General features: G+C 47.6%; 4 protein-coding genes across 4 annotated transcripts; 1 reads left to right on the top strand and 3 right to left on the bottom strand.

Annotated features, from left to right (window-relative positions):
• Positions 1-5,315: 5,315 nt before the first annotated feature.
• Positions 5,316-90,324, bottom strand: PSMD1 (proteasome 26S subunit, non-ATPase 1). Its single transcript, XM_004610864.3, has 25 exons — positions 90,162-90,324; positions 87,064-87,107; positions 85,898-85,971; positions 85,609-85,778; positions 83,104-83,309; positions 81,192-81,335; positions 77,450-77,688; positions 74,815-74,875; positions 73,292-73,420; positions 71,913-72,001; positions 71,406-71,484; positions 70,473-70,646; positions 68,826-68,937; positions 66,735-66,931; positions 66,068-66,163; positions 64,040-64,104; positions 30,701-30,815; positions 25,202-25,318; positions 18,419-18,521; positions 15,552-15,721; positions 14,356-14,448; positions 12,213-12,299; positions 11,026-11,172; positions 7,970-8,125; positions 5,316-5,522 (listed from the first exon to the last, which is right to left on the bottom strand). Exons 1-24 carry the CDS (start codon positions 90,175-90,177, stop codon positions 7,979-7,981), a joined length of 2,874 nt encoding a protein of 957 aa, XP_004610921.2. The 5' UTR covers positions 90,178-90,324; the 3' UTR covers positions 5,316-5,522; positions 7,970-7,978.
• HTR2B (5-hydroxytryptamine receptor 2B) lies at positions 42,166-56,797 on the top strand. The gene is made up of 3 exons (XM_004610809.2): positions 42,166-42,583; positions 52,186-52,386; positions 55,908-56,797. The coding sequence occupies exons 1-3, from the start codon at positions 42,235-42,237 to the stop codon at positions 56,795-56,797; spliced, it is 1,440 nt and encodes a 479-aa protein (XP_004610866.2). The 5' UTR covers positions 42,166-42,234.
• Positions 90,325-105,929: 15,605 nt separating the features above from the next.
• LOC129400011 (igE-binding protein-like) lies at positions 105,930-107,243 on the bottom strand. The gene has a single exon (XM_055122265.1). The coding sequence runs from the start codon at positions 107,241-107,243 to the stop codon at positions 105,930-105,932; it is 1,314 nt and encodes a 437-aa protein (XP_054978240.1).
• CXH2orf72 (chromosome X C2orf72 homolog) lies at positions 106,198-116,878 on the bottom strand. The gene is made up of 3 exons (XM_055122266.1): positions 116,327-116,878; positions 113,587-113,700; positions 106,198-110,285 (listed from the first exon to the last, which is right to left on the bottom strand). The coding sequence occupies exons 1-3, from the start codon at positions 116,853-116,855 to the stop codon at positions 110,146-110,148; spliced, it is 783 nt and encodes a 260-aa protein (XP_054978241.1). The 5' UTR covers positions 116,856-116,878; the 3' UTR covers positions 106,198-110,145.
• Positions 116,879-119,924: the final 3,046 nt, after the last annotated feature.

Here is a 119,924-nt window from a genome sequence, read left to right as displayed (position 1 = left end):
ATGGCTGCCACCCCCCACCCCATCCAGCACCGCCAGGATTAATTCCTGAGTGCAGCAGAGCCAGGAGTAATCCCTGTGCATTGCCGGGTGTGACCCAAAAAGCAAAAAGTAAATAAACAAAAAGGAGCCCACAGGGGCAGTGTCCCTGGTCTCGCCAGGGGAAGGGGTGGTTTGGGCTGGAACCAGCAGGCGCTGTCTGCCCATCTGTGAAGGACTTCCGGCAGCCTTCTTATCACTAAGCCCTGAGTGATAATAAATGTCTGTGGCACCCATGTGGCACTGGGGCAGGAACTGCCTCAGAGGCGTGAGAAACAGCCCCCTCCTCCCGCGCCCCCCCCCCACTTCTGGGCTGGGAGCAAAGGGAGAGATGTGTTAGGGACCCGCCACCACTCTTGGTTTGCATGCAGTTCATATCACACGAGCAGAACCTTGGGGGCTCTAAACCTGTTAAATCTTGGCAACATAAACCAGGACTTCTGAGTGACTGTGGCACAAGACTCGAGAGCCGGCTCCCACAGGTCATGGGAACGCGACTTGATGGGAACCTCCTTATCTCTGTCCGACTCTGCCAAGTCCCAGCTCCGCGCCATGCCCGAGGTCTTTGAAGGGAATTATCTCCCGGACGCGACTTCCGTATAAATAAAGAGTGTACACGCTGCAGGAGCTGTCCGGACGCCAGCACACAGATGGGAAATGCCCAGGGGCAGTGGACGGGGCTTTTGGATACTTGCAAGTACCGCTTTTGTTCACAAGCCTTTTCTGAAAAGGCAGACTTGGCTCAGAGGCCTGAGGATGTGGCGGAGACAGAGCAGGGGGTAAGGCACTGGCCTTGCACACAGCTGACCCTCGCTGCACGCCCAGGAGTGAACCCTGAGCCTAGAGCCAGGAACTGCCACTGAACACAGCCAGGTAGGGCCCAGTGAGCCCCGGCCCAAGAAAAAGAAGCATGAAGGGGGGCTAGAGCGATAGCACAGTGGGTAGGGTGTTTGCCTTGCACACAGCTGACTCGGGTTCGATTCCCAGCATCCCATATGGTCCCCTGTGTACCGCCAGGAGTAATTCCTGAGTGCAGAGCCAGGAGTGACCCCTGTGCATCGCTGGGTGTGACCCAAAAAGCAAAAAAAAAAAAAAAGAAGCACGAAGGAAGATAGAAGCTTGGAGTAGAGTGACGATATGAATTAGGCAGAAAAAAACCGCTGCTATTGGAGGAGTTGTTATCCTTTTGGATTACACAAGCCGGGCGAGCTCAGGGGCCCATATGGGGCTCAGTGGCAGGGTACACGCCTGGCGTGTGTGAGGGCCCCGGTTCCACTTCTGGCAGCAACAATAAAATAAATATGCTTGAGTGTGACAGCAACTTGGGAGCTTTACAACAGTAACAAGGCTTTTGGGGTCAGACTCGACATTGCTCAGGGTTACTCCTGGTTCTGCATTCAGGAGTCGCTCCTGGTGGTGCTTGGGGGACCATATGGGATGCCAGGGATCGAACCTGGTTCGGCCACAGGCAAGGCAATGCTGTACCTGCTGCTCTATTGCTCCAGTCCCAGTCCCAGGCCGGAGATGCCACTCATCTGGTCTTACGTGTGTGAGGCTGAGCTCAGTCCCTGGCACTGGAACATTTAAACAAACAAACAAACAAAAAGCGTGCAGGGGTGTAGAGCACTTGCCTGCAATATGGGAGGCCCTGGGGTCCTGTCCCAGCATGGCCATTCAAAGGCTCTTGGGCCAGGGAGATAATACAATGGGTAAGGTACTTACCTTGTACATGGCCAACCAAGTTTGATTCCTGGCACCACACAGGGTCCCTGAGCCTCGGCAGGAGTGACTCCTGAGCACAGAGCCAGGGGTAAGCTCCCACTGCAGCTGAGCATGGCCCAATAACCAAAAAATGAAAATGGCTCTTGATGTTCACATCACTTTAATTGTGAGTGTTTCCGAGGGGCTGGAGCGATAGCACAGCGGGTAGGGCGTTTGCCTTGCACGCGGCCGACCTGGGTTCGATTTCCAGCATCCCATATGGTCCCCTGAGCACTGCCAGGAGTAATTTCTGAATGCAGAGCCTGAGCAATGCTGGGTGTGACCCAAAAAAGCAAGAAAAAAAATTGAGTTTTCGAGTATCAAACGAGAAGGCCACTCCTCACGGACTCAACTAGAATGAAGTGGATGCCCACTTCAGGGGAAAGAAGCCGGCTGGGGGAGGGAGAGGGGGAAGGAGGGAGCAGGGGCAGCGGGCAGGGCCCTTGGACACACGGGTGGTATAGTGGTGAGCTCTGTCTGAACCACAGAACCAGTGACACTCACAGACCCACAGCACAACAATCAAACTTCAAAACGGGGACCGGCTGGGTGGGTGGGAGGGGGCCTGAGGACCTGGAGGCAGGGCTCTGCTGGAACACAGTATGCCTGAAGCTCAACCTAAGTAACTCTGTAAAGCACAGTGCCTCAATAACAGATTAGGGGGCTGGAGCGATAGTACAGCGGGTAGGGCCTTGCATGCGGCCGACCGGGGTTCGATCCCCAGCATCCCATACGGTCTCCTGAGCACTGTCAAGAGTGATTCCTGAGCGCAGAGCCAGGCGTAACCCCTGTGCATCGCTGGGTGTGACGCAAAAAGCAAAACACAAAAACAAAACCTCCAAATGTCTCAAGGTACCAGCATGCACGTCAGCGGGTGGTTGGGGAGCTGCAACAACGCCCGGCACACAGGAAGCGCGCGATCCTCAGCCATTACCGCTCGCTGCCACTAAGGAGCCTGAGGGAAGCCTCACCGCGAGCCAGGACAGAGGAGAGGCACTGGCCAGCTTGCTCAGGCCGGTCCGTCTCTGGCCATGCAGATGGTGCCCAGAGCAACGTCAGAGCTGCAGCTGCGAGGAGACCCGGAATGAAACCCGGAGAACTGATGGTGTGGCCCTCAAGTCCTCCCTTCCCCCTGTTCACACGCGACACCCAAACAACGAGGAGACACTAGGGGCGGGTCAGGAGTCCCCCAGAGGCCAGTGTTGGTTAGGAAGGACCTTACGGCTTCGCACTGGAAGGACAAGTGTGTGGCAGGGGGGCGGGGGTGCGGGGAAGAGGGAGAGCAGCGGGCACACAGTGCATGTGGCCGGCTGGGTCCACCCCAGCACCCCAGCTGTGGTCCTCCGAGCACTGCCAGGAGCGATCCCTGAGCACAGAGCTAGGAGTAAGCCCTGAGTACCACAAGGCGTGGCCCCCAAACAAAAAAATTTCACTGTCTTGGCAGGGCCTCTTGTTTTTTTTTTCCTTTTCTTTTCTTTTTGGGTCACACCCGGCAATGCACAGGGGTTACCTCCTGGCTTTGCACTCAGGAGTTACTCCTGGCGGTGCTCAGGGGACCATATGGGATGCTAGGAATCAAACCCGGGTGGGCCGCGCGCAAGGCAAACGCCCTCCCCGCTGTGCTATGGCTCCAGCCCCATTGGCAGGGCCTCTTGTTCCTGAGGAGGTTCAGCTCGGAAGCTTCCGGGCAGCCAAAGGGCCGGAGGGAGTGTTAAGTTCCACGCGGACAGTTCATTTCAGCGCCTCGCTCAGGGGTCTGCCTGGCTGTACATTAGCCCAGACTCGGACCCCGGCACACGAAGCCGGGGGGATGTGGGCTGTCACTCAGGCAGGCGTGCAGGTGACGGGGGCCACAGCCCACGCTGGGCGAGGGCCGGAGGCAGGGCGCAGTGCGCTGGGCGGAGCGGCCAGGCTGGGGGAGGGAAAGCGGAATGTGTCCCGACGCCGAGTGGGTCCCATCTGTCGCGTCCCACGCAGGTCCAGCCCAGGGGCAGAGGCTGCCGTGACATCATCTGAGGAGCTGCGGCCCTGCTCCCGGCTTGTTTCATTCCCAGCCTCCATCGTGTCTTCACAGTGGCCTGACGGGGCCCAGCTGTTTCACTCAGTCCCCTGCTCCTGTTCATCTGTCCCCTGCACGTCCAGGACCCCGAGAGCAGCCCGCCAGGAATGCAGACGCAGCCCCACCCTGGTGCTCGTCTGATGTTCCAGCTCTCATTCTTAAACATCAGAATCTCAAGGTCCAGGCCAAGAGAGCAGCTCTGACATGCTCTCCCAGAGCGTGGGCTCATCAGAGGAAGCCCAATCTACTGCTCTGTGGAAGATTCAACACTGGCAGAAGGCCCAGGGACGGACACTGCTCTCAGACCCCTCCAGCGCTGGACAGTGACATCACCGAGACGTCTGTCTTTTAAACATTTCATATGTTAAGGGAAATGTTGAGATAACTGTCTGAATATAAATAATGCTAAAGGACTGAAGAGGAAGGAGATAGCTAATGAGAGGGTAGGAAATGAGATAATGTCTTTCATATAATCATCTGGGATTAAGAAAGAAATTTAAGGGGAGTGGGGGACACACACACACACAAGGAAACCGACCGATGAATGCAGCCATCCTTGATATCAGTAACCTATTTTCCCCCCAGACAAGGTTACACCCTAATTTCTTGCTTTTGTTTTGGGAGGAGTCTGGATGGAGTTCAGGGACCTGGACCTGCCCCCGGCATGTAAAGCGTAAACTTCAGCTCCTGAACTACCGTGCCAAGCCCCTAATTTAAGAAGTGAATCAAGGTAGAAACAAAGAACCTTTGTGTGCAAATGTTGGAAACTACCTTATGTATTATAAATCAGAGCTCAATTTAAACATCCCATACGGTCTCCAAAGTCGACCAGGAGTGATCCCTGAGTGCAGAGCCTGGAGTAGTGTGCTGTGAGCACAGCTGGGTGTGACCCCACCTTTTGCAGCCCCCTCTCCAAAATAAAGATAAAAGCAGAAGGGAAAAAGTGTATTATTTAGGTCCTGTGGCTAAATTATACTTATTGCCCATAAAAGAACAAAAAACAGGAAATAAGCAAAGCTCACATTTATAAAATGCTTCCGAGTCACATGAACAGATTCTATTTCTTTTGGATCACTAAAGGAACTTCAGTAATTCCATATCCTCAATCACAATAAAAAAATTCAGAATTCTTGAAGTGATAAGGAAGGCACGATCCCCTTCTTTCTCATTGTCATTGACATGGAAATCAGCACCCATCCTAGCACTCAAATGGGGGAAAGGGTACTAAATCCTTTCACTTACAGATTTTTTTTTTTGAGCCACACCCAGTGGTGCTCAGGGGTTACTCCTGGTGCTAACTCAGGAGTCCCTCCTAGCAGTGCCTGAGGGGCCCGTAGGGGCCGCTGGGGAATCAAACCTGGGCCGGCCGAGTAAAAGGCAATGCCCTCCCCATGGTACCAACGCTCCAGCCCTAAAGTCCTTCAAGACCCAGGCTGGCAAACAAAGTCTGTGCCCATCGGAGATTTTAATATATTTATTCGAAAACCGGGCTTTGTGAAAGAGTACACTGGAGAGCGGCGCATCTTCCCTCCGACCCAGACTCGGCCACGTTCTCCCGGGCAGTGCGAGGCAATGGAGCATGCAGCGGATAGCAGGTCTCAGCACGAGTCTCCTCGGCATTTCCCATCGAGCCGGACAAGCTTCTCCAGATGAGAAACGGGATTCCCTGGGGTGGGGTGCAGACAGGAAAGGTAGTCACTTTTAGTTTTAAAAACAGTTTCTTGGGGCTGGAGCGATAGCACAGCAGGGAGGGTGTTTGCCTTGCACAGGGCTGACCTGGGTTGATTCCCAGCATCCCATAGGGTCCCCTGAGCACCGCCAGGGGTGATTCCTGAGTGCAGAGCCAGGAGTGACCCCTGTGCATCGCAGGGTATGACCCGAAAAGCCAAGAAACAAATAAACAAAAAAAGCAACAGTTTCTTAACTACTAGGCCTTCAAGGGCAAGCCCAGCCCCCAGCTCTACCTGCTCAGCCCTGACACGCCTCTTTGCCCTGCTCAGTGTCTGTATCACTGCCAAGAATACAGTTTTCAAAATCCTAAGTATTTTATCCTTTTGAAAACCAATAATCCAGTTCCCAACCACTGTCTTCAGTCATCTTGTAAGTGCTTTGACAACTAACCCAGGTGATTTCCAGCAAGGCAGCGTGGATGATGGAGGGGCTGATGGAAGCATCCCATATGGTCCCCCAAGCATTCCAGGGGTAATTCCTGAGTGCAGAGCCAGGAGTCACCACTGAGCGTCGCTGGGTGTGACCAAAAAGAAGAAAAACAAACAAAAACAAAACTCAAAACCCTCCCCCCAAAAAACAATACTTTTTTTTGAAAGTGGCATTAATTAGATTTCCTAACTGCTGTAGCGGAAATAAATTATTATTATTATTTGTCTAAAAATGTATTCAATGTATTCATAGTGGAACTGGTGTTGGAACACCATATACCTGCAACTCAACTACAAATAACTTTGTAAATCAGTTTAAAATTTATATAGTAGAGTGGGATGAAAAAATCTTGACTGTGGGTTGGAAAGATGGTACTCGTGGGTAAGGCATGTGCTTTCTGGGTTCAATTCCTGGCACACCCGATACGGTCCTCCAGCACTGTGAGGAGTGTCTCTGAACAGCATCAGGCGTGATCTTTGATGATACAGTGCATAGGCATCTTCGACTATGAGATGACCAAGTTAAAAACGGGCAAAAAATGAAAAAACCAACTGCAAGAACTTCATAAAATTGGGATTATTTCAACTCTTTGCATCTAAAGACTTTATTATTATTATTATTATTGTTATTATTATTATTATTATTAGCTTTTTGGGTCACACCCGGCGATGCACAGGGGTTACTCCTGGCTCTGCACTCAGGAATTACTCCTGGCGGTGCTCAGGAAACCATATGGGATGCTGGGAATTGAACCTGGGTCGGCTGCGTGCAAAGCAAACATCCCAGCCGCTATGCTATCACTCCAGCCCCTTAAAGACTCGCTTTAGGGGCTGGAGTGATAGCACAGCGGGTAGGGCGTTTGCCTTGCACGCGGCCAACCCGGGTTCGAATCCCAGCATCCCATATGGTCCCCTGAGCACCGCCAGGGGTAATTCCTGAGTGAAGAGCCAGGAGTAACCCCTGTGCATCGCCGGGTGTGACCCAAAAACCAAAAAAAAAAAAGAAAAAAAAAAAAGACTCGCTTTAATACTATGAGAATATCATCTTTTTCTCTAGTTGTGCTATTCAAACTGGGCTCTCTGAATCGACCAGTGCTAGTCCACACACTGTATAAAAGAGTCAACAATCACATCCTTGAATTCCACTTACTTTTCGAAGAAGAAAAAAGATAAAGAGGGTCAGAAAAATAGTACAGCCGATAGGGCGTTTGCCTTGCACATGGTCAACCTCAGTTTGATCCCCGGCATCCCATATGGTCCCCCAAGCACCACCAGGAATAATTCCTGAGTGCAGAGCCAGGAGTAACCTCCGTGCACTGCTGGGTGTGACCCAAAAAGTAAAAAAAAAAAAAAAAAAAAGATAAAGAAACTTTTTTTTTGTTTTGTTTTTGGGTCACACCTGGCGATGCTCAGGGATTACTCCTGGCTCTGCACTCAGGAATTACTCCTGGCGGTGCTCAGGGGACCATGTGGGACGCTGGGAATCGAACCCAGGCCGTGTGCAAGGCAAACGCCCTACCTGCTATGCTATCACTCCAGCCCCGAGGCTTTTTTTTGAATGAAAATGGCATTAATTAGATTTACAGTCTGCATCAGGAGGAAGTTCCTGATTTTTTTTGAGGGGTGGGTGTTGGGGCCGCAACCTGGCAGTGCTCAGAGGACTATTTGGGGTGACAGGGACCACACCTGAGTTGACTGTGTGCAAGGCTGGCGCACACTGCCCTCTCCCTGAGCCATGGCTCCAGTCCCAGTTCTCTCTCTCCTTAGAGAAATATGGAAACAGTCTGCGGACCGGCCCCTCTGAACAGCACTGGTACAGTGTCAGACGGCAGAATCAGGAAACAAACAAAAGTAACAGGAATGAGGGCCACATATGGGAAAAAAAAAAATCAGAGAAGGCAAAGTTTGGCGGAAGCCAGCGAGACTCGGCGCACGACTTCGTGCCCGAGCGTACCTCTGCTCCTTAGTCATCGATGTACTCGAACGGTTCTGGGGGCTCCGGCTCCTGTTCCTCCTCCTCGATTTTCGGGCCATGGGCCGCCACAGGCTCGACCAGCTCCTCAACGTCTTCGCTCGTGTCCTTCAGAATGATGATGCCCCCGATGGAGAGCTGCGAAGGCAGATGGGGAGATGAACAGGCTGCGCTTCCACTGCTCTAGACGTCACCCCTCCGGACGGCACCCGAGAGGCCCGTTAGCTGGAGAACACCTGTCTTGCTCTTCTGAGGCTTGGGCTTCATCCCAAGCACCACAAGCAAACAAGCCTTTCTGACTTAACAGAACCCTCCAACTCAGCGTACGGCCCGACAGGGAAGAAGAATCACTGCTATCAAGGGGAAGGTGGCCGGTCCACAGGAGTATCTGCAAACTTACTCAGTGGGTCTGGAGGTGAGAATAACCTGCTATTAGCCTATCTGGCTGATGGCTCCCAATCTAACAACGGTTCCTGCCAGGAGGATGGTTACTAATCGTGTAACATCAATTTCCTATTGCCTTGGTACTCAGCGTGTGGTCCTGCGTTAGTCCTTTGCTTTGTTCCCGAAGTACTCTGGAGAGACCACGTGTCGCCAGGGATGGTCCATTCCCTGCCCAGGCCCCCCAACTCCGCAGACAAAGCAGGCCACCGGCCTCTGCTCCCTCCCAGGGCCAGAACTACACTGTACCAAGACCTCCAGGTGACTTGGACACACTTTAGTGCAGTGTAGATACAGTAACTGAATAGGTACTCTTATCTGTGAGAAAAACATCCATTTGGATACAGAAGACAAGCAATATATAAAAAGTTATCTATTTATTTTGGCTTCCAAAGGGGTGTGGGGGAGCATGTGGTGCCCGGGGCTGAACTGGGGCGGGCTGCACGTAAACTGACCTCAGTGGGTCTGGAAGTTAGAACCTATGCTATTAGGTTAAGTACTTCAAGTACTTAGTTAAGTACCTTAACTTCTGTCCTAACGCCTCAACCTCAAAAAAACTGTTTTTCTTCAGCAATTTTAGAATAGAAAGAACGTAAGTATCACAGATAACTTGAATGGCTTTCACCTTAACTGACAAATCCTTCCTATGTAACAGTGACTAGAAGCAGAGCACAAAGAAAGAGGTTACAAATTAATACAGAGGAATGGGAGCACTGTGATGGGAGTAACCTAATAAACCTAAACTCCCCGAGGCAAGGCAGAAAGGACAAGCCAATGTTATCCTACAGAGGGAAATAGTGGGCAGAAGGAATTACATATATTAAGCCCTTTCCTAAGTATATTAATTAGCAGAAGGTAAATCTGAACACCAACTATTTCTCCATCTCTGGCGTGCTAACCCTGCTCAGGAAATGGAAAGCTGCTCTCTAATTAAATCAGTCGACAGTGGAAGGGCTTATCTGGAAAAACATTTCTACCAAAGCCCATTACTGGGAAGGAAAAGCACAGGCACATCAGTAAATGATTCACATATGTATAAGCATTTCTGTATTTCAAGCTAATCTGATTTTTACTCATCAGAACTCTGCCCTGTCACACTATACAACAAATGTAGCACCGATATATTTAAGACTATTTCCCTTCTTTCAACACAAACATAATCTGTAGCTTTTTCACCCTGATAAGGTCTGCCTTTCTTGAAGATGAGTCGTTTTAGACTATGCCTAACTACTAACATTCACTCCAGAACAGCAAACACACACAGCCCAGTGGCGAGGGCATTTGCCCAGTGTACATCTGACCCCAATTTGATTCTCTGCACCAGATGGCCTTTAATACCAGAAAGTTATCTATGGAGAAATAGAAGAATAAAAAACAGAAAGACAATAAACTGTTTTGTTGGTGGGGGAAGCAGGGCACACCTGGTAGTGCTAGGGGGACCATGGGGTGCCACGGATCAAACCTAGGTCAGCTGTATGCACGTTAAGTACCTCACCCACTGTACGATCTCTCCAGGGTATCTTGATGAGCATATCTCATCTTGTTATTAGTTGTACAAAACAGAAATGAACAAAACATTCTAATTAAATTGTCCTTTAACTATTTTTATTTTTAAATTTTTTTTGCTTTTTGAGTCACCCGGCAGTGCACAGGGGTTACTCCTGGCACTGCCCTCAGGAATCACTCCTGGCGGTGCTCAGGGGACCCTATGGGATGCTGGGAATCGAACCCAGGTCGGCCTTGTGCAAGGCAAATGCCCTACCCGCTGTGCCATTGCTCCAGCCCCTGAACAAAACATTCTAAAGGCAGAGACAAACTACATGAATGAAAAAAAAAAAAAAAAACCCAAAAACAACCCAACTACGCTCTTTACAACACAAACATATATTTGAGATTCAGAGACAGACTGAAAGGTAAAGAATAAAAAGGGTAGCTACTGTAGTGTAAATTATAAAGAACCGGACAACCTTTATAATACTGGAAAAAATTTTTTTTTGAGGGCCAAGTTCAGGAAACTTTAAGGGAAGTTCCCAGATTATGGAAAGGGTGTGTGAAAGATTTCTGGAGCGACAGAAACCTCTCCTCTTTTGTATGTGTTAAAGAAAGGCACGTGAGTGAGGGGCTGGCGCGACAGTGCGGCAGGCAGGATGCTGGCCTTGCCTTACTGGACTTTGGTCCCCAGCACCCCATATGGTCCCCCAGCACCACCCAGAGTAATTCCTGAGTACCATCGGGAGTGGCTCCGAAACAGTCCTCTTGACCTAATTACTTGCTTTCCATGAATGTCTAGTGCTATTATGTAGGAATACGTTTGTTTCATAATGGAGGGAATTTAGGCAGAGAGAGGCTTACAACCTGGCCCAAGACCACGAAGTGTGTAAGTGCAGACTTACGGGGTCTGACTCGAAAGTCTGCACTCTATGGCATAAGCCTCGGGGAGATGAAACACGGAAGATCCTCCTCTTTCCTTTTGCTAAGAGATCCACTGGTAGCAGAGCTCTGTGAGTGGTCTGGATGTTCACCTTGCTCTATCGACGCTCCATCTACTACAGGTCAGTGTCGCCCAGAGACAGGGCGAAGGGCCCCCAGAGACTTACTGGCTTGAAGGGCTGGTACCGACAGGTCTCCGGCATGGTCAGGACCTTAAGCTGGGCAGGCATAACTCGGGCAGGATTATCCAATAACTGGAAGTTTGGTTCAGGTTCTTTTTTCTTCTCTTTTTCTTCCTTTTTCTCTGCTTCATCCTGGGAAAGGAAAAATAGGCTTACTTCCACGCCACATCACTGAACAGTGTTTGATGAGAGCAATTATTAGGAATAAAAGGTCGTTAAACTGTTCAACTGAAGTGGTACCGGACTCAGGAAGAAGAAATTAACTCTGTAAAACTGTTTAATTTGGTTTTAAAGGATGGTAAGGTTTATTTTATTATTATTATTTTTTTGGCCTTTTTGGGTCACACCTGGCGATGCTCAGGGGTTACTCCTGGTTCTGCACTCAGGAATTACTCCTGGTGTAGCTCGGGGGACCAGGTAGGATGCTGGGAATCGAACCTGTCCAGCTGTGTGCCAAGCGAGCACCTCACCCACTCCATATCCCTCCCACCCACCTATTTATATATAGGCACGTGTCTCCTTTTGCTCTCCAGGACCCTTCTTCCTCCCGCCGTGTCTCGGTACCTGTACAAATCAAAGGGGCCAGGGAGCCGGCACAGAAAGGCACTTGCCTCGCATGTAGCCAACCTAGGTTGGACCCCCAGTACCACACACAGTTCCTGGAACCCTGCCAGGAGATCCCTGAGCACCCCTAGGTGTGGCCCCCAAACCAAACATACCCTCCCTGCTCCTCACAAGGGAAGACACACTCTGGCTCTGCTTTCCTAGGACTATTAACTCCTGACCTGTGCCCTCTATTTTCCCCTACAGAAAGATGTAATTTCTTTTACAAATATTTGGTTTTGGGGCTATCCTCGGCAAGCCCAGGGATTATTCCTGGCTCTGTCCTCTGGAATTACCCTGGCAGTGCTCAGGGGCACATACGGGATGCCAAGGCTCAAACCTGGTCTGGCCACGCACGGGGCAAGTGCTCTGCTCCTGCTCGCTGTACCACTGCTCTGGCCCCCGAACAGAAGTAATTCCTAAATTCTCTTTTAATTAAGATTATCTAGGTGTCTATGTTTGGCACGAGGTAATTTATAGGGAGGCAATAAAGTCTTCAAATAAGGAGTGAGTCTTCAGCCAGATAAAGAATTGGAGCGAGAACGGAAAGAATCACAAGTTACACTTACCACTTCCATTTTCTCCTCCTCCTTTTTCTCTTTTTCCTTTTCCTTCTTTTTAGCCTTAGCAGTTATAGATAACACAGCAGTGGAAACCTAGAGAAAGCAAATAGGATATATTAATATAATCCTTTACCTACATAAAAAAAAAACTACTCAAGCCCATGAAGAACTATTATTTTTAGGCAGTGTGATCAAGAACAGGGGATAAATGGAAAAGTAAGCAGCATGTTTATTTGGGTAACTTATCACCTCTATTATCAGGTGAGCCTTTCATTCCTGGGAGATTGTACACATTTAAAAAAAATAAGGCGTATGGGGCTGGAGGAATAGGACAGCGGGTAGGGCGTTTGCCTTACACTCGGCCGACCGGGGTTCGATTCCCAGCATCCCATATGGTCCCCTGAGCACTGCCAGGAGTGATTCCTGAGTGCAGAGCCAGGAGTAACCCCTGAGCATCACCAGCTGTGACCCAAAAAGCCAAAAAAATTAAAAAGGAAAAAAAAATCTTTACTCTACAGTGGAGACACTGATAGTGGTAGTTTAGAGGCAGAACAATGAATGCCTGAAACATTATTATAATCAACAGCTTTGTAAATCAAAGCACCAAATAAAGAAAAAGAAAAATGAAACTGTAGTCAACACAGTAGGCGGATCTGCCTTGCTAACTCCTGAGACTGAGGTGTGGCGGCCGCACCCCTTCCTGCCTGACAGGGAAAGCACCGGGCTGGGACGTGGCTCCGTGAGAGCACATGCTTTGTCGCTCTGCCCCTGGCACTGCATTAAAAAATAGATTTAAGGGGCTGGAGAGATAGCACAGCGGGTAGGGCGTTTGCCTTGCACGCGGCCGACCCGGGTTCAAATCCCAGCATCCCATATGGTCCCCTGAGCACGGCCAGGGGTAATTCCTGAGTGCAAAGCCAGGAGTAACCCCTGTGCATCGCCAGGTGTGACCCAAAAAGCAAAAAAAAAAAAAAAAAAAAAAAAAAAAAAAATAGATTTAAAATATAGAAAAACACTAGTGAACAAGCAACCGCCTTTGCTGGCCACACCCGGCGATGCCCAGGGGCTGCTCCTGGCTCTGCACTGGGAACCACGCCTGGAGGTGCTCCGGAGACCGTCTGGGATGCTGGGGATCGAGCCCGGGATGGCGGCATGCAAGGCAAGAGCCCTCCCTGCCGGACTATTGCTCAGGCCCTAGATAGCTGTCTTATAGGGAATGCTGCTCTGAGCAAGAACTACTTTCCTCAACAGTGTATCATGAAGGGTATTTTTTACTGCGGAAACTTCAGGGGCAAGTATAGTTACTATCTGGTGTATTCTGAACACATATCAAAAATGTCTTTATATAGCATCGGTAGGCGTATAGTTTATACTCATTAAAAAATTTCAAAGCACCGAGGCACTATGATTTATAAGACTGTGAATGACAGGGTTTCGTATGTGCTGATACTGCACTGTCCGCCAGTGTCCACTTCCTCATCATACTCTCCGAGCCCCTCCCTCCCCTCAGCCCACCTCCCTGCAGAGACAAGCTCACTCCCAGAGACCAGCTCTCATGTTCTTTGGCCATTTGTAATTCCTTTCCTGTGTTTCATTATGTTTATTTAAAGAAATGATGTTAATACATGAGAATTACATACATTACATTTTATCAAGCAATTCCATTTTTAGATCCCAAGTTACAGGTATATTCACCAAAGTGCATGAATGTACACCAGTCTCATCTGTGATGGAGATGAATTAAAAACAACCTGAAGTGTTTATGCCCAGTCAAAATTGGCTAAACAATGGTACATACATAAACGGGCTGTTCTGCTGCTGTGGAGAAAGAGACCTGTATACATTAAGAGTCATGAAGAAAAACTGTTCAACTGAAAATAATGAGGCAGAGCAGTATGCCAAGAATGACTATTCTGGCATGAAAAGTATAGATACGCGCAGCAAAATATCTGCAGAGATTCATAAACTGTGACTCTTATGACAAGATGTGGAAGACCACGAGGAAAAAATACTAGACATTCTTGAGTAACGCTAGATTTTACATAAGTATTTCGTTTAGAATACTTTTAATATACAAGAATATTTAAAACAAACAAGCAGAACACTGAACAGCTTCTAGAAACACTTCTCAAAAGGCCAAAGACCTTACCTTTTCTTTTTCCTTTTCTTTTGGTACTTCCAGAGGGGCGGGATATGCAAATGTGGATGGCTTACAGTTTGATTTATACTGAACTTTTGGCATCTGAAGAAATAAAAAGAATGCCCCGCCATTAAAGCAACAGAAATCAAGACTCCGGGGGTCAGCCCACGGTGCTCAGGGCTTAGTCCCGGCCCTGCACTCTACCATCACTTCAGAGGACTCGGGGACCACATGGGGTGCAAGTGCGCTCAACAAGCGAACGGACTCAAAGAGAGCCCCAAGTTCCAACCCACGGGGACGCTCACCTACAGCCCTCCTCAACTATGTCATCATGTCACCACTCTGCTTTCTCTTCTTTGTCGTGTGCCACATCTAGCTGCGCTCACTCCTGAACTCAGCCACAGCCATGCTCAAGGCCCCTCTCCACATGTTCAGACAAGCCTCACGCTTGAAGGAACGGCAGAAGAACCCAAGGCGTGTGGGACCCAGGGCTGAGATCTCCAAGCCTGCTAGGATTGGGACTGGGCCTTTTCCGTCCAGATCCCCCATTTTCTATTAGCTGGGCAGTCACACCCAGAAACGCTCCCCCGCCTCCCCCCCCATAATCCCATCAATGGCAATATCCAGAGACTATAAAAACCATGCTCCCGGAAGCACATGGCCACTTTGCGGGTGTGCAACATCTTATAGCCTAGTTCTACCTCTCGGAGAACCTGGCAAGCTACCGAGAGTTTTCCTGCCCACATGGGAGAGCCTGGCAAGCTCCTCGTGGCGTATTCATATGCCAAATACAGTAACAATGATGGGTCTCATTCCCCCGACCCTGAAAGAGCCTCTAATGTGGCACCGTTGGGAAGATCGAGTAAAGAGAGGCTGCTAAAATCTCAGGGTTAGGATGAATGGAGACGTTACTGGCCCACTCCAGCAAATCAAGGATCAATGGGATGATAGTGATAGTGATAAAACATTTTTATATTTTGATGTTTATTTCCTTCTTTTAGCATTCCTTCTCAACTGACTTATCCAAGGTTAGTTAGTAAAGAGACTTGATTTTCAACATTTCTACAAAGGCACCACTCAACTGAAAAAAACGTGACTGCTCAGATTCCAACTTACCCTTAAAGCTTCACACAAAGTCTCACAAAGGGATAGTGAGCTGGACAGAGCGAAGAGGACACTCCACAAATGAGGCTTCATAAACGTACCTTTAAATCCTTATTAAGGCCGATGACACACGTAGGGGTATACGCCAACGACAGGAAATGTGAAAGAGGAAACCAGAACCAGAACTGGGTAAAGACAAGGACGCCAACCACAGACGGCATATGGGTGTGTCCAGTCCTGGACTGCAAGGAGATCGTGACATTGTGGCCGCCTGTGGGAAAAGAGAGGGACCACAAACGTGAACCCAGCAGTCAACAAGAGAGATTTCTAAGTGCCACACGGCTTATAAAATCTAAGATGGAATCTCTATGTAAGTCACCCAATGAGTTACCGGGGGTCTCCCAAACAGGAGGTGCTATGTTTTCACTGGATGGAAGGGAGAGGGAGCCTTTTTTTCCATCTAGATGTACCCTGTTCAAAACAATCTGAAGGATCAAAACGGTCACTGTCACTGTCATCCCACTGCTCATCGATTTGTTTGAGCGGGCACCAGTAACGTCTCTCATTGAGAGACTTATTGTTACTGTTCTTGGCATATCCGATACGCACGGGTAGCTTGCCAGGCTCTGCCGCGCAGGCTCGGTACTCTTGGTAGCTTGCCGGGCTCTCCAAGAGGGGCGGAGGAATCGAACTCGGGTTGGCTGCTTGAAAGGCGAACGCCCAACCTCTGTGCTATCGCTCCAGCAAACGGTATGCTAATAAAAAAGTAATCCTATTTGCCAACAAGGGCCAAGTGGCAGAAAGTGCTGTTCAGTGTGTGAGCCACCGCCAACTGTGTTCAGGATCAGCTCCCGGCTCTGTGCTCAGGGATCATTTCTGTGGTGCTAAGGGGGTATGTGGCTGCACAGATCAAACCCAGGTCAGCTTTATGCAAAGCAAAGCTGAATTACCCGTGTACTGTCTTTCTGGCCCCTTCACACCCCACTTTTTTTGGCTTTTGGTTCACAACCAGCTGAATTCAGAGCTTACTCCTGGCTCTGTGCCCTGGTGGGGCTCAGGGAATTATGCAGTGCCAGGGATCAAACCTGACTAGTGCCTTCACCCAGTCCTATCTCTTTAGCCTCTACTTCCTGTTTAAAGGGGACATGTGGTCATTAGATGCAGTGCTGGAACTATGTGCATGAGAAACCACCATAACTACTAAAATCACAGAATTTCAACCCATGAAAATAAAGGGGCCATGTTAACAGAGTAGTATAGGACCAGGGTCATTAAATAATTAAACTTGGGGCTGGAGCAATAGCACAGCGGGGAGGGCGTTTGCCTTGCACACGGCCGACCTGGGTCCGATTCCCAGCATCCCACATGGTCCCCTGAGCACCGCCAGGAGTAATTCCTGAGTGCAGAGCCAGGAGTAATCCCTGTGCATCACCAAGTGTGACCCCCCCCCAAAAAAAGGACAATTAAACTTACCCTCCCCCCATTTTTGGGGTCATGTCGAGTGGCTTGGTGCTTGGGGGTTACTTCCGGCCCCCACTTGCAGAGCACGCACTCGAGCCCTCTAATCTGTCTCCCCAGCCTCACCCCCGGCAGCTTTATTTGCAAGGTCAGTAGTAAGGCATAAGCAGCACGTGGACTTGCAGTGTTTTGCCTGGAATGGGCTGGCCAGGCACCGAGCACCACCAGGAGCAGCGCCCAAAGCAAAGCTCTCCAAGGCTCCTGGGCACGCCCCGTGGCCCCCAACACTATCACTGTGCCCTCGACGGACCTGTCTGGCCTGCAAACTGCTAAACATCACTGGGAGTGGCCCAGACTCCCTGAGCACTGCCTGGGAGCACCTCCCCAAAGTTTCACTCAACTTTAATTTTGATTTTGCACAATTTGCTGAGTTAAACTCCACTGTGCTAGTTTCCTTCTCTCCTTCTCCTGAGATCTTGCTAGTAACAACAGGGAAGAAACACGCCGAGGGCTGGAGAGGCAGTGCAGGAGTTAAGGCTTGCCTTACATGTGGTCAACCCAGGTTTGATCTCTGGTACCGTATATGCTCCCCTGAGCACTGCCAAGAGTCAAGGGCAGCATTGGGCACTGCAGGGCCCTCAATCCCTCATAAAATGAATCTGCTGAATGAGCCTTACACATGCATTTAAGTTCTAAAAGCACGATATTCTATCTAGGAGGAACAGCCCGTCTCTTCTGAAATAAACTACAGTAAAGTGGTGAAGAGAGTGAAGGTGGGAACGTAACGGCAGACTGTGTTAGGGACTGGCAAATATTTTTTTTTTTGCTTTTTAGGTCATACCCGGCAATGCACAGGGGTTACTCCTGGGTCTGCACTCAGGAATTACCCCTGGCGCTGCTCAGGGGACCATATGGGATGCTGGGAATTGAACCCAGGTCAGCTGCGTGCAAGGCAAACGCCCTACCCGCTGTGCTATCGCTCCAGGGACTGGCAAATATTTCAAACATCTTATTTTAGGAAGAAAAAAGTTGGCCAACACTCACTGAACTCTTTCAGGGAAAAGAGAAGAGAAACGGAAAGGAAAATAACTTCTCAAGATAACCCGGCTCACTCTATAAAAGGACTGGGGTTAAACCCCAACAGTCTATATTCTTTTTTTTTTTTTTTTTTTTGCTTTTTGGGTCACACCCGGTGATGCAGAGGGGTCACTCCTGGCTCATGCACTCAGGAACCACCCCTGGCGGTGCTCAGGGGACCATATGGGATGCTGGGATTCGAACCCAGGTCGGCCGCGTGCAAGGCAAACGCCCTACCCGCTGTGCTATCACTCCAGCCCCATCAGTCTATATTCTTTACAATTCTAAACCACCTCTATGAACTGCAGGCTTGCATTTTCCAAATTATCTCCAGGAATAACTTGCCACTGGCTGAATTTCTACTGTGTCATATAGTTAGCACAGGTAGGTTATTTCATCAGGTATATAAATCTGAAGACACAAAGATATTTACCTGCATCCAGTATGCCTTGGGCCAGAATAGCGCCAAACTTTGCCATGACATCATCATGTTTATCGTTGATGACTTTGGAATACAGCTGTCTGAACTGATTCACCTGGGGGAAGAGAAAGAGCTGAGAGTTTAATTCTACTCATTGATTGTGATTGTCGAGTCAGGGATGGTAATGTCATTTAGTTCTGAATAACAAAGGGCTATAGGATATATTTGAAAGCAGCACAAGTTAATGGTTGAAATAATGTTAAAACATTTTTGGTGTAGAAACTAGTTCTGTTTGCAATCTTCATTCCAGTGGATGACAGGCTGAGGGGATGCTGGTGCAGTTTGAAGTCCCAATAGTGTCACTACGCTCAAACGGCTAGAGAGAACAGAGGTTTCCAGTGCACTACAGGTCCCGTGCTGACTCACTCAGGAAGGGATTTATAGGTATCTGTGTTTGCTTCTTTAGGCTGTCTTGCATTTTCCAAAATTAGTATGTAGAAATTGTATTTTAAAAAGCTATGCTCGGGGCTGGAGTGATAGCACAGCAGGTAGGGCATTTGCCTTGCACGCGGCTGACCCGGGTTCAAATCCCAGCACCTCATATGGTCCCCTGAGCACCACCAGGTGTGATTCCTGAGTGCATGAGCCAGGAGTGACCCCTGTGCATTGCTGGGTCTGACCCAAAAAGAAGAAGAAGAAGAAAAAAAAAAAAAAGCTATGCTCTCGGGGCTGGAGCGATAGCACAGTGGGTAGGGTGTTTGCCTTGCATGCTGCCAACCCGGGTTCGATTCCCAGCATCCCATATGGTCCCCCGAGCACCGCCAGGGGGTGCTCTGAGTGCAGAGCCAGGAGTGACCCCTGTGCATTGCTGGGTGTGACCCAAAAAGCAAAAAAAAAAAAAGCTATGCTCTCATCTGGATAAGATGATAAATCCACAGGCTAGAGCGATAGCACAGTGGGTAGGGCGTTGGCCTTGCATGTGGCCAACCTGGGTTGGATTCCTCTATCCCTCTCGGAGAGCCCGGCAAGCTACTGAGTGTATCGCGCCCGCACAGCAGAGCCTGGCAAACTACCTGTGGTGTATTTGATATGCCAAAACAGTAACAAGTCTCACAATGGAGACGTTCCTGGTGCCCACTCGAGAAAATGATGAACAAGGGGATGACACTGCTGCAGGTAGTAACTGAATGCAGTAGGAAAAACAATGAACGAAAACAAACTATGACATATAAATCCCTGATAAGTCACTCGTTTCTCTGGATCTTACATTTCTGTAAAATTGAGCATGATGAGATCATCATAAAATCCCCTTTTAGTTTCAAAAATCTTACGATTTGATGCTTCTACTTGTTCTGGTTCAATGGGTCAAATTCCTCTGATTCTGAACTTATTTTAGAAGAACACTTACATTACCTTATATAGGATGGGAATTTTATGTGCAAAGCTTATGAACTATTTCCTGAACTTAAAAAAAGAAAGGCTGGATAAAGCACTGTATATACAGTCTAAGAAAAATATAACACTATACCCCAAACAAAACTTCATTCATTAAAATGAAAAGATGAAGAAACAAAGCAATGCGAACAAACAATGGGCTTATTCAATGACTGTTCCGTAGGCTCCTCGGGAAGGCCTGTCCGGGGCCTAACACGCGCCTCACGGGGGCTCCCGTCCCCAGCACCGCTGGCCGTGCAACTCCTGCAACAGCGGCAACTACTAAAGCCAGATTTTATTAATGGCTTACATGTAATAGATCAGTAACTTAATTCTCATTATGACTTCTTGTGGACTATTATTTTAGTGGCCAGGGAGCTGGCTCAAAGAACTGGATGTGGGGATACTACTGGGAACACCCGCCACCCCAAATCAGAATTAGATCACTAACGGGACCAGGAAGCCTCGAAGTGCAGCTGGCAATTCTCGATGGAGTCCCGGGTGGTTCAAGGCCAGGGCCCAAGGCTGAAACGCTGCTTGGGCCCCGCGGTGCGGGGTCTCTAAGGCCACGCCTGATGATGCTCGGGGGGCTCCAGGGCTATCTCAGGTGGTTTTTGGGGGACCATGTGGTGCGGGAAGTAAACAGCTACTGCTTCAGACCTCCCGAATGAACAGTTTCAGCATGCAAGGATAGTATCTTCAAGGGTTTTTGGTTCAGTGCACAGCTGGTGGTGCGCAGGGGACCACATGCAGAGCTGGGGACTGCCCCAGGCCTGGCCGTGTGCGGTGAGAGCCCTGACTCGGGGACCAACTCTCTAGCCGGGCTTGTTTTTGTCACCATCTCACTGGAGCACTGCCTGGGCCCTGGGAGCCGCTCCCTGATACCTGCCAGGCCCGAGGCCACCAGGCCCGTGCCGGCTGAGGGAGAGCACGGGTGCCAGGGATCAAACTTGGGACCTTGTGCCCGCAAGGCACTCGTGCTCTGCCCTGTCCTGATAACGATCTCGATTCTTCTTCCCAGGGAGTCCTACCAGTGAAGTCACGGTTTCACACTGCCACAACCTCAAAAGCAGCTCCCTTCTCAATTTGGTCATATTACATTATTTTGTTCATGCCAATTGCTTATAGCCTTTTACATTCACAAAAAAATGGCACTGTTAAGAGTCCCAGTCTCTTTCTTACAGCAATAATACTCAAGATCCCTATTTACACATGTATTACGCTATTAAACACTGTTTCATGAAATAAAATGTCATGTTTAAAGAGAAGTTATTTCTAAGTCACTACAATGGCTTACAAAAGTCTACCAAAACTTGTTTTTTTTTTTGGTCGGGGGAAGTGGGTGCAAAGCAAGCTGTGCTCAGGGAGCACTCCTGGCAGGGTGTCCAGGATAGACCCTACGCTGGGCGTGTTCAAGACCATCCCTACCTGCTGTATTCCCTCTCCGGCCCCAAACTGTGCCTGCCCAACAAGCGTTCCACGTCTCGGAGACACAGGACGGGACTCAGGCAGCTGACTTGCACACAGATGAGCCCAGTTTATCCCTGGACCCCCATTGGACCCTTCTGGAGCGATTCCTCAGCATAGAGTCAGAAATAAGCCCTGAGTTCTGTCAGTGTGACCCAAAACCAGAACACAAAATGACAAATGCGCTCCTGCTTCCGAAACGGGTACCTGTCGGTGGCGGGAGAAGGTCCCCACAGCAGGTCTCAGGCCAGGGGGTGGGAGGCGAGAAAAGCAGACCCCACCCAAACACAGCTACCCATGGGTGTCTACAGAGATAGGTGTCACGCTGTGGTAATTAGAAATGTCTGTTTTGGGCCACTATGATTGCAGACTGTGTCCAGGCACACTCAGCAGTTCTTGAGACTTAGTCCTGGCTCTACGCTCAAAACTCACTTTGGGACATGTGTGGTGCTGGGGATCGAATCCAGGCAGACGTGAGCCGAAGGACTACTGCTCTGCCACTGTGCTCTTTACCAATACCCAGGCCCTAGTTCTGACACAACCAGAAGATGGACGTGTTCTCGAACATTCACACACTCAGGCTCAACAACATTCTGGGGAATGATTTAAAAATACCAACAATCTAAATTGCCGTATTTTTTCCCTATTTCTTCAAAATATGAAATTTAATATCAGGGAGCTTAATGTATCTCTTTAAAACTACCTTCACCCAAGCCCATCCCCATTCCAAAGGGCTCTCATTGTCGGTGCAGAGTTACAGTGGTAAAGTCAATGAAATCCTTCATTAGAGGATGGGAAGCTGGTCAGACATGTATCATGTTAACAATACAAATATGAAAGCAACATGCGATACCAAAACGAGTATCTCCTACCATTAGTGGACACGTATTCCAAGGCTAAACTCATTTTGTTTTCGTAGTACCAGGGATTGAATCCAGGGCCTCACACATGCAAGTGCTCTCTCACTGAACTATAATCTTGGCATAAACTTCTGTTTCATCATCACTGTCATTCCGCTGCTTGTCGATTTATTTGAGTGGGCACCAGGAGCGTCGGTATTCTTCTCAGTCCTGAGATTTTAGCAGCCTCTCCTTATTTGTTTTTCCCAATGATTGGAGGCTCTTTCAGGGTCAGGGGAATGAGACCCATTGAATACACCTCTGTGTGTGTGTGTGTTTGTGTGTGTGTGTGTGTGTGTGTGTGTGTGTGTGTGTGATTTGCTGCCTACTGATTAACTCCATCAATTATGGAAAATGGTAGGAAGTGTCTTATAATGTGTCTGGAAAGTGGCCTGGAGCATGGCGGTGGTTGGGTAGTGGAGGTCGGCTGCCGGGGCTGGGTCCCTTGGGGTGAGGAGAGTTCTCATCCGCCCCTGCTCTGGGGCGCCCTGAGTGAAAACAGCCTGGCGCGGAGTACCAGAAAACAGCCTGGCATGGCTATGGGGGCCTCATTTTATACTCCTCTCTGGGAAGAGCAGCCATTGAGATCTGGAGGGTGGCCAATGAGGGGGCAGGGCGTGGCAGGGTGAGGCTTATGGGGGTGATCCCTGGGTCACTAGAGACTGGGGGATAGCAGGCCGAGGATCTCTACAACCAAGTCCCGATGAGTCCAGAGTCTAAGGTCACAGAGTTTCACATTGGCTGGGTTCTGTGGGACTTCATTCATGCGTGAGGCTGGCTGGAGTGTCCGGGAGGCCGCCTGGAGTGTGGCGGCGGCTGGGTACTGGAGGTCGTCTGCCGGGGTTGGGTCCCTTGGGGTGGGGAAGGCTCTCACCCGCTCCCCTCTGGGATGCCCCGAGTGAAAACAGCCTGGCATGGAGTCCACCCAACTCCTTATCTCAGCAAATTTCTATTTCTCAATTAAAGAAATTTTGGCCGAGTTGCTAAGATATTTTTCTTTTTCTTTTCTTTATTTTATTATTATTTTTTTGCCTTTTGGGTCACACCCAGCAATGCACAGGTGTCACTCCTGGCTCATGCACTCAGGAATCACCCCTGGCAGTGCTCAAGGGACCATATGGGATGCTGGGATTTGAACCCAGGTTGGCCGCGTGCAAGGCAAACACCCTACCCGCTGTGCCCCGATATTTTTCTTTTTAAAAAAGATCTTATTTTTGGCTTACATTTGGCGATGCTCAGGGGTTACTCCTCACTCTGCATTCAGGAATTATTCCTGGTGGTGCTGGGGAACCATATGCGATGCCGGGAACCGAACCTGGGTTGGCTATGTGCAAGGCAAACACCTTACTCACCCGACTAACGCTCTGGCCCTAGGTACTTTAGTCACCAAACTCTAACATAAAGTCTGAGAGTGTCATGGAAAAAAAAGGAAAGCCTAAACACCCATCCACGGTAACCCGCAGGGCGCTAAGAAGGCTCTATGATATTCTCTGGGGAAAGCTGAGCTGGGCCTTCCCTGGGAGATGGGCTTCAGAGGGACGTTCTGCAGAGCTTAAACTGATTGCTGTCACCTGACTGACAGCTGGCATGTAAAGCCAGAGACATTAGCTAACAACTGAAAGAAGGGACAGAAGGGGACGACAAGACCCCAATGAGAGCCAGTAATCTTCCTAACCACAATCCGAGCAGCAAGTGCGCAGGGACGTGTGTGGGCCTGCGGCAGCACAGTAAGGAAATAACAAAGGGCCCGACGCACTGGCCTCTGGCGTACCACGGCGAGGGAGGAAAGCAGGGCCAGGGCAGGAGGGGACCTGAGACTGGAGGGAGTGTGGCGCTGCAGGGGATGCACGAGATCCCATCACTGACAGCTCTGTAAATCAAGGCGCCCAAAATAAAATTAAAACAAAACAAACCCAGGACTTTTTGGAGACGGATATAGATCAATGCAGGCAAAATGGGAGCTGCGAGGGTGCTACAGCCATCTGTAACTTCACTGCCCAAGACAGTACTGACGTCCGACAGAGAAGCTGGGTGGACTAATGTCCAAACTGAGGATGTCTGTGCTATACAAAGTGACTGTAGGACTTTTATTCCTCTAGCAGGAGGAACCACAAAAGTCATACGTAGTCTACTTTTGCATTCTTACCAGAAAAACAAGTCGTCTTACCGAATAAAAACATTTTCATTAAAAAACCTTGTTCTTGGGGCTGGAGTGATAGCACAGTGGGTAGGGCGTTTGCCTTGCACGCGGCCGACCCGGGTTTGAATCCCAGCATCCCATATGGTCCCCTGAGCACCGCCAGGGGTGATTCCTGAGTGCATGAGCCAGGAGTGACCCCTGTGCATCGCTGGTGTGATCCAAAAAGAAAAAACAAACAAACAAACAAAAACAACCTTGTTCTTTGGTGAGGGGGATTGCTCCAAGGGCTGTACGCAGCCCAGGGCTGTTCTCCAGCACCACACATGCCAGCACCTAGCCAGCAGCAGCCCCCAAACACCACTGGGGGTGGCTCAAAATAAAACACAACAAAACCACTCCTGCCCCCTTTCCTCGGTTGCTGCACTGTGAGGCCGGGGTTGCGGACCATTAACTGGTACAGAACCTTGGTTTGGTCCCAGTGGACTGAAATCACGGCCCCTGCGACCCCAAACATCAGAGCTGCCTGGACAGCACGTCAAGACTCACTCTGCACATACACTATTTTAGGCCGGCACGGAATAAGTTTTAAAAAGCGAGTTGGAGACAAAAATTAAAGCTAACCTTAGTTACCACACCATGAGTGAACCAAGTGACCATAAATCTGCTTTTTAAAAAGCATGTTGGGAGTATTACATAGTCCAAGTTGTTCATGTTCTCACCTCTACTTCTTGTGGGTTCTGTGTTCCCTTTACTTCAAGTTTAAAAGTCCTCAAAAATTACCTCCAAAACAAACAAAAGCCCCAAAGCAAACCCAAGGCAAACTGAGTCTCCTGGGAGAGTTGCTGGTTTGCTCACCTTTGGACAAGTTATTTCCGTCTGCTGGATCATGATGAGAGCTGACGCGATGAGGGCCCCTTGCCGCACGTAATTCACAGGGTCGTTTGTCATTGGTTCCAGCAAATTAATTGCTTCCTGATTAAAACAAAACAAAGACCTCTGAATTAAGTTATATAGTTGGATGTTCAAATTAATTATCATTCTAAGCCAATATGCTCATCTAAAATTATATCAATTTAAGACTAGGTTCTATATACTTGATGGTAAGTGAAAGGGTGGCTTATAAAAGATGAGTGCTCCCGTTCCCCCCCACCCCCCCGCTTTCTGGGTCATACCCGGCAATGCACAAAGGTTACTCCTGACTCTGCACTCAGGAATTACTCTTGGCAATGTTGGGGGGGGGGGGTCCGCATATAGGATGCTGGGAATTGAACCCGGGTTGGCTGCGTGCAAGGCAAATGCCCTACCCGCTGTGCTACTGCTCCAGTCCTGAGTAGTCCTGAGTGCTCCTGTCTTAAGGTTAAACAAGATCTCAGAAAGAAAAGAGAAAATGAGAACAATGCTTGCTAATAATCTATTATTTTTCAAAAGAGTAGTAAATATTTTGTTATCCCACATCTCTCCTTACCTCCCCCCCAACAACCTTTATAAACAAAGATACAGAAAATTTTGCTAATTAGCTCAAAATCACTTAAAAAGCATTTTCAGGTCAGCCTGATGCCAAATCTAACTACGCAACTTCCTAGGGGGCTGGAGTGAGAGTACAATGGGGAGGGTGCTTGCCTAGCACAAGGCTGACCTGGGTTCAATCTCTGGCATCCCACTGGTCTGAGCACCACCAGGTCTAATTCCTGAATGCAGAGCCAGGAGCAACCTCTGAGCATTCCTGGGTGTGGCCCCCAAACACCCAACCCCCCATGCTACTTTCTCCCCCCCAAAAACACCCCGCCAAAGCCTAACAACAATTAGGATAAGGGATGCCGGAAAAATATTGCAGAGATTTCGGCCCTTGCCCGCAGGCAGCCCCCCAGCTCACCCTATGCACATATGATCCTTGAGTACTCCCCAGCAGTCAGGATTAATCCAAACAATCGCCAGGTGTGGCCCCCAGAACAGCAAGAGAGCGAACACAAATATGAGGGCAAGTAAGGGGCTGGCCCTTCCTGAGACGGACTCAACCCCTGGTGCCCCACATGGCCCCAGGAACCCCACCAGGAATGGTCCCCCTTGGCTTGGAGCAGAGAGCCAGGAGTTTGGCCCATAAACGAAGAGAAAGAAATATATGGTCCCCCCAAAGAGAGGAAGAATAAGACATAATGCTATGGATGACTTGAAGACCCAGTTATGGGGGCTGGCATGCAGGGGAGCAGGGAAGTGGCCTGCCTTGCCTGAGGTCAACCTGGTTGGATCCCTGGCACCACCGAGGGTCCCCAAGTCCCACCAGAAGTGATCCCTGAGCACAGGGCCGGGGAAAGTCCCGAGCACGGCAGGATTTGGTTTTAAACCGAAACCAAACGAACGGAAGGCCTAATTAAATCAAGGGTCAGGTCAGAGGGCTGTTAGAGGGCTGAGGCCTCACGTGCATGCAGCTGGACCACTGCCCCATCCCCTGAGCACAACCAGGAAGACGCCAGAGCACTGCCCCATGTGACTGCCCCTCCCCGCCACAACAAAAGCAAAACAACCACCCAACATTCTGGAAAAAAAAAAAAAAGGTTTTACTTATCAGTAGAAGTGCAAAACAAACGGAATGAAATTGTATTAACTTGACTTCACAGTTTTACTTCACAAGATCAGACAGATATCATGCAATTCTCAAAAATGTTTACCAGGATTTCATTAACATTATATTTTTAAAAGCTATTTTATAAGCGGGAATTAAAGGGTTCCTTGGTTGAACAGGTTTGGGAGTTCCTGCAGACCACATACAACCTCTTTTTCACTGATTCCGAATGTGCATCGCGTATCAAAGGCTTTAAGAGTGTACACAGTGTGGCAGGGGGTGGGAGGGAAACTGAGGACACTGGTGGTGTGAAATGTGCACCAGTGAAAGGACCGTTGTTGGAACACTGTATGACTGAAATTCATCACAATTAGCATAAAATAAAGATATTAAAAAATTAAAAAATAATAAATTACAGAGAAAAAAAGAATGTACACATTGTAACAAAAGCTCCAGTAATCCTTTTTAAAACTATTTGAATTTTGTTTATCCCAGCATTTATCTGTTACATTTGAATTAGAACTCTCATGCCACAGAATAATTTCATTAATGCTAGGACTTTGGCTGAGTGAACATTAAATCTTCCCTTACAAGGTCCTTAAGAAGGTATAAATCTTTTTTTTTTTTTGCTTTTTGGGTCACACCCAGCAATGCTCAGGGGTTACTCCTGGCTCTGCACCCAGGAATTACTCCTGGCAGTGCCTGGGGGACCATATGGGGTGCCGAGGATCGAACCCAGGTGGGCCGCGTCCAAGGCAAGCGCCCTACCTGCTGTGCTATCGCTCCAGCCCCAGAAGGTATCTTGAGGGGCTGGAGCGATAGCACAGCGGGTAGGGCGTTTGCCTTGCATGCGGCCGACCCGGGTTCAATCCCCAGCATCCCATATGGTCCCCTGAGCACTGCCAGAAGTAACTCCTGAGTGCAAAGCCAGGAGTAACCCCTGTGCATAGCCAGGTGAGAGCCAAAAAAAAAGAAAAAAAAAAAAGAAGGTATCTTGAGGAACAAATAAATGAGTTTATGACATTGTGAAACTTAATGACATTTTTCAAGTATTCTTTGTTCCAAGGCAATGGAAGCAAAAATAAACGTATGCTTTTTAGGAGAAAATGACTTGGACTTCCTTACCTATGCCTTTATTTTTCAAAATCAGAGTTATTAACAGATAATACATACCATATAGGTATATTCTTTCTCCCCCTTCACCAAAACTGTAATGAAACTACTCAGAGGAGTAAATTTTCACACATTCTTTCTGCATTACTATTGACCAGTAGCTCAGTTGTAGTCGTGATAAAAATAGAACAAAAAATAGCACTTATAGATAAAAGACACTAACTTGGCCTTGATTTATATGATAAAAGACCAATGACTTGTTTTAGAAAAAACTTGATTCATTTTTGTTTTTCGGAGGGTGTGTGGGAGCCCAGCAGTGCTAGTGCTTGTCCCCAGCGCCATGCTTAGGAATCACTCCCGGAGGGCTCCAGGGACATACGGGGCCAAATATGGTGGCAGCTTGCAAGGTGAGCACCTGAACAGCAGCTCCATCTCTCCAGCCCCATGAAAACCTTTAAAGACAAAGTTCTATGGGGCAGAGACCACGTCCAACCTGCTTAGCCCCGTCATTTCCTACAATGACCCCCCTCCCCGGTTTATCTCACGAATACCTACTGGAAGGCCACTAATGCTAGGTTTTAGCAGTGGATATTCTGTTCTTAGGGATCTGACATTTCAGTGGAGAGGTTGAGACAGACAATAAATAAGTAGCTGCAAAGTATGTCACATGGTAGAAGAAAATAAAACAGGGTTATGGATGTGTGTGGCACAGCATACGGCTCGCGTGTGTAAGGAAAGGAGCGGAGAAGGCAGGGCAGAGACTAGAGGCTGGAGAAAGAGCACAGGCAGTAAAGCATCAGAATGCATTCCTTGCATGTGGCTGACCCTGTTTCCATCCCTGGCACTGCATAAGGCTCCCCAAGCACAGCCAGGAGTGACCCCTGAGCACAGCTGGATGGGGCCCTACAGACCCCTTTGCCCCACAAAGTGAAAGAAAACAACATTAAAACAATGCGGCCAGGTACGTAGAGCATATGGGCAATCCTGTTACTACTCGGGGACTGTCTCCATTCCCTGGCACTACAAGGTGTGCCCCAGGAAAAAAAAGAACAATTTGCATCCAAATTCTAGCATTTCTGGGGCTGGAGTGATAGCACAGTGGGTAGGGCATTTGCTTTGCACTCGGCAACCAGGGTTCGATCCCCAGCATCCCATATGGTCCCCTGAGCACCGCCAAGGGTAGTTCCTGAATGCAGAGCCAGGAGTAAGGCCTGTGCATTGCAGGGTGTGACCCAAAAAGAAAGAAAGAAAAAATTCTAGCACTTGTTATTAAAGAGAAAGTCAAGAAAATGAAAACTCAATTAAGGATATCAATCTAAACTATTAACTGATTCATTCTGGACAAGAAGCAACCCCCTTCGGCAGGTGCCAATTCCTGTTCTGTGCTCAGGGGTCACTCCCAGCAACGCTCAGAGGACCGCATGTGGAGTCAGCCACGGGCAAGGCAAACGCCTCAGCCGCTGTACTTCTCTCACTTGCTGAGGAGGTAGCAAAGGTGTGTATAGACTATGAAAGGCTTAATGAAAAACTCATCCCTATGAATCAAGAATACTAAGTTATTTAAACAACAATGATTTTTTTTTGGGGGGTGTCAGTTTTAGATCCACACTCAGCAGTGCTCTGAAAACAACCCACTTCAGTGCTCAGGGATAACAGTGATCTATGAATCTCATGATGTTTCCAAATCATTAACTCATCCCTTTTGAGATTTAACAAATATCAGATACTGGGGCTGGAGTGATAGCATAGCGGGTAGGGCGTTTGCCTTGCACGCGGCCGACCCGGGTTCAAATCCCAGCATCCCATATGGTCCCCTGAGCACTGCCAGGAGTAATTCCTGAGTTCGAGCCAGGAGTAATCCCTGTGCATTGCCAGGTGTGACCCAAAAACCAAAAAAAACAAAAAAAAAAAACCCCCCAAAAAACCAAAAAAAAAAAAAACCACACCCCCCAAAAAACCCAACAAATATCAGATACTTAGTTTGTTTATAAGGCAAAAGCAGGTAGAGGGAAATCAATACTGTTCTAAAAACAACAAAAAGAAACAAGTCGATTCTGATGGCTTGATAGCTCCCCAATACTAATGATAAAAATTAAACATACCGGGGGCCGGAGCGATAGCACAGCGGGTAGGGCGTTTGCCTTGCACGCGGCCGACCCGGGTTCAATCCCCAGCATCCCATATGGTCCCCCAAGCACCGCCAGGAGTAATTCCTGAGTGCAAAGTCAGAGTAACCCCTGAGCATTGCTGGGTGTGACCCAAAACAAAAAACAAAAAACAAAAAAAATTTAAACATACCAAAAAAAAAAACCAAACCACAAAACCTTAAGTGACTTAGAATAGTTCTTTAAGGGTAAAAAAATACTATTTCCCCCCCAAATGAAGTCAGTGCTTTCAGTGATCTGAAAGTAGCCTCCAATCACAATAGCTGGGTGGTGGGCGCAAAAACCAGAAACCAGAAAACCGGATCCAGCAGCATTGTTTACACGAGCCATCAATGTGAAGGGGCGGCTTGCTGTCACACCGCTCTGGGTAATCCACCAGCCAAGCAAGGAAGCTCTGGGAAGTTTTGTGAGGCAAGTTAAGTCTTACAAATCACAGCACACTTGTATTTTCGCCGCCGTTGCGTAAGCGGCCCTGCGGCCTGGCGCCAGGAGGGCTGACCCCGAGGCCGCGCTTACCTTGTTTCCGGTTCCAGCGCAGCAGATGCCCAGGGCCATGGCAGCTCCGTAGCGCACGTGAGGATTGTAACTCTCCGACAGCAGGGACACGACGCTGGGGCACTGCTCAGGGGTCCTGACGGGAAAGGGAGAGAGTGAAGACGATGCATCAAGCTGCAAGTTTCCTGCTGCGTCTGGCCCACCCCCGGCGATGCTCTGGGTTGACTCATGGCACGGTGCTAGGAACCAGCTGCAGTTGCCCCGAAGTGGACGCCTTCGGGGTCAGGGAGTGACAGAGCAGCCCGCACGCCAAGCACGAGCCAGCTTCTTGGCCCTTGCAGGAAGAATTTTAGCTTATTATTTCTTTTATTTTGCTTTTTGGGTCACACCCGGCAATGCACAGGGGCTACTCCTGGCTCAGGCACTCAGGAATTACTCCTGGCGGTGCTCGGGGGACCATATGGGATGCTGGGAATCGAACCCGGGTCGGCTGCGTGCAAGGCAAACACTCTACCTGCTGTGCTATCCCTCCAGCCCCTAACTTACTATTTCAAGTCACAGAAGACACATCTAACTCAGAAACCACAGAATAAAAGCCCCCCGCCCCCACCCTGGCACAGAATTCTAGTTATTTTTTGTTTTGTTTTTCGGGTCTTCTCAGTTCTGAAGCTACCGGGGACACTCGGGTACTCGGGAGACCAGGCAGGATCAGGGACTGAACTGGAGGCCCTGTGTGACCCAGGCCTTCGAGCTCTCCCCAGGCCCCAGGATTCTAGTTACTGCGGTGTGAAATCTAGCTTCAGATCCCAAGTCTGCAAACAGGAAGGCTGAGCCTGGGGGTGACTTGTCAGCACCGCTCTGTAGTCAGTGAGGGGTATTACCACGGGGATGGCGGGGCACACTCTGCTCTCCATTCATCCTTCTATTTCCTGCCTACTCTGCTGCCTCCTGATCCTGAGCAAAGCGCCAGGAGCGAGCCCTGAGAAGGGTGGGGTGTGGCTAAAGTGAAAGCAAGAACAACACCAACACCAACCCCCCCTTAACCCTCCCCATTCCATTGTGAATCTAAGGTTCCCCCAGTCCAGAGCCAGGTGTGGACCCCGAGCACCGCCAGGTGGACCCTCCTCCCCACCAAGATAAAATATTCCTACAAAATGAGATTTTTCAAGTTGTTTAAAGGCACTAGAGAGTTATTTCACAACCTACTGTCGACAGTACCAGCACCAAGCTTCTATTACTTCTGCTAAGGATTTAAAGCTCTGTTCATAATCTGATATTCTGTTCATAATCTGACATCCAAATTCTCTGGCAAACACATCTACTCTTTTTCCTTTCAGTGACAGGGATAAAACCCAGGGCTTCACACATGTAAGGCATGTGCTCTACCACTGAGTCAAGTGCCCAGCCACTGAACCCAAACATTTGGGGGGGGGGAGGGTTTGGAGCCCCGTCCACGTGCTGCTGGGGTGGAACTGAGTTCAGCCACCCACAAGGTTAGCGCCTTAATCCCGGTACTATCTCTTCAGACCCCATCAAGCATTTTTAAAGGACATCATTCCCTCGGGCTAGGGAGATGGCCGAGACATGATGACCATGTCAAGATCCTCCCTGGCAGCACTGACCCCCACCACTGGGAGCAGAGCCTGGACCACCGAACACTGCTGGGGAAGCCCCTCATTAAAACGTGTATTTCCTTAAAGACCTTCCCTAGCCTGCCTTCCCGGTGGTCTCCCTGCTCCAAACTTACAAAGCAAATGCAATTAAAATACATTCAATTAGCCCATATCAATTTAGATCCATTTTAATAACCTTAAGGGGGAAGAACAGGAAAAGTGGTTATTTTTTCCCCCAATTATTAATCATTAGGTCTTGAACCTAGTAGTAAACACTCCATTGGTTAAGTCTCTAAAGATAATGTCAGCTTGATTAAGTTCTCTAAATATAAATTTCTCTTTGTCTTTTACGAATAAGCACACAACATTTTATCTTTTGCTTAACACTGTGTTAATTTATAGAAAATAAAAATGAAACACACTGAAACAAGCAAGTTCTAATTTGCCGCTATGTAAGAGTTCCTGGCTTCTGACTGTCAATCTCCTTGCCAACTCACTGTCCGGCCCCTCCCCGAGCAGGACCTTTGCAAAGCGCAGGCACAAGCTGCCGTGCTGCTCACCATGAGCTGCACGGACGAGTTCCTTTCTTCCATCATACTAGCTATTAAGTAGTTTCCTTACTGAATAGTTTGTGCAGCCTCAACATTAGGCTGCAGTAATCACACAGTGGTGCTCAGGGATGACTCCTGGTGGGAGCCCAGGTAAGCCATGTGCAAGGCAAACACCCACCCGCTGTACTATCACTCAGGCTCTCCCTTATACTCCTTACCTACTAATCTAGCTACATTCTGATTATCCAGATAAAGATCTTCAATATGCAGCGCCTTAAGCAAGGAACACAATTCCACACCGAAACAGAAACACAAGTAAAGGACGCTCTTCCCACACTGCTTTTCCTCCTTCACGTCCATTCAGCCACATTTAGGAAATGACAGTTTATCTTACAGCGTCTACTCTGGGGGCCGGGGGGACAGGACAACAGGCAGGGAGCTACTTGTGCATGTGGCTGAACCGGATTAAATCCCCAGCACCCCGTAAGGTTCCCTGAACCCTGCCAGGAGTGAGCCCTGAGCACTCCCAGGTGTGGCAAGAAAAGGGGGACAAAAAGGCTTCTAGTCTTTCACTCCCGTACCTAATCTGCCACCAAGTGAAGTGAGACTCTTCAATCTTGTTTCTGGTCAATTATCTCTCACAGGTAACAATACAATGATCCTTAAATGATCTTTCTCCTTCCATTTCCTCCCGTTTTCAGTTTGCTCTTATAGAGAAAACATGAGCTTAGAATAAAAAGATCTGGATCCCAGCTCCAGTGCTGCCCCTCACTAATGGAGTGGTAATCACTAGCTCTCGCAGAGACTTAATCACCTTGTTTGAAAATGGCATCTGCTCCACCCTACTCAAGCTGTACTGATCGAATAATATGCTATAATCATTGAAATCTAGATGCAAAACCAGAAGCTGCTTTTGGACTAGAATGAGGAATCTGGCCAGTGTAAGCAGCAGTTTGGAGTATTAAAGGGGCAGGGTACTCATATCTAAGTTTTAAAACAGCATAAAGGGAACTGTACATTTAATCTAAATAGCTGGTTATATTTACGGCTCTGACCGCCAGACCAAGCTTAGGGACTAGAGACTCACAGAACAGAGAACACTTAACTTCTGGTCCCCCAGTCACAGTCAAGGGATTCGAGGGAAAACTGACTCATAGCAATAACTTACCCTAAATGTATATCTTAAAATCCCATTTAGTTTATGATCTCTACTTGTTAAAAAGTGTTCTACTTAAAATAGGACATTAACAATTTGGTGAAGCTTTGAAAATTTTGCTTTGGAATATAAATATTAAAACTAAATGCAGAGCACACTTGTTGGTTACTATACAGACTGAAACAGGTTATAAACTGTAAGGGCTATAAACTAAAAAGCACACACAAAACTTCTTGTAAATTTCTTAATCTAATAACAATTCCAAAATCAGACACACAGAAAGACAAGTGTTAAGACAAGAAATGAAAAATTCTTCAATAAATTAGCTTAGACTTCAGTCTCTTCCAAGACTTCAAGAAAACCAAAATATTCTATGTTTACTTCAATTTTACAGTGGAGGGCTCTGAAAGGACAAAATAATCTTTCTCAGCAATGACTGGGATGTAAATGCTGAAAGTAAAATGCATGTATATATTCATTCATCTCTAAACAAGCATATATGCATATAAAATTTAAAAATTTTAACCAATGATAGAATTATACTATCACCATTTGTAGCAAAGACGAACAGACCTCAGCATAATTACCAATGACTGCTAATATCATGAAGAGAAATAACTAAGTCTATATATTGGACAGTCCTGCCCTCAAAAAAATAAAAAGACGAAATTAACCTGAGTGGATCGAGCAATAGTTCAATGAGGGCACCAGAGTCAACCCCTGGCACCCCTAATGGTCCCTGCGCCCTTCTTCCCAGGAGTGACGCCTACGTGCAGATCAGGAGCAAGCCGCAAGCACTGCCAGGGGTGGCCCCAGGCACCTAGATCCAACTACCAAGTGTAAGGAAATACAATGACCGAGATATATTGCACGAAGGAATGTGTCTGTGTAATGTATTTAAAACATTAGTCAGGGGCTGGAGCGACAGCAAGCGGGTAGGGTGTTTGCCTTGCATGCGGCCGACCCGGGTTCAATTCCCAGGATCCCATATGGTCCCCTGAGCACCGCCAGGGGTGACTCCTGAGTGCAGAGCCAGGAGTAACCCCTGTGCATCGCCGGGTGTGACCCAAAAACCAAAAAACAAACAAACAAAAAAAACCCCCACATTAGTCAGCAAACCCATGCCATGGAAGGCCAAAGACATCGTACAGCGATTGAGACGCCTGCCTGGCACCTGGCTGGTCCCAGTCTGACCCCTGCTCTCCAGGCAGCAGCAGAGCAAGCCCTGAGTATGGCCAGGTGTGGCCCCCAGTTCCCTTTCCTCCCCCCAGGCTCAGAGAGCTGCCTGGCAGACACAGACCATGAACTCAAACTCCCCGTGCTCCACACGTGCTGCGCCACTCCGGGCACCTTGGCTGAGCCTAATGGGTGGAACCAAGGCCAGTGCCGCAAGCACTTTCAGCTGCTAAATTGTGCATCAACTCCACACACAGAAACAGGTGCAACCCCTGGTGAGCACAACTGAAAAGCAGTACTGGCGCCAGGAGGGGCCCTCTCTGTAAGCGCCCCATGATGGTAGTTTGTGCGCCTCACCCGGGGAGCACGGGCACAGCAGCACAGACAGAGCCGTGCATGTCAGGTGTGTATGGAACCTCCCCAGCTGCAACACCACCCAGACGACAGGGAAAGGCCAGCCAGAGATACAGTGCTCTCCAGCTAAGGCGTGCCGGCCCCAAACACCCCGGGACTCAGAGTCAGGACTAAGCCTGAAGCACTACCAGGCATAACCCCAAGACAAAAAGCCGGGAGACACCTGAACAGGTGAGCCCGTGCTTTGCATGTGAGAGGTCTGGTCTGGTACCTGGCACCGCATGGTCCTGAGACGACCAGGCACAACCCTGGAACACAGAGCTGGGAGTAGTCTCTGAGCACAACTGGGTATGACCCCTGCAATATGAAATGCAAAGGGTTGGAGGGCTTGCCTGGCATGCTGCTGACTCCCTGTGGTGGCCGGGCACTGAGCACAGAGCTAGGAGCCGCCCTCACCACCAGCAGGTGTGGCCCCGCTCCCCCAACAATGGTCAGAATGTAAGTAATGAACGAGTGAAGAAACCTAAGAAACATTTCAGCTGTTCTCGTGGGGGCTGTGGAAACAGGTCTTAGTTCCACCATATTATTGTAATTATAATGCACTTGCACCCTTCACCATAAATTACAAAAAGGGCATAAAATATCTGTTGATCACTGTAGCTCCAAGAGCACATGGGAAGCCAGTGAACACTTCACAGTGACTCCACAGTGAACACGTCCATGTAATGGTCTTCTGTTCCTGGGCTTGGGGTGGGGGCCCACTTGCTCAGGGCCTTGCTCAGGCTCTATGCTTGGGGCATGCAATGCCAGGAATAGAACGCAGGCCTCTGGCATGAAAAGCACACTCAATCCAAGGAACTATTTCTCTGCCCACAATCACGTAAATTAAAAATTCCTTAATGACTAGTGTTTGATAGATGTGGTGACTGAGAGATAAAAAAATGTCCTGGCTTGGGGCTGGAGGGATAGCACAGCGGGTAGGGCGTTTGCCTTGCACAAAGCCGACCCGGGTTTGATTCCCAGCATCCCATATGGTTCCCTGAGCACTGCCAGGAGTAATTCCTGAGTGCAGAGACAGGAGTAAACCCTGAGCATCGCCAGGTGTGACTCAAAAAGAAAATATCAAATATCACTGATATTTGATATTCATTTTGTTTTCCTCAACCAATAAAAGATTGGTTCTCTTTTAAGAGATAAAGATTAGAGATTCTCATTTTTAGAGAAAAAAAAAAGATTAGAGATTCTCTTTTAAGTCAAAAATAGAATCTGTTCAAGGCATTGGGATAGAAGTCAGTATTGCAGAAATAAATGCATCAATTATTTATTGGGGAATGACTGACCTCCAATTCTAACCATTATCAAAAACTGACTGTGGAAAGTTCCAGGTAAATGAAATACTCTACGCTTATCTAGCTCCTAGATATTTGAAACATTCTACCATAAAGAATCATAATTTCATATTTTTTTTGTCATTCGGGATGGAAATCTTTTTTTAAAATGCACTTCAAGTTTACTTGCCATTTTAAACAGTTGAATGTGCTGGAATTTATTGTGCCTAAAACTCAACCATGAATAACTTTGTAATCCAGCGTCTTATAAAAAAAATAATAAAAAAATACTTTCTCGGGGCAGAGAGATAATACAGTGGGTCAAGTGCTAGTCCTGTATGGAGTCATACTGATTCCTTCATCAACTCGATGGATTTGGGTTCTTTCCATTTTTGGCTACTATGGGTAATGATGTTATGAGTATTTGTGTGCACGGGTTTCTGTGGCTGACTTCATTGCTCGAGCTTATACAGTAGGAGAGGAATGCTAGGTCATGTTGTTCCTGTTTAATCTCTTGTGGAAATTTTACATTTCTATCAGCAATATATTTGTGTTCAGTTTTTCCACATTCTTGCCAACATTTGTTATCAGCCTTATTATCAATATTATACTTATCCGACTGTGTATGAAATGGTATTATATTATGGATTTGCATTCTATTTTCTTAATAACTAGTATTTTTTAATCTACTTATTGGCATTTGTATATTTTTTAGCAATATCAGCCTATTTTTAATTGAATTATTTGTCTTTTCCTCAGATAACTTTTTAAAGCAAAATAACACTAAAGTTGTGTATATGTGTGCATGCATGTGTATATATCTATGTATATGTATATATGTGTATATATGTATCTGTATATATCTATATAACATAGAGTAGGTAAAATTTATGATCATAATAAAATCAGCAGAGAAAGGAAAAATTGAATGAAGACTAAACTTTTTTTGGGGGAGAGGGGAATGGTGATTTGGGCCAAACCAGCGGTACTCAGGGGCTATTCCTGCCTCGGTGCTCAGGGAACCACGAGGTTCCAGGGACTGACCCTGGCCCTCCAGCACACACTGCAGGCATTCAGGCCCTGAAGATCTGACCTTTTCTTAAGCATCTGCAAGTCATCACTATGGTATCAGTTATTTTATCACACAGGGCTGTGGAGGTCTAAGTGACGTGAGTTATGAGCCTCTATTCTGAGCATGGCTTCCTGATTTCACTTCTGAGACCTCCCCAGTGTGCCCGGGAAGTGCAGAGAACCCACCTGTGATTCTTGGCCAGCCGGGTGGGCAGGAATGCAAGGGCCTGAGGACACCGTGCTGTTCGGGACCCGCTGTGCCGGGATTACTTGGCCACCCTGACAGTGCTGGGGACCACACGGTGCTGGGAAACAAACTCGGGTCATCGGGTGCAACTTCTGAACTATTTCTCAGTCCCACAGGGCCATACTCTCCATTCCTGACTCTGAATTGACTGTTTATAATTAGCAGTGTTTGTCCATCTTTTGGGTTACTCTGAAGCATAAGGGGAAATGTATTTGTTAAAATGAAGTGAATTTATTATTGAAGTCCTTTTGCATTACTTAGATTTACCATCACGTACAAATGCTATTTTCATTTGAGTGGGGGGAACAGGTTTTGTGAGTGCATATGCAGAGTAAACTCATCTGGGGTGGTAATTATACAGCTGTCTTCTATCTAAAAAGCATGAGATTTTAGAGTGTTTGTCTAACTACTTACCCTTTTATTTCTTTACTACTACTGCTATAACTTTTTCGGATTCTCAGATGAGCTTCTAATAATTCAAGGCTTTTATTTAAGTAGCCGTTCTCACTAGTTATATACCAGATTCATTAAAACTTAATCAAAAAATAAAACTTCAGGACTGGAGAGCCCAGCAAGCTACCAAGAGGTTAAGGTACTTAACATGTGGCTGACATAGATCTGATCCCCGGAACTGCATATGATCTCCTGAGTCCCTCAGGAGTGATCGCTTAGCAAAGAGTCAGAAGCAAGCCCTGCACACCACCAGGTGCGGCCTCAAAACAAAAAACCTATTAATAATCTAAGTTATTATTATTATTATTACTATATTATTATTATTACTACTATATTATTACTTTTTGTTAAGACACTTTGAAACTGAGTATAGGTAAGAAGACCCTGTACTGGCAAAGCAACAATAATACTTATGGCTTATACAAATGTAGTACTGTCTCCATTGTGAGACTTGTTGTTACTGTTTTTGGCATATCAAATACGCCATAGGTAGCTTGCCAGGCTCTGCTGTGCAGGCGGGATACTCTCGGTAGCTTGCTGGGCTCTCTGAGAAGGATGGAGGAATTGAACCCAGGTCGGCTGTGTGCAAGGCAAATGCCCTACCTGCTATGCTATCGCTCCATCTATACATATGTATGTAAATATCTAAAGATACATTTTTGGCATGTGTTCTACAATATATACCATTGTATATACTCAAAATAAGGACATGAAACACAAAAACTGATGACTTTCATAAGCCTTTTCACTAAATTATAATGAACAGTGTCTTTTGTTTGTTTAGTTTTTGGGTGACACCCAGCAGTGCTCAGGGTTACTCCTGGCTCTGTACTCAGGAGTCACTCCTGGAAGGCATGGGGGACTATACAGGATGCGGGGACCAAACCTGGGTCCACTGCATGCAAGGCACATTACCTTACCTGCTGTACTATCTCTCTGGCCCTCAACAGTGCTACTTTTGACATAAAAATAAAAGTTCTGTATCACTAAGCACAGATAACAAATTATGACTAATAAAATAGTATTTAAACTTATTTCCAAATTCTGAAGAGAAATTTTAGCACATTAAAATCTATCTTATTGCTCAAATTAACCGTGCTCCACAGCTAAGGCAGAAAAGCTACAAAAAGATCTTGCTTCAGGGGCTGGAGCGATAGTACAGTGGGTAGAACACTTGCCTTGCATGCAGCCGACCCGGGTTCAATCCCCAGCATCCCGTATGGTCCTCCAAGCACAATCAGAAGTAATTCCTGAGAACAGAGCTAGGAGTAAACCCTGAGCATCGCTGGGTGTGACCCAAAAAGAAAAAAAAAAATCTTACTCCAGAAATCACTGTAAGTTTCATCCCAAAACTGTTAGGAAATAATTTCCTAAAACATTCAATTCTGAATTAAAAAAAGGCAGCAAATATTGAATGGAACCTGAAGTGTTCAGTTGACCTGAAATGAATATTTTCTAATAACTTTCATGTAAGCTAAAGCACATACATTTGAAAGAAAAGAGACACAAATATCACTGCTATGTAGAAGTAATTTAAACAATTTTACAGTATGAGTGATCTAGATAATCTTCTAAAAAAGGAAGCTTTTGAGGTTGTGTTAATTTAATGGTAAGCTACTTTTCCAGTTCAGAGAAAACAGCATAGCTGTTTAGATTTTCTGATATAAGGCAGAAGTACATACTCATTACATACCATATACTTTCCCTAATATATATAATCTGGGGGGCAAAAAACTGCCAACCAATTGACTACCAGATGTCATCTGTTTAAAATCGAGTAATGAAAAACTTTTTGCTAAAACCTATGTATACATGTTGAATTCAAACTCTTCTGTGTTCTTCTATATATGGCTGCAGCCAGAGCAAATTATCCATGCTCCATAGCAAAAGCAGAAAAGCTAGATAAGAATCTTGTTTCACTCCGGAAATGACTATAAGGCTCACAGGACAGAGTTTTCATGAAATTAAAGCTCTAGGAATCTCTAGATAAACCTCCTCATCACCCTCAAATGGGAAAAGCAATCCAGGGTTAATCCAAAACAAAACTATCAAACTAAAATGACAGTTATTATAACCTCTCCAAATCAAAGAGGGCTGTTAGGAATCTAAGCTATATAAGGACCATCAACTGTTTTAGCATACTTCACTGATGATTTTATTAATTATAATGAAAGCTGCTACTCTAAAAATGAATGCATCAAAGAGGAAACAAGCGCCTTGGCAAGCGTACAGCTATAGAACACATTTGTTTCTTCCCTGCCTTCCAGTCCTAGGGCTGGGAGCTCAGTGTAAGGCAACATGAAGAGGATTTCAGGACCAGCAGCAAGCAGGTCTACTGTGCCGATAAGATGACAAACTTGGAGAGTAACAAGTGACAAGCAAAGAAGAGGTAAGTATCTAGCAAATAAATATAGTTAAACTAAATAGGCTTTTTCCCTTCAAAACTATGCTACCAGAATCCTTATTTTCTATTTAGTGATCTAAAACTAAAATGAAAAATTTACCCAATGTTAAGGAAGAGATTTTTAATATATTTATAAATTTTATAATTATTAGTTTTATTTTATCCTAAGAAGCTAGAAAGATTAAAAATGCACTATTTAAAGCAAAAAATATAAAGAACTGGTTCAAATTTGAGATAAAGAGAAAAACTAGAAACTATTTGCTGCAAAAATATATTTTAAAAGATGAAATTATTAGAATTGATTATCTGGATCCTAGTTAAATGCTTTTTTCTTCTCCCACTATAAAGAAACTCTACAATGCTTTAGGAAAATGACATTCATTGACATCAGCATTAAGGTGAACCTGATCAGATTCAGAAGGTAATTCCAAGTAAGAATTCCTAGATGGTAAATCATTTGTTTAGACCTTAGATGGATTTCCAGTGCTTCTAAGTGTGTGTCTGTAATGGACCAAAAAGTCTTATTTAGAACTATTTAGTACTTTGATGTTCCTATTTTCCTTTACATATTCTAAAGTACACATTCAAAGGTCAGGAAACCCTTAGATTTTTAGTATGATCAAGGCAAAAATTAATGTAACTCCTATATCATTAACTGAAGCATATCAGTGATCTATGAACTGGATACATTGTCACAAGTGCACAAAAGACCTAATGAGAAGAGAGGGATGAAGCTGCAAGTTTTTAAAACTGTTTTTGAAAATAAAGAAAATAATATATATATTTCTACATTATAGAAAAATATATAATATATATTTTATGCTCTAGGAAGAGCATAAAAATGGCATTAAATTCAAATATGATTTTACCGCTACACACACACACACACTCAACCAAAAAACAAAAATAAAAACAAAACCCAAACTAATAGTTTCTTTTCTTTCTCTTTTCCAGCCATGGGCTCCTTCACTAAGCCTTCCGAAATCTGAGCCTCTGCAGAATGCTAAATACTTGGGCACTACCTACAGACACGGACAAAGTCATTTTGGAGAATTTGATTTTTTCCTCTAAAAGGAAGAACTCAACATGGGCTTTGAATGTGTGTCAAAAGTACAATGCCTTAAAAAAAGCAGATGACCAGTTTAGCTTCTGACCATGCTGGCCATTTTATGGAACTCGATCAAATCACTGAAAAGTAGTGAATGGTTTTCTCTTACAGAATGTCTGAACAGAAACAAATTCCTGAGCGTATTCTGCAGAGCTCATTTGATCAGTTATTCCCTTCTAACTGGTCCGGATTACAGACAGAAGTGCCACCAGGTGAAATGAAAGAGACTGGCGAGGAACATGGGAATAAACCCCGCTGGGCAGTTCTCTTGATATTCATGGTGATAATACCGACAATTGGTGGAAACATCCTTGTCATTCTGGCTGTTTCACTGGAGAAAAAGCTGCAGAATGCCACCAATTATTTTCTCATGTCTCTGGCAGTGGCTGACTTGCTGGTTGGATTGTTTGTGATGCCGATTGCCCTCATGACAATAATGTTTGGTAAGTATTTCACCTAAGTACTCTTTGTTCCTACCCTCAAACCACAAAATTATTATTTGTGGACTGGGCACTCATTTAATTTTTACAGACGGACTATTTACAGATGATACAGTATATAAGCAGCCCCTCTTTCTTTAAATTATTATTCTCTGTGCTTGATAATTTTAAAAAGCAAAAATTAATTTCCTAGAAATAACTATACTCTCCTCAGCCATCAAATAAAATTATGAAAATAGCCATCTAAAAAATAGCAATATTCAGATTCGGCACATCCCCTAAAAATTACAGTGAAGAACTGTCTTGTACTTTCACTTTTTCTACTGTTCATGCTTATTTTCTTGATAAGATAAAGTAAGACTGATAAAACAACACTTCTGTGAGAATTGTGCGCTGGGTTAAATATGAATAATAAAATATTTGAATTATTAACTTGCAACTAAGAACACTAAAACCCAAATTTAAAATAGGGATTATTCTAAGAAGTCTTATTGTATCTTTAATAGTTTGTGTACTTAAGACACATCAGTCACATTAAGAAACATGAAGGGAAAGGGTCTGGCTCAAAGTGTCCCAAAGATAATCCCTTTGGGTTGGAGACAGTGCAGCAGGTAAGCGCTCGCCTTCTTTGCTCTGTACCCAGGTTTGATCTCTGGCAGTCCAAAAGGTCCTCTGAGCACTGCCAGTCGTAATTCCTGAGTACAGAGCCACAAAAGCCTCATTAAGCATGGCTGGTGTGACCCAAAGACTAAAGAGAGAGAATCCCTGTTTAATTTTTATTATTTCTGGCCATCTATGTTCTTGGCACATTTAAGAGAAAACAGACTTCTAGTTTGATAGAATACAACAAAACCTAGGTGACTGCAGTAATAAAAAAAAGTAATGCTAGTAAAATGATGTAAGTGTGGTTTCTGATTCATACATATAACCTCTAGTTACAGAATCAGGATATACACAAACAATTCTGTTGATGAATTATTATGAGGGCGCACAGAAATAGCAGTTAAGAATGCATATAACTTATTTCAATATTGGTTTAAAATGATATTCCATTAACTGCTAAGAAAAGTGATGATGTTTCCTGGAAGCATGTTTATATGGTAAGATAAAAATATTTTAATTACAGAAGCAGTATTTTTAACTAAATGCATAATAAAAAGCTTTAAAAAATGCCATTTGAACTGTTAAAAGGTTAAATTTTTGTGGTTATAGAAAAATAAGGTGAAGTATTCAGTCCTCAAAAAAAAAAAAAAATCAGATGGTGAAGGCTAAAACTCCCCATTCTGCACAATTTACCCAGGCTTTATTTTAGCTCTGGCTGTACAAGCAGTAATGAATAAGGTTCTATTGCTTAAATCAGACTATTGACAAGTATTGTTTATACATAACCCCTCTCATTTATAAACCTGTAATTTTTTGAATACTTGAATACTACACAGAACTGTGGGAAATAAGATATTTTACTACAAAGAAGAATGTAAACAACCTTCGTAATGAATTAAGTTTAAAAGGAATCAGGCATGCGTACATGGTGAACATCTTACAAGCATCTGATCCAAGCTCTTATCTCCATCCACATAATAGTAGCTTAAAACATAAGATCACACTCTTGTTTGGGTTTGCTTTTGGGCCACACACGGTGGTGCTCAGGGCTTACCGCTGGATCTGTGATCAGGAATCACTCCAGGTGGGCCTGGGGGACCAAAGGGGGTACTGGAGATCAAACCCAGGTCAGCCGAGTGCCAAGTGCCAACCTGCTGTACTACCAATCTGGCCCCCAAATCACACTCTTTAAACCACACTTTGCTATGGATACAGAAAATGACAGAGTGCTCACCTCATACTATCATAAAACTTAGTTGGTATATTAAATAAATGAGAACGATTTATGTAGAAGCAAAGTTCAACTTTAAAATACATAATTCCATAAATACAGAATATTATAAGCAAAATACTATGGCAGGTACTGAATGAGCTGACAAAATAAAGCACGTATATTCCCACAGGGAGTGGAAAATTTCCAGCTGCCGAAAACCAAGTTAAAAATTTAAATTCAGGGGCTGGAGCAATAGCACAGCGGGTACGGCGTTTGCCTTGCACACGGCCGACCCAGGTTCGAATCCCAGCATCCCATATGGTCCCCCGAGCACCGCCAGGAGTAATTTCTGAGTGCACGAGCCAGGAGTAAACCCTGTGCATCGCCGGGTGTGACCCAAAAACCGAAAAAAAAAAAAAAAAAAATAAATAAATAAATAAATTCAGAGGCCCAAGATGAATCTTTTAGCAAAACAGAAAACCTGAAAATTGTGGAGCATCAATTTCCTTTATAATTATGATATAGTCTAACTGCATTTTATTTCCTAGATGATAATTTTAGGGGGGGCCACACCCAGCAGTGCTCAGGGCTGGCTCTGGACTCTCCTTGAAGGGCTCGGGGAACCAGATGGGTGCAAGGCAAAGCCCAAGCCTTTGTACTACCACTCTGGTCGCTGGATGATAGTTTTATAATCATGTTCTTGACCCCGAAATAAAATCTTTCGTAGTTCCAAACACTTTAATGAAAGTAATTATGGTAAATAAGCTGTGTAGAGGGGCTACTCAGGGGGCCATATGCAGTCCTGGGGGTCCAAGTGGGGCTGACCTCAGGCAAAGCCTTAGCCCCTGGACTGTCTCTCCAGAGCCAGGTTAATATGCTTAAAAAGAATAATAATAAAAAAGAAATAACCTATGAACTTAACCACTATTGAAAACATTATTGCTTGGGGCTGGAGCAATAGCACCGCGGATAGGGAGTTTGCCTTGCACGCAGCCGACCTGGTTTTGATTCCCAGCATCCCAATGGTCCCCAAGTACCGCCAAGAGTGATTCCTGAGTGCATGAGCCAGGAGTAACCCCTAGTGCATCGCCGGGTGTGCCCCCCTGCCTCCACAAAAAAAGCAATATATACATATTGCATTAATATTAATTCAGTATTCAAAAAAGGACTTCGCTGATGTTGGAGCCACCCCTGGCAGTACTTGGGGCATACTCCTGGTGGGGCTTGGGGAATACTGGGTGCTACAGATGGAACCCGGGTCAGTGGTGGGCAGCAATGCCCGAGCACTGTACTATCACCCCAACCCCTAAAAAAATTTCTTACTTTATGACCAAGTATATGAGTAATAGCTGCTGACCTCTCACCTTTATGCATCAGAAACTCTAGACACGGGAAGCGGTCCTCACACACTGTAATTCTGGGGACATAGTTTTTCACAACTGATACATATTAAGAGTTTCTAAGTTACATGTTTGTTTTTTGTTTTTTCTGGGGGGGGAAGGGCACAACTGGCAGTGCTCAGGGGACCAGATGTGGTGCCTGGGATTGAACGCGGGTCGGCTGTGTGCAAGGCAAATGTCCTGCCTGCTGTACTAATGCCCCAGTTCCAAGTTAAGCATTTTCAGGAACTTTCAAAAGCAGGAGTCGGGCTGGAGACAGCTATAGGGCAGCGTACAGAGCCAGGCTCCATCTCCAGCACAGCGCGGCCCCTAAGGACAGCGCTGGGAACCACAGAACCAGCGGGTGTGACCCCAAAGCCACACTAGATATGTAAATAAAAACTGAAACATGTAAATAAGAAGCTGGGGTAGAATGTGTTTGGGGGCCAGAGCTGGCAGCGGCGCTCCTGAGCTGCTTCTGAAGAATAAATAGCACCTGGGTCCCCCCCGGCACTGCCGGGACCCACGGACAGACACCAGGCCTCTGACAGCCAAGGATGTGCTGGAGTCCCTGAGCATCTTCCCGGCCAGCGAAAGCCCATTTTATGTATTTTTGTCTCTATATTATAGAGATACTTTTCAGGACTTCTGAAGTGTACACAGATAGCTTTAATTTTATTTTGGGGGTGTCTACGAGTCACACCTGGTACTGCTAGATAACTGCCTCTGTACTCAGGGGTCATGCCTGTGGATTCCACGCAGTGCCCAGGATTAAAGCAGGGTCAGCTATATGCAAGGCAGGAGCCGTAATCTCTGTACAATTACCCTGGCCCCAAACAAGTTATTGGTATAGTTTTGTCAGTAAACAAAAAATTATTAACTGAGTGATGGGACTTATCTCAATACAATAGGAAATTTGAATAAAATCCACACAGAAACCTCACAATACCTTATTAGAATCTAATAAAATTAAGTTCTCCAAAAAAAGGGAAGTGCGGGGAAATGCAAAATGTGACTCTTACATGAGGAATAGTTTATAAAATGATTAATGTATTCTGTGAATCTCTAGTCCACCACGACTATGACTGGCATAACCAGTCGAATGAGTCGTGTTACGCCGTGCGAACTGCCGTTTACTGAGCCGGACCCCACACATGAAGCACACGTGCCAGCCCTCCCGCCACCTTCTCCCTTTGCCATTCAGACTTTTTTACTGTCTGGCCTAGATTTCTAAATCCATCACATAGACAGCTTTAACACTAGGCTCAAAAAGGTCTCCACTGCAAACAGTTGAATAGGATGCAAAGAAATGAGTTTATCAAAAACTAGGATATATCACAGTTTAAGAAGTCCTTGGGGTGGGGGGGAGGGCAGAGCGACAGTACAGCACGCAGGACATTTGCCTTGCACGTGGTCGATCCCTGGCCTGGCACCCCACATGGTCCTCTAAATCCCATCAGGAGTGACCCTTGAACTCTGTAGAGCCAGGAGTAAGCCCTGAGCACCACTTCCCCAGCTCCTGCCTCAAAAAGGTTCTCTGAATTTTTCCTTTTCATTAAATGATTAAAATTGTAACGGAGAAAAACAACATTTAATGATCCACTAGTCATATTTACAACCGAGTCCTTTTTCTTTTAGGATTTTGGCCACACCTGGCAGTGCTCAGGGCTTACTCCTAGATCTGAGCTCAGGGTTCACTCCTGGTGGGACGAGGGCTCAGAGGGGTGCCAGGCATGGAACCGGTATTGGCTCCACGCGAGCAATTGCTCACCCCACTGTACAGTCACTCTGGCCCCTCTAATCCAAGGTTTAAGCCTTGTCTCAGAGATGGAGACATGTGCTAAAACTGCATGTGTGTTAGAGGGTGTACTGGTTTGCCTGTGGCCTAGGAGAGTCACTTCCCCCCACAGTACTACCTGAACCACAGCCCCAGTTCCACCAGGAGACTATTTCTGAATGATGTGTTAGTAAAAGAACCTTTATGAACTTTTCAAAAGAGATTAATCTAGTTAGGTATCTAAGCAAGCTTTTAAAAATGTTTGTGTTTTAAAAATATTTCCACTAATACATGCATGTATTTGTGTGTGGTGTGTGTGTAGTTTTTTGGGCCACACCTGGCGATGCTCTGGGGGCTATATAAAGGATGCCGGGGACTGAACTCGGGTCAGTTGTGTACCAGGCGAGCGCCTTCCCGCTGTGCTGTCGCTCTGGCACTGTAGTCCACTTTAAAGATGTTACGGGGGGCTGGAGAGATAGCACAGCGGGTAGGGCGTTTGCCTTGCACGCGGCCGACCCGGGTTCAAGTCCCAGCATCCCATATGGTCCCCTGAGCACGGCCAGGGTGATTCCTGAGTGCAGAGCCAGGAGTATCCCCTGTGCATCGCCAGGTGTGACCCAAAAAGCAAAAAAAAAAAAAAAAAAAAAAGATGTTACGGAAGAAGGAAGGAAGCCTATGAGTCTTGCAGTACTAAAGACAAATGTTTATCTACAAGACTAAGTCTTTTTTTTTTTTTAAGTAAACAGGTTTTATTTAGAGGTTTCTGAGGGAAGGAGGAAGGGATAAGCGGGAGAGAGAATAGTAAGAATAACGCGCTCAAGAGAGAACGCGGGCTTCTCCGAGGGCGGACAGAGCTCTACACACATCCGAGCACTAGGCAGGAAAGCGTGAAAGTACACATCTCAAGAGGGGAGATGCAGGCGACACATGTGCTCGGCCACGTGGGAACAAGCAGCACATGGGCTCAGGCAGCATATGTGCCTACAAGACTAAGTCTTTAAGACTTTATCCCTGCAAGATTTAATTACTGTCTTTTAAAATCCCAACTGTGACCAACAGCTCTGGCTGTAGCTCCAGGCCTGAGTCCTAATCCAGAATTGCGGAACAGCTGTAAAAGAACCCTCAATTTCAGTTTTCATGTTCAAACAATTCTGTTTCACTCTAGACTCTTATTAGGTCATGTCCCAAGGCCCTTTTCCATTGATAGAAAATATATGAATATACTGGTGACCGGGGAAGATAGTAGATTAGATTCTTTCCTTCTAAACATATTTTTCTGTAACACTTTGTTTTGGAAAGTCTCCCTTAAATTCCTTTCAATGAGGCACCCTGAGAATCTACCTATACCAAAAAACTGAGATGTGTCTTCTAATACTCAGGACAAAAACCTTTCCCAGAAGTCTTCTGAAGCAGTATTTTTCAAATGTAAATTTGCATATAAATCACCAGGGATCTAGTTAAAACTGTAATTTTATTCAGTAAGATCTAGGATGAAGCTCAAGAGAATACTTTTGTCCTAACAAGTTCCCAAATGATATAGATCCTTGCTGAAATGAAGAACACACTTTAAGAAACGTTAGAAAAAAGTTTCAATTAACATTTTACTTTTCACACATAATTTCCCCTCCTACACCCAAAGAACTATTTATACCTGAATTTACTCATCTGCAAAATCAGTGATATAATCTCTCAGGTCCCTTTCAGTTCAATGACTATAATTTATTATCTCCACTCCTTGTCCTCGCTTCCAATTTATGAAGGAAAGAAAGAGTCCTATTAGAGTAACAAAAAACACAAATTACCTTAATTTTGGTTTTGGGCCACACTCAGCGAGTCAGGACTTATTCCTGCTCTGACTGTGCTCAAGGACCGCTCCCGGCGGTGCGAGGGCACTGTAAGGAGTGCTGGGATCATGCCCGTTCGTTCAACCCCAGCTGGGACTAGCTCTCCGCCCCAAATAGGGATCACATTTAAAATAAGTTGCTGAAAAAAGAATCATATACAAAGCAACCATTTGTCCATTAAAAACAAAAAGTCATGCCTATTTTGTTATTTTGGTCTTAATAAGAAATACCTTAATATTTCTAGTAAGATTCTCTGGCCCAGAGAGACAGCACTGGGGAAAGGTGCCTGACACAGAGCCCACTGTGGGTCGACCCTGGCAGGGAATATGGTGCCCCCAGCACCCCCAGGACCGGCCCCTGACTGGAGCCAGGAGTAGGCCTGGTGTGATCCAAAAACAAAAGAAAAACAAAACCAAAACAATGTCCCGTACCAATTCTGAGAAGGGAAGGCACCGAAAAAAATTGATTTGTCATTTTTCTGTGATGCCCAAATATTTTTCACCAAAATCCTACCTGACCTTAGAAAATCATATGTAAATATATTATATTTAATAAATCATATTAAAATATTCAAGTTTTGGCCTTTTAGGGTCTGGGATGGTAATGTATCTCCACCCCCAGGCTATATTTTAAAAGTTTACAACAAAAGAATCTCAGTACTCAAAATCCTGAGATAATTTTTTCCTCAATGATCTCAATCATTTCCCTTCAATTACCCCAATCATTACCTGTCACAGACAGACAGATACACTCTGGGTGGTGGGATAATAAGGAAAGGTCCTATTTTTATAGTAGGCATGTAACAACAACAAAGAATCTAGACACTTTCTGATGTGTGGCGTTAGTTCTTCTATACAGGAGCATAGTATATATTCTGTTCTTACCAGTCCTAAATGTGTGTGTGTATAAAATGAATTCCAATTGAAATTTTCTAGGGCTAGCTAAAAAATAAGATTTTAGTTACTCTGAAACTACAAACATACATGTAACAGGCATACGTAAATTATGCCTGTTATTAAAATCTATATACGGAGGGTTATCCAAGTAAACTTATGAGAAATTAAATTGAATAGCCAATCTCTGAAAACCAAAGCAATTTTAAACAAGAGGGAGAGGGGAAAGGACCAGCATACACCCCAATGCTTAGCATGGCGCTAGGGGACCGAGAGGGGCTAAGGACAGAACCTGGGGCTCCCCTGTGTCCTCCAGCCCTCTAAGCTGTCTCCCTGCAGGGAATTACTATTCTGAAGTGCTGATGATTATAAGGTACACAGTAAGTACCTTTTTGTAAGCGTTTATACTACTGTTTAACTCTTACATATGTGTGAAAGGTCATACCCAGCAGTTACTCCTGGCTCTGCACTCAGGAACCCCTCCCGGTGGTACTCAGGGGATCATATGGGATGCCTGGAATCAAACACGGGTCGGCCGTCTGCAAGGCAAGTACCCTATCCACTGTACTATCACTCTGGCCCCTGATAATTTGTTTTTATTTTTTTGGCTTTCTGGGTCACAACTGGCGATGCTCAGGGGTCACTTCTGGCAGTGCTGGGGGACCATATGGGATACCGGGGATCAAACCTAGTCAGCCACAAACTCACTGTACTATTGCTCTGACCCCCAACAATTTATTTATTTATTTTCTTTGCTTTTTGGGTCACACCCAGCGATGCTCAGGGGTTACTCCTGGCTTTGCACTCAGGAATTACTCCTGGCAGTGCTTGGGGGACCATATGGGATGCCGGGGATCGAACCCGGGTCGGTCGCGTGCAAGGCAAACGCCCTACCTGCTGTGCTATCGCTCCGGCCCCCCCAACAATTTATTTTTTAAACCAAAAATCTACGTTGTTTATTGCCTCCCCAGTACTTGGGAGTAAACTAGTGAAACAGGAAAGGACAATAACCTTGTTTCCTGCAGGATGATAACTGAAGCCATGAACTTTGCTCACTATATCAAGATTCAATTCTGTGAAAAAAAGAAAACTTGAATTGGGCTCACAGGGACGGAAAGGCATTCACCAAGTCCCCGGTTCTAACCTCCACTGAACCAAACGACACTGCCCACCCCGAACACTAACCGGGGGTGGCCTTGGTGGCCCTCAGCAGCATCGCTGGAGCAAGTGTAACCAGGGTGGCCCCTATCTTCAGAGCACTGCAGGGGAATCCCCTACTGACAAGAGGAAAACAGGGAACTTCAAGTTATCATTTCACCAAACCCGCGTAACAAAGACTATGCTGCCAGTTGCTGCTGGAAAAAAGCTAAAATCCCAGAGACAGTTGTTCTTATATTCATTTAGCTACATTACCTTGATTCTTCTGTAAGGTCAAGGTCAAAGGTTTTCTTTTTACGTAACAAGGTTAAGTTTTAACGATTACAAAAAAAAAAAAAGAAAGAAAAAGAAAAGAAAAACAAAACCAAATCCCAAGGTAAAAATTAAGCTGCTCAAAATTGCTGGAATAGAGGCTGTAATTTTTCACAAGACAGAATTCAAAATGCTTTTAATAGGTATGCCTGAGAGGTAATAATGGGGGTAAGGGGCTGGTATCTGCTCTACGCAGCAAACCCTGTTTTGATCCCTGGCACTGCTGGGTGTGGCTCACCCAAAGGTAAGTACATAAATATACTTAATATTACTGGCTCCATTATCTGAAGCTCAATGTTGCAGGGGTCAAACTGTAACATTTCAGATGAAAATTTTAAAAAGTTAAGAAAAAACCCAAAACCCAAACCAAACCCCTGCATACTGAAGGTTGCCATTTTGAAGAATGTTTGTTTTTCTTTCTTTCAGAAGTGATGTGGCCCCTCCCATTTGTTCTATGCCCCGCCTGGTTATTTCTTGATGTTCTTTTTTCTACTGCATCCATCATGCATCTCTGTGCCATTTCGGTGGATCGATTCATAGCCATCAAAAAGCCAATCCAGGCTAATCAATGTAACTCACGAGCTAAAGCACTCATCAAGATTACAGTGGTGTGGTTAATTTCAATAGGTATGTGGCAAAAATTAGGGTTGGGTGCAATATATAGTCTTTTGTTCCATTTGGTAGCAAAATGCTGTCTGGTTGGCAATGAAACAGCAGGAGACGTCATGCAATTCACTAACCAGCCAACACAAGCAACTATGTCATTAAACTCATGACGAAGTTTCTGATCATGCTCTCAGCAAAAAGTGTGCAAAGGCAGTCGAGTTCATATTGTAAGAAAGAACCCTATGTTGTGTAACAAGATGTATTGCGTGCTTTGGTCATGGGGAAGAAGGAGGGGTGGTCCCAGGAGTTAAACCCAGGGCCTCACACATGTAAGGTGGAGAGACACTCCACAGCCCTGTTTTAATTTGACATGCAGGCGGTCAAAACCTGCAGTTTTGTTGTTGTTGGGCCGATCCTGCCTCTGCCCAGGCATCGTGGCTGTGGGTTCGTGGTGCCCTGTAGGGAGTGACACTCAGCTGGCAGCACCCCACGCAAGCTCCCCACCAGCAGTACCATCTCGTTGGCGCCTGGAAAAGTCTTATTTGCCAACAGAGCACAAAGGGATACATAAAACGCAGAATCCCAAATACAACTGAAGTAACAACAACAACAACAAACTAAAAAATACTTTAAAAATAACATTAGCACTGTAGCACTGTCATGTCGTTGCTCATCGGTTTGCTTGAGCGGGCACCAGTAACGTCTCCATTGTGAGACTTGTTGTTACTGTCTTTGGCATATAGAATATGCCACGGGGAGCTTGCCAGGCTCTGCTGTGCAGGTGGGATACTCTTGGTAGCTTGCTAGGCTCTCCGAGAGGGACGGAGGAATTGAACCCGGGTCGGCCAGACAAACGCCCTACCCGCTGTGCTATCACTCCAGTCCAAAAAATAACATTTGCTGACAAAAAATAGGAAAGAGAGAAAAAAGGAAACCCGAACATTTGATACCATGCAGGTATCAAAGACTGTAAATTCATCTTGGAAGCCAAACTGTATACACTAAACAAGTGTCTGCGTAGGTGTTTTGAAAAGGAAACAGGGAAAAGGAGGTACTGGGCTTCTTGGTGACACCTCGCAGCTCAGGGGCTGGCGCCCCTGCTCTGTCCTGAGGCGCAACAGTGGTCACAGGCAGCCCTGTTGTGAAATGTTGTGTTTTGTTCTGGGGCCACACCCAGGGTGCTCAGGGCTTATTCCTGGCTCTGCACTCAGGGATCATGCCTGGAAGGCTTGGGGGATCGTATGTGATGCCCTGTCAGCCACGTGCAGGGCAAGCGTCCTACCGGCTGTACCATCACTCCGCTCCCTAAAACTTTTTTTTTTTTGCTTTTTGGGTCACACCCGGCGATGCACAGGGGTCACTCCTGGCTCATGCACTCAGGAATCACCCCTGGCGGTGCTCAGGGGACCATATGGGATGCTGGGATTCGAACCCGGGTTGGCCGCGTGCAAGGCAAACGCCCTACCCGCTGTGCTATCACTCCAGCCCCTCCCTAAAACTTTTTAATCAGAAGTTTTGAGATTAAAAAATAATGATTTGAAACAGTCCATAGAAGGAAATTGTTTCTTTCAAACCAATTTTTGCTCTAGTACCCATCTCTGCATCCACAGATAACTACAATAAAAATACTCAGCGTGAGGTATAGCATAAATTGTAGAAAACCTTTATGTCAAAATATTCTCAGTTACTATTATCAAGAATAGTTTTGACCAGCAGTCACTCTCTCATTAAAATAGAAGAAAAATTAAGGGAGATACGTATGTTAAAAGGAAAGGAAGGGCAATATATGGCATTTTTAGTCAGAAGAAAATCTAACAAAAAAGTAAGACGCTGAAATAGGTCATTTCATTATGTTACTGAATACTACCAGGCTCAATTCCATCTTGAAACGTTTCAGAACTTTACTTAAGATGGCTTCTAAGTGGCCCATGGATGACTTCAGGAGGCATGATTACACTTAGGTTCATGGAATTTAAGACTAAGGTATTAAAAGAGTCACGAATGGAAAGCAGCTCTGAGGAGTGACGGCAGTGGGGTGGTAGGAGGAAGTTAAAGCAGGTGCCGAAACCACCGAGGACACAGATAAATGTCCTGGGGTTAGTCAGTGAACTGAGTGGAGAAAATAGTAGTGTAAAAAGATTAAATGGACCTAACAGTGTTTTTTTTTTTTTAAAGAAAAATTCATGCACTCCTTGGAATTAACAGCACAAAGCAGGGGTCAGCTGATGTGTTCTGTAAAACGGCAAGGTCGTTTAAAAAACATACATAATAAATATTATGACCTTTCAGGTTCTTGCCAAATGGCTCTTGTCAGGACAACTCAATTCTGAAGTAACAGAATAAAAACGAACCAGAAAATAAAAATTAATGAGTGAGTATGTCTATTGATTGACAAAAAGAAGTCAGGTCAGATCGGGCTGACCCTCAGGCTTCTTGCTGCCCCCTAGTGTCGAACAACTGTAAGACATCCCTCAGGTTTGATGGTAAGCCCCTGAAGAAGTACTCTCCAGTACCCATTCCAAAGGGGGTGAGGGGCTGGAGTGTGGTGAGGGTAGGGTGCTGCCTGCACATGGTCGACCAGGTGTTCAATTCCCTGAATCCCACATGATCGCCTGAGCACCGCCAGGAGTAATTCCTGAGTACACAGCTAGGAGTAACCCCAAAGCATCGCCAAGCGTGATTCCCCAAAACAAAATCCAAGAAAAGGAAAGGGGCTGAGGAAAACATTCTTGACAAGAGCTCTTTCTGGTAGCTACTAAAGAAAGATGATGAAGTATTTTTAGATTAATAAAATACAAGGATTCTAAATATCAATTAATTTAGGCTTAGTTTAAAAATAGCTGTTATTCAAAGGGAAAAGGTTCAGGCTAATCCTGCTGACCTAATAACATAGCTGCTTCATAAGCAAGATCAAATTTAAATACCTACTTCCTAGTATTTAAAGTATTAGAAAATAGGACAAGGTACATTTCTTTCCTATCTATTAGAGGAAATTATTTTTTAAAACAACAACAATGAGAAGCCAGAGCTACATCCGGCAATGTATGCCCACACCCTTATTAAAAAAAAAATTAAAACAAAGACTGATTCCTTAGGGTCTCACCACACCAAGTCAGAAAGATAAAAGATAAAATTTTCTTCTAAATAAAGCAGTGCAAAGTCCAAAGGAGACAAAATGAACATCTATTTAGAGATATTATTAGAATATACTCTTTAGAAATTTAATGTGGAATATATCAACAAACAAAACTATCACAAGGAATGAAGAATTTAAAAAAGACACTTATTTCATGGACATACTACGGTTTTAGGGAAGCTTTAACTATAAAGTTGGAATCGCTAACCAGTCTTTGCTTAAAACAGCAAGTTTGGGGCTAGAGAGATAATACAGCAGGTTGCACGCGGCTGACTTGGGTTTGATCCCTGGTACTCGGTACACACACACACACACACACACACACACACACACACACACACACACACGAGAAAAAGAAAGAGTCCCAGATCCTAACATCAATCTATTGTGTTTCCTCTTCTTTTAGGCATTGCTACTCCAGTCCCTATTATCGGGATAGAGAAGAATGCGGAAAACCCAAATAACATCACTTGTAGGATGACAAAGGACCGTTTTGGCCATTTCATGCTCTTCGGCTCACTGGCCTCCTTCTTTGCCCCTCTGGCGATCATGATCGTCACCTACGTTCTAACTATCCGTGCTTTACGGAAGAAAGCTTACTTGGTGAAAAACAAACCACCTCAACGCCTAACGTGGTCCACGGTGTCCACAGTTTTTCAAAAGGAAGAAAAATCCTGCGCGTCACCTGAAAAGGTGGCTATTCTGGATGGTTCTGGCAAAAACAGAACTCTGCCCAATTCAAGTGACAAAACCCTTATGCGGAGAATGTCGACAGCTGGAAGAAAGTCGGCGCAGACCCTTTCCAATGAACAAAGAGCATCGAAGGTTCTAGGGATTGTGTTTTCCCTCTTCTTGCTGATGTGGTGTCCTTTTTTCATTACAAATGTAACGTCAGCTGTGTGTGATTCCTGTAACCAGACAACTCTCGATATGCTTCTGGAAATCTTTGTGTGGATAGGCTATGTTTCCTCGGGAGTGAATCCTCTGGTCTACACCCTCTTCAACAAGACATTTCGGGATGCATTTGGCCGGTACATCACCTGCAATTACCAGGCTACAAAATCGGCAAGAACTCTCCGCAAAGGCTCCAGCAATGCCTACTTCCAGAGCTCCCTAGCGGAGAACTCCATTCTCATGGCACAGGGCATGAGGAATGGGCTCAGTCCTGCCAGGTACCAGAGCCCAGTCAGGCTCCAAAATTCAAAAGTTCAGTCTTCATCAATCGTTCTACTAGACACACTTCTCCTAACTGAAAATGAAGGTGACAAAACCGAAGATCAAGCCAGTTACGTATAACTGACGGCGTAATTTTCATCTAATACAAAGACTATGATAATGGATATGCACACAAATGTGTCAAGGATAATGTAAGGAACTTAAAGCATGTACCAAATGATTTATTTAGGAATTATGTATTAAGATTTTCAAGTTTTATTATTCCATCACTGTCATCCTGTCACTCATCGATTTGCTCAAGCAGGTGCCAGTAACGTCTCCAGTGTAGCCCAATGGCATACTGGGGCTCTTTCAGGATCAGGGGAATGAGGACCGTCGCTGCTACTGTTTTTGGCATATCGAGTACGCCATGGGTAGTTTGCCAGGCTCTGCCATGCGGGCAGGACACTCTCGGTAGCTTGCCGGGCTCTCCAAGAGGGACGGAGGCTTTTAGGGTGGCCTCTAGTCGCCTTTACAGGTGTTCCCAATCTACCGAATGTAAGCTTTTGGCATGTTGTAACGACCTACACACACGTTTGATACAGGGCAACCAAACGGAATTTTCTGTTTAACACTACAAAATCAAGGTAATATAAAAGCTCTTCACTGATTCCCTACTTATCTAATTTGCATGCACCACTCACACCTACCCTTCCCAAAATAAATACATCTCTTTTGTGGAATAATAATTATTTTAGGGGACTGGAGCGATAGCAAAGCGGGTAGGGCGTTTGCCTTGCACGCGGCCGACGCAGGTTCGATTCCCAGCATCCCATATGATTCCCTGAGCACCGCTAGGAGTTAATTCCTGAGCGCATGAGCCAGGAGTAACCCCTGTGCATTGTTGGGTGTGATCCAAAAAGTGGAAAAAAAATTATTTTATTTTAAATATATATTTTGCTTGTACTCTTTGCGTATAATTTTTTACATGTAACCTGTTAGCTGCACTGCAACATAAATACTGAAAACCATCAGCTATCTTACCTATTTCTGCTTATGATACTAATTCAAAATTGTTATATGCTGGTGCCCTCTAGTATACTTTTGAAATATGGTCAATAATCTTACTGTATAAAATATTACAAAAATTTTTTCCTTGAAGCACTTTTGTGTGTGATTCAGCAGGTCAACAGGTCGTTGAAAATCTGGCCTAGAGTGGGCCACAAGACTGACACGTTCTCCTTAATGAGCTCTGAAAATTATTATTCCATAAAAAAGTCATAGCACAGCTGATGAATTTTGGGGTCAGAGCGACGGGATAGTGGGTAAGGTGTTGGTCCTGACTCAGGTCCAATCCCCGGTACCTCATAGGGTCTGAGCCCACCTGAAGCCATCCCTGAGTGCAGTGCCAGGAGTGAGCACTGGGCACCACCAAATGTGGGCCCCGAAACAACAACAACTACAAAGGTATTCAAATTAAGCAAAATTAATAAATTTCAGGCTTAAAAAAATAAGTCACAGTAACAATGTGCTAAGTTTCTACTGGTATGTATATAAAGCTGTGCTAAACATGAAATAAGCAGTGTAGTGGTCTTATCTTAAAATATACATATATAACACAGAATGGTGAGAAGAACAGAACTGAAAATAGGCACGTGAAAAATGACCATATGTGGAGGTAAGCTGAGGCTAAGACTGCCATTTCCAGTACAGATCAGTAGACCGGAGTCATGATTTTACTTTTGATCCGGAAACTGTCTTGATGGTAGTAAGGAAGGTGGTAGTGGCTACCACAGAGAATAACCAGGAGTCAGAACAATAGCACAGTGGGGAGGGCACTTGCCTTGCATGTGGCCAACCTGGTTCAATCTCCGGCACCCCATAAGGTGGCCCAAGACTGCCAGGAGTGATCCATGAGCAGAGCCAGGAGTAAGCCCTGAAGACTGCTAAGTATGACCTAAGACCCCTGCCCCTACCCCAAATAAATAAATAAATAAATAAAAACAAAAACAAAACAAAACAAAACACAAAATAACTGGGCCTTAGAACTAATGCTAGTTATTAAATGGCTGATCGCAGGGTATCAAAGATGAGTAGAGAAGCAGCAGGAAATAGAGAAGAGAAAGCAAACGAAATCTCTCAGGTACTTGAACCTTATAACGTCCTTATCGGCGCAAGCTAGGGGCATGGGATCTCAATTGAGGTATCTCAATCCCAGCAATCTCCTAAACTGACATCACAAATTCACAAATTTGACCAACCACTGGTTGAGCTTCTAGTATGCTATTTTTTTTTAAATGTACCCTTTTATAGATCTTTTTGCATGGCTAGATCTGGGAATAAATACATCTATCACTCAGCTAACTGACTGAAAGATACTTGTGTAGGTCTGAACCTCCTCATCTATGTTTTCTAGGATTCAGAAGAGAATGATAACATACACAGTGGGCACACTCTATATGGCAGCCAATATGATTTACCTTTGATATTTTGTTGCAATATTTCTATAAACAGTGAACAAATTTAGGCTGAGGAAGTCTGCAATGAAGACAGTTATGCATCGGCCTTCCATTCTCAGGCAGACCCATATTTACCTCTCAACCTACCGTGTGACCATTGTAGCTTTCCAAGCAATTCAGTTTAGGAAATGACTTCAGACTAAAGTGGTAGTACCGGGAGCACAGCACTTGCTCTAAAAGCAGCCAACTCAGCAGTACATGAGGTCCCAGGCACTGCCAGGATGATTCCTCAGTTCAGGAGAGATCCCTGAGCACAGTCAGGAGTAAGCCCTGGGCATGACTAAGTGTGGCGGAGAGGGAGGCCTGAACCTCTGAGGGAACCGGAGAGGGAAAGGTGAAATATCACTTCAAGGAAGATGCTGGCACAGAGCAGCTTCGCATACACGAACCCAATGTGTATTCCTCAAACGGCAGAACCCTTTCTTGGCATGTAATTCGAATACAAAGATCTGATAGATGTGGATGTTAAAAGTATATCTCACAAAATCCTAAGCTTTGGGTACCTTCCCCACTAATTTTCATCAACATTAAGGGTGGGCTTTCACAGAAAAAAGGTAAAATAATTTAAGTGCTAAAAAAAAAAAATCATTCTTCTCTAATTCAGTTATAGTCTTTAATACAATGAAGTTAAAATTTAAGGCTTATATTTTATCCAAAGCATGTGAGATAACGTTTACAGATACTCTTTTTTTTTTTTTTTTGCTTTTTGGGTCACACCCAGCGATGCTCAGGGGTTACTCCTGGCTTTGCACTCAAGAATTACTCCTGACGGTGCTTGGGGACCATATGGGATGCCGGGGATCGAACCCAGGTCGGCTGCGTGCAAGGCAAACTCCCTACCCGCTGTGCTATCGCTCCGGCCCCATCGTTTACAGATATTCTTAACAGTTATCTAATCTGCATGTTTGACATCTAAAAGCACAGTCTTGTTAAATCTAGACACTAAGGGTTGGTGATCACACTACCAAAATTCAGTCCCTGGACGATTTATATTAGAAGGAATATCCCCCCCCCCAAACTGCCTCCAAATTTGTGTATATGTTTAAACAAATGTCTACCCATAAAATTAACTATAAAACCTTGAAATGTTTTGTCTTCAGTTCTTGGGGAAATTTCTTGCTTTAGTTAGCGGAGAGATCTTTAATAAGATTAGTGTTTCAGTAAGGCTACAAAATGACTACAACTTCAATTTGTTACTTCTGAACAAGTACAGTACTGCACAAGACTTTCACCTCTGACACACAACTGGCAGAGTTCTAGTTCAGAGTACTCTGAAGCCAGGAGATTCGGGGCAAGCGCAGAAGACTCATGCACATGCTTGGCGTGTCAGAGGCCAGGGTTTGGTTCCTGGCAACACGGTTTCTGAGTACGTGGTGCTTCTCCGGGTTACTCCTGGTGGGCTCGGGGGACCGTGTGGGTGACAGGGATCCAGCCTCCCAACACTTCAGGCAAGCGCCCTACCCAGACTGAACTACAGCTCCAGCCCTAAAGTTCAAACATCTTTGCAGTTTTAGACAAAGTCATTTCTCTGAAATTTCGTACGTTTTTCTACTATTCATAATACTATGGAAAGGAAACTTGACGGTACTTAGAAATAATGAGCAAGTGAACCCCGCCCGGCAGCGGAGTTGCCGGCAAAACCCAGAAGCAGCTCAAGGGCGACACCTGCTGCTCAACGGGAGTTAAGCAAGTTGCCTGCACAGGAAGTACAAGGGCAAAAAGAATTCTGCAAATCAGAGAGCAAAACTCTGCCAGGTTACAAACAGGTGCCGGAGAAGTAGTATGGATGTGGCCCTCAAACAAAAAGGACTTAAGTTTTCACTAAGCCCATCAGCTTCCTCCATGAACTGATAAATACACACGGCCACTGGTACATGTGATAGAAAATAAAAGGTCACTAGTAGGCATAATGAGTAGCTGAAAATGAAGAAGCCAAAGAAAGGAAGAGTAGAACCCTTCACACTTTTACTAAGGACACCCCTCGGGGGCTAGAGAGTCCAGTGGGTAAGGTGCTTGCCTTGCACGGTCAACCTGGGTTTGATCCCCAGCACCCCACGAAGGATCTATCCTTTGCTTTATTAAACTCAACATTTTCATTATCACTAGTAAAAGAAAGCATGAGCTCTAGCCCTCTGAGGCACCTCCCAGGCCCTGGAAGAAAAATATTCTTACCTGTAGAAAATGGGTAACATTATGAAAAAGATATTTGTAACAGCATCTAATTCACAATAGATATTTCGTTAAGCAATAAATATTACTGTATTATATTGTACGATATTGTATATATTGCATATGTCTACAACAAAAGTCCACTCCCAGAAATCTGGGGTAGAAAATCTATTTCAGAGATTAAAAGGACACAAAAACACTTGACTTATTTACATGTATGTAAACTAGGAACATGTCTACATGTATGATGGAGAAGATTTTACTCTGTATTTTATCATAAATAAGTTAAAACAAGCAACACCTATATAATCTTTATATTTCATTTCTAATGTTTTAAGATAAAACTAAGTTCACTAAGTGAAACAGTTTCTTGAAACTAGACCTAAGCTGAACATAAGAATAACTTCTGGGGACTGACGAGATCATGCAAAAAGTGTTAAGGCACGTGCTCTGCCTGTGGCTGACCCTGGTTTGGTTTCTGGTACTGCCTGGTCTCCTTGACCCCCAGAATCACTGGATCAGCCCAAGCACAGCTGGGGTGACTCAGGTATTCCCTGCACCCCGGGGCTCATGCAGCACTGCATCCTCAGGTCTTTGCATTGATCCACCAGCCTCGCAGGCTGAGAATTACTGGGAGGGGCCCTGGGCGTCCTGAGCACTGTGTGGGTAGCCTTTCCCGCCTCCAGAATAACTTCTGAAAAAGGTATGATTGCATCTACCAACACAACTGTGATCGCCACTATTAGCATACACTAACACTATTGACACTGCTGTCAAGGCTTTGGACTGACTTGCGTAGTTCTTAAAAAAACACTTTCACACAGGTACCATGATACTTATTTCACAGATGAACCTGAAACTCAAGGAGACTTAGAAACAAGCCCAAAGCCCAAAGCTTCTAAGTGGTGGAGTCAGAATCTACCTCAGCTGTTTCTGGAGTATGTCTTCTCTTTCATGCTTCAATTTTATTTTAGGCATTGTGGCTTACCAAATTGCTAACATCGGGTTTCATGAGTAAAACATTCCAGCACCACACCCTCCTCCACAGTGCCCACTTCCCTCCACCCCTGTCCAGGGTCGTCCCCAACCTCCCCACAAATGATAGGTTTCCTACTCAAGACCAGTTCTGTTTCTGTTGCCTTTTGACACTTGTTATTCCCCTATGTTTTTTTATATCCAACATATAAAAAAACTTCTGTCTCTCTCCTAACTTCACACATCATGATACTCTCCAGCTTCATCCACGAAGCAGCAAAATGACATGATTTCCTCTTTTCTTAAAGCTAATTAGCTATCCATTGTGTGTATGCACCATGATTTCTTTATCCAGAGTATGTTGTGGTTGTTTTCTCTTTTTTCGAAGGGTTGGGGGGCCAAAACTGGCTGTACAGAGTTTACCCCAGGCTTTATGCTCAGGGGACATGTGGTGTCAAACCCACATCAGCCATATGCAAGGCAAGTGTCTTACCTGCTGTATTATCTTTCTGGCCTCTCTTCTTAATAGCAACAATATGTATGTGTGTGTGTGTGTGCACACACGCGCACGCAGGAGCGCACCAGGACACACACACTCTCTCTCTCTCTCTCTCTCTCTCTCTCTCTCTCTCTCTCTCTCTCTCTCTCTCTCTCACACACACACACACACACACACACACACACACACACACACACACACACAGTTGATGACTTCCTGGCTCTGTGCTCAGACCCCTGTTGGTACTCAGGGAAATGCATGTTTGTTTATTTATTTTTTAATTTTGCTCTTGGGGTCATACTCAGCGATGCTCAGGGGTTACTTCTGGCTCTGCACCCAGGAATTACTCCTGGCGGTGCTGGGGGGACCATATGGGAGGCAGGGATCGAACCCGGATCAGTCGAGTGCAAGGCAAATGCCCTACCCGCTGTACTATTGCTCCGGCCAGAACTGCATGTTGTGCCGAGATTTTGCACTTAAATCCAGGTGAACCGGCGAGCTGGATGCAAGGCAAGCGCCCTAATCCCCGTACTATTTCTTTCAGTCCATAACACAACCATGTTGGTGCATCTATATTTATAAATTGAAAATAATTTTGATGTTCAAATTTCTCATCCTTTTGCCTTTTCTTCATAAAACTTTTACTCTTTGTAACATGCTGATGCTAAACCTGCCACTGGTGGCCCACGCTCTGTCACATTAGACCACCAACTAGTACCTACAGTAATTCACTAAACTGATTTGTAAGCAGAACAGTGTGCCATGTAGTTGAAAATTAACTTAATGATAATTTCAAATTCATAATTATTGGAAAAAGTGGGAATTTAATGAAGCTGACAGATGGCGAGAAACGCAAATTGTACCACCAGCATCAATATGTTAAAGAACCTCAAGAATGCTACAAAGCCATTTAAATACAGATCATTTAAATCACCAACATACGTGAAAGAAGGGAAAAGTGCTATCTCAATTTTTAAAAAAGTGAATTAACAGAACAGTTATGAAAAACAAAACGAAACAAACCGAAAACAAAAACAACCCCAGAAATAAGCTGTTTTACTACTTTTCAAGTAGGTTCTGAGAACCCCAAACATATGAACCATACTAACTTTAATATTAAGTGGTCCTCATTCTGAACCTAGATAGGCATATTTCTCAAATATTTAGTCTGTTTAAAAGCTATCAATAAAACAAATAGAGATAGAATCATAAATTCATTACCTGAACAGAATGAACCCCAGTGATTCTACCGCTGCCCTTCTGACATCGTCATTAACATCACTCACCTAGATGGAAAATGTTAAAGGGTGATTACCATTACACCATCATTCCAGTAGGTCACTATGATGGGGCCAACACTCTAATGGAATTCGTCTCATCAATGTATTTTTTATCTGGGGACTGGAGTACTGAGTACAGCCAGTAGGACATTTGCCTTGAACACAGCCAAATGGGTTTGATCCCCAGCACCTTCTATGGTCCCCTGAGCCCCCCAGGTGAGCAGAGAGCAAGGAGTAATCCCCAAGCATTGCTGGATATGACCCTCCAAACTTATATATAAAATATATATATATATAAAATAAAACCCAATATCTACATATATATAACCTGCATGTCTTTCCACAATGGAAAAAATTATTGAGTTGGGAACTGGAGATAGTACAGCAGGTAAAGTCTTATATGTGGTCTCCCGAGCACTGCCAGGAGTACTCCCTGAGCAGAGAGCCAGGAATAAACCTTGAGCACTACTGGGTGTGGCATCCCAAAACAAAAACAAAACAAAAATTACTGATTTAGGGGCAGAGACAGTATACAGCAGGTAGGGCGCTTGCGTTGCACATGGCTGACCTGGGTTTGATCCCTGAGCACTGCCAGGAATAATTCCTAAGAGCAGAGGTAGGCCCTAAGCACAACCAGATATGGCCCCAAAACAAAGAATTGTTTAGGCTAGAGAGCTAGTACAGAGCGTAAAAGTGCTTGTCCTGTCTAGCTGACCCTCATTTGATCCTGGCACCACATACAGAATGCCAAACATCACCAGGACTGACCTCTCAGCACAGGCCCTTGAACACTGTGGGTATAACTTGAAAAAATCCATCCCCAAATTTAAAAAGAAAAAAATAAAAGAAAATTTCTTGATTTGAAAACTCCTAAGTAAAGATTAATGCAGAGTCACAGCTAGGGCTGGAGACTGTACAGCGGGTAGGGGTTTATCTTGCAAGCAGCCAACCCAGGTTCAATACCCAGCACCACACATGGTTCCGCGAACCCGCCGTGAGTGATCTGAGAGCGCAGAGCCAGAAGTGAGCCCTGAGCATATCAGGATGTGTCCCCTGAACAAACGATGCACACCTACTACATCAACTACGTTGTTATAACTTTCATGACTACAATACAAACCTAACCATTTCTCCAAGGTTATTTTCAGAAAGCAAATCTTAAGTTGAGACAAAAGTATAAATACATGTCACACAGTACAGTGACAAAGGATAAATGACTAATAAACAGGGTGGGTTAGGACCATGTCTGGGAAGAAGCTAATACCAGTGTTCAATTCTTTCCACATAGAAATATGACCCTGGGCCACCACCCTCCCAGCACAGCGAAACTCACTGCTGTGGAAGGAGACGTGTGCACACTGCACCGTGATGCCTGGCGCTGTGCTACATACAGGATCTAGGCTGGGAGGCCTGAGATCGGAAGAAGTTTGAAAACATGGGCAAAAACTGTTCTGTAAGCGTAATCTGTTTCTTGCTCTAAGATCATCCCTTAGAAGTACCTGGACACTGGGGCTGGAGCCATAGGACAGCGGGAAGGGTGCTGGCCTGGCATGCAGCTGACCCAGGTGTGATCCCTGTGCACCTCCTGGAGGAATTCCGGAGTGCAGAGCCCGGAGTAACCCCTGAGCGCTGCCGGGTGTGACCCCTAAAGACTAGCTTCACAAGAAGGCTCTGAGAAGGGTGCCTATTAGATTTCTCTTCCTTAGCCTAGCTGTCCCTTACCTATGTCCCTTGAAGTAGGGTTTCGGAAGTTGTTCCTACATGATCAACAACTACTCACGTCATGAGTGTTATCTTGCTCCCTCTTTCTGAAAAGCTAAGCAAATCTTATTCTAGGTTACTCCCAATGAAACTCTGGACCTGAGACTGCCAGTGACGGTCACATGATATGGGTGTCACAGTCACCTAGTTAGTGCCAATCTGCAGCTCCTGTCTCCCACCTCTCCCCGCCGAAGGTGAGAATACTTACAGCAACATGCAGCAGGCGTCGAATAGCCTTGTTGTTACCTGAGCCGCAATATGCCATGGCTACAGTATACATCCCAGACCTTCGAAGAATTGGGTCCTAAGAAAAAAATAATCCAACATCAACCTACTTCACAGAGTCCACAGTCTAATACACACAGGAAGAAACAAATTCCAAGATGTTTCTAGGAAATAGTTTTCTAAATGAATAGAGAAAATAAAAACTCAAGTACAGGAAAAATTAATGGATTTTACCACATAATTTTCACAACTTCAATTATTGCTCCAATTTTTAAGTGTCATAGGCAACAAAAATTTAAAATATCTTTAAAAAGTCACATAATGGTTGCACTCCACTTTTCTTTTTAAGGGAGGGCATAAAATGTACAAAATACGCGGTAACAAAATAATGTAAATCCCATTATTCTGTACAACATGCCTGTCCTGCCAGAAGGAAGTAAAAACTAAAGTCCAATACTCCTACCTTGTGGCATTTAATTCCGTTTATTAAATGAGTAACAAAGAAGCCTGCCTCTAATTCAACAAAACCCAAGAGATTTTATCAATAACTATAGCCAGATAATCTCGAGGGAAGAGAGGTAAGAGTTACAGCATCAGTAAGTGCTGGGTACCCAGAGGGTGGCAGAGAAGCCCGTGAAAACATGACCCACCTTATCCCGGCAGAGCGACTCAATGAGCGCATCGGCCTCCTCCATGCGCCCGTACATCACCAGCGCAATGCCAACCGCAAGGCCACGCAGAATCTTCTCATGCTGAGTTTCCTGGGCGTAGCCGACCATGTCCTCTATAGCCTGGGCATTTTTAGAGCCCAACATAACTAAACCCAGGGCAAGGCCAGCTGCTTCTCCTAGGGAGCAAAATATAAAACATAAAATTTAATTTATGTCAATAAAACATCTTTGGGGAATGACTTACATATGAGCAGAAGCTATCAAAACCATTTGCTTGTGGTATAAAAGACATGTACAAGTATATTATTATCCATTCATATATTTAGAATTATTTTCCTTTTTTTTTGCTTTTTGGGCCGCACCCAGCGATGCATAGTAGTTATGGCTCATGCACTCAGGAATTACTCCTGGTGGTGCTCGGGGGACCATATGGGATGCTGGGAATTGAACCTGGGTCAGCTGTGTGCAAGGCAAACACCCTACTTGCTGTGCTATCACTCTAGCCCGAAGAACAATTTTCCTTTATTTTTTATTTTTTTATTTTTTGCTTTTTGGGTCACACCTAGCAATGCACAGGGGTTACTCCTGGCTCACTCAGGAATTATTGCTGGCGGTGCTTGGGGGACCATACGGGACACTGGGAATTGAGCCCGAGTTGGCCGCGTGCAAGGCAAATTCGCTACCCGCTGTGCTATCACTCCAGCCCCCTATTTTCCTTTTATGTTTTAATTTTTTAAAACTTTTTAAGGGGCAGCGGTTGTTGGGTCAGACATGGTAGTATTCAGGGGCCCCTCCTGGCAGAGCTCAGGAGTGCCAGGGATCAAAGCCGGGCTGGTCAGGTGCAAGGAAACACTTTAACCCCTCTCTGTACTGTCTCTCTGACCCCTATTTTTCACTTATCATCTTTACAGGATGTACCATTAAATCTTGTACCATGATTTCAAAGATGTATGATATTTTTTCTACATTTTCACTGAGTTTAGATTGTCCCTTAATACAAATTTTCTTGACAACTTATATGTGGGTCAAAGAGGACAGTTCAGCAGGTTGCCTTGCACACAGCCAACCTGGATTTGATCCCCAGCATCCCATATGGTCCCCTGAGCACCACCAGAATTGAGTCCTGAGCAGAGTCAGGAGTAACCCCTGAGCATTGCCAGATATGGAGAGCCACGCCCCACCCAAAAAAAACCCAAATTAATGTATATCACTATATACGATATGTAATTAAAAAAAAAATTTTTTTTTAATTTTGCTTTTTGAGTCACACCCAGCAATGATAGGATTTACTCCTGGTTCTGCACTCAGGAATTTCTCCCTGCAGTGCTCGGGGGACCATATGGGATGCTGGGAATTGAACCCGGGTTGATGGAGTGCAAGGAAAACACCCTACCCACTGTGCTACTGATCCAGCCCCAGGATACATAATTCTTTTTTTTTTTTGCTTTTTGGGTCACACCTGGCGATGCACAGGGGTTACTCCTGGCTTTGCACTCAGGAATTACCCCTGGTGGTGCTCAGGGGACCACAGGGGATGCTGGGACTCGACCCGGGTTGGCCGAGTGCAAGGCAAACGCCCTACCCACTGTGCTATTGATCCAGCCCAGGATGTCATTTTTAAAAGACCACCAGAGACGTTTTATTTCTTTGCAGTATCAGGGATTGAACCCAGGACCTCACACATGCAAGCTAAGCCAAATCTGGCCATGCCATTTATTTTATGAAGGCAGGGGGGAGACTCACAAGAGGGGGAGATTCACCCCCTCTTCATGCAGAGCAGTCCATTAGATTTTTAAAGAGTCTACAAAACACAGGTAGGAGGGGCCGGAGCGATAGCACAGCGGGTAGGGCATTTGCCTTGCACGCGGCCGACCCGGGTTCGATCCCCGGCATCCCATATGGTCCCCCAAGCACCGCCAGGAGTAATTCCTGAGTGCAAAGCCAGGAGTAACACCTGAGCATCGCTGGGTGTGACCCAAAAAGCAAAAAAAAAAAAAAAAAAAAAACACAGGTAGGAAACAAATATTACAGTTAACATGTCTGAAAGTTTACTGTCTTAGAAGCACTTACCTGTTACAGCATCATCCTGATAAAGGTTAGTTTTAAGCAAATCATAGACATCCTGACGTGCGGTTCCCATGGCAGCCAAACCAAGACCCAGACTGCCACCATGTCGAACAATCTAGAAAAAAAAGCAGGGTTTTATTGATTTGGTATACTATACTTAAAACCCAGGACTTTGTCTTTCTAATTCAAAGCGATTTTAATATTAAATGCACAGAGCAGCTAGATGAGAATGACAAAAGTAACAGCCAGAGGGTCCGTGGTAACCTGAGAAGTTCCAGTTTCAAACCAATGGTGCCTGCTAATATCAGTTTTAGAGCTGAAATGTGATGAATGAATACCATTCTTTCTCTATTTTTGTTGTACTATCTCTCTGCCCCATAATTCTCTTTTAAGAAGTTTGCATGGGAAGAGATGACAACTAAGAAGGTCAAGAAAAAATGTTCGGTGGCAGGTGAGACGAGTAGGCAGGGGGCTGAGGGAAACTGGGTACTAGAGAGGGCAGGAGAGCGAGGGGGAAGGTACCGAATTCAGCATGGCTGTGAAGAGGTGGGAGCAGAAGCCAGAGCTGGGGCTGGAGAGAGTACGGAAGGGAAGGCTCTCGCCTGCAAGCGCTGAGGAGTTTGACCTCCAGCACTGCGTAAGATGCCCTGGGCTCCACTAGGAGTGACCCCTAAGCACAGAGCAGGAAGAAAGCTCTTATAAAAAATTATTTTTAAAAAACCTGTAACATTCTAAGATACCAAAAGTTTCAAACAAGAGCCGGGAAAATAGCGGAAAGGGCTGGTGCACGCGCTCTGCATGCAGGATGCCTGGGCTCCATCACAAACTCATCCAATCACTGCCAATGAGTAGTGGGACCAGGAGCTGTCCTTGAGTACCACTGGGTGTATCTCAACGCTTCCACCCCCAACAAATAATAAAAGTATGAAGACAAAACATTTGCTTTATAAATATTCGGTGCTTTATTTTGCTTGTCACACAAGTTTAAAAATCCAAAAAGAGGGGCCAGAGCTACACTACATCGGACAGGGTGTTTGCCTTGCACACAGCTCACCTGGATTTGATCCTGGCATCCCATGTGGTCCCCTGAGCACCATCAGGAATAATTCTGACTGCAGAGGCAGGATAAGCCCCTGAGCATCACAAAGCCAATAATAGTAATAATAGGGGCTGGAGCCATAGCACAGCAGGTAGGGCGTTTGCCTTGCATGCGGCAGACCCGGGTTTGATTCCCAGCGTCCCATACGGTCCCCTGAGCACCACCAGGAGTAATTCCTGAGTGCAAAGCCAGGAGTAACCCCTGTGCAACGCCGGGTGTGACCCAAAAAGCAAAATAAATAAATAAATAGAAAGTCCGAGAGGAGTAATTGAAAGAGTATAGAGAAGGGGAGCCAGAGCATTAGTACAGTGGCTATGGTGGGCGCTTGCTGTGCTGGTGGTCAATCCAGGTTTCAATCTCCAGCATCCGATATGGTCCCCTGAGCACTGCCAAGAGTGACCCCTGAGCACAGAGCCAGGAAGAATAAGCCCCGAGCACTACTGAGTGTGCTCCCTCCCCCTCACCGCCCCTAAACACCCCAAGAGTATAGAGAAGGAAAGTATTTTTCCCTGTACTCTTAAGCAGCATAATTCAGTTCCCGTTGCACTTACGTCATTGCTGGCGTTCTTGAGCTGGTTCAGCAGATAGTCGATGATATCACCCCCATGATTGGCATGAATGAGACCGAGAGCATAGAGGCCTCCACCCTCCTGATAGGCTGACCCTGGAGAGGTGTCCTTGGGAAGGTATGTCGCCATTAGCTGTAGAGCTTCCTTCTCGTGGCCCTGCAAAGGTGCCACAGCCAAGGTGTCAGCAGGAGAAAGGGAGAGGAAAAACACATTGCATTTTGTTACTGTGTTTGCTATAGGCTTTTCACTTGCTAAAAGAGAAGGAAGAAGTGGGACTCTTCCTTATACAATGTTATTACTCAAAAGAGGAAAGTCCTTAAGAGAACTAGCTATGTCTAATTAGACATGAATGCTCTAGGGGCCAGATCACTAGTGCAGGGGGCAGGTGTTTGACCTGGGTTTGATCCCCAGATCCGATTCAGGAGGGATTCCCGAGTCTGAGTCGGGGATAAGCCCTGAAAACTGCTGGGTGTGGTAAAAAGAAAAGGAAAGAAAGAGAAAAGAAGAAAAGGGAAAGGAAGGGGGGAGGAGGGGGAGGGAAAGGGGAAGGAGGGAAAGGGGGAAGGGAGGAAGGGAGAAACGTTTTAGGGGGCCAGAGCAATAGCAGCGGCCAAACCATGTTTGATCCCGGCATCCTGTATGTTTTATAACATTTCCCCAAATTTACCTTTTGTCAATGATTTACTTCAATTACCCTTTAAGAAATGGCTTAGCTAGAAAACCATGTATATATATATACACATTTTAATTTATACACACACACACACAAATATGTATATGTTGTATGTTGTAATTTCCTATTTACTTTATCCTTCCCTGTTAAGAGGACTGGTCTAACACAATAAATAATAAATGGCCAGTAAATTATAGTTAAGTAGTAATTTTTCTAAACTCCAGAGAAACTACTTCTATTACCTTGTGAATCACACCCAAACTGGCTGTAGCTGTGAATTTTGCCCAGTTAGTGGCTCTGGCCAACCATTCCAAGTTATCCCTGTGAAGAAGGAAAATGTATCAACACCACTAAAATAAATAAATGGCACAACTTTTTATAACATCAAAACCTACACTTTGCCATTAAAATTTCACTTTGTTATTATTAGTCATTTTACTTTTAGGATTTTAAGTCACTTTTGTTCTATTTTACCTCTTACGTTATCCTTAATATTTTGAGAATTTAAAAATAAATTGAGAGGCAATTATAGAATATGAACAAAAGCAAAAGCCAACTTCTGGACTTAAATTTTACCTTAAGTCAGTAGGTATATACATAAAAGTATTATCTAACACTGTTAATTATGAAAACAGAACTTCCAGCACAGAATTTGGCCAGCAGGGCCCACTTTCCACATGTATAAAACAACACCAAAGTCTCTTAAAGATGATTTTTAAATTGAAAGAGAAAGCTTCGAGCATATTTACCTAAGAAACTGGTCACTGGTAGTCCCACAGTGCATAAAAGAATTTGCTATGACAGTTGCTGTGTGACATACGGAATTCCGTACTGCATCCTACAAAAACAAGGAGATTTTTATCACTGGTCAAATTTTCATACACATATGAGTTTGCACATGAGCTCAAACTGGAGGCCCTGTTTTATAGTACAAATATGAATAAAGTAAACATTGAAAATACAGATACTGGATATATTTATAAAAATTAAAAAGCCACTTTGGCTAAATTCTGCATGTATCTGTTAAAGTAAAAAGTTAGCAAAGGAAAATTAAAGCAATCTACATATCTACATTTTCTAATAAAACACTAGCACAAAGACAGACTCTCAGGCAATATTAAAAAAAATATTTTTTTAAACAAAAATTATTTTCTTGGGCTGCGGAGACAGTTCAAAGAACTACAAGCCAGAGAGTGAGTCCAGGGGTTAAGGTGCTTGCCCTGCACGTGGCTGACAGAGGGTCATTCCCAGCACCACCCAGTCCCTGGAACACTACTTTTTGTTTTTGTTTTGGGGCCACTGGCAGTGCTCAGGGATCACTCTCTGTGGCACTCGGGAATCATACAGGTGCTAGGGACTGATGCCCGTGTGTAAAGCAGGTGCCCCACTCACTGCTCCAGCCCCATCAACACTACTGGGTGAAGCCCCAAACCCAAACAAAAGGCTGGAGCGTGCTTCCAGGTGGGAGGCCTGGGTTGGGGTTTGTCCCTTGATACTGCACGACCCCCTGAGCACTAGTAGGTGTTGCCCCCACACCCCGCCAGTGAGGAATGGGGAGGCGGGAAATTAATTTCCCTGACTAGGAATAAAATACAACAAGCATTCAATAAGAAATTAGTGTACACCCAATACTCAAAGTCTCAAATAAACCAGTTTATAAATAATGTTAACGAGGAAAAAGAGTTGATTCCTCATAGGCCACTGCACAGAGTATACATGCTTTCCCATGTCAGCAGGGTTTGCACTGGGTGCTCTGATTTCCGCCCGCAGCCCAAGGAAGTGAAGGTCGCTAGGCTGCCTGCGGTCCCAGTGGCAGTGAGTGTGGGGCGTGTGACAGGCCCGCAACGGACGGATGTTCTGTCCAGGCTTCCTATCTTGTACCTGAGAAGGAGCTACTGACAAATGATGATTCAGTGTTGGAGTATCTGGGCTCTTTACTCAGAAACGATAATATATTTGCAAACAGAAATAAACCAAAGGAACTCAATTTTTGTTTATACCAATCAGTCTATTAGTATAGACTAATTGAAGTCACTTGAAGTCACAGACTGTTGATCTAGAAGTGAGAACTTACTGTGCTTGAATATTCAGAGAAATTAAAAATGTCTTCACTAGATGATTTACCTACCTTTGTGTTCTTTAGAATCATGAGATCTGTGTTATTGTTTCGTATTAAAAATTGCAAATGTAACTCAATAGCCATTTCACCACTTAAAATTTTGATCATTTTCAAAGTCTGGTCCTTGGGTTCTGGACTCTAATAAAACAAATAAACAGCATGAAAATTCATATATCATGAAATCCACTAAATCATCTTGACAAAGCCCTGAAGAAGCAAAATACATCGTTCATATGCACAACAAATCTTGAATCTAGGAAACTAATTTTAGAGGAAGTGTTCATTAGATGAAACTAATTTATTTAAAAGGAAGTATTTATTAGAAACCAACTTGATGGATGAATGCAATTCATTCCAAATTAGAATCCAATATAAAATGTTCTTTAAGAACTAAAAAAGAATAATTACTTATAATATTAAAAATTAACTTTTATATAAAGCCAACTTATATATTAGGGGAGAAACCCCATTCTCCAAACTGAGAAAACAACAAGCATAAAGCAACCTTGATATATGGTTTCATGCATTCCCAAGCAGCCAACACACTCTCCGTGTGATGCAGAATAGTCTGATTTATATAACTGAGCATCAGAACCAAAAGTCCTGCTGGAGGAAGCACTTATTTGTTCAACAGGTTACTGAGGCTGGAGCCAATAAGGCACTTGCCTAGCATGCAGCTGACCTGGGTTCAACCCCTGGTACCCCATTTGGCCCCTGAGCCTCTAGGGATGTTCCTGAGAGCAGAGCCAAGAGTAAGTGCTGAGCATACTCAGGTGTAGCACAAACCATCCTCCAAGCCCCCTTCAAAAGCAAACAAGCAAACAGCAACAACAACAAAAAAAACCCCAAAGAAAACAAAAAACAGGCCACTGCTCTAATACTTGGTCCACTTTTGTATATACCATGAAATGAAAAACAATCAAGTAAACTAAACTATGGTAAGTACCATTTATTTGTTAAAGTAATTTGGAATTAATTCTACCTAGCTTATTCTTTGGCTCAGGTATAAGGATTTGATTTCTTCTAAGGAGTCTTCTGGGATCATTTTTTAAAATTTGATTTAAAAATTCAATTAAGAGGGGCTGGAGCGATATAGCACAGCGGTTAGGGCATTTGCCTTGCACGCGGCAATTGAACCCGGGTTCAATTCCCAGCATATCATATGGCCCCCTGAGCACCGCCAGGAGTAATTCCTGAGTGTAGAGCCAGGAGTAACCCCTGTGCATCACTGGGTGTGACTCAAAAAAGCCAAAAAAAATAAATGAAAAAGAATTATTTTGGGGGCCAGAGAGTGCAGTGGATAGGGCATTTGCCATACATATACCTGCCCAGGTCTGATCCCCAGTACCATATTTGATTCCCCAAGCCCGCCAGGAGTGATCCCTGAGCACAGAGCCAGGAAAAAGCCTTGAGCACAGCCAGAGAGATTTTGGTATAAGACCTAATAAACCTTCACCAAGTGATATTTATAATAATACAGTGTATTATGGTAATGATGTTAAGTAGCAGCCTGATTTCAAAGATGCACTTACCACTTCTGGAGTCTTTGCTACAAGCACGGTGCCTGGCTTTTCTTCCGTTTCCATGGACTCACTAAAAGGAACAGAAACAAGAGTCACTAATCCGATAAATCTTCCTGAATAGTATGTGTGGGTGCTTTGTTACTAAAGTGAAGATCTAAAAGTGTTTTTCAGGGGAAAATGTTTAATTATGTCATAAGATTTGCTATTAAGAAACAGAACGCTCTAATAAGGCTCTAATAAGTATTTATTTAAAATAAATCCATAAGAACACACAAAACAATTAGCTAAATGCAGAGACAACAAATACAACAAAACCATGTGACAAGGTGGCACCCAACTTTCCCCAATTTTTTAAATGTATGTCTCCCAAGCCATAAGACCAGACTGAGCACAGCAGCTGACCGCCAACGAGCCAAAAGTGACCACATCAAGACTCTTCAGGCCAAAGCACGACACTGAGGAGTGCGCCGGGCAGACTCTGACTGAGAGCAGAACAAAGGAGAGGAAATAGCCAGGAGATCTTAAAACACAGAATAACATTTTGTTTAAACAAATTCTTCAAGAACTATTCTACTGTCTGTTTGTTTGGGGGCCACATCTGGCTGTGCTCAGGGATCAGTAAGGAGGGGTCAGGAAGCATGACAGTGGCTGGGACCCAGGCAAGCGCCCTAGCTGCAGGACTCTCTCCAGCTCCTAGAAAAACTATTCTAAACCAGACTCCTTGTTACAGCCACCAAAAAACTATCCTCAGTAAACATGAATCATAGAAAAGAGCTGAAGTTAGACAAGTTTAGGTGAAGGGCTGGAGTGACAGTACGAGTTTAGAGCGTGCCTTGTCTTTAATGCAGGTTTTATCCCTGGCACACAATATGGTCCCCCAAGCCCACCAGGAATGATCCCTGAGTGCTGAGCCAGGGTTAAGTCTTAAGGACAGCAAGGTATGGCCCCCAAACCAAAATAAATAAAAAGAGGTGGAAGATATTTAAAAAATTATATAATAATACTGGGGCTGGAGGGACAGGACAGGGGTTACCCACCAACTCTGGCTTGAATCACCTGTAGGTAGAACATACAGCTCTCAGAGCACTGCCAGGGATACTCCAAGAACAACCCCTGAGCACTGCCAGGTGTGGCCACCCCTTGACCCCAAAAGAGATATACAAGAATGTTACATATAAGAATTAAGAGAAACTCAAAAATAAAATAATTGAACAAGGTAAAAAGACTTAAAACTGAAAGAGAAACAATCATTTCATTTTGGGGTTGAGGGGTGTGTGTGCCAGGAACTGAACCAAGAGCTTCATACAAGTGAAGGTAACTCGGAAGGAATGTGAACTCACATAAATATAAGGAAAGGCGTTTAAATAAAAGTAAATCAATAAACATTATCCCCTCTGATCAGGAACAAGGTAATATGCTCCTTTCATCATGTCTATCCAATAACACACTGAAACTTCTTGCCAAAGCAGAAAAACGAGGGAGAAAGGGATGAGTTACAAATAAAGTAAAATGGTCTAGTCACGGACACCATGAGTGCTATGTAGAAAGTGAAGATCTGCACTGAAATATACAAAACCCTACTGAGAATAACTGAAGAATATCCTCATTAGTAAGGAACAATGTGATCTCTAGGGCTGGAGAGACATAGAGCAGGTGGTGTTTGTCTTTAATGCAGCTGACCTGAACCTGACCCCAATGGAACTGGACCCTGTCAGGAGTAACCCCCAGGCAGAACCAGGTGTAAGGCCTGAGCACAGACTTATGGATATACAAAAGACCTATTACAGTTAAAATCAATTTGGAAAGGAAGTTCTCGACTATAGACCTTTCATTAGCTAACCACGAGCTTTACCATAAGCATTAGAAATGGAGATACCACGGGACTGGTAAAAAGACCGACACAGACAAACAGGAAGGCATGCTGGCAGATACAGTTTTTATCAAAGGCCATACAGGGAATGTATGGACAGTCTTTAAAATGACTGAAAATGAGGTGCCCATGTATTTAAGAAACTATTTTCTATCATATAATTTATAAAGAGAATGAGACTTTGCCAGTTTTATATAAAAAAAATCGTGAGGTCCTTGGTTCAATCTTGGCACAACAAAAATTTTTTTTTAATTTCACAGTGAGAAAAAGTAACGCCACTGATTTACCTCAAAATACAGATGAATATCAGACATGCTGAGTGAAAAAGGAGAAGCAAAAGAACCACATGCTATACGATCACATTTTTACATAGTTCAATAATAAACTGCAAAACAAATTTATATTGAAAAGAATCAAAACTGGTTTGTGAGGAGAGGGCCCCAGGCAGTGGCTGGCCTTGAAGGGCACAAGGTAAATTTCTAAGATGACAAAAAAGGTGATGCTTACAGAGTTATACCGTCAGCACTGGCTGAACTGTGTTAAGTAAGATATGTACATTTTACTGTATTTCATTTACTATTCAATTAAAAAGAAACAGATTTTTCTCCGATTTTCCTTAATGTGCTTAGCACAGACAAAATGGAGCAATAGCTTTAGTAAGACTTTAAAATACATGAAAAGTACTGATGAAACTTATTCTATGAATGTTCTATTTAATCCCCAAATGTTAAAACATAGTTCAATTCATTCTGCTGCAGAAAGAGATACTTCTACCTGTCTTTCTCTGGCGCTGGGACGGTGCCCGGGACAGTGCCCGTATTGGTGGACCCAGGCACAGAAGCGATGGGAGTACCAACTGTTCGAAGATTCTGGATGACAGACGACAAGAATTGCTGGCTCGCACTTTCATACAAATCAAAACAAATCTGATAAGCCATCAGGAGGTTGTCTTCCTTTACCAATTTCTCTAAGATATCACTCACAGCCTGAGGATCATCTAAAAAAATTAAGCACTGAAATGGAGATAAAGAACAATTACAGATTTAGACATTTGGTCTAAAATATTTAAGAGATTAACAGTCAACGAGTCAGGAAATCTAAATTCTAGTAAAGGCAAACGGGAGCAAAGCTTCTCCTGAAAATATATAAGAAGAAAATCTACACAAATGATACTCGGTTTTTAAAACTGCACGTGACAATGACAGTATTCAATAATTGGTAGGTGAAGAAACTTAGCTTCTTTAAATCTTACCCATAATATATACTTTTATACACTTATTTTTATTCATTCAGCACACACAGTACTGTGCGAGGTCAGAACACAAGGTAAGGAAAATGACTAGAAGCATGCACTTCTCTTACTACTCTCAGGATCTGCAATATATTTATACCAAAATCATCAAAAACGAATGTTCTTGTAAGAAGTCAACTTAAGGGGCTGGAGTGATAGCACAGCGGGTAGGGCGTTTGCCTTGCACACGGCCGACCCGGGTTCAAATCCCAGCATCCCATATGGTCCCCAGAGCACCGCCAGGAGTAATTCCTGAGTGCAGAGCCACGAGTAACCCCTGTGCATCGCCAGGTGTGACCCAAAAACAAAAAAAAAAAAAAAAAGAAGAAGAAGTCAACTTAAGGACCAAGGAGACAGCTCAGGTAGCAAAACACGGTAGCAAATCCTGCACTGGGACCTAAGCTTGACCCCTGGTGCCACATGGCTCCTAGAGCACTGCTGGGGGTAGCTCCCAGCCCCGTGGGGCCCGAGGAGCACTGCACCCACAGGCCCTAGCACTGAGTGGCCCAGCCCAGTTGTCTAAATATAACCAAGGGTGGCCCTGGGACCCCTTAAGCACGGCTTGGGAGGTCTCCACACATGAAAGAATTTAACTCAGGGGTTCTGTCAATCTCATTAGCAGTAACAATTTCAAAAATTGAGAACGTTATTATAAAGAAAACGAAATCAATGACTGGGGCTGGAGAGCTCAATGGGCCAAGCACACACTTGGTACACAGGACGCCCGACTCCGGACTGGCACACATGCTCCCGCACAGCCAGAAGCAGCCCCCAGCGCAGAGCCAGAGCAGCCTCGGCCAGCTGGGGCTGGAGCTCTCAGACTACTGTGGTGAAGCACTTGTCTTGCACAGGCCCACCCAGGGTTTGATCCCTGAGTGCAAAGCCGGAAGCATGCCCTGAGCACTGTTGGGTGTGGCCCCCAAACAAAACAAACAGAGTAGCCTCATCACCACCAGATACGGCCCCAGAGTAAGAAGGAAAAAATACATCAAGTGATACCATCAGAATCATTAAAACAAAGTACATCCACTAAATGACATTTCAAGGGGACTAGAGATCGTACAGCGGGTCGGGAGCTTGCCTTGCATGTGGCCGACCCAGGTTTGATCCCCGAAATCCAAGATAGTCCCCCAAGTGCACCAGCAGTAATTCCTGAATGTAGAGCCAAGAGTAAGCCCTGAGCACAGAGGGGTGTGGCTCAAAAACCAACAACCTTAAACAAATAAAATAAAAACAAATGTTTGTGAAGAGTCAATGTAAAAAAATGTGAATTGAAGGACAAAATAAATAAAAATAATAAATAAAAATAATATTTGCCACCAAGAATGAGAACTTGGGAGCTAGTGGAAAGCCGTGGGAAGATTTTCGTGGCATACTCTGATTTTTAAAAAATTTGAATCATGTGACTATACTACAAATTCAAAATATGTATTTAATTTCCGCCCACCCCCCCACCCCCCGTAACTGGTGGAGTCACACTTGGCAGTGCCACACTGAGGAAGGAATGCTAAGCACAGCCAGGTGTGGCCACTAACCACCCCACCAATAAAAATAGTCTTGCTTTTAAAATGGAAATCTACAAAGCATAAAAATCCAATGAAAATATGTTTTAGTGGGAAAAAAAGTAATAAACACAAACATAGGGTAAAATGCATATACTCTAAGCAAAATATGAAATTCATGGTAACGTGGTAATTGTGGTTTTTATCCCAGTGGTTCGAGGAACTGAACTGCAGGCCTTACTGACATAGGGCGTGTATCCATGCACACGAATGCCTACTGCTGCCATTACATCTGCAGCCAACTGTGGTGACTGAAAGAGCAAATCTGCGGGCACCGGACAGAGCTCAGCACACTGAGTGCAGGCTCTGCGTGCCGAAGGAGCAGTCGTGGCCAGTACCGTCGGCTCCCTCAGCACCGACAGGAGGGACCCCAAGCACAGAGCCAGGAATAGCTCCCTCCAGACACTGCCAAGTAAGGTGAAAACTATCAAAGCAAAACTCTCAGAAAGCAAACCCAGGGCTGGAGAGATAGTACAGTGGTAGGGTGTTTTCCTTGCATGCAGCTGACCTGGGTTCGGTCCCCAGCATCCCAGGTGGATAACTGAGCACCTCCATGTGTAGTTCCTGAGTGCTGAGCCAGGAGTAACCCCTGAACATCACTGGGTGTGACCCAAAGAGTCAAAAAGCCAAAAATATAAATAAAAAGGGAAGCAAACCCATACAAACCAATGGGAGATCAATAAAATTTTACTTAAAAAAGAAAGCCTATAACAACTTTCAGCTGGTAAAGTATCACTAAATTCTTTGAAAGAATGATCTGGCCCAGCATATGCTAGTGGGAAAAACATTCACACAATCTCTGTGGACAGCCAGGGGAAAGGGAGAGAAATACTTCAGTTTATATACTTCCTGCACTGCCCCGACATTTTTTAAAATGGAAATTCACACATGAAAAAAGATAAAGAAAATAAATCCAACATGGTCTGGGTGCTTGAATAGTAAAATCAATTCATTTCTGTTGTTTTTCAGGGGGAGTCAAAGCCCACAGGTGCTCTGGGGAATCGCAGAGGTGCCCAGGGCTGAGGGATCCATCTTGGACAAGGCAAGCACCTGGACTCCTGCTCTCTGGCTCACAGAGCAAGTAATTCTTACATTTGGAATTCTTCTTAGAATGATGCAGCATAGGCACTTTTAAATTAATGTATGTTTTAAGTCTTCTGAGCCACACCTTCGGGGTTCAGTGCTTGCTCCCAGCTCAGGGATCACACCTGGCATAGGTGCTATTTTTATCTTTCATCTACATTAAAAAAAAAAAAATCTTGTCTCCAAGATTTCCTTAAATGCTTAGATTATTTTCAAAATCAAAAATTACAGGAAGAGGGGCTGGAGCGATAGCACAGCGGGGAGGGTGTTTGCCTTGCACGCAGCTGACCCGCGTTCAATTCCCAGCATCCCATATGATCCCCTGAGCAACGCCGGGGTAATTCCTGAGTGCAGAGCCAGGAGTGACCCCTGGGCATCACCAGGTGTGACCAAAAAAACAAACAAACAAACAAAAAAATAAAAACAAAACCAGGAAGATACAGTGCAACAAAATAGTTTCAGTTGAGTTTTAGTTAGTAAAACCCCCCCATTCAGAGTGCTGTGGGAAGCCACCAGCGTGCCACATGGCACGGAGTGAAGGAGAGCTCAGAAGCGCACAACGGACACAACACAGCATTACCTGACAAACATTGATGAAGTCTGGCTTTTCCAAGTTCATGTAGATTTTGACTAAAACTCTTAGCACTTTATTTCGAAACTGCTTATTCTGCATTAAAGACATACAGAGCTTGAGGCTGTACGCTAGCATTCCTGGAACATCATTCTGAAAGAGATTTAAAGATACATCATTTTCTGATCACCAAAACATTGTATTTATTTAGAAACAAATTTCCTTTTTATTTCATTTAATAGCTTTTGGTTTGGGGGTCAGGCAAGCCCACCAGCTACATTCCAGACCCAGAAGATTTATTTTAATGTGTTTGGTATGGGCTGGAGCACAGCGGCAGGGCACTTGCCTTGCACGTGGCCGACCTGGGTTCAATTCCTCCGTCCCTCTCGGAGAGCCCGGCAAGCTACCGAGAGTATCCCGCCCGCACAGCAGAGCCTGGCAAGCTACCTGTGGCATATTCAATGTGCCAAAAACAGTAACAAATCTCACAATGGAGACGTTACTGGTAACCGCTCGAGCAAACTGATGAGCAATGGGATGACAGTGACAGTGACAGTGTTTGGTATGTGTCATTTCAGGCAAAGATTAAACAATAAAAACATTTTTTTAAAAAATTGGGGGGATGTAAAAATAATAGGGGGTTGGAGAGACAGTACAGCAGGTAAGACAATGGCCTACCTTACACATGACTGACCCGGATTTGATGCCCAGCACCTCATGCGGTAACCTGAGCCAGTGAAGAGTGATCCCTGAGCACTGAGCCAGGAGTCAACACTGGGCACAACTTGGTATAGCCCTCCAAAACCAAACCAAAACCAAAGGGGGGGGGAAGGGAAAAATAATTAGACAAAAATCTTCCCCCAAAGTACATTTCCTGTCTTTTGGAAAATGACTTGCAAACACTATCCCGCGATTACTAAGAACTACCACTCTAAAACATTACTAAGAACCACCTAAAATGGCTGTAAGTTACAACAGTGTTGCTACTGTGAAAAAGCGACAGTTGAGCTCAGACTTTTGAGAAGGAATAAAGCAGATAAATAAGTTTTGGTAAAGGGACCAGGTGGCAGCGTTCCTCAAAGGCAAACTCTCCTGCCTTGCCAGCACGGAGGCCGCAACTCCAGGCTCCAGTGGTGCCCACCTGAGCCAAGGGCGGCCCCACCTCAAGCCACAAGACTATGATCTTCAGAGGCAGGAGAGCGGCCACTAGGGAGCATGCCTCTGGCACCACAGCAGTCCCCGGCGAGCCCCACAACCGGTGTGTCCGAGCACCGCCACGTATACGACCCACATGACCACTGCAGTCAAGGGGAAAGTACCGTGAGTAGATGCCCAACTCCCAGCAAGCACCTGACAGAGGCGCCGTCACTACCAACAAGCACGGGCAGCACCACGGGCCACGGCAAGGGAGAGGGAAGCAGGGAAGCACAGGGAATAGGGAAGGGAGACAGGGGCAAAAGAGTCGAGCACAGAGCGGGCAGCCCGGGGACACACAGGCCATCTGGGCATGCGCATCAACATCCATTTGGCTCAGTCCTGTGCCTTTCCTATCATTGTTACTGGTGACTTACATTCATCAGCTACTGCAACCTCCCCCAATCAGCAACCTTATTCGTAATTAGTCATAATAAACTTATGCATGCAAGTAGTTCATCAATACAGCCTCCCTACGGAAGGGCAGGGTAATCTATGTAACTTCCCCATGCAATAACTGAAAGAAATGAAAATAATAAGATAGAAGCAGGTATTTGACTAACACGAAACACAGCCAAGATTCATATATATACATATATATAAATTTGCCCCCAAAGCACCCATTATTTTAAAACTAGATCCTCCTTTCAAACTACCCCTGACAGTCTTATTTTAATAATTTGCCTTACTGATCCCCGTCAGTAGCCGGAAAGCCCTATGATCTTACCGACTCCAGTACAGTTTTCTCAAAGACATCCAGCCTTCGAGTCTCCAGGGAAATGCCGATGGCCTGCTTATACTTGTGGTCATCTAGACATCGCTGGAACATCTTATTCACGATACCTTCCAATCTCTGGTCAATTGGTTTTTTTTCTCCTTCAGGTAAATCTGCATTTTCCACGCACTGCTTGGTGTAGTGATCAATACATTTTGCTATGGAGAAAATAAAATAAAATTTCACCTTATAAATTAGGCTAATTGACTAGGGAAAAAATGCCCACACTTAATAAAACTATAAAATGCTAAGTTTTAAAGTAGCTAAGTGCAGGAAGTTACATATTCAAAGCAATTTATTGTTCCCATCAAGACTTACATAGAAAGAGGATTAAACACTAATTCCAATAAGGCTGATGCTGTTCAACATATTACTAATGTTTAGCTTGATCCAAATGGTCTTACGGAACTTGACTAAATTGACATAACTAATTCAGCTGCTTATTTGAGAGCTGGCTACAAATAGCTGCTTAATCAGCTTGTTGTTGTTGTCAAAAAAAAAAGACATTGGGCGAGCGTGACAGCACAGTGTATAGGGTGCTTGCCCTGCAAGTGGCCAACCTGGGTTTGATCCCTGGCACCTCTGAGCCAGGCCAGAAGTGATCCCCAAGCACAAGAGACAGAAGTAAGCCCTGAACACAGCTGGGTGTGGCCCCAAAACTAAAATAAATATAATAATAAATACTTATTTTTTCAATGTGGAGCAGTAATACCTAGTCACACTCCTCTCCCCAAGAAGTCTGACAATACAATGTAGTGTATCCACATATTGAATTTCATTTCTGACAATAATCTGGGTAAATGGGGAGAACAGGAAAACATAATGAAGGAGGTCTGGACAGAGACAGACAGTACAATGGTAAGGTAAGCTTGCCTCACACATGGCCAACCCGGGTTCAATCCTCGGAACTCCAAGAGATGCCTGAGCCCCAACAGTAGTGACCCCTGACCCACAAGGAAGTCCCAAACATCACCCAAGTGTGGCCTCCAAAACCAAAACAAACATAAAACACAACAACAACAACAAAAAAAAACACACGAAGGGTTCCAATGACAAATTTAATGATGAAGTCTGTTTACAACTTCCACTACTTTGCAGTCAACCCTTAAATGAAAGGTGTTAGGAATAACCAAAAAAAGTTATTCTATCTCTAACTTTTTTTCTACTTTCATAGGAAGGCAAAAAGAAATACATATACACAAAAAACCCTTCTCTAAAACTCGAGGCTAGTGGCTATCCTCTTCAAAGAGAAGGATATAAGGACAAAACTAATTAGGTGAGAACTACTACAGGCTCAGAGAAAAAGGAATTAGGCCTTTCCCCCCATTGGGAGAAGCCCATGTTCTCTCCTGAACACTTATTCTTCTCTTGCTCTGCTCTCACATCTAAGTAGATTTCTTTCAATAAGAACTATTTTGCTTCACACACACACACACACACACCCACACACCCACACACACACCCCACACTCTCCCCACAGGAAAAGAAAAAGAATCAGCACAATGCAGTTAAGCTAGATAGATGGCTGATGGTTCTAAACTTTGGGGAAAGAAAGGACTTTCATAAATTAAAATATACCACAAATACATTACGTATTTCATAACTGAAATCCATCCATCCAAGGAGAAGCTGCAGACTCAGGTAGTAAGAACAAAGTGGCAGGGCTGGAGAGGGTCATAAGGGGTAAGGCACTTGCGTGGACAAGGCCCACCCAGGCTCCATCCTTGGGACCACAGGTGGTATTCCTACACCTGCCCGGAGTACTGAGCCAGGAGCAAGCCCGGGTATGTGGCCACTGGGTGTGGCCCCAAAACAAAAATAAAACAAAGAACAAAGTGGCAATCACAAAGCAGATCTAAACAATTCTGACTGCAGGAAGTAATCACTGGGCCCTAAGAGAAACTGAACTTACCATGGTGATTAAGCGAGAGAACACTGCAACTATGACAGGAGAGGAATCCCAGAACGATCATATGGAGAGATTTTCCCAAGTTTACACCCGATGGGAAAAACGTACCTCCTTAGCTTTCAAGTTTCAGTTCTCAGGCTTATGCTGTAAGAGTATCCAGTAGAACCTAGTCTCCTTCCCAATGAAGTCCCCCTCTTTGGATATTTGTTTTGTTTGGGGGCCAGATCCAGTTGGGCTCAGGGCTCAATGCTGGCGGGGTTCTGCGGATTGTATGTGGTACTGGGGACTGAACCGGGGTCAGCCACATGCAAGGCAGGCACCCTACTCTGCTGCACTATCACTCCAGCCCCCCAGCTGAAGTCTTACAGCTGGGAGAAGTATAAAAAACAAGACCTTCTAAATGCTTTCATGAAATTATAGAAATATTATAAACTTCTGATTAAACTGAAATTTGGCAATTACCAGAAGAGAACTGAAAAAATAAAAGCCACATGCACTGGAGCAAGAAACAAGTTACGATAAAGGCTTACCAAATCAAAGATAATTACCTATAATAGTCTCTACATACTCGGAGTTATCATTGACATTGAAGAGGTCACCAGCTCCGAGAGCATAATTTAGAGACTCCTCAAAAGCCCCCAAATGGTAAAATACTTTGGATGCCACTAAAGCTGCAAACTGTCGACTCCGGAAACCTTCATCTTCATACAAAACTTCTCTGAAAGAAATTAGGACAAACAGACCGCCTTCAGATTGGTTTTTCTTACAACACTAAATATGATTGATTACACATGACACTTTAGTAGCAGGAAATTTATAGAAGTCAAAATTTCTTACATTTTGTCTACAGACTCTGAAATTTCTGCCCAGAAGTCATTGACAACTGCATTCAATTTGTGTAGTGCAAATTCCTATAAAAGATAAAAATAAAACTTAATACTGAGACAGACTTACCATTATACGTTATTTTTAAAAAGTTTTAATAACTTAAGCCCAAGATAGCTCAGCAGGCTGGAGTGCATGCTTTGCATACAGAAGGCCTGAATTCAACCCGTGGTACTGCACATGGTACCCCCCTGGTGACCCCACTCCACGTATGAGACCCTGAGCACTGAGTCAGGTGTAATCCTACTGGCCCCCCAAAAAGTATAAACAAATTAATGGCAAATTCTGTCATATTTACTAAAACTTTTAATCTATAATAAAAGATATTTGCCAATACATATTTCCTCTTAGAATTCCACATTGCTTTTTTGTTTTCATTATAAACTAGCAGACTAACCATATTTCATCCTTCACTATAATAATTTTTTTTCCCTTTGAATAAACAAAATTGTCACACAAGGGTTGGGGTGGCACTTTGAGAGGGATGTGGACACTGGTGAAAAGATCAGTATTGAGGGGCCGGAGAGAGATAGCACAGCGGGTAGAGCGTTTGCCTTGCATGCGGCCGACCCGGGTTCGATCCCCGGCATCCCATATGGTCCCCCAAGCACTGCCAGGAGTAATTCCTGAGTGCAAAGCCAGGAGTAACCCCTGAGCATCGCTGGGTGTGACCCAAAAAGAGAAAAAAAAAAAAAAGCGAAAAGATCAGTATTGAAACATTATACCCTAAACCCCAATCATGAGCAACTATAATTTCATGGTGATTAAATAAAAAAGAAAATGTCAATAAATAAATTGTATATTGAGCTTAAGTGTCTAGACCTATCTAAAGTACTCCAAAATTTGTCAAATAAAATCATTTTAAATTACCAAAAATGAATAAACTTTTGTGCTGCTTAGTGATAGAGAAAGAGAGGGAGCAGGGTTTTTCAGGTGCCACATTGATATTTACTTACCTCAGTCACGCTAAACTCTACTGAAAATCTACTGTCCCCCCGTGGGACTAACTTTCTGAATATGGGTATAAGTTTGATAAGATGGTTATTTGAGGTGAGATTAAGTCCAAAGAGCTTTGGTGTATTCCTACTAGCCCCAGTCAATTTGACTTTAACTCATACCTTAAGCTGTGGTTCATCTTCATCCAGAAGAGAAATAATTCCAGCTATAAGACAAAAGATGTAACATGGTTATAAAATAATACTTTGCTCAGACAGAAACTTACATCGAATCAAAAATATGCTAACTGGAAACAACTAGCACTTTTTTGAGGGGTGATCTCACTAGAGGAATGACTGCCTTTCTTCGAAACTCTGCAGGTTTGCGGCTGGAGGTACAGCAGGTGCCTTGTGTCTGGGCTAGGGGTGCCGCGAAGCAGCTAACTCAAGATTTGATCCTCAGTGACACACTTGGTCTCTCAAGCACAGAGCCAAAAGCAAGCCATGAGTACAGCTGGGTGTGGCCCCCAAACAGGTAACAACAACAACACCTTATAAATGCTTAGGGTCAGAGATGCGGCTCAACAGTAGAACGTATGCTTCAGTCATGAGGCAACTGGGCGAAGGATCTCTGACACTGCCCCCTGCAACCCTGTAAAGATCTGTATTTTGATCTAAAATTTTAGAATAAACTATATTATCAAACTTTCATGATATTACATATATCTCAATACCTGCCTCCTTCAACGATTTTCAAAGTGAGGTCCCCAGACCAATACATTTCTATCACTTTGGAACTTTCTAGAAATGCATTTTTAGCCCCAACCCAAATGATTCAGAAATTGTGAGGATGGGACCAGTAAGCAGGGCCACAACCTTCCTGTGAAAGTGGCGCTCACTGCAGTTTGAGAATCACCAGCTTAATTTATTGACCCAAATCAGAAAATCTTTCCTAACTAAGTTGAGAATAAAACTATGCAAAATAATAGAAGCTATAAAATGACTTACAAAAAAGGAAATCTTTAGTCAAACTCACGAGGGTATAATCTGGGCCAAGCAGCAGGCAGGCACGGAGCGCTGCATGTGGCCCGACCAGGTCCGATCTCTGGCACCCCATCTGGTCCCCGTTGTAGCACAGAGCCACAAGGAAGACTTGAGCACTGCCAGGTGTGGCCCCCAAAACCCAAACAACCAAAAAAGAAAAAAAAAAGTAAATACAGTCAAATCTTTGGAATACTCCAAGGCGCCTTCCCCAATCAGAAGTAACCTAGACAGCGTGCTCAATAGACAACTGGGGAACACAGGGACGCCGCCTTCTTGGGAGGTGGACAAGACATTTGAAACAGAATGGATTGGGGCTGCAGCGATAGTACAGCAGGGAGGGCCTTGCATGAGGCCCACCCGGTTCGATCCCCAGCATCCCAGATGCTCCCCTAAGCACCGCCAGGAGTGATTCTTGAACACAGGAGCCAGGAGTAACCCCTGAGCATCGCTGGGTGTAACCCAAAAAGAAAAAAAAACAGAATGGATTACACACAGCAGAGCACTTCATCAAAATATCAAACATGCTACCTATCAACATGTCTTAACTGCTTTTACCAAAGGTGGTAGTCCATTTTTATTTAGTGTTCTGCTTATTTTCATTTATGACTAATTTGTAACATGGCTGATGTCTCTGGCTTAGAAAAGCACCGCGCAGGAGCTGGGGAGACAGTACACTGGGAGAGCCCCGGCGTCTCATATAACCCCAAGCACAGCTGGGAGAAATTCTCCAGTGCAGAGCAGGAGTAACCCCTGGTGTGGCCCAAAGACCAAAAAAGAAAGAAATGCACCACTCAATTAAATCATACCCTCTCCATCTCATATATAAACCAATTACACTCTCTCCATTCCATATATAAACACTTCTCCACCTTAAAAGTAAAACAGAAATCTCTTTTGAGTTGGAAAGTGGGTGGGAAAAATTTAAGGAGGCTTAAAAAAACCCTCACAGGCCAAAAGACATAGCCAGCTAATAAGCTCTAAAAAGGTTAAATCAGATGATAGGTACACGGGGGGAACAGGCAATGGGACAGAGGAGGGACCACTAAGGGAACGATGCTTGGCGGGCTTGCTCGGGATGGGAGATGCGGGCTGGAAGTAGACTATGGACCGAACACGATGGCCACTTACTACCCGTATTGCAAACCATAACACCCCAAAGGAGAGAGAGTAAAAGGGAATGTACCTGCCACAGAGGTGGGGTGGGGGGTAGCGGGAGGGATGCTGCGAGCACTGGTGGTAGAGAATGGGCACAGGTGGAGGGATGGGTACTCGATCACTAAAGTTTGGTAAGTTTGTAACTATCTTACGACTGTGACTCAGTGGACGGCGCAGACTGACCCCAACGCCTGGGTCCTTCCTGCCGAGCACAGTGGCAAGGTCCGGGCCGCCAGGCAGGGGAACCAGAGCTCAGGGGAACGGAGGGACAGCTTGCAGGCGGGGCGCAGAGCTGGGCACCCCAACCCCGTCCAGCAGGTGGTCCAAGCCACCCCACGCGGCGTCGGCTCAGCCTCGGATCCCACGGCCCTGGGGCCTGACCAAGCCCCCCATCGCCTCATTCGAGACACACTTCTCAACTTCCGCCGGGGGCTGGGTGCTAAGAACCAAGTCAGCCCAGACGCCCGCCGCGACCACCCACGACAGCCCGACAGGGGGCCCCGCGCGGGGACAGCGAGTCCTGGATGGAGAGAGGCGGGAGGGCGGGAAACGGGGCGCAGAGGAGAGCCGGGGCGGGAAACGGGGACACGCCGCCCCCCGCCCAGGGAAAGCAGCAGCGGGACGGCGCAGACGGTGCCGATCGCGGGTCCCTTTGAAACACGGCAGGGCTGGGGCGAAGGGGGGATCCGGGTCCCAGGGTCGGGCCGCACCCGCGGCGCCCCGCACCTGACAGCGGCGCGTCCGGCCCCCGCATCCCCACCGGGCCGGGCAGACGCGGGGCTCGGGAGCCGGCGGGGGGCGCTGCCCCGCACAAAGGCGCCCCCGGAGCCCCGGAGCCCCGGAGCCCCGGAGTCCCGGGCCGCCGCGTGCGGGGCAGCGCCGGCGCGGGCGGACCCCCGACACCGAGCCCGGGACGCCCCCCGGAGCCCGGCACGGGGGTGTGGCCGCGGCGCCGGGCTCGGGACAGCGGCGGCCGCGCAGGCCGGCGCCCCGCCGGGACGTGCCCAGTCACCGGCCCTGACTCAGCTAAAAGCCGGCGCGGCGGCTCCTCCCTGCTGCGCGCCGGCTGCGGCCGCACTCACCGGCCGAGGTGATCATGGCTGCGCCCCGCACTCGTGCGCCCGCTCGCTCGCAGGCCCCGCCGCGCCGTTTGTCCGTCGGCTCCGGCTCCGCTCGTCCCGCCGCGCCTCCGCGTTCCCCGGCTGCGCCGCTCAGTCAGCCGCCGACTCGGGCCGCCGGCTCGCTCCACGCCAGGACCCCTCGCCGTCCGGGGCTGCCCGCCGCTGCGCCTGCCGCCAGGCGCCAACTTTCTCCCCGCGCTGGCACTTCCGCGCAGACCCGGATCTTGGGTAAGCATGTAAGGAGAAGTCAATGTGTTCTCTAGCTCTCTCAGGGGGACAAGGTCTGCGGGAACGAGGGCACTCCTTTCCTCTCGGGTCGGGCTTTAGTTTTGGCTACTCCTAGAAAAGGACCCAAACAGCACACGCCATTGCTGGGTTAGAAAGAGTGTCGAGGAGTTGTGGGGCCGCTGAGTGCAGCGCCTCCCGCTGTCTGGGCGGTGTCACTGCAGCGCTCCGCACCGGCGGGGACGCGCGAGGATGGGGAGCAAAGAGTGTTTTTCTTAGAAAAGAGCCTTTTTCTTAGAAACAGATATCGAGGTGTGTTTCAAAGCCGACTGCGTTATCTCACAGAACGTTCTATTACCAAGCGAGTCCATAAGTAATCATTGGTGCATTATAAGGTGTATTATAAATTATTATTTCCGTGTGGAATAGTTAATAATGCATATTACAGGTATGCAAATCAGAAGTTTAAAAAGACATATGGGGATACGGGTTCCAAGCAGAAAAACACGGCCAGAGTGATCGCCCAACGTGGAGAGCGCAAGCTTTGCTTGCAGGAGGACCAGGTTTAAGCCCCTGCATGTCTTGGTCCCCAAAAAGAAAAGTAAGTCTTTCGCGTGACCAATTCCTCTCCAGCCCATAGGCACCGGATCTCGGATTTTATTTATTTAGTTGTATCAGGGTGGGGACACACCCGGTTTGTGCACAGGAGTTACTCCTGGGAGCTCTGATGTTGGGGATCAAACTCAGGTTGGCAGTGTGCAGGGCAAGCCTGCTACCCGCTGTACTCTCTCTCTGGCTGGGATCTTGGATATTTATGGTTATTAGAGACTGTACGTGACCCTGGTGATTGTGCGGTGCACTTTATACCAGCTTCCCTGTCCAACTGACATCAGTAGCTCAGAGAAAGCCTAGGCACCAACTTGCTTTGATTTCAGACTTGGACAATGTTGTTTGGAGTTCGACTTTGCTTTGAGCCACTGGTCCTGATGAAATTGTTCAGAACTTGGGCTCAGGGCTTTCTGGGTGCCCTCTTGCACCCGCACCCGAGGGGCCCAGTGTCATTTGCACCTTAGTAATAGCCCTGGGACTGGCCCTATCCGTCACACTGCCAAACTCTCAAACACCCCTCATCTACCCACCACCCGGGTCGGTAGGATAGTACAATGGGTAGAGCGTTTGCCTTTCCTGTTGCCGACCTGAGTTTGATCCCCAGCACCCTATATGGTCCCCTGAGCATGGTCCGCCTTGCCAGGTGGCCAAGCCCAGCTCAATCCCTGAGGCCGTATGTCTGAGCATTGCTGGGGAGGTCCACCCCCCTCTCCCCCCTAAAATATGTATCACTCCAGACTTGAGGAACACCCTTTCCAAGGTGTGAACCCTGACTGGAGAGCCAGGAGTAAGGCCTGAATATAGCCGGGTATGGCCTCAAAACAACAATAACAACAACTTGTATCACTCGTCATCCCGTTGCTCATCGATTTGCTCGAGCGGGCGCCAGGAACGTCTCCATTTGTCCCTGTCGCGTGCTAGTGTAGCCCAATGGCATCTGCTCGCTCCAGAAACACGAAGAGCATCAAATCATTTGTTCAGGGTCTTGATGAAGAAGTCTGACCATCTCGTAGGTGGGCGGCCAGGCGTTCTTTCAATGTCCCACGGACATCAAATAACAACAAATCAAATTCTCAAGCCCCAGAGGTGTGACTGGCAGCCTAGAGCATTAAGTCTAAGGCCCACGTCTTGCCGGTGGGGGTTCAGGGATGGAAGGGGGAGTTGGGCCACACCGGCTGCTTGCTCAGGACTGTGGAGCAGGGGTCTCTGGTCCGTGGGCCGCAGAGCCTCGGTACTAGCAATTGGCCACGGTTGCCAAAGGCTGCAGGTCCCGCTGCCCAAGGGCGGGGCTGCTCTGGGGAGAGGTCAGGAAGTTTCTAGAAAAAGCTGGAAACAAGTATGCCGTGAGCAATCTTCAGAATCTTCAGTTTTGTTTTGCCTTGAGACCACAATCAGCTATGCTCAGGATTTACTCCTGGTTCTGTGCTCAGGGCTCACTCCTGGCAGTGCTCAGGGGACCCTACATGGTGCTGGGGACTGAACTTGGGTCAGCCGCATGCAAGGCAAGTGCCTTACCCCCGTACTATCTCTCTGGCTTGTCAAAAAAAATTTTTTTTTTGGTCACACCTGGAGGTGCTCAGGTCTTACTCCTAGCTCTGTGCTCAGGGCTCACTCCTGGTGGGACTTGGGGGACCCTCTGTGGTGCCAGGAATCAAACCCAGCTGGCCACGTGCAAAGGCAAGTGCCCTCCCTGATGTACGAGTTCTCTGCCTCTCAAAATACTTTGAATAAATGCCATACCCTGCGGTGCTGGTGGGTGTGGGGTTACTTCCATCCCTACTTGGGGCCCATCAAGGCTGCACCCAGCAGGGCTGGAGCAGATATAGGGTGCCAGGGGTAGAACTCGGGACTCACATACCCTAAGCATGAGCCATCTCCATGTCCCCAAGTCCTCAGAATATTAGCACTGTAGAACTGTCATCCCATTGTTCATCGATTTGCTCGAGCGGGCACCAGTAACATCTCCATTGTGAGACTAGTCACTGTTTTTGGCATACCGAATACACCATGGGTAGCTTGCCAGGCTCTGCCATGCCGGCGGGATACTCTCGGTAGCTTGCCGGGCTCTCCGAGAGGGACAGAGGAATCAAATCCGGGTTGACGGTGTTCAAGGCAAACGCCCTACCTACTATGCTATGGCTCCAGTCCAACAAGCAAGGTTGGGCAATTAGCAATTTAAGGAAGAAAATATCTCCAGAAATAGATACTCTGTATCTCCGAGGGCCAGAGAGACAGTACAGGGGCAAAGGTGGCTGCCTTGCCAGGTGGCCAAGCCCAGCTCATTCCCTGAGGCCGTATGTCTGAGCATTTCTGGGGAGGTGCACCCCCCCTCTCCCCCCTAAAATATGTATCACTCCAGACTTGAGGAACACCCTTTCCAACGGAGTAGCCTCCAGGATGCACTGATCAATATGAAATACTTTACAATCTTGCCAAAAGGGTGGGCAGGAATGGTTGCTAGGAGGGGCGGAGGGATGTGCTGGCATCTTTGTGAAGGGAAGGACTGCCTGGCTAACGTATTCCAAACACCTAGGAGAGGCCAGAGTGATGATACTGCAGGCAGAGCATTTGCCGGCATCCCAAACGGGACCCAGGAGTGATTCCTGAGTGCAGAGCCAGGAGCAACCCCTGAGCACTGCCAATGTGATCCCCCCCCAAAAAAAAAAAGTGAAGAAAAAAAGAGGTCATGAGTTTTGCATATAAGTGGATCGGCATGGAAAGTATCATGCTAAGTGAAATGAGTCAGAAAGAGAGAGACAGACTTAGAAAGATTGCACTCATCTGTGGAATATAGAATAAGAGTAGGAGATTAACACCCAAGAATAGTAGAAATAAGTACCAGGAGGTTGTCTCCATGGCTTGGAGGCTGGCCTCACATGCTGGGGAGAGGGCAACTCAGAGAAGGGATCACCAAGTATAATGCCGTCGGAGGCCATGCAGGGGAAGGGTGATGCGGTCTGAATGTAGACTAGAGACTGAGCACAGTGGCCACTCAACACCTTTATTGCAAACCACAACACCTAATTAGAGAGAGAGAACAGAAGGGAATGCCCTGCCACAGTGGCAGGGTGGGGTGGGGGGAGATGGGATTGGGGAGGGTGGGAGGGATGATGGGTTTACTGGTGGTGGAGAATGGGCACTGGTGAAGGGATGGGTTCTCGAACTTTGTATGAGGGAAACATGAGCACAAAAATGTATAAATCTGTAACTGTACCCTCACGGTGACTCACTAATTAAAAATAAATTTAAAAAAAGAAAAGAAAAAAATGAATACGGATATGCATGGAAGCAATGATGGTTTGAGGGGTCTTTCTCCTCCCTCCCTCCCCGTCCCTCCTGATGACAACAACTGAAGACTTCACTGCCCAACAGTCATTCCGTCCTTTCCAGCTCTCAGGTCGGGCGGGTGTCTGGCAGCCTCAGATCTAAATTACGCTGGCTCTTGTCCGGGAGCCCACGCCACGTGGGAACGCTGTGGGCTGCACCAGACAGCGGCCACCATGTGTCCTGGCATTAGCAGCGAGCCTGAGGATCAGAGAGGAGAGTGTCTTGATGGAGTCAGCGCTCTCCCTTTGGGCGCAGAAAGTTTTTAATCATGTATCATATTTATGGGCTGGAGCGATAGCACAGCGGTTGGGCGTTCGCCTTTCATGCGGCCGACCCGAGTTCGATTCCTCCGCCCCTCTCGGAGAGCCCGGCAAGCTACCGAGAGTATCCTGCCCGCGCGGCAGAGCCTGGCAAGCTACCCGTGCGTACTGGATATGCCTAAAACAGTAACAACAAGCCTCTCAATGAGAGACGTTACTGGTGCCTGCTCGAACAAATCATATTTATAGCTCACACTTTCCACAAAAACTTGAGTATGAATACTTCATCTTACTAGGTGATTATCTCGGAAGGTTTCCTTGAGGTCTACAGATAGGTATCATTTGTAGTTAATGATCAACTCTTTGTGTGTCCCATCAAAAGCACTTAATATTTCATTTCCTCCCCATCCTGCTGGAAAATGAAGTTTACTGTTAAGCACTGACTCAGGTGAAGCAGGGATCTCGCTCAGTGGTATAACTCGAGTCAAGTGTGCTGAGGTCCTGGGTGTGAGCCCCAGCATATACACACACGGACACACAATTCAAAATAATAAATTATGACCACACCAGAAAAATAGCTCAGAGACTATTGTAAGTCTGACATGGGGAGCCCTTGGTTCAGTTCCTAGCACTATGTGGTCCCCAAGCACCCCCCCCCAAATACTGAGCATCCCCCAACACTGCCTGGAGTGGTCCAAAATTTAAAAAATACACATATGACTAACTTTGCTGTATAAGACATTCTTTTAAATTTATTTATTAATTATTATTTTGATTTTGGGGTCACACCCGGCCATGCACAGGAGTTACTCCTGGCTTATGCATTCAGGAATTACCCCTGGCGGTGCTCAGGGAACCATATGGGATGCTGGGAATCGAACCTGGGTCAGCCAGGTGCAAGACAAACGCCCTACCTGCTGTGCTATCGCTCCAGCCCCAAGACATTCTTTTTTATATCTTGGTCATCCTATGGGTTCACTCTTAAAAGACTTTGCTTGGAGTTGGGGACATAGTGCTGAGGTGAAGGCACTTGCCCTCCCTGCAGCAGACCCTGACTCGATCCCTGGCACCACATCTGGTCCCCTCTCAAGCGTCACCTGGCAGGGGGAAGGGGTCTCACTCCTGAGTCCAGAAACAGAGGAGTGGCCAGTGAGCCCAACTCCATCCCCAAAGACCGCCTTTCCAACCTGGAGAAACTGTTATTTCTTTTTCAAAAACTTTAAAGGACAAAGATACGTAGCTCCGGGGGCCCCCTGGAGTGACGGCACAGCGAGGGCGCATGCCTTGCTCGCGGCTCACCCGAGTTCAGTCCCTAGCATCCCACAGAGTCCCCCGAGCACTGCCACAGGTGATTCCTGGATGCAGAGCAAGGAGTAGCCCTGAGCATCACTGGTGAGCACTGTCGCACTGTCGTCCCGTTGTTGGGACGGTGGCCCCAAAACAAAAAACAAGACATGTAGCTTGGTCAGAGTTTGAAGTGTACTGATTATCACAGCCCCAAAGAATATTAAATGTTGACAAATCGAGGGGGGTGGGTGGGGAGGTCCAGGGGCAAAGTCCCAGTTAAAAGATCCCTGGGTGGGGCCTGAAGTGATAGTACAGCAGGGAGGGTATTTGCCTTGCATGCGGCCAACCAGGGTTCGATCCCCAGCGTCCCATATGGTTCCCCGTGCACTGACTGGAGTCATTTCTGAGTGCAGAGCCAGGTGTCACCCCTGAGCACCATTGAGTGTGGCCCCGAAAACAAACAAACTCGGTCCCTAAGCTCTGGCTTCGTGGACTGCGCGGTGGCTTTCGGCGATGACCTACTGCTGTGTATTGCTGAGTTTTGTTTTGTTAATTTTAAATTCTCATCACAAGGGGAAAACTGGTAGCAGAAATAACTTTTTTTTTTTTTTTTTGCTTTTTGGGTCACACCCGGCGATGCACAGGGGTTACTCCTGACTCTGCACTCAGGATTTACTCCTGGCAGTGCTCAGGGGACCATATGGGATGCTGGGATTCGAACCCGGGTTGGCCGCGTGCAAGGCAAACGCCCTACCCGCTGTGCTATCACTCCAGCCCCAGCAGAAATAACTATTAAACTAAAGGAACTGAGTTCATCTCACCTTATGTGTAATATAATATTGCAGCAGCCCTAAAATGAACAGGATGTCAGTTACATTTTGCTGAAGATGTAAAACACCAGTGTTGGCAACCTGCTCACTGCCTTCTAAGCGGGGGGCCAGAGAGATAGCACAGTGGGTAGTGCGCTTGCCGCCTTGCGCAGAGCTGACATGGATTCGATCCCTGGCCCCCAGGATGGTCCCCTGAGACCCCACCCCCGCAGGAGTGACCCCTGAGCACTGTCAGGTGTGCCCCCCCAAGAAAAATTGCTAGGTGGCCACTTTGCCACCTGTGTGCGGGATGGGGGCGTCTCTGAGTTGTGGCTGGGCTCAGGGATGCCACCTCCTGGCTGAGGCCCCAGCCCCCCGCGGGGATTGTTGCCTCTGCGTTCCTGCCACCCCCCCCGCCCCCCCCCCCCCCCCCCCGCCGCCGCACTTCCTCCCGCTGTGCTGCTCATCTCTCCCGCCCAGCCGCCTTGGCTCAGCTCTGGCCACCTCCGAGATGCCTGCAGTTCCGCCGCTGACCGTGCCCGGAGAGACCACAGCGCCACCACGTGGAGTGCAGTGACCACCCCGGGAAGCCTCCGCACCCCCCACGCCCCCCGCCCCCCGCCTGCAGCACCCCGCAGCTCTGCACGGTCAGGCCAGGGGTGCTACCCGGGGGCGGGGGCGTCACAGTGATCAAGGTGGCGGCCCCGGAAGTAACGCTTCAGGCTGAGCGCTGACCCTCAGGCCTGCCAGCCTCTTTCCAGGAAGCCCCGAACTCAGCACCTCCCCCCCCACTCTCTGTTCCTCCCAACCTGTCCCCTGCCTGGATTCTGGTCACTGGCCGCCCCCGTGACAGAAGCAGGGCCCACCAGTGAGTGCCCCTTTGGTCTCTCCCCCCACCGCCCTGCCTGTCTCCCTGGCACGCCCAGCCCCCCACCTCCCTGCCTCCCCTGCCTGCATCCTCCCAGCACCCGCTGCCTCACTGGGGGTCTCCTCTGGACCCGCTCCTCCAGGCTCCTGCAGCACTCTCCCTCCCTCTCCCGCCCTGCAAACCAGGCCGTGACCACCCTGACTCCCGTGAGCCCCTGGGCCTCTGACCACCTGCTTGTCCCTCAGTCTTCAAAGCCCTCTCTCCGTCCCAAATCTATCTAGCACTTCCAGTTAAGCAGCACCTCCTCCAGAAAGCCTTCCTTGACCACCCCACCCTATGTCTCTGTAATCAGTTCTTGCCCAGGTCTCAACTGGACAGGACCCCATCAAAGATATGGCTACACTTACTCTTTTTTTTTTTTTGAAGGGGGAGGACACAGCTGGAGCTGCTCAGGGTCACTCCAGAGTCATTCTGCACTCAGGAATGACTCCTGGCAGTGCTCCAGGGACTATATGGGATGCCGGGGCTTGAACCCAGGTCAGTCGTGTGCAAGACAAACGCATTCCGCTGTGCTCTTGCTCCAGGCCCCCCTTATTCATTTTAGTGTCCCTGACGGTAACCCACAGAGTCGGGCGTGTAGGTGGGTGAGGGGTGTAGCTGCAGCAGAGAACTGGGGTCCCGCCCGGGGCTCCCAGACTCCCGCCCTCTCCAAACGCTCTCGCTCTTATCTATCAACTAATTTTGGTTTGCGGCCATGCCAGGTGTCCCTTCTGGCAGCGCAGGGGAACGCCGGGCCCCTCCCCTCCCTTCGGAGTAGAGCTAGACACGCTCAGACTTACTCCCTGGGACCCCACGTTTTCAGGGGTGACCCAAGGCGGGGCCAGAGCCATGGTACAGTAGGTAGGGGACTTGCCTTGCACGTGGCTGACCTGGGTTCGATCCCCGGCATCCCAGATAGTCTCCCCAACACCACCAGAAGTGAGTCCTGAGCACAGAGCCAGGAGTAACCCCTGAGCATCGCTGGGTGTGACCCAAAACAAACAACAACAAAAACGAGTGACCTGAGGCAGCCAAAGTGACAAAGGGGTCAGCTGTGGACGCGCCCTGGCCACACAGGACTCACATGGGACTCACACTAGATTCCCGCTGCCAGGCTGAATGTGACACTGGAAGTCCCCCTCCCCCTCCCCCCACTGCCTCTGAAGCCGGAGCTCGGACCCACAGCTGCTTGCTTTATTTTTTTATTATTATTTTTTTTTACTTCTATCAAGCTTAATTTAAGTTTTTTTTTTGAATCACCATGACAACAGTTACAAAGCTTTCAGGTTTAAGTCTCAGTCATACAATGGTGAAACACCCATCCCTTCACCAGCGCACATGTTCCACCACCAAGAACCCCAGCATACCCCGCCCCCCCCCACTCTGCCTGTGTGGCTGATGATTTTCACTTTACTCTTTACTTTGATTGCATTCAATGTTTTGACAGAAAACTCTATTATTATTATTTTTAATTTATTTTTTAATTGAGTCACTGTGAGAACAGTTACAGGGCTTTTAGGATCGAGTCTCAGCCATACTATGCTCAAACACCCATCCCTTCACCAGTGCACATGTTCCACCACCAATAACCCCAGCATACCCCGCCCCCCCACCCCCCCTCTGCCTGTGTGGCAGATGATTTTCACTTTACTCTTTCCTTACTTTGATTACATTCAATTTTCGACAGGAAACTCACTATCATTATTTGGAAAAACTCACTATTATTATTTGGAATTTTCCCCCACCAATCAGACCTGCCGAAAAGACATCCTTTGATAATTTGTTTTCTATTGCTGATAACGAAGAACATATGAGGTCTTGGATTTCTGGTATTTTAGTAATTAAGTCCAGAGAAAATTTTGCCAGAAGCCGCATCACTGCAAGATCGTACCTCTGTCTAATGGGCTCCAAGAGATGGCGGTTGCCACACGGCTGCCACCAAAAGGAAAGGCCGAGTTAATTTGTTTTTTAACTAATTCACCACCGTTGGGAAGGACGAGTTAAGAGAGGCTTCTGAAATCTCAGGGCTAGGATGAATGGAGACGCTACTGAGACCGCTCGAGAAAATCAGCGATCAACGGGATGATGATGATGAATTCACTGTGAGGCATAGTAACAAAAAGTTCATATTTGAACTTCAATCACATGGTCATCAAACACCCATCCCTTTACCAGTGCACATTTTCCACCACCCAAATCCCCAGTATCCCCCCCATTCCACACCCAGTTAAAACAGCATTTGATTTAAAAAAAAATCAGTTTTGAATGGTATACATATATTACATAAAGTGATATATTTTTACAAATTGATTCTTAAGTCATTTTCTACTTGAACACCAGGTTTGAGGTTTTTCATTTTTTAAAGAAAAATGCAGTGCTTTAAAGCAGCCTTTGTCAAATGATCATTGCTAAATCGTGTTACCACAATTAAAACTTTTTTTTAAAAGATAGGCTGCTTAAGGATCGGAGGGATAGCACAGTGGGTAGGTCGTTTGCCTTGCACGCAGCCAACCTGGGTTCGATCCCCGGCATCCCATATGGTCCCCCAAGCACCACCAGGAGTAATTCCTGAGTACAAAACCAGGAATAACCCTTGAAGCATTGCTGGGTGTGACCCAAAAAGAAAAAAAAAAAGATAGGCTGCTTACATAAAATACAGTAATTTATAGAACCACTGCTGTATATCAGAGAATGATTAAAATTAAGGGAAATTTTACCACCAAATCAGTTTCCATCAGTTTTTGGTGTATTTACATCTGTGTACACCTGAATCGAAAGAAATTTGTATTATTTTGTGGAGGGCTGGATCGATGGCACAGTGGGTAGGGCGTTTGCCTTGCACACAGGCGACCGAGGTTCTATTCGTCCGCCCCTCTCGGAGAGCCCGGCAAGCTACTGAGAGTATCACGCCCGCACAGCAGAGCCTGGCAAGCTCCCGGTGGCATATTCGATATGCCAAAAACAGTCACAACAAGTCTCACAATGGAGACATTACTGGTGCCCGCTCGAGCAAATCGATGAACAATGGGACAATGGTGCTACCGTGCTACTCTTTCTCTACTTTAGTTACCATATTTCCTCAAGAAATAAGGGGGTGGGGGCTGGAGCAATAGCACAGCGGGTAGGGAGTTTGCCTTACACGTGGCTGACCCAGGTTTGATTCCCAGCATCCCATATGGTCCCCGGAGCACCGCTAGGGGTAATTCCTGAGTGCAGAGCCAGGAGTAAGACCTGTGCATCGCTGGGTGTGACCCCCCCAAAAAAAAAAGAATAAGGGGGAAGGGAGCAGCACAGAAACCAACTTCAATGAACTTTGAGTTCATTTCTTTGAAACTTAAAAACATCCCCAATTTAGGAAACTCAAACAACGTGAATATTTTTCAGCTCTAAATTTAACGAAATCTAAAGAGAGACCAAGTATTTGGGATAAAAATGTAGCTCTTGAATTGGGCTGCAAGTGCAAAATTCTCACAAGATTCCAAAAGAAAAATGCAGTGCTTTAAAGTAGCCTTTGTCAAATGATTATTGCTAAATCATTTGACAATAAGCTCATAAGAGAGTTTCCATTATAGTGGCTGCAGCCGGGCTGGAGAGAGAGTACAACGGGGAGGGCACTTGCCTTGTAGGTGGGGGGCCTGAATTCAACCCCCAGGACCGCTGGTCGGGTGCCCCTAGCCCAGCACGAATGATTCCTGAATGCAGAGCCAGGATAAGCCCTGAACACAGCAGGTGAGCCATACCCCCCCAATAAATAAAGCTAGAGTGGCTATGACAATGGGCATATGGAACTCAATGTGTATTATTTTAAAAATTGGGGCCAGGGTGTGGTTCATGTAAGAGAAGGTGCCTAGGGTGTGAGAGACTCTGAGTTCGATCCCCAGCACCGCTGGACGTACTAGACCATCAGGCTACCCCCGGGGCCAGCATTGCCGTTGGGGTGACTCGGGGCCCCTCCCTGCTGCCCCTAGCAGCACTGGCTGTGGTCCCTGGAAAGAACCAATGTCTCTTGTTAATTCTGGTGCCTGAATGATGCACAGTAGGCTCTTGCCTTGTGCTGGGTTCCATCCCCAGCCCCCTCCCCCCGCCCCCCCCCCCCCGCATGGTCCCCTGAGCATCACTGGCCCAAAACCAAAGACTAAAACCGTCTCATATTAATTTTCTTTTTTGATTTTGGGGCTTACTCCTGGCTCTGCGCTCAGGGATCACTACCCCTACGCATAGGGGTAGGCTTAGGGGGCCATGTGGGGTGCCGGGGAATGAGCCCGGGTCCACCACGTGCAAGGCCAGGGAGCGCCCCCTAGGGTTCCCAGCTCTCTAATGCGCCTGGACGGAATCCGGGTCCTTGGCATTCTGTTTCTCTCCAACAGGTGGCGCCAGACTCCTCTCAAGGGTTTGACCTTGGTCACAGGCCTGGCGCTTTGTCCTGCTTCCCTGCTGGCCTGTCCCTCCTATGGCCAGACTGGGGAGCTGGGGGACAGAGGAGGAGACCCGTGGCCACCGTGGGGCCAGGGACAGGCGCAGACAGTCTGCTGGACGGCAGGGCTCTGGGAGCAGGAGACTGGAGCTGGGGTGCGGATCCAGGCAAGGTCTTGCCTAAGAGACACCCCCTCCCCCAGCCTGGCCTGGCCGCCCTCAGCAGGGGTCACAGGTCAGGGACCCTGGGAACGAGACCTGGGTCCCAGGACGAGGCTGAGGCGGGCCCGGGCTGCGCCAATCCCTGCTCCCCACCAAATCTGGGGGATTTCACCCTGGAGAGCCGCCTGTGAGGTCTTGGCGGGGTCGGGGAGCTAGGGAGGACTCCAGAAACGGTGCTCCCTCAGCAGGCCTCCTGTTCCCTCAGGGCTCGGATTCTGGGGTGAACCAGGGTGTAACCCAGCCGGCGGTCTTGGCCTGTATCCCCACAGGAAGGGCAGCCAGAGGGTCTGACCCAGGCCCCCGGTCGTCGGTCCCTGCCACCTAGCCTCGCCGCTCTTTCCTTGAACCCCAGGCTATTTGGGGGGGGGGTTGACAGGGATCGGGCTGTCCTGGCCCCAGGCCTCATTCCAGGTCTGTCTCAATCCTGACCCCCGCGGGGAGGGACCTCTGCAGGCCTCGGGCGCCTAACCTCTTCCCAGGACAAAGTGCGGCGGGCGGGCGGGCGCTGCGCCTGGCTGCCCCCCCCACCCCCCCCCACTGCTCCCCAGGCAGAGGGAACAGCGTGAGAACACAGTGTGGGGGCTTCCGGCCTCGGCCAGGAGAGGTTTGCGCGCACAGCCAGGGGCTCCTCGGGGCTGCGGGTCTCGGAGAGGTGAGACACAGACACATAAAGGGTCCTCCGAGCCCTGGGCCAGGCCACCACCTAGTGAAACCAGACGCCCCTGCTCCGTACAAGCTCAAGGCTGTCTGCTCCAGAAGTTTCTCTCTCGCGTGCTCTCCCGCTCTGCTGTCCGACCCCACGCAGCGCCACCTGTTGGAGAGAAACGGAATGCCAATTCCCGCCTTGTAACGGGAAAAAGCTCCCGGCGAAGCGGAGAGCCAGGGCCGGACCTGCCAGCCAGCCCAGCCCAGAGGCTGCCGCCTTTGTCCCTGCTCACCCCGGGGGCCCCTGTCCAGACCTGTCGCGCGCCGCTTCGTCCAGCGAAGAAACACGCAACTCGGAGATCCTTTTGGCTGCGATTTATTTAGGAACTTTCTCATGCGTTAGAGAAGAAATCAGGAAAGGGGACGTGGAGTAAGGCGGAAAAAGGGACGCATGAGGGAGAACCCACTAGCTAGGTGACCTCCCCCCTTATATACCTCTCGCTGCCTGCTTATGCCCACGTGTCCGCATCTGATAGGTTAGTCACAGCTTATGGGCGTGGCAAGACATCCTGTTTCCTTATTAGGAGTTGTTTTCGAAGCACACAGGTGTTGATTACAAAGAGCGCTACAAAGCATGATCCCATGGTGGCTCTCCACAGTTCCCCCTTTTTTGTTTTAGAACAGCAAGTCTGCGTAGCGACCTGGGCCCCCTTGGCCTTACCCGTCATTGGGAGCCCTCTCGCTTGTAGGTCCCTGTCTTAGGTTGGTCCAAGGGTCAGGTGGGTATAATGCACCCTTTCAAACTCCTCAACTACAGGAGGTCCCCTGCAGTTAAGGGCTCTCAGCTGCACAATACCTTTGCTACATCCAGCTAGACCTGATTGTTCTAAGCGAGATTATTGATTCAAAGTTGCAAGCCAAAGCTTGGGGGATTGCTGCGCCTCCAGGGCCGGGATACCTGCAAATATCACGCCTTTGTAAATAGTTGTACTTGCTGCATTTTATATAGACACCAGGCAAAAACCCAAAGCAGCGAGAAGCAATAAGGATAGTAGTACTCCCACCTCCACCCACTCTTTGATAAAATAGAGGGGACTTCTACTCAGGTCTTATTAAGGTGGGAACGGAAGGGATTAGAGCAGGCCAAGTTGTAGCAATGGCCCAAAAAGCTGCTTCTTCAGCTCGTATCATCACAGAAACCAGGCTGAGCAGGAGCACCAGTTTCCACCTCTTGGTCTACTGGAGGTGCGGTCTTCGTGTCAGGCGTTCAGGAATCCACACTGGTTCTGCCCTGTCCTGTGGAAAAACACAAACAGAACCCCTGGCCCAGGTTAACACGGGGTCCGGGCCGTGCCATTCACCAGAAAGGATATCTTTCCATTTAACATATCCTTGGCACACAGGAATCTTTGAAGAATGCCTGTCTGCAGAGGAGGTGCCCTTATCATCAATGATCAAAAAATTTAAAGTAAAAAGTGCAATAGAGATTCTTTCTCGAGGGGGCCGTCCCAGGCCAACTCCCCCTTTTTGTTTTATTAGGCATGCTTTAAGGGTGGAATGAGCACGCTCAACGATGCCCTGTCCTTGTGGGTTATACGGGAGGCCGTGAGATAAAGAGACTCCCATCTGGGCACAAAATGCGGTGAATTTAGCAGAGGTTTATGCCGGACCATTATCTGTTTTCAGTTGGGCTGGGATTCCCCAGGCTGCCCATGCTTCAAGGCAATGAGAGATAACATTTGTGGACCGCTCCCCAGAAAGGGGAGTGGCATGAATGATACCGGAGCACATGTCCACAGATACATGGAGATATTTGAGCCTGCCAAATTCCGAGAAATGTGTAACATCCATTTGCCAAATGCGTAAAGGCACAAGACCACGAGGGTTTATGCCCATGGAGGGGGCAGGAAGAAAAGGGACACAGTGTGGACAATGTAAAACAATTGCCCGAGCTTCGGCTCGAGGGATTTGAAATCTATGTTGAAGGGTCCGAGAAGAAACATGGAAACGGTCATGAAAATTTTTTGCTAATTGTAAAGGAGACTGAATAACAAAACAAGATGGTCTAGTGAGTGCATCAACACAAGCATTGCCTTCTGCTAAGGGACCCGGAAGGCCTGTATGAGAGCGGATATGTGTGACAAAAAATGGTTTTTCACGGGTCCAAAGAATTTGCTGTAAAGCAGATAACAAGGAGGCTATCGAGCTGGAGGCCTTTATGGGTCCTGCTACCTCGAGTGAGCAAAGAGCATTTACAACGTATCGTGAATCAGATATCAAATTGAAAGCAAAGGGGCAATGCTCAAACACTGTCAAGACAATGCGGAGTTCCACAACTTGAGGAGACGTAGTTGGAAATTGCATACGAATAGGATCTTGACCCTCTATCATATAAGCCCCCCAGCCTGTACTTGAACCATCAGTATAAATGTTCGGAACATCCCGAAGGGGTACATAAGAGGTGACTTTGGGGAAAATTACCGGATGGGTTTTAAAGAAGGTCATTAGTGGATGTTTGGGATAATGATTATCAATAACATTGGGAAAAGAAAATCGGAGAATCCCCCAATCATCATGTAAGTTACACAAAGAAACTATTTGAGTGGAATTATAGGGGGTAATAAGAGCATCTGGAAGTTTTCCAAAGTATTGCAAGCAGTCCTGAATACCAATCATAGCCAAACGGGCTACAGCTGCAGGGTATAATTCCACGGCTTTTGCCGGAGAGACCCTAGGATGAATCCACAGAAGGGGTCCCTCCTGCCATAGGACTGCAGTAGGTTGCCCATAAGTTGAAAGCACACAAAGTAAAATAGGAAACTCAGGCTGCACGCGTGTATTGCCAGCAGCAGTAAGAGCTTGCTCAATTTTGCAAAGGGCTTCTCTAGCTTCGGGTGTGATAGTCCGTGGGGAAGAAAGAGAAGGATCACCTTGAAGCATATTGAATAAAGGTTTTAAGTCATAGTTAGGTAATTTAAGGTATCCCCTTATCCAATTAATGTCTCCCAACAAACGTTGGAAATCATTAAGCGTGTGTAAGTGGTCCTACAACTTGGTTATTGACGGGACACTGTCTCCTCAGGTGCCCTGTCCTTCCACACGTATAGCAGGTTATAGCGAGTCCCGTAACTTTCTTGGTAATATCCATGACAGCCGCAGCTAAGCCTGTGGTGGTTAGGGGGCCCCCTATTTCTCGGCATATTTTCATCCAATACTCCAGTCCCAGACTCTTATAGGGGGCGATAGCCTTGCGACACTCAGCAGTGCATTGTTCAAATACCAACTGCTTTATGAGAGGCATCGCAGTGTCCGAATCTCCAAAGATTTTTCCGGCAGCCTCGACTACACGGGCAACAAATTCGGAAAACGGTTCCAGGGGCCCTTGAACTATTTTAGTAAGGTTGCCTCGGACTTCCCCTCTGTTGGGTAGAGCTTTCCACGCTTTCAATCCTATTTGGTTCACCTGCGTATAAACTTCTGGGGGGTACCCGGTCTGCTGATTGGCGAATCTGCCAAGTCCTAATAACATGTCCCTATCCCAGACTGCTCGTGCCCCTCCTTGGGCTAGATTGGTTGCTGCTTGCTCATTTGCAAATTCCATTAAGAAGGTGCGCCAGTCCAAGTATTGTCCAGGCGTCAACACCGCTCTAGCCACCTGTTGCCAATCATTTGGGGTCATACAATATCTGAATAAACCTTCTATTTGAGTTATAGTAAATGCGGCGTTGGCTCCATAAGTCTTTACTGATTCTGCCAAGGACTTAATTATTTTAAAGTCTAGGGGCTCATGATATCGCTGTTGATTATTATCTTCAAAAACTGGGTAAGTTAACTGTAGCTCTCGCCTAACTTCTGCCCAGAGCCCGGGTTTTGCAAAAGAAAGTCCGCCTTCCGCTTTGTTAAGATAAGGGGGCGGGTCATCCTCAGAGCCCTTTAGTGGTAAGTATCGGTCACTATCATATGTCGCAGCTTCCTCTTCAATAGGGGGGTCAGAATCCCCGTTAGCCCGTCCCTGCTGAAATTGACGTAGCGAGGGATAAAGAGACGGACGGGTCATGGATGGTTCTTGGGGCCTTCCTTTCTTTTTTGGGGCGCGTCCCTCCATCAGCAGGGTTCCCCTAGAAGCCTCGCTTTCCACGTCCGAACCCTCCTCTAGCTCAGAGGCTACAATGCCATGACGGCTGCCTCTGTCCTTCTTTGTGTCTTCTAACACTACTTGTCCTGATTGTACGGCCTTATCGCACTTCTGATCCTTAAAGTAAGCATAGAAAGCAAAAATGAAAAGACAAAGGGAAAGACAAAGAAACATCCAACCAACAAACGAAACATACACATCCATGGATATTATTGTCCTGACTCACCACAGGAACTTGATCGTCATGACTTCTCGTGAACCTTAGTCCTGACTTACCACAGGAACCTCATCGTCGCGACTTCTCGTGAACCTTAGTCCTGACTTACCACAGGAACCTGATCGTCACGATTTCTCGTGAACCTTAGTCCTGAATAAATCGCAGCAAGTTCTGAATCCACCGGGGGGGTACTGGAGGTCGGGTTCCCCGTACGGGCCACCAGCTGTCGCGCGCCGCTTCGTCCAGCGAAGAAACACGCAACTCGGAGATCCTTTTGGCTGCGATTTATTTAGGAACTTTCTCATGCGTTAGAGAAGAAATCAGGAAAGGGGACGTGGAGTAAGGCGGAAAAAGGGACGCATGAGGGAGAACCCACTAGCTAGGTGACCTCCCCCCTTATATACCTCTCACTGCCTGCTTATGCCCACGTGTCCGCATCTGATAGGTTAGTCACAGCTTATGGGCGTCGCAAGACATCCTGTTTCCTTATTAGGAGTTGTTTTCGAAGCACACAGGTGTTGATTACAAAGAGCGCTACAAGGCATGGTCCCATGGTGGCTCTCCACACAGACCCCCGGTCATCCCCGGGGGCTCTGTCCAGAACCCTGCTCATCCCTGAGGGCCCCTGTCTGGACCCCTGCTCGCCCCAGGGGGGCCTCTGTACGGGCCCCCGCTCGCCCCTGGGCATCTCTGTTCGGACTCCTGCTCACTCCTGGGGTCCTCTGTCCGGACCCCCACTCACCCCGGGGGTCCCTGTTTAGACTCCTGCTCGCCCCTGGAAGCCTCCATCTGGACCCCCGCTTGCCTCTGGTGGCCCCTGTCTAGACCCTTGCTCAGCCCTGGGGGCCTCTGTCTGGACCCCCACTCACTCCTGGGGGTCCCTGCAGGACCCAGGTGAGAGGGAGCAGCTCACACTGTCTCTGTCAGTGTTTGCGACAGCAGCATCTTATGTCAAATCGGGCGGGCGGCACGCCCTGCGCCTGGTTGGTGCCCAGGTGCCCACCTGGGCCCAGCTGGCAGTCTCTCCCCAATGCCTGCGCTCAGGGATCGGTCGCCACCTCCAGAGCCCCCACTGCAGGCCCCAACACGTGCCCCGTGCTCAAGTCCTTGAGGCCCGAGTCTGCTGTTGGCAAAGGCCGTTGCTCAGGGGGATGAGCTGACGCACCCCGTCCCCATTATGGGACTTAAACTCTCCCCCAGATTCCAGCAAATCAGAGAGGACAGTACGCCCCATTATTTCCCAGAAAACTAGCTTTTATTAGTCAGGGCTGTAAGTCAGAAGTTGAGCAGACTTTGCCAGGGCGAGGCCCTGGGTTCGATCCCAGTGAACACCGCGCCAGCCTTTCCGTGTACCGTCTCCCAGGCCCCACAGGCTGGCAGGAGAGCCCACATTCCCGCCTTGTAACGGGAAAAAGCTCCCTCCCTCCCTTTCTCCCACCAGAAAGTGACACTCCCAACCAAATCGTGCCCAAAGAAACGGACAGAGCAATAGAAAACACGGCAGCTTCTGAACACCCAACACTGGTGTCCCCGCCCGCAAGCAGATGCCACAGCGACCCAGCGAGTTCTTGCTGGCAGAGGCCAGCGGGTGGGAGGTGGGGGGGGGTCCCCGGAGGTGTGGGCCGAGCTTGCATTACTCCAGGGACACCTGCTGTTAACACACCCGAGGCAAACTGCCACACGCTGTCCCCAGGAGGCCTGGAGAGAAGTAGCGAGGCTCTGAGCAGGGTGGGCAAACTGGCACCACCAGAGAAATCATGAACGCCAGATCCACAGCCCCCCCGGCCCCCCACCCCCTGCCCATCTGCACTGCTGGGGAATGAATGAGCTAATTTAGCGACTTTCCCTAGCTAGGGGCTGCTCTGCTGCGGTCCAGCCCCGGGACCTCTCTAGTGCAGGAGAAGGCGAGCAAGAAGGTGCAGGATGGCCTTCCTGGCTTGTCGGGGACCGTCACCAGCCCCGTCTGACTCACGGTCGCCCATAAAATGTGGCGCCTCTGGGCTGAATTTGCTTTGACCCTGTGCCAGGGTCCGGAGCCGCTGCAAGTCCCGGACTCAGCTTCTTTCTCCGGACCTGCCTTGTGTTGGGGCTGCGGGCAGACGCTGGCACCTTCAGCACGAGGAGGTGGAGGGCACTTTCTTCCCAGCTCGCCGCTCTCTGTGTCCTGGGCCTGGAGAAATGCCCAGGGCTGGCTCGGGCACAAGCGGCCCCGGGCACAGCAGGCTTTATTGGGGCTTGCTGGGAGCCGGGTTCCAAGAAGCTGATCCTCAGTTCTGGGAGCGTCTTCCAAGACGGGCAGGGAGAAGGGCAGGGCCCGCCAGAGGGGTCACGGTTGGCACTTTGGGTAGAACAATTCTGGGCTTGTTGGAGGCTGTTCTGTGCACTGTGAGGTGCAGCCTCAATGCCAGGAGCTACGGCATCTTCTCCAACACGCACGATTCTAGCGCCTTCTACAACACACACAGTTATAGCACCTCTCCAACACACATGCACTAGGTTACAGTACTTCACACACACACACACACACACACAAACACACACACACAGTTCTGGGATGTGGTCGCCCCCTTGTGTGTTTAGGGCTTAGAGACCAAGTGACATATCAAAGGCTGCACCTCCAAATCTGATGATTTCCGGTGAGGGGTTTTCTTATGTTTCCTTATGCAGGCATGTCCGAGATACCACGGCACCACACAGCCGGAGACACGAGGCACGGAGCAACATCCTGTTGGTTCTTGGGGCGAGGGATCGAGCACGGTGGTCAGGGCTGACGCTTTCCTGGGCCCTGCCTGGCTGGTTGCTGTCAGGGTGCGACCCCCCCCCCCAAAGGGGCCCGGGAGGCACCATCAGCCCCCGGCTGCAGGCCAGCACTGGCAGGTGGGGTCAGCTTCATCTCAGCTCTCCCGTGGACTCCGTGGCCGTGGCCGTGGCTCCTTCGCAGGCTCGGGAGCCTTTGGTGGGGTCGTCGCAGTCTCCATTGGGGATGATGGCAGTCAGGGCCAGCTCCTCCTCGGGGTCCCTGCAGTGACCTGAAACAGCAAGGGAGTCACCAGCGGAAGCAGTTTAGGCAGAGAGTGGGGGAGGGTACGGTAGGCAGGAGGCCCGGGGAGTATCTACGACAAACACTCAAATCCACCTCAAAGTCTTTCACAGTGCTGGGGCGGGAGAGATAGCAGAGCAAGCAAGGCCATGTACACGACCGACCCGGGTTTGATCCCCAGGATCTCATATGGTTCCCCGAGCACAGCCAGGAGTGATTCCTGAGTGCAGAGTCAGGAGAAATCCCTGAGCATCACCAGATGTGCCCCCAAACAAAATACAAATTAAATCGAAATATCCCCAGACACGGCCAAATGTTTCTCGGGGGAACAAAATCACATCCTGTACCCAACCCACTAATCTGTCGTTTGATATAAATAAGAAACTAGTTATGTAATTTTAAGAGTCAAATGTTTATTAGACTACAAAGAAATATAGGTGAGGGAGCGACAGGACAGTGAGGAGGGTGCTTGCCTGGCATGCAGCTGACCCGGGTTCAATCCCTGGCATCCCATATGGTCCTCCAAGCACCATTAGGAGAAATCCCTGAGTACAGAGCTAGGAGTAACCCCTGAGCATCACCAAGTATGGCCCAAAATAAACCACCACAAAATTTTTTGCAAGTGTACTTTCCCTGCGCCTGGGACTTCATTCTAAAGAAATAAATAAGTAGGAGGAGTGGGAGGGACAGTACAGGGGTGAGGGCACACGCCTTGCTGATCCCAATTGGATTTCTAGAGCCATACGGTCCCCTGAGCACTGCTGGGGTTACATCGGGGAGCCCCAAACACCTCTGGGTGTGGTGTGCTGGAGGTCACTCTTCGTGGTGGCACCAGTGAGTGTGATGGGTGATGCGGGCAGTGCCTTGGGGTGGGACTCAGGGGCTCAAATCCCACAGGGGGACGGTCCAGGGAGAGCGTGGCTCGGCCCAAGGCTGCCCCAGGCGGATGTTCAAAATGATGGTGGGCCGTGCTCTGGCTCAGGGGTGCAGCACCCCAACACTGCAAAACAAACTAGTTGGGAATTCCACAGACAGACGCACAAACAGAAACGGAGCAAGCTGGACAGAGCTGCGGAGTGCCTCGGTGTCCGTATCCCACTGTGATGGGACCCGAGAGTTTTACAGGGCGTTGTCAGGGGCAGGCACGGTGTGCCCGGCTGTCTCTGTGCGAATTCGTACTAGTGTACAGGAAGTGACAATAACTTCCCCAAAGAAAAAAATGCCCTAGAAGATGCTGGGGGCGGAACACGGGCTGCAGAGTATGGCAGTCACACAGTCATGGGATTCCCAAGCGGCTTATAAAAATGCACACTGGGGAGTCAGGGGCATAATATGGCGGGGAGGGCGCCGGCCTTGCACGCAGCTGACCAGGGCTTGATCCTCGGCATCCCATACAGGGTTCTGAGCACTGCCAGGAGTAAACCCCGAGCACTGCCGGGGTAGCAGTGTGCAATGAGCATGTGGCCAAACAGCGACAACAACAAAAGGCCCACATTTTAGCACACTGGCTGGGGCAGGACCTTCCCATCCCTGCAGTGCCACCTCCTCTCCAGATGCCCCTTTTCAGACACTCGCTCCTCTGGAGAGACTTAGATCTGAGGGCCCCATCTGGTTCTAACTGTTCCCTATACGTTATCCCAACTACTTTTGTATTTTTTTTTGGGTCACACCCGGCAATGCACAGGGGTCATTCCTGGCTCATGCACTCAGGAATTACCCCTGGCGGTGCTCAGGGGACCATATGGGATGCTGGGATTTGAACCCGGGTTGGCCGCGTGCAAGGCAAACGCCCTACCCGCTGTGCTATCGCTCCAGCCCAACTTTTGTATTTTTAATAATTAGGGGGTGACCGTCCAAGTGGTACTCAGGAGGTAGGACGCCACTGCTGGTTCGGGCCCAGCAGTGCTGGGGACCACCAGGGTCACAAACAGCAGTGCTCGGTAAGTTGAGAGGTGCTGGGGGCTGAACTCGGGTCCTTGAGCATTCAAGTAAGGCACCTTGACCGCCCCCTCAACTATCCCCAGGGCTGACCCACACCCAGCAGTGCTCAGGGGTTACTCCTGACTCTGCAATCAGAGATCACTCATCGGGGGACCATATGGGATGCTGGGGATTGAACCCAGGTCAGTATACAAGATAAGTGCTCTACCTGCTGTACTATTTCTTCAAACGCCACCCCACTCTTTCGGAGGGGTTTGTTTTGGGGCTACACCTGGCTTTGCTCAGGGGCTACTCCTGGCTTTGGGCTCAGAAATCACTTCCTGCTCATTGGCCCATATGTGGTGCCAGGGATCAAACCCTGGTCAGCTAAACGCAAGGTAAGTGCCCTACTCACTATACTATCTCTCTGCTCTCCCCAATCCTCTCTGCAGGGGTCCTGCTTTAAGTATGATCTCAGCACACGAGCATTTGCTCAGGGAGTTTCCTTTCATGGTCATCCTCCTTCTCTTTAACAAAACTTAACTTCGAGATAGTACAGCAGTAAGGCACTTGCCTTGCAAGCTGCCCCCTGGCTTTGATCCCTGGCACCACCTAGGATCCCCCAATCCCCTCCATGAGTGATCCCTGAGCATGGCCAGGTGTAATTAAAAAAAATTTTTAGAAAGGTCCCTAGAGATCAAAGAGAGAGACAGAGTTAAGGCACTTTCCTTGCACACAGCCAACCCCAGTTCAATCCCTGACACCAATGGGTATGGTCCCCTAGAACCCCAAGGAATAAGAGCATCACTGCCAAAACAGACCAACCAACCAGATAAAGGCCCGGCAGTCCGGGGCAAATGGCGGCTGGACCCTCTTACTCAGGTTGTGAAGCGCGGGGGGAGGGGGACAGGTGCCCCACCAAGTAATTGGTAGCACCTGGACAAACCCCACAGCCGCACATTCGCCCATGGCCCCGCCCACAAGACAGTCCCGCCCCTGCTTGTAGCTCCGCCCATGCAAACAGCCCCGCCCCCACCATAAACCCACCCAAACGGATAGGCTCACCCAGCCATAGCCCCGCCCACACGGAGAGCCCCGCCCTCACCCATAGTCCCGCCCACACGGAGAGCCCTGCCCTCATCCATAGCCCCGCCCACACGGAGAGCCCCGCCCTCAATCACAGCCCCGCCCTCCCCACCTTTAGGAGGGTCACTCTGGGCCTGGAGCTCTGCTGTGTGCCCCACAGCCTGGTGGCACCCCTCACTTGGCACGGCCCTCCGGAGGGTGCGTCCTGCATGCTGCAGGCCACCGTCTTCACATGGCCGCCCCCATCACCCTTGGCTCCCAGGGTCAGAGCATGGCATACTCACCCTGCGCTGGGCCACCGGGAGAAGTGGCCTCTGCGTCCTTCCGCCGGCTCCAGGGACCCCAGGCAAAGCACGCCAGCAGGGCCGGGAGGCCCCGTCTCTCCCAGGCTCCTTCTGCTGAAGAACAAAGACCCAGAGGCAGCGGGTCAGAGGCGCCCGGCATGACCGAGTTTCTGCTCAGCAAACCAGCAACATCAGCTGTGGACCGGGCTCTGGTGCACCCAGCAGTGTTCCTGTACCTCAACACTTCTCCAAGGGCGCTTTCTACCAACGACCTCTCCATACTCACAGGAAAACCTACCAGGTGGGGGCTGGAGCCATAGCACAGCGGGTAGGGTGTTTGCCTATCGACCCGGGTTCGATCCCCAGCATCCCATAGGGTCCCCTGAGCACCGCCAGGAGTAATTCCTGAGTGCAGAGCCAGGAGTAACCCCTGAGTATCGCTGGGTGTGATCCAAAAAGAAAAAAAAAAAACAACAACCACCTACCAGGGCCCCCACCTGTGCCGGAAGCCACAGCAACAAAAAGAAGGACACGAAATGAATTGCAATCCCTGGGCAGCCTGGAAAATCCGCACAGTGCTGGCATTTCCTCTGAGTGAGTGTCCACTTCCAATGATTTCTTCACAGGAAGAGCGCATCTTTTTTTTTTTTTTTTTAAATCACGATCAGAACTGTTGCCTATTGATTCCATTTTATTTTTTATAATTTGAGAACTGGGTCTCATTTGAGAGCCCAGGCTCTGGATTGAAATCAACAGGAGCAACCTTTAAAAACAAAAGGTCTCCAGGGTGCCAAGACACAGAAAATCCTTACTGGCAGATCCTTACTGGAACTTGTTGACTCTTCGAGCCCCATTTTGACAAGTCTGGAACCTTCATTTTCCAAAGCAAAGGCATCTGGGCTAGACCCAGACTGGGCTACTACAGGGCACTGCCTAGAGGGGGGGACCCCGAGGCGTAAGAACAGCTGCCAGGCCGCGAGAAAAGAGACTGGGAAACTTTTAAAAGTCAGAGGCAACTGCTAGCAAAATCTTAGCAACCTGAATCCATTGGTCGTCGGGGCAACGGCTCTGCCCACAGAATTCTGGGGGTGAAGTTCCTAACACACCCTCATCCTCCAGTCGTTAGAAAAAAGGTTTCATGTCACTCAGCATGCTTTTATAAAAGTAGGAAAGAGTTCGCAGTAAAGAATGCTTCCTCTGCAAAGTGGTAAAATTCCCTGTGTTCATGTTTCAAAGACACACACACACACACACACACACACACACACACACACACACGCTGCATGCAGGGCAGGGTGTCAGGAAATGGCAGCAGCACAGTGGGGGTTAAACTCCTAAGGGAAGGGCACAACATATATGGTAAGAGGTTGGGGCGGCGGGTGTGGGGGACAGAGCATAAAAGTTCTGGGGTCTCACTTTTGAACTCACTGGGGAGTTAGGGAAGACTTCCTGGAGGAGAAGGCCTGTCCTCAGTGACGGGACTGCTCAGAAGAAGGAAAGGGAGACAAGGGATGACGTGTCAGGAAGCCTAGCCAGCCGGCTCGGCTGGGCTCTGGGGAGGCCATGGGTATTCCTTGGGGACCAGAGTCTCCAACACTCGCTCATCAGGGGCTGATAATCTCTCGCCTTGGGGGCCAGGTTGGGGCAGGGCCGGGCAGGGCCAGGAGGAGGACAGTTCCTCTGTGGCTGCCGCTGGGGTCTTCCAGGACTGTGAACCGTGGAGCGAATTTTCGATGCAAGCAGCTTCCTCACAGACTCAGCGGAAAAGGGACGCGGCGTGGGTGGAGGGTGTTGGGGGCCGAGGTGGAGCTGGGAAACAGGTGGGTCTGTGACATTCATGCCATCACAGGCTCTTGGAACCCTCCTGCCCTGCAGCCTGGCAACTGAAGTGCTGGTTAACACCCAGTGGGGGGTGGGGGGTGGGGTCTGGTTACCCTTGGCAGGAAGGATTGGCTGAGGCTGGAGGAAAGGCTGGTGTGTGTGTGTGTGTAGTGTGGTATGTGTGTGGTATGTATGTGCGTGGGGTGTGTGTAAGGTGTGGGGTGTGTGTGTATGGAGTGTGGTATGTGTGTGGTATGTATGTGCGTGGGGTGTGTGTAAGGTGTGGGGTGTGTGTGTATGGAGTGTGGTATGTGTGTGGTATGTATGTACGTGGGGTGTGTGGCAGGTGTGGCGTGTGTGTGTGGCTTTGTGTATGGTGTGTGGGGTGTGTGTGTGTGGTATGTGTGAGGTGTGTGCGTAGTGTGGTGTGTGTGAGGGGTGTGTGTGTGGTGTTGGGGGATGTAGGGGGTGGGGGTGTGTATGTTTCTGTGTGTGTGTGTGTGTTGGGGGACAGAGGGCCTGAGGGTGTGTGTGTGTGTGGTGTTCGGGGGTGTAGGGTGTGTGTGTGTGTGTGTGTGTGTGTGTGTGTGTGTGTTGGGGCCAGAGGGCCTGGGAGCGCCAAAATTGCCCCTGCAGCTGTCATTCTGCAATTCAGCGCCGGTCGGGCTACAGTCCGGCGGGGACACCTGTCAAAGCCGCGGGGCGGGGGGGGGGGGGGGAGGAGGGTCTGCGTGCAGGAACCCAGCTGGGGGCCGGGAGACCCTCCCGCTGCCCGCGGCGCGCACCGGGGAGCCGGCAGGTGGCCGGGCGAGACCGCTCCATGCGCCGCGCGCCTGCAGGGGCGGGTCCGGCCTCTCCCCGCCGCCCCCGAGCCCGACCCCGACGGCGCGCCCGGCGCCCCCCGCCCCGCGCGGCTCACCTGGTGGCGCGGGGCCCGCGGCCCGCAGCGCGCGGCAGGCGGCCGCCTGGACGGCCAGGCTGGCGGCGGGCTGGTCTGGGCGGTAGGCGGCCGCCTGCACCGGGCCCCCCGCCTGGCGCCCGAACACGGCGCGCAGCAGCGCCTCGAGCCGCCGCAGCGCCGCGTCGTCGGGCCCGGCCTCGGCCACCAGCACGGCCACCAGCGCGGCGCCCGCCCGCCGCCGCCCGCGCACGTCCCGCAGCATCTCGCGCACGCGGCGCCGCGGCTCGGGGGCGGCCAGCGACGCGGCGCGGCACAGCACGAACACGAGCGGCGAGCGGATGGCGCGGCCCCCCGGCGCCCCCGCCGCCCCCGGCCCCGCGGGCGCCGCCGCCGCCTCGGCCGGCAGCACCGCGCGCGCGAAGTCCCGCAGCAGCGCGCGGCTCGGCTCGCGCTCCCACAGCTCGCCCACCAGCAGCACCTGCCCGCGGCCGCCCGCCGCCTCCAGCAGCGCCGCGAACGGCGGCCCGGCCTCCGCCCCGCGCTCCATGCCCGCCGCGCCCGGCCCGCCGCCCGCCGCCCGCCTCCCCGCCCGGCCGCAGGACACGCCCCCGGCCGCGCCGCCTGACCCCGCGGCCCGCGCCCCGGCTCCTCCCCGCCGCGCCCCGCGCCGGGCGCCGCGGGTCCTCCGTCCCTCGGCCGGTCTGCCCACCCGCGCTCCCGCTCGCCACCCGCCCGCCCACCCGCGCCTCCACCCGTAACCCCTCGTCCCTCCGCAGCCCCTCACTGGCCTACCTCCTCGCTCATCAGCCACGCGTCTGCCCGTCGGTGTGTCCAGTTAACCCTCCGCCTGTTCCTCTGCCCATCCATCTGTCCGTTCACCTGTCCATCCATCTATGTACCCATTTGTCCATCCATCCATCCGTCCATCCGTTCATCTGTTCATCGATCTGTCCACTCATCCATCCGCCCATTGTCCGACCATCCATCCATCCATCCATCCATCCATCCATCCATCCATCCATCCATCTGTTCATCCATCTGTCCATCCATTCATCTACTTATCCATCTGTCCATCCATCCATTCGTCCATCCATTCATCTGTTCATCCATCCATCCATCCATCCATCTGTCCATCCATTCATCTGTTCATCCATCCATCCATCCATCCATCCATCTATTTATCCATCTGTCCATCCACCCATCCATCTGTCCATCCATTCATCTGTTCATCCATCCATCCATTCATACATCCATTCGTCCACTGTCTGTCCACTCATCCAACCATTCATCCATTCATCTGTCCATCCATTCATCTGTTCATCCATCTACCCATCCATCTGTCCATCCATCCATCCATCCATCCATCCATCCATCTGTTCATCTATCTGTTCCATCCATCTATCCATCCATTAACCCAGCCATTTATTATCCATGCATCATCTATCCATCCATCTATCATCCATATCCATCCATCTGTATCCACCCAGCCATATCCATCCATATTCATCCTTATTGATTCATCCACATCCACCCATCTGTATCTGTCCATACCTACCCACCCATCCGTCCGTCCATCTACCCCATCCTAGCGTCACCCACTGAGCTCCTTCTTCAGGCAGAGCAGCCAAAGAAAGACAGGCGAGGATGTAAAGAAGCGTCCCTTCCTCCCGAGATATGGAGATGTTTCCATGGGCTCCACATGGTTCTAGGACAGGAATTATTGGGGGGGGGGCAGAGCCCGCTCCTCCTACGTGGGCAGCTTTGGGGTGCTGTGAGTGGGGGTGGGGCCCAGAGAGAGGGATGGCGGGAGACCAGAGGGAAGCAGGACTTTTTTTTTAGTTTTTGGGTCACACCCGGCGATGCACAGGGGTTACTCCTGGCTCTGAGTATCAGGGGTTACACCTGATACTCAGGAATTGCTCCTGGCGGTGCTCAGGGGACCATAATGGATGCTGGGAATCGAACCCGGGTCGGCCACGTGCAAGGCAAACGCCCTCCCTGCTGTGCTATTGCTCCAGCCCCGGGAAGCAGGACTTTTTTCTGTTGTTTCTTAATTCATCTTTGGGGCCTTCAGCGTTGTTCGACATGGGATCATCGAGGGCCCGTTATGTCCACAAACAGTTCCTGCACCGCTGCCCTGGTGGCTGGAGAGAGGAAACCGGGAGGGCGACCGTGTGGTTCCCTGTGGAGCAGAGGCTCTGGGGAGGCACAGAAATGGGCTTGGGGGGGGCGAGGGGGTGGGGTGTGGGGGAGTCAGGAGCTCAGGTCCTGAGCAGGGATGTGTTTCCTTCTCTTCCCAGGGTCCAGGTCAGCTTTGTCCAGCAGAAGGCCCGGCCTTGGCGCTGTCGTCCGTGCCGTCTAAGGCGGCAACCCTGGCCACACGTGCTTGCCCTGAGCACTTGCAGTCTGGCTGGGCACCCGAGGAATTACCCTGTCATTTCCTCTGTTCCTCGGTAGGTGCAAAGAGCCCCCGTGGTTAGTTCGTGGCGGGCAGCCCCTGTGAGTGAGGAAGGGAAGTCAAAACCTGGAGGCGACTCCCCGTAGCCCTCCTTGGAGACAGCGGGCGGCCTCAGCATCCGGGGTTCCTAAAGGCAGCAGCGTGGGAGGGGGAGAGCGAGAGGACACCGCACCCCTCGCTCTGGCCCCCACCTCCCCACCTCCCTGGGTCACTGTCGGTGGACGAGACAGATACCCAGACTGTGCCGAGTGCCAGAAAAAGCTGAATGGATCCACACAGGAATTCAGAGCCCCCGCGAGGGTTACTGACTTCTGGTGGCAAGGGCACGCGTATGGGGTTAAGTTTCTCTGCTTTCCTTGCAAAGGTTTGGAAGAAAAGTTAGTTTGTGATGGGTAAAATTGTTCCATGTCACTAATTCTTTCAAGATTCAGGTTTTGTTCTGATCACATGTCCCTAATCTCACATTATATTATTATTGTTGTTGTTAGTTATTTTTCCCCCCTTACCAGGGATCAAACTCAGAGTCTTACATAGACTAAGAAAGTGTTCTACCAACAAGCTACAACCCCAGCCCTCTTACTCTTAACTGCATGATCCAAACTGGCAGCTGAAGCTCCTGCAATCACATCTGGGCACCAGGCAGCTAGACGGCAGAGGGCTGAGGAAGGAGGAAGAGTTAGGATGACTTCAACCTCCCTCCACCTACGTGTTTATTTGTACCACACTCGGCGGCACTCAAGGCCTATTCAGGGTCATTCCTAGTGGTAGTAGGCAGAGATTTTGGGGGGGTCGTCACACCCGGTAATACTCAGGGGTTACTCCTGGCTCTGCACTCAGAGCCTGGTGGTGCTTGGGGGACCTTATGAGATGCTGGAGATCAAATCCGGGTTGGCCGCATGCAAGGCAAATGCCCTACCCGCTGTGCTGTCACTCCAGCCCCAACGCACCCTCGCTCTTGAGTCACATCACCGTCCCTGACTTTTAAGTTTCTTAACAGCAGCACTGGATTTAAAGTGAGAGTTGGATGATATTTTTATTTATTTTTTGTTTGTTTTGGGGGCCACACCTGATAATGCTCAGGGCTTACTCCTGGCTCTGCACTCAGGAATTACTCCTGGCAGTGCTCAGGGGACCATATGGGATGCCGGGGATTGAACC

The sequence above is a fragment of the Sorex araneus genome, chromosome X (assembly GCF_027595985.1).
Source record: "Sorex araneus isolate mSorAra2 chromosome X, mSorAra2.pri, whole genome shotgun sequence".
NCBI classification, from domain to species: Eukaryota; Metazoa; Chordata; class Mammalia; order Eulipotyphla; family Soricidae; genus Sorex; species Sorex araneus.
Note: the sequence above shows the minus strand (reverse complement) of the source record. Positions and strands in the feature narration are given on the sequence as shown.

Excerpts from the sequence above, each read along its gene's own strand:
- PSMD1 (XM_004610864.3), bottom strand. Across the intron at positions 70,647-71,405 it reads GTTTGGGTGTGATTCACAAG|GGCCACGAGAAGGAAGCTCT; the intron begins GTAATAGAAGTA and ends GCACCTTTGCAG. Across the intron at positions 66,932-68,825 it reads TCAGGATGATGCTGTAACAG|GAGAAGCAGCTGGCCTTGCC; the intron begins GTAAGTGCTTCT and ends TTTGCTCCCTAG.
- CXH2orf72 (XM_055122266.1), bottom strand. The coding sequence starts at position 116,855 with ATGGAGCGCGGGGCGGAGGCCGGGCCGCCGTTCGCGGCGCTGCTGGAG. Across the intron at positions 113,701-116,326 it reads CGCGGGCCCCGCGCCACCAG|CAGAAGGAGCCTGGGAGAGA; the intron begins GTGAGCCGCGCG and ends TTTGTTCTTCAG. Across the intron at positions 110,286-113,586 it reads TCCCGGTGGCCCAGCGCAGG|GTCACTGCAGGGACCCCGAG; the intron begins GTGAGTATGCCA and ends TTGCTGTTTCAG.
- HTR2B (XM_004610809.2), top strand. The coding sequence starts at position 42,235 with ATGGTTTTCTCTTACAGAATGTCTGAACAGAAACAAATTCCTGAGCGT. Across the intron at positions 42,584-52,185 it reads CCTCATGACAATAATGTTTG|AAGTGATGTGGCCCCTCCCA; the intron begins GTAAGTATTTCA and ends TCTTTCTTTCAG. Across the intron at positions 52,387-55,907 it reads GGTGTGGTTAATTTCAATAG|GCATTGCTACTCCAGTCCCT; the intron begins GTATGTGGCAAA and ends CTCTTCTTTTAG.
- LOC129400011 (XM_055122265.1), bottom strand. The coding sequence starts at position 107,243 with ATGGATGTGTATGTTTCGTTTGTTGGTTGGATGTTTCTTTGTCTTTCC.